The sequence below is a fragment of the Gymnoscopelus microlampas genome (genome assembly GCF_963454915.1).
Source record: "Gymnoscopelus microlampas genome assembly, chromosome: 14".
Lineage (NCBI taxonomy): Eukaryota > Metazoa > Chordata > Actinopteri > Myctophiformes > Myctophidae > Gymnoscopelus > Gymnoscopelus microlampas.
The window spans coordinates 42412476-42556654 of record NC_139951.1 but is presented as its reverse complement, the minus strand read 5'-3'; the positions used below and the strand labels follow the sequence as shown (position 1 = coordinate 42556654).

The 144179-nt window shown below is 42.5% G+C and overlaps 5 protein-coding genes and 1 pseudogene across 11 annotated transcripts; 5 read left to right on the top strand and 1 right to left on the bottom strand.

Annotated features, from left to right (window-relative positions):
* The first annotated feature begins 2022 nt into the window (after positions 1-2022).
* LOC311060232 (kelch domain-containing protein 3-like) lies at positions 2023-3115 on the top strand (annotated as a pseudogene). Its single transcript has one exon. The product of its transcript is annotated as a kelch domain-containing protein 3-like (transcript).
* Positions 3116-5911: 2796 nt separating this feature from the next.
* Positions 5912-6682, top strand: LOC311060231 (kelch domain-containing protein 3-like; the record flags this gene model as incomplete). The annotated part of the gene is made up of 1 exon (XM_084078364.1): positions 5912-6682. The coding sequence occupies one exon, from the start codon at positions 5912-5914 to the stop codon at positions 6680-6682; it is 771 nt and encodes a 256-aa protein (XP_083934490.1).
* A 48363-nt stretch (positions 6683-55045) lies between these two features.
* Positions 55046-63988, top strand: LOC311059969 (uncharacterized protein). The gene is made up of 7 exons (XM_084078090.1): positions 55046-55186; positions 57124-57205; positions 58010-58093; positions 58428-58705; positions 58896-58963; positions 59760-59956; positions 60634-63988. The coding sequence occupies exons 2-7, from the start codon at positions 57124-57126 to the stop codon at positions 62994-62996; spliced, it is 3072 nt and encodes a 1023-aa protein (XP_083934216.1). The 5' UTR covers positions 55046-55186; the 3' UTR covers positions 62997-63988.
* Positions 63989-64992: 1004 nt separating this feature from the next.
* On the top strand, positions 64993-77678 carry LOC311059770 (uncharacterized protein). 2 transcript variants are annotated; one of them, XM_084077815.1, is made up of 7 exons: positions 64993-65114; positions 67914-67995; positions 68717-68824; positions 69903-70180; positions 70634-70701; positions 71300-71496; positions 71722-77678. In XM_084077815.1, the coding sequence occupies exons 2-7, from the start codon at positions 67914-67916 to the stop codon at positions 74211-74213; spliced, it is 3225 nt and encodes a 1074-aa protein (XP_083933941.1). In that variant the 5' UTR covers positions 64993-65114; the 3' UTR covers positions 74214-77678. The 2 variants fall into 2 exon arrangements, with proteins under 2 accessions (XP_083933941.1, XP_083933942.1); XM_084077816.1 differs by lacking the exon at positions 64993-65114 and adding an exon at positions 65846-65919.
* A 145-nt stretch (positions 77679-77823) lies between these two features.
* On the bottom strand, positions 77824-125651 carry ppp1r9bb (protein phosphatase 1, regulatory subunit 9Bb). Of its 5 annotated transcripts, none has more exons than XM_084077817.1 (13): positions 125526-125651; positions 124750-125193; positions 122389-122815; positions 120789-121700; positions 101521-101653; positions 98158-98278; positions 94985-95089; positions 87380-87512; positions 82902-83054; positions 82192-82245; positions 79814-80043; positions 79108-79204; positions 77824-78740 (listed from the first exon to the last, which is right to left on the bottom strand). In XM_084077817.1, exons 2-13 carry the CDS (start codon positions 124956-124958, stop codon positions 78690-78692), a joined length of 2625 nt encoding a protein of 874 aa, XP_083933943.1. In that variant the 5' UTR covers positions 124959-125193; positions 125526-125651; the 3' UTR covers positions 77824-78689. The 5 variants fall into 5 exon arrangements, with proteins under 5 accessions (XP_083933943.1, XP_083933946.1, XP_083933945.1 ...); XM_084077820.1 differs by having other exon boundaries at positions 122398-122815; XM_084077819.1 differs by having other exon boundaries at positions 124756-125193.
* Positions 125652-128072: 2421 nt separating this feature from the next.
* sgca (sarcoglycan, alpha) lies at positions 128073-140934 on the top strand. Its single transcript, XM_084078838.1, has 11 exons — positions 128073-128118; positions 129661-129840; positions 130726-130874; positions 132727-132799; positions 134842-135061; positions 135856-136021; positions 137158-137366; positions 138258-138284; positions 138803-138976; positions 139711-139737; positions 140345-140934. Exons 1-11 carry the CDS (start codon positions 128082-128084, stop codon positions 140349-140351), a joined length of 1269 nt encoding a protein of 422 aa, XP_083934964.1. The 5' UTR covers positions 128073-128081; the 3' UTR covers positions 140352-140934.
* The last annotated feature ends 3245 nt before the right edge of the window (positions 140935-144179 follow it).

Here is a 144179-nt window from a genome sequence, read left to right as displayed (position 1 = left end):
GCCATCGTTGTCATGGCGCCTATCTGTGTTTTTCATTTGCGGCCCCCGTATTCTGCGGCCCCCCTCCTCCCCTTTCCTCGCTCTCTCTCTCTGTGGGTCTGCAGATATAATTTTCGTTCTTTCCAGTCCATTTTATACGGTTGGCTTTGCTGGTGCCTCCATCACCCTTAAGGGTTGTTTCCCGCTGGGAGAAGATACAGTGGGGAGGTCCTGGTTGCTAGTGAGCGTATCTCTGGAGCAGGAGTAGGCAACCTTAGGCACCATTCATTGACACAGGGGAGGGTAATCACTGGCACACTGGAGTAAGTGTGAGAGAGGCCTTTTAGTTTAAAATACAAAATAAAATCAATTGAATTAAGCGTATTCAAATTACATCCTCCACATCATTCTACATTCATACATAATGTTGATATGGCACGCTGACAATCAAGAAAATAAAAACATGGCACTTCATGTCAAAAAGGTTTCTGCTACAGAGCAGCTCAGGGGTTGGTCTTGGCCACTTGGTCTAAACCAGGGGTTGTCAAATATCGTTATGTCAAGGACCCCCAAATGGATATGTATTTGGCCGTGGACCCCCACCTTAAAACATTCCAGACCCCCATTAAGAGAAAACTTGTGTTTAAAAAAAAACTAAATTATTATCACTTTTCACAGATTTTTTTGCCCGAAGTATAAAATAAGCTTTTGCAATATCTGAATCTATATATGCACTAGGAAACTAGTAAGCTGTAACTACGATAATTGTAGTGAGTATAAGTACACTATTTGCCTCTGATACAGTGAAGTGGAAGTACAAAGTATCAAAAGATGGAAACACTGAAGTGAAAAAAAAAAATGAAAACATTCTAAATTGTTAATAAGTACAGTACTAGTAAAAGTACTTAGTTATTATCCACCACTGGTGTTTTGTCTCTATCGGGTGGAAACCATGTCCAAAACTGTTACTTTTCAGGATTCAAATTCAAAAACAGCAAAAGTAGCAGATCTACAAGCTCAAAATGCGGCGCTTTGCGCCGCATTTTGAGCTTGTAGATCTGCTACTTTTGATGCGTTTGTGTGATTCTGTAGTATGATCAAGTAGGTCATTAATTTACAAAAAAGAAACACAAAAAGTTAGAATAATGGAGATAAGAAATGTCTGCGCCGACAGCAACGATTTACAAAGCTCATTGTTTAGTATGTAATGTGTTTCCTCTGTCTGGTGCCCTGTAGGGACGCAGACGCAGGAACAAAGTCGACAACCTGCCCCGACGCGAAAACCAGCCGAAATAAATGAGTCTAGCCTTCATCCATTTGTTATGCTTGTTTCTCATGCTCTGGGGCACTGTTAGCACCTTCTTCATCATATAAGGCATGTTTATATGACAAGCGCTGTAGCCACTGACCTACGGCACGTACTTTATATACTAGAAATAGGGCGTATAATAATTGATTTTTATCCCTGCTCGCTTCCCAGACTGTATACACTTTAAGTGTCTATTTTGATACGCCGCTACTCTGTCAACGTTTATTTGAGCTCCGCCGCTCTGAGGAAATGCCAGCAGGAAAGAAGGAAAAAACAATATCAAAACAAAAGATAAGAACTTAGAAATAACAAGTGGGTCTTTACTCAGTTTTTTTGGAGAGGGGGGGGGGGGTGTTTTTCAGTTGGCAGATCACAAGGTTTGCCGCCTTAATGGAAGCATTTGGAAGTGAATGGCTCGAGTGGAATTCGACAATGACAAACGGCCCTGTCCGGCAGTAAAAAAAAAAATCCAGAAAAATAAAACCACACAAAGTATATCGTTGATGTCGCGGGCACAAACTTATTAACACCATATTTAATATACATTTAATATTCTTTGTGTTTTTTTCGTATTTTTTTTTCCGGCGTCGTTAAGGCATGCATAACAACAGTTTCTGTTGCATGTGATTTCTCACCAGAAGATATAAGATGATGCGCCGTGTTCACAAAGACTGTAGACGTCAAGAGAGAAGGAAGAGAGAGAGACAAAGACAGACAGACAGACAGACAGGGTAATGTCTCGTTGGGCCGTTTCCAAAGCAGGAGGACCAAAGCGAGTCTATCATGCTGCTATAGCAGCGAGGAACAACCTTTATTCCTTTGGAGGCTGTGATGGAGGGACCTACAACACAATGGATCAGATGGATGTCCATGTCTACAACACGGTGTCTTTATCCTGGAGGAAATTGCCTCCACTGACACCTGGAAGAGGAGAACGTCACCTTGAGGTTCCCTCCAAGCGCTGGGGCCACACAGCTGTGCTGGTAGAAGATACAGTCTATGTCTGGGGAGGATATTGGGAAAGGGAGTTCTACAACATGCTTTATGCATTTGATGTCAACGCCCATATATGGTGGAAACCCAGGGTTTCTGGGACTGTTCCAGGGGAGAACTGGCTCCACTCAACCTGTGTGTTGGAGAAGGTCATGTTTATCTATGGAGGATACAAGCCTACACACCGGCGGGACAGATCTACACAGAATGACCTCTACAAGTTGGACACCAGCACAATGGTCTGGTCTTTAATTAACACTGGAGGAACCCCACCACCTTGTTCATATGGTCACTCTGCCACCATCATCGGGACCAAGATGTTTGTATTTGGGGGATATAAGGGGTACCAGGAGGTCTACTACAACACCATCAGAGTGTTTGACACAGAGACCAACTGCTGGCTGAACACACCTTCTTCAGAGCTTCTTCCAGAAAGACGTAGCGGCAGGAGTCATTCAGCCTTTACCTACAACGGAGAGCTGTACATATTTGGTGGCTGCAACGGTAACCAGAGCTTCAATGATCTGTGGAGATTCAGTCCAGAGACCTTCTTCTGGAAGAAGGTTGAGCCCAAGGGGAAAGGCCCGTGTCCAATGCATGGCATGTGCTGTTGCATGATGGGAGATGATCGTGTCATCCTCTTTGGAAGAGAATACACTACTGATGATGACCTGTACGTCTTAGACTTAAGTCCTAGTCTTAAAACACTATGTAAGCTAGCAGTTATTCAGTACGGTGTGGAGCAGTCTGAACTCCCACACAACAGTCAGGTGGGAACTGGCAGCCATGACAACCAACAAGCGCACTAAAAGAAGGAGAAACAGAAAACATTGAGTCAACTAAACCAGACGCTGTGGCTTCCATGTGACCAGTCTATGACATCACTCATGTACTGTATGACATCATTACTATGACACCAGTCATCTCCATATTTAGGCAACGTATCAGCCAAAGCCGACCTCTAATGACATGAGTTTATAATTAAGTGTTAGATTTTTCTTTTTAGCGGCGCTAGCCGCTCTATACCTTTAGGTATAGAGCGGATATTAGCCCTCTATACCTGGCTTTTGCGTCAACGTTCTGATTGGTCAGGCTCGCCAAGGTTCTGATTGGTCAGGCTCGCCAAGGTTCTGATTGGTCAGGTCCGTCAACGTTCTGATTGGTCAGGCTCGCCAAGGTTCTGATTGGTCAGGTCCGTCAACGTTCTGATTGGTCAGGCTCGCCAAGGTTCTGATTGGTCAGGTCCGTCAACGTTCTGATTGGTCAGGCTTTTGCGTCAACGTTCTGATTGGTCAGGCTCGCCAAGGTTCTGATTGGTCAGGTCCGTCAACGTTCTGATTGGTCAGGTCCGTCAACGTTCTGATTGGTCACTATTCATGACATCACTATGTTACTATTCATGACATCACTATGATGTCTTATAAATTGTATAGATTATTTCATAACACATACATATCTTTCTGGTACCACATTTATACACACGCACACACAAAGTTTATTTTTTAGGTACCCACTCTATCAGCTATGACAGATCAGTTTTTGCCACTTACCTTGGAATGCATTTGGTGATTCGCTTCCAATGGCACTATTTAGTGCCACTGGAAGCCTTGAAATAAATTTACAGAGATTTAATATTGTTTCTCTAGTAGAAACACATATCTATGACAAAATATATCAAAGGCGCCGCTACCTTCACACAGGTGTGATTTTTTATGATTTAAACACAAAAAAAGTTATAAACATGATCTGGCATCACTATCTGGCATCATTTTAAACCAGATAGTTGACTGTAAACTTAGTGAGTTGAATACCAGGTTACAAAAAAAAGACTCTTATGGTTTCATGACATCTGCAAGTGTATTCTTAACAACTCCCCGTGCTGATGCAACTGAAATGGTAAAAACCTCTCAGTGTCTCTGGCAGTGTTTTTGGTGCTATAGTTAAAGAAGACGAGCTTGCTTCATTTTGGACCCACCTTGCTATCAAAGAACATAAGGAGCTAAACTAAGGAGGTTCAGTGATGTTTATCACTGAACCTGAGATAATCTTGTATGATTGATATATACAGAGGCGTAATAAAAAGGTGTGAAGCGACACGTTTTGATCTTGTAGATCAGCTATTGTTTTGCTGTTTTTGAATTTGAATCCTGAGAAGTAATAGTTATGGACATATAAGGTTTCCACCTGACAGAAACGATAGAGAAGTGTTCTACCAACTGAACTGTACCAGGAAGCACAGGGCTGCAAAGAGAAGATCTCTTAGATTCTTAGAGTTCTTCTCTGTGACATAGAAGATTGGCGTTGGTTCACAAATTACTCAAAACTGTCATATACCAACAATTTCCAGTGAGTATGAATGAACATGGTTTTACAGAGAGTAAGAGGGTGCAGCTTAGAACAGCTGCACAAACGCCCTACTTGATCGTCACACAAAAGCATCAAAAGCAGCAGATCGACAAGCTCAAAGCACGTCGCTTTTGAATTTGAATCCATGAAGAGTAACGGTGGAGAGTTTCCACCCGACAGAGACGATATTCTCAAGTAAAGGATTGAAAAGTACAAATTATGCGGTACATCAACGCATTACTGTATTGAGATTGTAGATCAGCTATTTTCACTATGCTTGAAATACGGTTTAAGTGTTTAATTCATAATATATTTATAAGGAATTACAAGAAAGCTCGCCCCAAAACACGCTCACCCTGCGTCAAATACGGCGATCTCGGAACGGTCGCCACCAGGTATTTCTAACCGTAATCTCAGTAAAACTATGCCTAAACCTAACCTTATTCCTAACCTTAATCTCAGTAAAACTATGCCTAAACGTAACCTTATTCCTAAACTTAACCTCAGTAAAACTATGCCTATAAATCTAACCTTATTCCTAAACTTAACCTCAGTAAAACTATGCCTAATCCTAACCTTAACCTCAGTAAAACTATGCCTAAATCTAAACTTATTCCTAACCTTAACCTCAGTATAAACGAATACAAGAATACACGAACGAGCGGTCCGCGGGAAAAAATGTGGGCGAGTGTGTTTTAATTGGGGCGAGCGTTCTGGTTATCATCAAAAGCACAATATATGAGAGAAATGCATGTGTCCAAAAATGGCAGTAATGGCAGTAATATATATTTAATATTCTTTGTTTTTTTCGTATTTTTTTTGCCGGCGTCGTTAAGGCATGCATAACAACAGTTTGTGTTGCATGTTTTTTCTCACCAGAAGATATAAGATGATGCACTGTGTTCACAATGACTGTAGACGTCAAGAGAGAAGGAAGAGAGAGAGACAAAGACAGAGACAGACAGACAGACAGACAGGGTAATGTCTCGTTGGGCCGTTTCCAAAGCAGGAGGACCAAAGCGAGTCTATCATGCTGCTATAGCAGTGAGGAACAACCTTTATTCCTTTGGAGGCTTAGATGGAGGGACCTACAACACAACGGATCAGATGTATGTCCATGTCTGCAACACGGTGTCTTTATCCTGGAGAAAATTGCCTCCACTGACACCTGGAAGAGGAGAACGTCACCTTGAGGTTCCCTCCAAGCGCTGGGGCCACACAGCTGTGCTGGTAGAAGATACAGTCTATGTCTGGGGAGGATGCTGGGAAAGGGAGTTCTACAACATGCTTTATGCATTTGATGTCAACGCCCATATATGGTGGAAACCCAGGGTTTCTGGGACTGTTCCAGGGGAGAAGTGGCTCCACTCAGCCTGTGTGTTGGAGAAGGTCATGTTTATCCATGGAGGATTCACCAAGCCGCCTGGATGGACTAATGACATGTACAAGTTGGACACCAGCACAATGGTCTGGTCTTTAATTAACACTGGAGGAACTCCACCACCTCGTTCATATGGTCACTCTGCCACCATCATCGGGACCAAGATGTTTGTATTTGGGGGCTATAAGGGGTACCAGGAGGACTACTACAACACCATCAGAGTGTTTGACACAGAGACCAACTGCTGGCTGAACACACCTTCTGCACAGCTTCTTTCAGAAAGACGCAGGAGTCATTCAGCCTTTACCTACAACGGAGAGCTGTACATATTTGTTGGCTGCAACGGTAACCAGAGCTTCAATGATCTGTGGAGATTCAGTCCAGAGACCTTCTCCTGGAAGAAGGTTGAGCCCAAGGGGAAAGGCCCGTGTCCAATGTATGGCATGTGCTGTTGCATGATGGGAGATGATCGTGTCATCTTCTTTGGAAGAGAATCCACTACTGCTGATGACCTGTACGTCTTAGACTTAAGTCCTAGTCTTAAAACACTATGTAAGCTAGCAGTTATTCAGTACAGTGTGGAGCAGTCTGAACTCCCACACAACGTCAGGTGGGAACTGGCAGCCATGACAACCAACAAGCGCACTAAAAGAAGGAGAAACAGAAAACATTGAGTCAACTAAACCAGACGCTGTGGCTTCCATGTGACCAGTCTATGACATCACTCATGTTACTGTATGACATCATTACTATGACACCAGTCATCTCCATATTTAGGCAACGTATCAGCCAAAGCCGACCTCTAATGACATGAGTTTATAATTAAGCGTTAGATCTTCTTTTTTCTTTTTTTGTGATTTAAACAGACAAAAAGTAATAAACATGATCTGGCATCACTATCTGGCATCATTTTAAACCAGATAGTTGACTGTCAACTTAGTGAGTTGAATACCAGGTTCCAAAAAAAAGACTCCTATGGTTTCATGACATCTGCAAGTGTATCTATATATATACAATTTGAATCCTGCGCCATGTCGGTTGTCAGTATGTATGTAGCCAGTGTGACGTAATCTGACATCACGCCAGTGTGACGTAATCTGACATCACGATGAGACGGTCGTCCCGAAATCTATATATACAATTTGAATCTGTCTGTATGTACGTTCACAAAACAAACCAACCTGTTACCAAGACGACGATGACGATGAGACGGTCGTCCCGAATATGGACACAACTCCAGTGTGACGTAATCTCACGACAGCATGACATCACATCCTACCTATAAATTCTAGGATGCCGTCAGATCGCACCAGTTCAACGGCTTCCATAGTGATAAATAGTAATAATCTATAACCATAGAAAGAGTCATAAATGCTCATAATCATACTTATAACTCATTGGAGAGGTGATGCGCGTCACCTCTTTCTGAAGTGGGTACTTTCAAAGCCTGCCGTGGATTTAGGAGAGCACAAAACTCTCTCTCACACTGTGAGGTGCCTGTAAGGTGGCACTGCAAAGTGAACGACGCGTCACGCTAGACGTTCGGGCCGCATAGCGGCCCGAACTTCTAGTTCTTAACAACTCCCCGTGCTGATGCAACTGAAATGGTAAAAACCTCTCAGTGTCTCTGGCAGTGTTTTTGGTGCTATAGTTAAAGAAGACGAGCTTGCTTCATTTTGGACCCACCTTGCTATCAAAGAACATAAGGAGCTAAACTAAGGAGGTTCAGTGATGTTTATCACTGAACCTGAGATAATCTTGTATAATTGATATATACAGAGGCGTAATAAAAAGGTGTGAAGCGACACGTTTTGATCTTGTAGATCAGCTATTGTTTTGCTGTTTTTGAATCCTGAGAAGTAATAGTTATGGACATATATGGTTTCCACCTGACAGAAACGATAGAGAAGTGTTCTACCAACTGAACTGTACCAGGAAGCACAGGGCTGCAAAGAGAAGATCTCTTAGATTCTTAGAGTTCTTCTCTGTGACATACAAGATTGGCGTTGGTTCACAAATGACTCAAAACTGTCATATACCAACAATTTCCAGTGAGTATGAATGAACATGGTTTTAAAGAGAGTAAGAGGGTGCAGCTTAGAACAGCTGCACAAACGCCCTACTTGATCGTCACACAAAAGCATCGAAAGTAGCAGATCGACAAGCTCAAAACACGTCGCTTTTGAATTTGAATCCATGAAGAGTAACAGTGGAGAGTTTCCACCCGACAGAGACGATATGCTCAAGTAAAGGATTCAAAAGTACAAATTATGCGGTACATCAACGCATTACTGTATTGAAATTGTAGATCAGCTATTTTCGCTATGCTTGAAATAAGGTTTAAGTGTTTAATTCATAATATATTAATATGGAATTACAAGAAAGCTCGCCCCAAAACACGCTCACCCTGGGTCAAATACGGCGATCTCGGAACGGTCGCTACCAGGTATTCCTAATCATAACCTCAGTAAAACTATGTCTGAGCCTAACCTTATTCCTAAACTTAACCTTAGTAAAACTATGTCTGAGTCTAACCTTATTCCTAAACTTAACCTCAGTAAAACTATGCCTATAAATCTAACCTTATTCCTAAACTTAACCTCAGTAAAACTATGGCAAAACCTGACCTTATTCCTAATCGTAACCTCAGTAAAACTATGACTAATCCTAACCTTATTCCTAACCTTAACCTCAGTAAAACTATGCCTAAACCAAAACTCATTCCTATAACCTTAACCTCAGTATAAACGAATACAAGAATACACAAACGAGCGGTCCGCGGGACAAAAATGTGGGCGAGTGTGTTTTAATTGGGGCGAGCGTTCTGGTTACCATCAAAAGCACAATATATGAGAGAAATGCATGTGTCCAAAAATGTACTTTAGTACAGTAGTAAATGTACTTAGTTACTGTCCACCCACTGCCCACATCTCATCCCATCTGGCACCAGAAATAAACGGCATGTTGACAGTGGAGCAGGGAGTGTACAATATACAGTATGTGGCACTCTTCCTTCTACAAATAAAATGGAGACCTCAAACATGGCATGGAGCAGTGGTGGAAAGTAACTAAGTACATTTACTTACAGTAAGTACAATGTTGCTTTATTTGTACTTTACTTGAGTAATTCCAATTTCCAATACTTTTACTTCTACTCCACTACATCTCGGACCCAAACATGTTACTTTCACTTCACTACATTTATTCGAAAACTTTAGTTACTAGTTACTTTGTAGATTTTGTTTATTATTACAAAACACACACCAACAACTTCAGTCCTATATACATTTTGGCCATTTGAAAATAGCCGATCTACAAGCTCACAATGTGTCGCGATGCGACACATTGTGAGCTTGTAGAACTGCTATTTTCAAAAGATTTGTATACATTTGAAAACTTTAAAATGGGACATTCTGCATAATGAGCACTTTTACTTTGGGTACTTTAAGTACATTGCGATGCCAATACTTTTGTACTTTTACTCAAGTACATTTTGAATTACAGACTTATTGCTTGTAACAGTGTATTTCTATATTGCAGTATTGATATACTTTTACTTAAGTAAACATTTGGAGTACTTTTTCCCCCACTGGCATGGAGGAACATGGGAGGCGCTGTTGCTGAGGCCTGGCCGCCGTGCCTTTAATTCCCTTTCCCTTTTCCCAAGCTGGTCGATGGGCCGAAAACACAGAGAACAAGGAACGTCCTGGCAGGGTTTGTGTTATTGTTGCAGAGGATGTAACAGGGGTGTGAGAGCCGCGTTTATGTGAAGCAAACCGAACGGCTCGGACCAAAAACAACACGTCAAGCAGCTAGGAGGCACAATACTGAGCCAATACTGTCTGAAAATTCCCCTGAACATCTATATAACTTTATTTTCCCCATTATATGCACATTCTGCACGTGGTTCGACATTTTGCAGGTATGCACGAGTATGAAAGTATAGACACTATGAAGATGAGGATCAGTAATACTACTGTATGTATTAGTACAGCCATAGAGTGCATTGAGAGGTCAGTCTGGGAATCTGGGAATCAGATCAATGTTAGAATAGTTTGGGATTTTTCATTTTAGTTTAGTTTTAGTTCGTTTAGATTTTTTCTTTTTTCCATTTCAGTTAGTTTTAATTCGTTTTTAGAGCGGCTTTGCTTTGCATCTGTGTCATTTTAGATTTTGGCTATTCCAAAATAGTAGATCTACAAGCTCTAATATCTGCTAAATCTTTGAATACTTTTTTTTTTTTTAAATAAACATTTTTAACTCAAATCTTTGCTTCTGGGCGGTCGTCCATGGAACAACATATTTTGATGAGGATCGGCGGCCAAAAACATAATTTTGGGGGTCCTTGACAAGAAAAAGTTTGAGCACCATGGCACTGACATAGCAACAATAGTTTTTCAGAAAAGAAAATTGTTGAGACATTTGACAGTTACAAATGTTCGCTTTAAAAAAATATGTATTCAAATATTTGCACACATTTTCACGATTTTTCAAAAATAGCAGATCTACAATCTTACATATCTGCTATATAGACAGAGATGCGTTCCCGGATTGAATGGGTTAAGGCATGCCATTCTCCTATGTGGGAGAACTCAATGTCCATGAGATTCGAGAGGATTATGTTTTTCACCTACAACGGTTTCAAGGCTGACGGCCTGGGCCCGGCATGGACCGTTCTGGTCCCTCACACTCTGCCGCATCGTAACTCGAGGGAAGAAGACATTCCCAAAACTCATGGTAAACACATGAGTCAAACATGAAATATTTTAAATACGGAATTTTTGATTAAATACTATAACCTGTTTTAGTGGTTATCCACTTAAACACTATACTTAGTTGACCGAGGTCTCTTTACTTGGTCTGTTAATTTGTTTTCCTCTCGACACCACATCTCTTTGATGAAAATAGCCAATCTACAAGCTCACAATGAGTCACAATATGAGCTTATGAACTGCCCACAAAAAAATCGGAAACTTAACTTCGGTCGATTATTTCTCCCCTTCAATTATACCAATTGGTATTGTGTTTTAGATCATTTTTATCGTTGAAATATTTGCCAAAATTCCCCAATATGCTTCTGTTGGTAATCGCTCTTGTTTTGAGCGACCTGCCAGCACACACCTGCTGAGAGGTGTGTGCCAGTTACAGGTGTGTGACTGGCACCTGAGCATGGGTTCTGCAACTTTGTTGAGTTTGTGTATGCTCCAAGCAGCAACAATTCCCCCATGGAAAGATGCCACGTTTGTCCCTTCAGGATAAGGCCTGTGCAATAGGGCAAGTGAAGCTGGTGTTCCGTTACGCAGATTACGCATTATTTGGTGTTAGCCCTGGTACCATTTGCAGGCAGGTGTGTGCCAGTCACAGGTGTGTGTGTGTGTGTGTGTGTGTGTGTGTGTGTGTGTGTGTGTGTGTGTGTGTGTGTGTGTGTGTGTGTGTGTGTGTGTGTGTGTGTGTGTGTGTGTGTGTGTCTGTGTGTCTGTGTGTGTGTGTGTGTGTGTGTGTGTGTGTGACTGGCACCTGAGCATGGGTCCTGCAACTTTGACATCTGTCTTTGGTACCGTTGTGCAAATCTTGCCTGTAAATCTCTTGCCCTATTGCACAGGCCTTATCCTGAAGGGACAAACGTAGCACGTTTCCATGGGGGCAGTGTTGCTGCTTGGAGTATACACAAACTCAACAAAGTTGCAGAACCCATTCTCAGGTGCCAGTCACACACACACCTGTGACTGGCAAACATTTTAACTCAAATTTTTGCTTCTGGGGAGGTCCCTGGAACAAAATATTGTGAGATGGGGATCGGCGGACAAAAAACATAATTTTGGGGGTCCTTGAGAAGAAAGAGCACCACTGATATAGCAACAATAGTTTTTCAGAAAAATGTCTCATTTGTTGAGACATTTGACAGTTACAAATGAAAAATAAAAAATATACATTAAAAAATGTGCACAAATGTTGAGGATTTTTCAAAAATAGCAGATCTACAAGCTCATAGCGCGCCGTTCGGGTCCCTCACACTCTGCCGCATCGTAACTCGAGGGAAGAAGACATTCCCTAGAACTCATGGTAAAAAACACTCACCCAGTCAAATATGGAATATTTTAAATATGGAATTTGTGAACCCGTTTTAGTGGCTATCAACTTAAACACTATACTTAGTTGACCGAGGTCCCCTAGGGCACTTTACATGGTCTGTTAATTTGTTTTCCTCTCTCCACCAAATGTCTTTGCTTGTAAACAGAAACAAGCCATGGGCTTTTTTGGGTTTTTTAAATCCTATTTAGTTGACCTTGTATTTGAAATGTACTTTCATGTGCTTTTTTCTGCAAACTTCTGAATAAAGAAGTAATCAATCAATCAAAAATAGCCACAATGCGTGGTAAAATAGCTCACAATGCGTCACATTATGGGCTTATAGATCAGCAATTTTTGGCAGAACGTTCACCCTCCAAAATAGGGGCGCTGGGGTTCACTCGGCTATCTCTTTATTCTATGTTATCCCCCCCCCCCCCCCCCCCCGCCCCCAGTGATCCCAGATGTGGCCTTTACGTGCGGTCGGTCGTCCAGCCCGGCGCTCGCTCGCTCTGCCCGCTCTGGGACACAAGCCACCGTCTCGGTCCCTAAAGATTTAGGGGTTCCCCCCCCTTTTAAGGGACTGTGCTGTTTATACGGCCGATGCCAACTGGAGCCCGAGTGCGTAGGGCACTGGTTTGTGTTAATTAGCCATGGAGATAGGTTCGCATTATGACTCACTCCCGTTCCAAAACATCGGTCGCCATAATGTTCCCAGCGACGCACTTTGAGGTTCGACTTTCATTTAGATCAGGGAGGGGGCCCATCATTGAGAGCTTTTTATGTGTGTGTGTGCGTCCACTATGGAGTTGGACATTACACTGTCACATTAGTGCAGAAAACCGAATTAAACAAGACTTGCTCTTTCCTTGAGCTCCTCCCTTATCTACGCGGCTTACAGACATAGAGACAGAGAGGCAGAGAGAGAGAGAGAATTGTTCCTTCTTGTTCCTTCTCATTGCTTTTATTGGAAGGGCCCACGTTTCCAGCATAAGCAGCTCAAGCGCCGCTATTATTTTAGTGGATACGTCTCCATTCCCAGTGTCTGAGAGGGCCCATTTCTGTTCACAAATATACAGTGCGCTCAACAATTTGAGCCCATAATCTTTGTTTCATTAACACATTTGATGTCTGGATTACAAAAGCACTCAGGAGGTTGTTTTTGGAGAGCACGCTAGAGCCCCCTTCTCCGTATTTTTGGAACGGCACAGTTTCCACAAAGTCAATCGAAGTTATAAGTGAAACGGCTCGGCTAACAAGAGCACTGACATTTTCACGTCTCAATTGCTTGGGCCGGCATCCTGAAGCCTCTCGAAACAGACCAGACGTTGCAACATTCGGAGAAACAAGATCACTTTTTGGTAAATTAATTGTGCATTCAGCTCAGATCGCATCCAACATACTACGTTGTGACCCTCAGATGCACCGCTTCAACAAAGCACTGTTTTCATTGCTGTACATTCTTCTGAAATTAGGTTGGTTCCAGTCGTTTCTTTGTAATGTCCAAGTGGATTGTGTTGACATTTGGTTTGACATTTATATGTGAAAGTGTTCTTTCGCTCTCAGTATGTCATGTTATTGCTCACTGTTGCCTTGTGATTTGTAGTGCCTGGTTTCTGATCTACCCAGCGGTAGGTGGGTGTTTCTGCTGTTATTGTGACTGAGCTCAGAAGACCAACAGTGATGGACAGATAAAGATATGCAAGTGGCAGTGCTATTGAACAACATCTCGTCTATAGGTGAATCTACAATGTAAAGTTCAAATTGTGCTCAAAATACGGATAAAACTCCGGCCCTGCTGTGCAAATTGGCATTGCTAGGCAAAGGTTGATGTCTGCTGCACAAGCAGTTGTCTTTGTTAGGCAACATATTATGTTGTGTTTGACGTCAGACTAGAGCAGTGGTTTCAAAACTGGGCCATATTATTTTGGGGGGTCCACAGATGATTAGCTTAATGTGCAACATCGTTTCCTCACTCAGTAAACAAACCAACATACAGTATAAGTGTATATAATATAGGGTATCTGCACATTTCCAAAGTGACAATTTAAGAACTTTCAAGAGCTTTTTAATCCCAAATTGTCATTAAATACTACGTAAGAAAGAGGCAAACATTGTGAACGCCTTGCACTGCGAGGCGTTGTGAGCTTGTAGATTGGCTATTTTCACAATATCTATCTGTGGAAGCGAGGGATATAAAATGTAATGCCTACAATTCCAAGTGTAAGATTAAAAAAAATGACAGAACAAGGTCTATGTCATATCATATTTAAAGACTACAGTATACATTTTTTGAAAGCGGGTAAGCGGGGGGGATAAAGATGGTCATCTTCAAATAGCTTTACTCATCAAATTGTGCACAATCATCCTTCCATACAATCTACCCATACAGATACAGACAAATTGTACTTGCTTTACTACTCTCACTAGGGATGTGCCCTGTGACACTGGCAGTTCATTCCCAGGACCTAACTGGCTCTTTGGCAGAGTGTTTTAAGTGAACCACCCCCCCCCCACCCCCCCCACCACCCTGATTGGAAACACATGCACACAGCAGCAGCATCAAAGTGGCCCTCAACGCTCCCCCCTCCTCAAACCCACCGCAGCAGCAATGGCTTCTGATGTGTCCCACGTCAAACATGTCAGTACACTCACACTAAGACACTTACCAAATGAAAAGTGGTGGGCTGACGTTTTCCGACTTATCAAATCATATCGAGTTTCTGTTTCCCCCTCCGTCCCTCGCGTACGCATGCACGGCACGCCGAGGTTTGGGGGTGTGTTAGTTAGATGGCCTCTTACTGGAACTGTCACGGACCCCGGAGCTCCGACATGACGCTGCGCCTCCACGTACGTCCCCCCGGGCCAACAGATTGCAGCTGATATCTTTCAGGCTCCTGTCACTTTCAGCGTAGCTGTTTAAAGGGATAGTTCACCCCAAAAAGTACTTATTTTCTATCAATTACACACCCCATAAAGCCTTGCATTCATGGAGATCGTTTTGTTTTTGTCACATTCCTAAGCCATTAAATTGATGACCGGCAGAAAGATGCTCATCGAATTATTGGCTTAGGAATGCGGCAAAAACAAAAACAAATTGCCATAAATTGAAGTCTCCATGGGGTGTGTAATCGATAGAAAAAAGTCATTTTGGGGTGAACTATCCCTTTAAGCGTGTATAAGTTATATTCAGTCGTACGCCTGTGCCGCTTGCCGGAAACTAGGGCTGCAAAATTAGTCGATTTTTAATCTGGATCACGATTTTGGCTTCCCACAATGGAATTAACATGATCGTCCGATTATTGATACAAAAAATGTGTGACGCATTATGAGCTTATAGATGGGCTATTTTCAGCATGTGAAACTGTTGTACGACAAAGTATCAGTTAAAACGTAAGTAGTGGGATTCAGTAGTTTCATTCACATCCATCATGCAGGTACAATGAATGGAGTGAAAGACTCACTGGAGTGAATACTAACATAACAGTATTTAAATCTGCAAAGATGTGTTCATTGGCAGGAGTATGTAAAAGTGAAAGCATTGCTCTGTTGACTTCATTTAGTGTTAAGTTTTGGTATTTATTATGGAGGACCAGTTCTATTTTGATTCAGACCTACAGTGTATTAGCAGGAAAGTACAGTAGCACACCGTGAATGTGAAAGCAGTGATATGCTTGGGTCAACAAAAAAAAAATCACTAAAATCGTGATAATCATTTTGTCCATAGTCGTGCAGCCCTTCCGGAAACAGCGGATCTACAAGCGCTGTGAGCTTGTAGATTGGCTATTTTCAGCAAGCCTCATCATACAAATACAATAGACAAGTATAACTCCATAAATCAGGCTTTGCTCTCTCCATCTCTCTCTCTCCTATAATGAATCCAATGAACATGCAAGCTCGCCTTTCATCTACAACCACTTTAAACGACAGGGAGGAGAAAATCAGCTTCCACTCAGCCACGGAGGAGAGGTTTAACAGGACAATAGGTCATCCTAAACCTCAAAGCACGTTCCCGATCTGCTGATGATGATGATCGGGAACGTGCTCAATTCTGCGCACAGGATGTCATAAACCCAGATTTGTTCTGCTTCACAGAGGAACATCATTTTACCATCCGATTCTTACTAAAGACATCCGTTGAAAAATAGGTCCGAAATACCTTCATTCGGACGGCAACCCAATTCTGGAAGATAATATAGAGTACGTGACCGAATCCCGGGCTATAACGATGTGTGGTCACAGATCAGGCTTAACGTCCATGTTTGACCAGTGAGATATATTTGTGTCCGGCGGACATGACCTGGAAAAAAACCTCGTCACGCAGTGTTTCTCAAATGGGGGTCCGTGGCCTCAAACAGGAGAGCTTTTGATGAAGGACAGAAGAGTGGACTGGCCCCCATTTTAATTTTTGACAATTCAAAAATAGGCAATATACAAGCTCACAGTGCGTCACGATGCGCCTCTTTGTGAGCTCGGTAGATCGGCTATTTGAAAAATTATCTTGACAAGATCTTGACAAATATGGGGTTCTTTGGCCAAAGTCTTTTCAGATGGGGGTGAGGCTAACAATTCTAAAAAAATACCACAACAAACAACTTTGTACAAAAATGTTATAATCACAGAGAACATAGAGAAATGTTCTGAGAACAAGGAGAAGAACAAATTTCAGTCTAAACCGGCTGAGTGAGTGAAAACCGTTCCCAAAACAAACCAGGCCTTTTCCATCTAGGTTGCAATTTCCTCGACACAAAGCTCTTAAGAGCATAGTGAAAAATAACGACTACAAAAGAATAGAGCTCTGGGTCGCAATTCTCTGCTCAAATCAACCGAAAAATATTTAGGGGAAAATACACTGGCTGTCCTCAGCCTATCAGATGACATTCCCGTACATTTCTTGACGTCATTTGAGCTAATTTCCAGCCCAGTCCACCCCCCCCCCCCCCTCCCACCCAGCCCCCACAACACGTAATTTGGAATACACCTCAGAAACCCTCACATGGGGCCAAACAGATGCTAGCAAGTCGCACGTTCCTCTCATGTGGAAAGAGGGTGTTATAAGAACCGCAGAAATGGAGAACAGAGTAAAGAGGACTTGTATAATAGCGTCAAATAAGCCACGGCAGAATATCAATCATAACACACAGTGGCTGTAGTAATAATGTCTGTAGTAATAATGTCTGTAGTAATAATGTCTCCTGGCCCGCCATAACGCAGTGATTTACACTTTGTCGTACGTACAGCGGTGTCGTGTGGCCCGAAAGCAGGTTGTGCGCTTGTAGGTCGGCTATTTTCGGGAGGACGAAACCTTCAAACGGACCAAGTATAAATCGGGGTTCACTATTACCTCTGTCCAGTGTTGATTTTGTCAACTAAAACTACGACTAAAAATATTCGTCGACTACCTTTTTTCACTTAGGAAAACTAAATAAAAACTAAGCTATGATGACAAACTGAGACTAAATATATTGATAATTTCGTCAACAAATAAAAACTATACTAAACTGTTATGGAAGGACTAGTGGAGAAGAGATCCAGCAGAACTAAAAGACACGTCATTTTATGTTTGGTTGCGCTCGGGTGTTGTGCTCTGAAAATAACAGATCTACAAGCTCACAACGCGTCGTGAGCTTGTAGATCGGCTATTTTCAGCATGCAACCAAGTGTAAAATCAGCCATTGCGACGCCATCAAGGCACCGCCAAAAATACATTTTAGTCGACTAAATCAACTGTACATTTAGTCTACTATAATCTTATATTTAGTCGACTAAAACTAGACAAAAACTAAACATTTCAGATGACTAAAATATGACTATTAAACAAAATGGAATTTTATTCAAAAGACCGACCAAAACTAAATCAAAATTTGCTGTCAAAATCATCACTGCCTCTGTCTCCCTGTAGGGCTGGATTTATTTCGTATCGGTGGAGAAATAGGAAACACCTGATAGTTAAGAAGAGGCATTCCTCCACAACAGCTCGGGTGCCAGAAGAAAACTACCAAAGAATGTCAGTAGTCCCAAAATACTTTGTCTCGTTTTCGACAGGCAAACGGTTTCTGATCCGGGCCCTGCTGGCACATTCTACATAACAAGGGACACGCTGAAACAATTATGGGAATAATTGTGGGGTGTTTTAACAGCTGGATGGTTGGGGGGTGGGGGGGGTGGTGGGGGGTGGGGGTGTACTGTGGGTTTTGGACCAATCAGGGAATGAGGAGGCAAATGAGAGTGACCCCGCTGCACTCCACTATCTCAGTCTTCGGTTAGCCAATCAGCAATGATGACGAAGGAGCATCCATCCACCCACCATCTTATCATCCATCCACCTACCTACCTACCTACCTACCTACCTACCTACAGGGTTGCCAGATCTGGTTATTATAATTTCCCCGCAAGATTTTATTTGAAAATAGCCGATCTACAAGCTTGTAGATCTGCTATTTTCAAATAGCTGATGTATATGTTAAAGTGCACATGTGGCCCATAGTCGCTTCTTTTGGGCTGGTTTTCCTAGACCTGGTTGCTTGTTTCTCTCACAGAATCTGGCAACACTGCCTACCAACTTACCTACCAACCTACCGGCCAGTGGTTCTCAAACTTTTACATTTCATGGTCTCTCCTCAACTCTGACAGTATACACATGGAAACAAATGGACCCATTAGGGTCCATTTGGTTCCATTTGTATACTGTCAGAGTATAGTATGTATATACTGTCAGAGTTACAGACTTGTAAGGGTCAATTTAGAACCCTTCAAGGAACCCTGAGAGTCCCTGGACCCCACTTTGAGAACCACGGCGTATAGGCAATAATTATGAGGCATTATAAATGGGATTATAATGCATGTATAGACCCGACCTTTAAGTAAAGTGTTACCTGGTAGTTATAATGTGTTGTTCCACTGAGTTTAGAACGCATTATGATTAGTGATTATATTGTATACGCATTGTAGACACGGCCTTAATATCAAGTCTTACCGTAAACATCTATATGTGTGCACGGCTCAAAACAATTACCCAAATGGGTCCCAACTTACTGTTTTGGGAAACACAGTGCTAGATAGCCTGAAAGAGGCCACGACTACAGTAACAGACAAAAAGATGCTCCGGTACCTGACCCAAACCATCTGCTGCTCATTTGGGTCAGCTCTGTCGGCCAAAAACAGCCGACAGACACATGACAAGCAAGTGGAAGAATGCGAGACGGCGCGAATCAACTACTACTTGTTGTTTCGGAGCACTTGTATCAACATGATAGATAACCCACTGAGGCTGTGAAATATCTGAGCTTGGACGCCTGTCGCTTTTCCAAAAAAAAAAAAAAAAAATTAAGCGACCAAGTTTATTTTGTTGCTGTCGGACAGAAACCTCTTATTTCCATAATTGAACCTAGGCCATTGGTTCTCAAATGGCCTAGGTGGAATTATTTCAATTATTTCCATAATTGAACCTAGGCCATTGGTTCTCAAATGGCCTAGGTGGAACCAAATGGACCCTAACGGGTCCATTTGGTTCCATTTGTACACTCTCAGAGTTAAATTAACATTGATTTTACAATATAAAATGGGGTCCCAGATATAGAAATGTCATTAAATGGGCTCCGTAGCCTAATGCACGTCAAACTGGGGATCCTTGAAATTACAACGGTTGAGAATCACTGCTAAAGCCGTAAAAATCTTCTCTTATGGGGGTCCCTGGCACATCTTTTCAAATGGGAGTCTGCGGGCTAATAAGTGTCAATTTGGGGGTCCTTGACATGAAAAAGTTTGAGAACCACTGACCTAGGCCATTGCCTAGGGCAGCAGTTTGCAGAGCCGGGAAAAAAAATCTGCTTTTTTTTTTTGTGGTGTAGTATTCTGAAATGAATGATGACACTTGCGCGATGGGTATTCTATCACTTGTTTGTCGTTTGCAAGTCACATCACCGTTTGCATGAGTGAATCGCATCTAAGAAAGCTTGCCTAGGGCGGCAATTGGGTCAGAAACGGCCCTGCCTACTTCACACAAGTAGGGCATGCACACGCAAGTGTCAACAGTAGCAGATCTGCAAGCTCGAAACGCGGGTGCAAAGCGACACGTTTTTAAGCTTGTAGATCTGCTACTTTTGCCGTTTTTAAATTTGAATCCTGAAAAGCAACAGTCTTGGACAGGTTTCCGTTCCATGCCTCTATACGATTGTCCGTTTTACTCAAGTAATTATTTGAATACAGGCCTTTTACTTGTAACAGGGTATCTTTATAGTGTTACTTTTACTAAGTAAATATATCTGAGTACTTCTTACACCACTATTTAAAATAGGAGCCAAGTTATTGTTGCTAGAGGACGGTGTTTGCGTGCATAATATTTGTGCACATGCACAAAAAGCTATTGATCGGCAATTTGTGAGGCAACATCTGCAACAATCCACAAGACAAGTTAAGTTTTATTGCCTCAGTCTGATGCCGATGCTAATTGAATATTTTCGGGGGAGTCTGTCAGAATATACGTCTTGAGTAATGCATGCAGTGTATTTCTTGTGCCACGAGAAGTCGATAAGCTCTCGAGAGCGGTTTCGTAACAGATACATCCGTCAGAATTTACGTCATTCGTGGAGACGTGCCGATTTTTAGCGGCCTCGGGCCCACCGCTGGCTCCTGGCCAAGTCTTACAACGATGTTGTACTCCATCAGCGCCGGGGTCACTGGGAGCCCGTCCAAACGCTATAGAATGTTTGTGAAACAGTGTGAAAGGAGCCCCCCCACACACACACACACACTAGCGCTGATTCCTAAACAATGAACACAATATGTAAAATAAATTATGATGTTTTATTAGTAATATTGTTCCTGCTGTTCTACACACTGCCAACCAGGTGAGGAAATCGCTGATTGACGCTTTAAACTTGGCTCTCAATGAGTCAGACGCATTGAGAGCTTGTAGATCGTCTATTTTTGGCTATAGTTCTCCTCAGAAAAGGGATGCTAGGGTTCAAGGGGTTAATGTAAAAATATCACACAAAAGTTTGGCGCTGCCCCCCTGTAGTAACTCTGAGGACCCCCTAGGGGTCCCGGATGCCCTGTTGAAGACCTCTGGCCTATATACATTATGTTCCCCGCTTGTGTCTGCATGACAATGCAAAGATCCTGCTGTGTCTTATCAGGTGCTGGCTCTCTGGATAGCCAGAGGCCATGGAGCTCTGGACCCGGTGCTATCAGGCTAGAGAGGAGAGCAAACATCTGGGGCTGACATGGAGCTAGCAGCTAATTGGTTGTTAGACTGGGAATAAGTGCATGTCTTCAGACTCCGAGGAGAGTGCTGATAAAGATGTCCATTAGCTGTCTCACACTCACACAGCCAGACACACGCGCGCACACGCACACACATGTTTGTACTATCCTTGTGAGGACATGAACGTTTTATGACGGCAATTTTATGAGTGACATTTTACTTTTTTAACCTTTTTACACATTTTCTGTGTTTCGGTGTGTGACACCAGGAGAACAGTCCACAGAATATCTAGTTCTGAAATTGTACTATAATTGTGGGGGGATTCGGCCACTCACAAGTATAGTAAAACAAGTACACACACATTCACACACACACACATGCGTGTGCACACACACAAGCAAATTACGACCGAGTCGTTAATGTGGAAAAGGGAGATGTGTGTGTACAGTATATGTGTTTCGGCACGCATGTGTACTGAAACTTGAACGCTCGTATAAGTATAAGTGGCAAGATACTGGCATAACTGTCTATTGAAAGGAACACGACCTAAGAGTCTAAAAGCCCACTTAGCAGCCCCTAGAGGCCGTGTTGCTCATAACACCCACTCGTAAATTTGGGCAATATAAATTTGGGCACTATAGACGAAAAGCCATGACATGACAGATATTGTTTGTGCAAAGTTGAAATTTCGGCCTGAGTGTGGCGCTACAGGAAAGGTCATGGGGAAAATGGTAAGGGTTCATCCTCCAGGGAGAACGAATGCGCTCAACGAGTTTCAAGACAACAGTGTTATAGAAGCTGTAGTGTAAAGTAACTACGGTAAGTACATGTACTCAAGTACTGTAAGCTACAATGTTGAGGTACTTTTACTTTTACTGGAGTATTTACAATTTTCAATACTTTTACTCACTACATCTCAAGAGGCAAATATTGTACTTTTACTCAAATACAATTATTTGAGAGCTTTAGTTGTTACTAGTTACTTTGTAGATTTTGATTATTATTACAAAACATGAAATTAACCATTTCAGCCCTACTTAAACTTTGGCTACGCACGCACACAAGCACGCGCACACACACCTTCCAAAACAATTAACACAATAGAGGGTATGCACATGCTTAAAGTGAATGGCAAATCGAGTGGCAAAGCAACATGCAAAGTGAGTTTAACATTGTTTAATGTTGTTTAATGCAATCAGATATGACTTTTCTGTTTGGATGCATGAGCTGTCAAGGCCAGAAAGTATTTTTTTGACACTCAGTAGGCATTCCTGCATAACTTCCGGGTTTGATGATGATGTCACACGCATATCCTCTATATGTAGAATACCTATGTTTAGGTACTCGTTCCAAACCTACGTTCCTGCTGTTCTATACAACCTTTGCAGTTACAGTTTACAGTTTGCTTTTATGAAATATTCTGAGACCAGTACAATGGACCACAATTATGATTGCATTATGATTGATATCACAGACTGTTCTTATAGGCCTGTTGGATATCTTAACTTGTGTTTTTTTATTCTATCCGTGGTGTGAAAAATAGGGGTTTGTGTGCGTAACTGATATAGGCTTATTGGACCTATGCGTCAAACAATGTAGTGGTGTGTGTGTGTGTGTGTGTGTGTGTGTGTGTGTGTGTGTGTGTGTGTGTGTGTGTGTGTGTGTGTGTGTGTGTGTGTGTGTGTGTGTGTGTGTGTGTCTACTGCTGTTTACATTACTTCATGTCAGCTCTGATGTGTAGCGTTCACATTTACCAGCTCTCTAATTTCCCAGTACAACTGTACACTCTCAGAGTTATAGCTGGGGTCCACGGCCTAATGAACACTAAACTGGGGGGGGTCCTCAAAATTAAACCACTGCTTTAGATGGCTCGAATTTCACCACAACCACAATTCTATTAGCCTTGTTCCCAGGCAGCTGAACTACGATTGGTCAACACGTATCGACGTCAAAAAAGGGAATGTGATTGTGAAAACAGAGGGTTCTGTGTGTGTGTGTGTAACTTGAACTGGAAAAAAAACTGCACATTTTTACACCTTCACAGTGATTAATCAACCCCTCTCCCCCTCCCCCCCAACACATTTTGGATCATATGGGACATTTTAAAGCAGTTTTTCCTCTTTGAAACTGACTGGTTAAATTATGGTCTACTTATGAGAGACCCACTTGCGTTGGCCACAGAATTGTCTCGAGTCCCACTCAGTTAACCCGTTAAGACCGGGAACGCATCTGTGTGCCATTTTAAGATTTCTTTGGTTATTCAAAAATAACAGATCTACAAGCTCATAGCTTGTAGAGCTTGTAGATCTGCTATTTTTGAAAAATAGTGAAAATGTGTGCAAATCTTTGAGTACATATATGTTTTTAAAGCAAACATTTGTAACTCAAATCTTTGCTTCTGGGGGGGTCCATGGAGCAACATGTATTGAGATGGGGGTCCGCAGCCAAATACATTTTGGGGCGGTCCTTGAACATGAAAAAGTTTGGGAACCACATAGCAACATACGTTTTTTCAAAAAACTGTTAGGATTTAGAAGATATTTGTAGAATCCCACAGAAGCAAAGATTTGAGTTAAAAATTGTCGCTTTAAAAAAATATATATTCAAAGATTTGCACAAATTTTCAGGATTTTTTCAAAAAATAGCAGATCTACAAGCTCATAGCGCGGCACTCGGTGCCGCGCTATGAGCTTGTATATCTGCTATTTTTTGAATAGCCAAAGAAATCTAAAAACGACACACAGATGCGTCCCCGGTCTTAATGGGTTAAGCTGAAGTGCAGGAGGTTGTGAAATAACTCATCTGTGTTAGACAGACACCCCAGCTCTAGTCTGTCTTCCATCACCTCTTCCTCCCTTTTCTGTCAGCTCAATTTGTCTGTTTTAACCACTTACATCCTGCTGCCGTCCCCGTTTTGGGCTTGTCATTATAGGCAAAAGGTCTCCCTTGTTTGGGGGGGGCGGGATAGGCCATCTACATAAGCACATAACGCGTCGAGATGCGACGTGTTGTGAGCTTGTAGATCAGGTATTACCATGAAGTACAGAAAAGGCTTACAGCTGCAATCCATAACTTTCACGAACGCACGAAATGTCTACCGCTGAGCTAATACAGAAAGAAAGCATGTTTGGCCGTAACAAGCTGTGAGCTTGTAGATTGGCTATTTTCGCTATCAACCCATTAAAACCGGGAAAGCAGATTTCATTGGCTATTCAAAAACAGCAGATCTACAAGCTCATAGCGCTTCACTTCGTGCCGCGCTATGAGCTTGTAGATCTGCTATTTCTTTGTGCAAATAGTGTGCTATTTGACATTTGTAGAATCGGCCTAAAGTCTTAATCGGTTAATCGGACGAGAATCAAGCATATAGTGTGTGTGTGCACGTGTTGGCGGTCTCAGCTTTCGTCCGATGTAATAGTAGGGGGAACCACTGCCCTAGTGCATATCAAACTGGGCGGGGGGTCTTTCAAATGAAAAAAGGTTGAGAATGACCTTTTCTTTTTTTTACAAGACATTTGAATACAAGCTTTTCTTATGTTTTTCACGATGTGTCAGTCAGTCAGTGTGAATGTGCTCCAATGTGTCACCGTTACGCGCCAGAGAGAGAGAGAAAGGTGCCAAAGATCGACCCCCTCGGTTCTCAATAGCCCCCACAGTCTTCTTACCAGACGCTCGGAGGCGACAGCGCTAAGTGTCGTAATTCCACTATTTTTCTGAGACGTAAATATGGAGACACGGAGGTCAAAGGTGACGAGCATAAAACTTCCCTGTTCGGGGGGGGGGGGCGGAGGACGCACAACTAGTGTCGGTGGTGGTGGGAGGGGGGCGGTGAAACAAGTAGTCAATTCACACAGGAAAGGTTAGTGCAAACAGCCTCGGACTCTGTTTCCTGTCCCGAAAGAAACAGAAAATTAATTGTAACACAAGCCCCACAGAGGCCTTGTTCGCTCTCCTACGCACCAGAGGAGAGGAACAACATGCTAAGTGGCCCGGGGATGCATGCAACCATCAGACTGGACAAAAGCTTTTTGGAGCACCGTTTCCCCAAAACAGTGGGTCAGGAGGGACCCATGTTTGGGTCGCGGACCAGTTTTTATATTATTTCAAAAGATTAAAAAACAAGTTTAAACAATAATGTATTAACAAAAATTCCAACATTTTTCAAAAGTATTGTCGTGCTGCTGGGTGTAGAGGAGTGGCTAATGATGGGCACGACAAGGATCCCTCAGTTTAGCAGACTTTACTGACGTTACTGCACTCAGGTCAGTACACACAGTTTCCACAACGCACAATGACTTGTCAGATGGCTTGATCATAACAATTATGGTCATTAAGGCACTTCTAGCTCGGGCACAGAACAGGAGACTTGTCCGTCCATGCAGTTAGCTTGAGTATCTGTTAACTAACCTAGAAAATGTCCACCTCTCTTTATAAACGTCCCACATGGAACGTCCCCCAGCTAATGAGAGTGCAAATAGAACATGCACATTCAATAGGGGGTAACTCAAATATCCAGGTAACACAGTCCCATGCTACACACATCACAGATAGTCACAGAACAGGGTGTCAGGGCTGCACTTCCCATCACAACAGTATTTCATGTATATAAAAAAAATAAACCAAATCATTTCCATGAATAAATCAGGGCTAAATGCCCTTATTTAGCCCTGATGAAGAAAGCCTGTGGTCGAAACATGTTGGTGCATTAAATAAAGGCTGCTCCCTCTTTTAACTCGAGTGCCCAGATCTCCCATTTTTTCAAATAAACGTAGTGGGAGTAAAACAGTACAATATTTGCCATGTAGTGGAGTAGAAGTATGAAGTATCAAAGAAATGGAAATACTTAAGTAAAGAAAAAGCACCTCGAAATTGTACAGTTACTTGAGTAAATGTACATAGTTACTTTAACACCACTGCCAAAAGCAAGCAACCCCCGCTGTAAAGCTCTCTGATCATCCCCTTGATGCGTGGCCACAGCGGTTTGGTTTCACGTCTTTCCTTTTTCTTTCTTTTGTTTCTTCTCTTCTTGGCTCAATCAAGGGCCCTTGGACCGGAGCGAAGGCCACGGCTCCGAGGAAGCAGAACCACTCGCGCCCCCCCCCCCACCCAGAGGAACCGCTGAGGGCCAATCAATGGGCCAATCACATTCCCTCTTATCTGTTTGGTTTTGCCTGGATGGGAATGTGAATCAGTCCCATATCGGGGTATAATGGTGTTCTCGTTAATTGCCTCCTCCCCCCCCCCCTCGTTGTGGGGGGCTGTATCCCCCCCCCCCCTCTCCTCCCTTTGCTTATGATCTTTATCTGCAAATGAGGTCAGCGAGGCATGTGGATCTGGTTTCCTCCGACCCGCTCTGCTGAATACTAAAGAGCCTATTTTGTAACTCGGTTGTACTCGGTCCGTGTCGAGCACTGGAAATGGCCGATCTACAAGCTCTACGACGCGTGGCACTGCCACGCGGCGTGGCAGTGCCACGATCGGCTTGTAGATCGGCCATTTTCGTTCCGTTTTGCAAGCGAGCATACATTAGTGGACCGACCGGTTGGGATGATTGGCGGACCCGGTGGGATGCTGGTGTTTCTCTGTAGGATCAGGGGTCTTCAATGTTTTTCAGGCCAAGGACTCCCTAGCAGCTATAGTAGGGAGTCCTTGGGCCTAGCTGAAAGATAGATGAAGCAGGGACCCCCACTACATAATGTACACAACTGTGTTTTCATAGATTTCATAGATGGCTTCATAGACTTGTTTGACAGCACTATCATTAGTATTGTGTAAATTCATGTTTTTCTATATGTTGGATTCATGTTCAATGTGTATTTCCACCCCTGAGCTTGTAGATCGTCTATTTTCGGCTAATGTTTATTCCAATAAATAAAGTCCCCATCACACAAAGATTTGGCAGCCCCACTGCAGTATCTGAGGACCCCCCTATGGGTCCAGGACCCCCTGTTTAAAACCTCTGGAGTAAGATACAAGGTACAACCCTATGTGTTCATTTAACCACGTAAAACCCTCAATACTTCTTTTCCCTCTACACCAAACCTCTTTGCCGAAAATAGCAGATCTACAAGCTCACAACGCCTCGCAGCCAAAGTTCTCCTAAGAATCGGGATGCTGGATTCAAGTGGTTAATGTAGTAACTCTGTAGTAACTCTGAGGACCCCCTAGGGGTCCCGGACCCCCTGTTGAAGACCCCTGCTGCTCTAGGATCAGGGCTTGTCATGTGCTGCGATATGTTGGATGTCACCACTATTAACCTGCTGTCATGAAGTACAAGGCTTTGTCCTGCTGTGTCCCAAACGGTTATCCAAAAGCACAAACACACCAAGTCTTGCCCTTTCAGAGCCGGGCTCCCTCCCCGCTTCAGTCCCGACACAAACCAGAGCATCAGCGCTTTGTTTGGTGCAAACGAGGAGATTGTGTCACTCCGCATTCAATCACCGGTCACTCTTATCAACCCGCTCCGTCCCCCATGAGAGAGCGCTCAGCATTTGCATATTCACAGACAAGGCCCTTCCGCGCGCGTCTGGCAGCATACGCCTCGTTAATCCGGGTGGCAGAGTGATATCTGGACAGCTCCGGGGCAAATCCAGCCAAACGTCTGACTGACATGCAAATACGGTGATCCCACGCCTGTCTCGTATATGACGTGAAAGCCCTCAACGCTGAACCGCCAGCCAGTGTTGATTTCGTCGACTAAAACTATGATGAAAAATGTTTGTCAATTACCTTTTTTCACTGATGAAAACTAAATAAAAACTAAATAAAACTAAGCTATGATGACTAAAACTATGATTAAATATACTGACAATTTCGTCAACAAATAAAAACGACACAAAAATGTTTGGGAGGGACTAGTGGAGAGGAGATCCAGTAGAACTGAGACAAGTCGTCATGGTTGCGCCCGAAAATAGCTGATCTACAAGCTCGCGACGCGTTGTGAGCTTGTAGATCTAAGTGAAAATCATCCATTTCGATGTCATCACGGCCCGCCATAAATACATTTTAGTCGACTAAATCAACTGTAGATTTAGTCGACTAAAACTAGACTAAAAGTAAAACATGTCAAGTGACTAAAACTAAATAGAACTTTATTCAAAACACTATGACTAAAACTAAATCAAAATGTGCTGTCAAAATCACACTGCTGCCAGTAAGGCTATTGGACAGGGCCTGCACAGCAACGCTCCTCTCTTTCTGTTTCTTTTCCTTCACTTGTTATTATTATTACCTAAGCTGCTACATTGTCAGAAGAAAGCTGAACAAAAATACGTTTTACTGTTACCGTATGTACCTGTGCACAAGACGTAACAATAAAGTACAACCTCAAACCCTGAACCTCTGGCACCAGACCACAGAGTCGGGGGTTCAAACACCGCCACTGACACGGCGTGACAGAAACGGGAGAAATTACTTTGACATATCGAACTATGATGGCTATGCAGATGCAGATTGGCGGAGATGCAAAAGGTCACCCGGGTCATATAATCGCTATCGGCGTCATTGTCGGCGTCCGCCTAAAACCTCCAACCCCTTTCACTATAAAAGGTGGGGGAGGCAACCTCTACTCTTCTTAAGCCCCCCAGCCCCCCCCCCATCAATAACCCCACCCTCAGGGCCAGCTCAAGAGGAGCATAGAGGTCTAAGAGCATTCCTCCCGTGAAGACTTTCCCCTTTTCTACCTTTACTTTGATTTCACGCTCATTACAACCCACCCCCCCCCTTGTCCCCTGCGGCGCAGGACAAGGGGCTTCGTACCTGGGGGAACAATAGGGGGTTGAAGGGGGGGTGTGGTGAGTTTGGGGGTTCGTGGGGTGTGCAGAAGGCAGTGCATTGTCCCCCCTTAACCCCCTTCTTCCTCAGACTGCCACAGGAGAAACGGGGAGAGATGCCATTATTATCCCATTATTTTCTACAGACTGAAATCAAATTAGCAGAGGGCAGACTGGCCCTGAAAGAAGAGCTTCTCCAAAGAAGTGGGTGCCAGTGTTGCCATGTCCGCCTATTATAAGCGACTTTGGGCTTGTTTCTCTATACAGTTGCTTGTAAATATTGGTTGATGCGGGTCGCATTTTTTTGGGCTTGTTTCTCAAGTGTAGCTGCTTATTTGGGCTTGCTTCAAAAAATATATATTATTTAAACCAGTGGTTGATGTCATGGACCGCCCAAATTAATATGAATTAGTCTATAACCCCCATCTGATTTATTTTTGTGCCAGGGAGCCCCGTACCAGATTGAATGTTTCAAAAATCTTCCAAATATACACATCCTATTCAAAAGAAAATTGTAGATCGGCTATTTTCAAACAGCCAACACATATTCTTTTGAAGTGCTCATGTGGCCTATAGCCTAATAGTCGCTTCTATGGGCTTGATTGATTGATTGATGTACTTTATTTAGTAAGACATGAGAACAACAGTACATGGAAGTACAAATTCACAATACAAGGTCTACTAAACTGGAAGACTCATAAAGCTTGTTTAAGATGAGATCCCCATGCACACAAATCATGATGACATATAAGAGACAGACAGATATACACACTACTACACAGAACGTCATACAATCAGCTTACAGGTTACTGGTATGAAGAGTGAACTCATATTCCTAGACCTGGTTGCTTATTTATCTCACAACATCTGGCAACACTGGTGGGTGTGTGAGGGGGGGGGTCCTACACGGTCAAGTCGCCTCTTGCCTCTTTGTACCGTGTGCTGTCGCCCAGCTGTTGTGTGCTAGCTGCAGTTTGAAGGCTTTCTAGAGAAGACCCTTCGCTTTTCCCCCTGATCTCCAACCCAACCTATCCACCCCTAATGATGCCCTGGAGGCACATGGAGGGGCTAGAGGGCAGGTGGCAGGGTGAGAGAGGAGGACCTCTCTCTCTCTCTCTCTCTCTCTCTGGATGGATGGGGACAAACCCGTCTTTGCTCTGATGACCTCACGGATCCTCTTTGAAGTGCCACACAGGGCCTTAAGAATAGAGGTTCGGGGTGGATTTGTTTTGGGGGGGGGGGGGTGGTAAAAAGGGTTTTGAATCCTCAGAGCTGGGCTCAGGTTTCAGGCACAAAGATTTCCTGTTGCATTGAGTCGGGTATGACTGACATATTGAGTGGTGTTTAAGAAGAAGATAAAAAGGACCCATGAACCGATAAGACGAGCGATTTAGGGAGATTATTTAGCCTTCTCAGAGTATAAGAGAGGACAAAGTGAAAACAAAGCAGTGCTGTGGTAATAGTGGTATAATAATCATAATAAATAGGTTGTTTGGTGTTGTTCAGTGACAGATATGCTCACATCCCCATGTATGTGAGTGGCAGCAGCTCCCCCCTCCCCTCTGTCTGTGATCCCATAGCTGATACAACACTGACCCCTAGTGGAGGTTTTACATAGCGTCACTGTGGGGTAAAGGCAGGGTCTTCTATTCAACGTTTTTCATGCCAAGGACCCCTTAGCTGAGAGAGAGATGAAGTTAAGACTTAAACCCTCAATTCTTTGTAAACTTGGTCTTCTCTTTTTTCCCTGTACACCAAACCTCTTCGGCGAAACATTTTTGGCTAATGTTCCCCCCAGATTAGGGATGCGAGGGTTCAAGTGGTTAATGTAAAAATACAAAAAATTAAGTCCCTATCACACAAAGATTTGGCGGCCCCCCTGCAGTATCTCTGAGGGCCCCAATGGGTCCCAGACCCCCTGTTAAAAACCCCTGGTGTAAGGTACAAACCTATATGTCCAAAAGCATTGCTTTTCAGGAAATGGGGAAACAAAATAACCTGTGTTCCAATGGATCCAATTTGTTATTATTTAGTCACAACCTCTTGTTCATTTGCATTGGTTCTATATTTATAAAAAACCCACAGACACACTCAAACACTTTCAGTTCTACTTTCAAAATGGTTAAAAAAAAATAGCAGAAAATCACTGATCTTCTGTACAAGGTTACAACCGGATGTTGTGGGAATTTAGAACGACTCTTTTTGCTACTTTTGTGCAACACTGTTGCTGTCGGACATTCATTAATTAAAATAAACATAAAAAGTTGAAATAATATGGAGATATACGGGTTTCTACCCGACAGTGACGATATTTCACAATACATCATCCAGGAAGTGCATATACAAACAAAGAGGAATTAAAACAATTCCTAGGACACAAAATACAAAAGGTAAAATATTTTTTTATTGTTCATTGTTTTGCACATTATTGTTGCTCATAAGGAATGAAGCATCATGAATGATAAAACCATTATAATCTGGCAGAAATATTTCATTAATTCAGTGCCACATATCACACGTTCTCTGGCTATAAATAGACATAATGTATAACCTGGCAGCTCACAGGGTGAAATGCACGTTCACAAGCCCTGAAGTCTGTCGTTAACACTGCGCACCGTGTTGAGAAGAAGTGTGCAAGAGGTCTCTGTGATGAGCACCTGTTCTCTATGAGCGAGCATGTTGGGTGTGTGAGTGTGTGAGTGTGTATGCGTGTTGTGTGTGCGTGCGTAGTGCATACGTGTGTGTATGTGTGTACTTGTATTACCGTACTTGTGATGTTCCCACACGTATAGTACAATAAGAATTTGAGACATAGCCATTGTGAGGAGAAAAAAAATCTGGTCCTCACAAGAGAAGATTTTTAGATTCAGGCTTCATTTATACTTGCTGCTGTCGCACCCAAAATAGCCGAACGCATCGTAGATCGGCTATTTTGGGTGCACGACACCGGCACGCAAAAGGGGTTAAAAAGGGCATTCATAAAATGACGGCCCTAAAATGATTATATCCTCATTCCTCACAAGAATAATAATACAAACATACGTGTGTGCGCATGCGTCCATGTGAGTGTGTGTGTGTGTCTCTCGCTCTCTCTCTCTGTGCTCACTGGTTCCTGTGTGAGTGGATATATTCCTCCAGCTGGACATCGGTGAGCAGCATGAACCCTCCCTGCTCCCTGAACGGGTCCATCAGGCCTGGTGTCGTCTTCATGGTGGGTGCTGCTGGGGGCCTGCTGCTGCCGGGTAGCTCAAATGTCACGCCATACCTCGGACTTGTATGCATCTCTCTGTGCCCAGGACCCAATAACGCCTTCTCTGCACTCGGGGCGAAGGCGTACCTCACCTTCCTGACCGCCGGCTGTGTGTGAGGCCGTGTCTTCTCCGAGTTTGAGCGGGGGCGGTGTTCTCGGAGACCGTCAACGGTGTGAGGGTGTGGCGTAGCTCGGACAGGAGCGGTAGAAGGGACACCCATGCCATGCAAAGTGCTTCTCGTGTTTTTACCTACAGTATATAGTATAGGATAGGGGAGCAACGGTTGATCAAACTAATTGATTCAACTGATTATAATCAAAAAAGTAAATCACTAGAATAATCGCTAAGAAAATAATTGATATTGTAGTTGCAGCCCTACCGAAGGATCTTGTTGAGACGGGGTCACTGAAGACCAGCTGAGGTGGTGGAGGTTTCTGGGTGCGGGGGGCGTTCTGCCTTAGCGTGGGACAGGCCGTGGTGGTGGTGGTGGGCTCTGGTAGATCTGGAGGTGGCGGGGACGGGGAGCCCCAGGCGTCTCTGAGCCTGCCGTTCAGCTCCATGTTGAGGCCGGCCTCGTCCATCAGCTGGCCCTGCCGGACGGCGTTGACCCTGAGGACAATCTGCTGGGTGGTCAGGCGTTGGTGAGGACCTCGCTTCTTCACCCGCTCGAACGCCGCACTCTCACTGAGCGCCAACGGCATCTTGGAAGTGTGACTGAGCTCTCGTCTGGCTGTGAAAAGGGGGAGAGCAAGATTCTGAGGTGTTGAAGACGGTGTTGAAGACGGTGTTGAAGACGGCGCGCCTCCGTCGTTTTTTTTGGCGGGGCTGTCACCCTTTTATGTCTTGGGTTTGAGAACGGCACGTCTGCATTTCTGGAGTGTGGAAGTGCCCGGGACGGCACCAGATGACTGGAAGGGTACCCCCTTTCAGTCAAACGTTTGGTCACATTTGTCCCAAGAAGTCGCTATATGCATTTTGGGGAGTGAGAGTATGCTGGTCAGGCAGAAACCTCCTATCTCCATATTATAACTTTTTTTTCGTAAATTGAGCTTGTAGATCTGCTACTTTTTATGCTTTTGAATTTGAATCTTGAAAAGTATCGGTTTTGGACGTATGAGGTTCCAACCCGACAGAGACGATAGCGTTACTGTCAGGCAGACACCTTGTATCTCCATATTTCCACAATTAAACGTTATGTTTTCTAATGCCCTACCTACAAGAGTGTCACACAAAACTAGCTAAACATATTGGATCTACAAGCTCACAGTGCATAGTGATGCAACACATTGTGAGCTTGTATTTTTATTATTTTTTTCTAAAGTGAAGTGAAAGTGGTGAAGTGTGTCAGTGGGTTTTTATAAATATTGAACCAATGAAAAGTACTAATAAGAGCTTGTGAGTAAATAACTACAATGGATCCACTGGAACACTGGTTCTTTTTTTACATTTCCTTAAAAGTAACAGTTTTTAGACATGTAAGGTTTCAACAGCCATGATATTCAATCAGTCAGTTTGGTCGAGTTGACCATTTTCTTAGTTGATTCAGTTCTTTTTTATGATTTCTTCCCCCCATGCACAATGCACATCTCTTGTAAACTCAGACATACCGTAACCCTTTAATTGTGCCAGTCTATAACATTCAACAGCCAGTAGCCACTGTGAAATCAACATTAGAATGTTCAGTTCTCAACCTCACCAACCTGAAAAGACTGCTCTCTGCATGATTGCATACACGCTAACACTAATTGACAGATATGTTCATTAAATCAAATAATTGTTTGAAAATTCCTATGAATATTATTCAACTAAAAGGCCAGTCCATACTCCTTCGGACATTTTCTTCGGAAGGTCCGGTATAACTACAAAATGACGTCACTCGCAACTTCTGAAGAGCATCCTCACGAAAACAAAAAAGGGAAATCTGCACTCACCGAAATGTGACTCGCGAAATCTACTTCGGGGGCCCGGAGAGTGTGATTGGTCGGTTGGGTATGTTTTTTGTTTTTTTTCTCTCCCCTCTACCTGGGTCTACCCTAGCCCCTTTCGGAACCCAGCATGTCAATGCATTCTCCCATTCAGTGGTTGGTACCACTCTCTGGTCTCAAACAAATATAACGTCTCAAAAGTGTTGCAGAGAGATTTCAAAGATACTCATAACTGCAGTAGGGTCCCGCGGAAATGTGTGTTGATCAGCGCTGACATTAAAGTATTTCTTTAGTTCGAGGACAGCCCTAGACATTTTACTGCCATAAAATAATATATAGATATATACATTAATGAATAACTTTTTCATTGCAAGTACCCCAGTTTGTTATGCATTATTAGCCCACAGACCCCTATAACTCCCTGAGTTACAGACCTGTACGGGTAAATTAGGTTCCTAACTATCATTTAGCTGGGGACACCCTGTAACCCCCCCAATGACCACTAGGGGTCCCCTGGACCCCAGACTGAGAACTAACTACCATAAGACACCTAAACAGTAAGTAATGATATCCAAGATGCCTACCTGAGCTGATGGTGGTTATGTGGGGTGTGTGGCTGGTCCTGGTCTGTGTCAGGGAATCCTGGCTCCTCCATCTCACAGGCCTCCCAGGATAGATGGCAGAGGAAGGCTTCGTCATTAACTGTGGCTGCAGGCTGACGTAGGCCTTGTCCCGCTTGTAGCTCTGCAGTCCACTGCAAGAGACAGGCCTCTGGGATCCTATGGAAAGAGACAACACTTTAGTATAAGAGAGTCTGTCCCATGTGGTAAACTGGGGGTGCCCAGTTCAAATATGATTAATTTGGGGGGTCCCCAATTCAAATATGATCATTTTGGTGGGTCGCGGCCTGAAAAGGTTGAGAACCACATGGCTTATAGCATTACTTAGGATCACATCGATGAACATGAAGAAACATTTCAGAACACTCACGTTCTTCTCCCCGCCGCATACTGCCGGGGGCAGACAGGAAACGAACACGCCGGGTCGGCTGAGGCCTCTCCGTCTTCTTGCCACCGAGGTCAGGAATCTTTGGGTTTGGTGGTGAGCCCGGCTGTGCCCGCCGGGCAAAGCCGTGGTGCGGTGACATTCTGAGAGAGGCTGCAGACTTCTTCTCAGCAGCCAGAGCAGCCTGTGTCTTGGTGCAGCAACCATGCTGGCCTCCAGGCTGGCCTCCACGCGGCGACGCTGTGTAGTCCCACTGCACCTTGGCAAACTGGTAGAGCTGTACACTGGTTGTTGTGTTCACCAGTACACTGAGATACAGAGTGGAGGTGGACACACACACACACACACACACACACACACACACACACACACACACACACACACACACACACACACACACACACACACACACACACACACACACACACACACACACACACACACACACACACACACACACACACACACAAATTAAAGTTCTCAGTCACTGTGATGATTTATAATAACCACTAGATGGCACTATCTACCATATACTAGTTACCAAACCCTGCTATATATATGCCACATATTCAAACATTTCCAGATCATAGTATGTAGAGACATGAATGCTGTTGCTGAGCCACTTGCTACCAGTCTAAATAAAGTAACATTGAAAGAACCCATGTTTCTTCATTGAGATATAGAAACATCCACAGAAGTCATCATGTCTTCTCTGAAATCTTGTCACACAGTGAAAATCAACAAGCTTACAACACTTTGCTGGCACGTTGTAAGCTTGTATGTAGCCTATTTTCAGTTATTAGTTATCTTAAGACTAAAGTGTATTTGAGGTGGTCAAACTAGCGATAGAATACATGTGTGAGCTTGTAGATCTGCAATTTTTTGGCGAATTGATTTGTGCAGAGTGAAATGAGTGAGAATTTGCAGCTCAACAAAAGCTAATTAAAACATTTCAATAGATTTCAAATCTCTGCGATATGATTATTGTGAGCAGGTATTTTATAACAATGATAACGATTATCGTCCCATGATCCCTAGTATGGACTCACTTGAAGCCTTGACAGTGCAGAGACAGTATGGACTCACTTGAAGCCGTGACAGTGCAGAGACAGTATGGGACCGGGTGTTTTCAGGACTCTCAGACAGTCTCCATTGAGGAAATGGAAGATGCGGATCTTTCCATCCATGCAGCCGGTGATGACACGCAGGAAGCAGAGCGTCACACAGCGCACCTCCCTGAAAAACACATTTATTCCGCTATCAAATCATTGTTGTCGGGCAGAAGTCCAAACCGTACCATTATTTGTGAGCACTGTAGATCTGCTATTGTCAATTCTTAGTGCGACACTCTTGTATTATGAAGTAGGGCATTAATTTACAACAAAACATAAAAAGTTGAAATATGGAGATATGAGGTTTCTGCAGCGACGATATTGTCTGGCAGTTTTAACTACTTTAAACCTATTTTGCACATGTCATTATACGTGTTCGATTATAAAAAAGGGTCTTCCTGTCTCTCCAACTCTTTAGTAAACAGAGAATAAATTTGCAGGTGGGTTGCCAATTTCATCAAGTTAGGAGAACCCATTCATCAGCTTCACTTTTATAGTGTTCCAATTCCAATTGTGCCTGCTAGTTTTTTAGTTCTTTCATTACTTCATGTTTCACTTGTTTATCCTGTATGAGTTCTATCCTCTGATTAGATGAAAATGTAAATTTCTGTTTACTAAAGAGCTGGAGACTTTACAAACTGGCCAAACACTCTAGTAGTCTATAGCAAAATTACTATGGGAATATAGAGCTATTCAACACTTATTTTAACAAAAGAAAATCAATTAAACCCCCTTCAAGTGGTTTATATAAAGATAAAGAATGATTTGCAATTAACGTATAAGGTAGTGGAGTCACATTATTTCTGAAGTTGGTCAGAACTTTAGTCTTTTTATGACGTCATCCGTTTCAAAATATACAGAAAAGTGTCAAATATATTTGACAAAGGGTTGTGGTGTGTACTATTCTTCTTACCTTGGGTGGCTGAAGGTGTTCAGACAGTGTTTGGCGTCACAGTTGGTGCTCCAGGTCATCACCTGACCGTCACTGTCTCCAGACACAAGGTGCCATTGGTCCACATACAGGCACTTTACAGGCCTCTGGTGGACATCAATCACCTATGGGAAAGTAGGGTAATACAGTGGTCCTCATACATTAGAATGTTCAAGGACCCCCGTAACGTTGAGAATTGCAAACCTGTATTTGGAAACCCTCAAGGAACCCTGAAGGTCCCTGGACCACACTTTGAGAACCACTGGGGTAATACATTGAAGAAAAACTAAAAGAACTGTGCTAAATATGCCAACTATAATATGGACGCTAAATGTCCATATAAGGAAAATACTTTTAAAAACATGACATCAGACTAAATGCATTTAATCATCACCATAATAAAAAAGTAAATCTTATGAATTACAGGTGTGGCTGTGGGTCTATGAAATGATAGATAAGAATCAACAGTAATACAGAAGCATTTGATTGACACTGTTGCCTATCTATCACACACACACACACACACACACACACACACTCTATTTCAACACACCACACACAGCGAAAAGATATACCAGAAGACAAAACGTGAATGAAAGAGAAAGACTCTTTTATAAACTTTAGCCAGAAAATCAAATAGTTGACTTTATTTTGACCCATCTTTTGACCCGTTTCTTTCCTATGTTTTCTCCTGGCTCTCCCACTCTCTGTCCCCCCTGAAAACAACAAATGAATGATAGAGCTTGCACCAACAATGCACCAACAATAATGCACCAACAATAACCTACCCATGTGCATCAAAGCTGCCCAGTTGATAGCTCATTTTAAATCATTATTAAAGACTTTTTTTTTTTCCCTGGCCTTCAGTGATAGCTGATGCAGCCCCATCTTTCCTTTTTGATAATAATGATTGTTTGTCTGTGCCTTCTCATTGTATGTTATTGTCTGCTTACATTGCATTGTTTGTTTTTTGTTATTACCCGTACAGCTCTTTGGTTGACTTGGTCATGTTAAGTGTGCTTTATAAATAAACTTTGATTTGATTTGAACAATAATTTAGCCCACTTCTGTACACCTGTAAAACCTACGATGTGACGATACAAGTTCTGATTGTGTTTGTGGTGTTTCTCACCCTGAGCAGAGATCCATGGTGGAGGTCCCAGGTCTTAATGAGTCCTCTGTCACAGCTGCTGTACACCACTGGAGTGTGGATCTTCACACAGCGAACGCAGCTGGCATGTCTGAACTTCAACTCCTCATGACACCTCCCTGTCTGTAGATTCCACACTGTGGTGGCATCATGGAGAAACATCTTAAAACAATCATCTTCAAATCACTAACAAAATGTTTTTCTCTTTTTCTGAATCAAGCTGCTCACCTTTGACCTTGCGATCCTTGGCACCAGAGACCAGTGTGTCACCTTGTTGGTCCAAACAGGTGATGGTGCCTGTGTGACCCGACAGCAACATCACACACTCCTTCGTCCGCACATCCCAGCACCTTCAGGTAAAAAATAATACTCGTTATCATAATCTATACATACTGACATCATACTGAAACAATGTGTAAAAAAATCTGCCAATCTACAAGCTCACAACGTGTCGCAAAGACACGCTTTGTGAGCATGTAGATCAGCATGTGACACTGGTGCACAGCTCTTAAGCATTGAAGTGAATCCATGTGAAAACCACTGGATGTCACTGTTGTTTTCCCTGTTAGAGGCATTTTTAAGCCTTGAGGCATGAACCGTTCAAACAGCATTTTTTTAACCACCTTTTCATTCAGGAATCACAAAAACATGAAATTATGAATCTATGAAACTATGATATCTGTCGGGTGGAAACCTTGTATGTTCATTTTCAGGAAATTGAAAATTGAAAAAAAACAAAACAGAACCTGTGATCCAATAGATACAATGTAGTCATTATTTAGTCACAACCCCTTGTTAATACTTTTCATTGGTTCAATATTTATAAGACCCACAGACACAGTTAACCACTTTCATTTTCAAAAATAGCAACATTTGCAGATCTACAATCTCGTAGATCTTGTGAGCTTGTAGATATGGTAATTTAGCTATTTTTGCTGTCACACTGTGGTGGAAAACGTACTCAAATGTTTTACTTAAGTAAAAGTATAATTACTGCGATGTAGAAATACAAAATGTACTTAAAGTACCGAAAGTAGAAAGTACTCATCATGCAGAATGGCCCGTTTCACAAGTTATCATATGTATAAAATGTATAAGAATCTTTTGAAAATAGCAGATCTACAGAAATGTATATAGGGCTGACGTGGGTAATGTATGTTTTGTAATAATAATCAAAATCTACAAAGTAATTAAAGTTTTCAAATAATGGTAGTGGAGTAAAAGTATAATATTTGCCTCTGAGATGTAGTGGAGTAGAAGTAAAAGCACTGAAAATGGGAAATACTCCAGTAAAGTAAAAAATACCTCATAATTGTACTTAAGTACAGTACTTGAGTAAATGTACTTTACACCACTGCGAAGTAGGGCATTAATATAAAAATAAATAAATAAAATATGGAGAGGTTTCTGCCTGACAGCAACGATATGCTGTCCCCATAACGTCTCATCATGTCTACCTGATGTAGAGGTCATAGCCGGCGCTGATGACCAGGTCTCGGTCCTCACACAGCAGCAGTGCTCTCACGCTGCCGGCGTGGCCCTTCATCTGCGTCAGCGCTCTCTTCGTGGCCGTCACGTGGAGCAGGCGCACCAGGCGGTCCCTAGACCCCAGGACCACCAACGCTCCCCCTCTGTAGTCCACCGTCCGATAGGGGTCCTCCCTGTCGAACATTATAACAGTATGAAGTCAAACATTCTTCCAAATAGGACAAAAATACGCAGTTTACAGCATGGTTCTGTAGGAGGCTAGCCGTCTATAAGAGGGTCAGTCTGTGTGTGTGTGCGTGTGCGTGTGCGTGTGTGTGTGTGTGTGTGTGCGTGTGCGTGTGCGTGTGCGTGTGTGCACGCACGCGCACGTAATCTCATGAAGCGCTCGACTGATACAGGGTTCCCACACATTTTTAACAAAGAATTTTCAAAACTTTTCCATTACTTTTTTTCCTGGGTATTTCACCCAGCATTTCCAGGCCTATAGCAATCATATGGTACAATAATGATTTTCATGTGTGAAATCAATGCACCAAGACAGACTCGAGCGAAGGTGTCACGGGACAAAAAGGACAGATCTACAAGCTAACAGCGTATCATGGTGCAAAGTATTGCTGTAGTTTGTATATCTATTATTTTCGTCACGTGATGTCCTGTATACATTAGGCTGCAATCATGCAGCTCGTGCATTTTACCATGTTACATATTTACACGCAATGAATGCTCTGAGGAAGGCTCATAGCCGAAACGCGTAAGCGTTCATTTTACTGGTGTGCCAACAAAAAGGAAATGTGAGTACTTTGTCCTCCATTTAATTGACATTTTTGGATGTGCTACCCTTGTGATTTTTTTTTATTTGTATATTTCATGCAATGTTAGACAAAAACAATGTATATCCAAAAAAAAATCTAAACATTTGATTGATTCTAAACCAGTTTCTCATTTCAAAATATTTCCAGGAATTTCATGACTGTGGGAACATATTTTTGTGTATGCTGCCAGTAGAACAAAAGCATTGCTGTTCCCGTAAAATAAATGCAGTCATGCAACAAGTTATCTTAAAAATACATCTGAACAGATATTTTACTAATATAACCCTGCTTTCTGTAAATAATTAGTTCATGGTTTTAGATTAAAAAAAAGCAAATGTACTAACTTCTCCAGCAGTACCCTGACATTGTAGACGCCACAGTATACATTTCGCTCTTCCATTTCCACCGTCTTGGTTCTGACGTCAGAATAAACAGCCTTAAAGGGCCTGTCCTGTAAAAAGAAAAAACTGTTTCAGATTATTGCTAGCCACTTATGTCCTATATACTTCATCGTATCATGAATGGACTACAGTAGACTTTGCTTCAAGAAAGCATTCTATCAAATAACTTCTCATTTTGAATTTGTTTGGGAATTTCTGTCTATAATGACATGCCCAAAAATAGGGACGTCAGGTTGAAAGTGGTTAATGTCACGCACAAAAAAGCACTGTAATCAAACTATTAGCGGTGTGCCGATATATCGTCCTGCGATATATTGCGATACGCTTTCGTGACGATATGTATCGTTTTGGGATTTTTTTTTCTTTTTTCTTTTTTTTTAACAATAATAATAATCAGGCATGCAAACAGCCCCGAGGTGAAAAGGGTGACAACATGTTGTTGTTTTTCGGGTCAGGTGTCACACTATTGCCCTATTTGGATTCAAAACAGCTATTGTAGCTCAAAAGCTACAAGTTTGCATGTCTAAATAATGCAAAACAGAAATATGTGTTTGCATTTGCTTTCCCCCCTCCCCATATATTTTCATAATAAAAAAGTGCCATATATCGTATCGTATCGATGTCGTGAGCCCAATATCGTATCGTATCGTTTCATGGGTGTGCCTAGTTTGTAGGCACACCCCTACAAACTATGTATTGTAAATGTGACTGTTGACCTTTTGGACCTTGGAGATGATGTCCTCTTGCTCCTGGTCATCATGGTGTTCCATGGGTACCAGAACGTCCAATATGTTGGCGAACACGTCACTCACCCACCAGTTGTTAGAGTTGCTCTGGAACAAACCAGACACAGAACAGACATCATGAATGAGCAATAAAACACAGGGTTCCTGCGTCAGGGCCCACTTGAAAATCTCGAAAAAGCGTTCACGGTCCACCCTTCTGACCGCTTAACACAGGCAGCCAACGCGTGCATTTTTAGAGCATGTTTATTTTAAACATGTGAAGTACCTGCATGACCATGACTTGGTTTCGTAGCAGGGTCTGGGTCTTCATGTCCTCCATGGTTTCCTCTGCCAGATACCTCCAGTGGAGAGAGACATCTCTACAGCATCGCAGAGTGGACTTATCCAACAGACCTGATGGACAGAGGACAAAATACCTCAGTACCATACCATACATACAGGCACAAAATAGAATCAGCACAAATAACCAGGGGTGTGCTGTGCAGTTTTTTAGCTAGTGGAACACTGCGTACACGCGCACGTGAGCAATCGCAGATTGAAATAACCTCTTTAATATGTAGGCCTATTTATCGACCCACACCTCTGTAATTTAATGAGTTCATGAATTCCATCAGCCAATGTTATCCAACTCTTTTGACTGCTTCAGACAGAGCATCTGACACCTAAAGCAGGTCACACAATGGGCCATTGATATGCATTCGGCCAAGGTCGGTCATTCCGGTTCATTCAAGCTGCGAGCGTCGATCGGCAGGTTTTGTTAAGCGAGGTGCGAAAACTGCGAATGGCTGTGCGATGCGTGCCTGCAACTTCCCAGCTAATAGAGCTGCGCTCCATTTGGCTCCACCGGCAGACCACCCCTGCTACACTTTAAAAACAAGACCCAACAAAAACACAACCCGAACTACCAATACTTAAAAGCAACTTTACAGAAAAACAAGCCCAAAGTCGCTTATAATAAGCAGACATGGCAACACTGGTGCTGCTTCCAGTGTCCGCTACTGAGGAGCAGACACCGGACTCTCACTCTCTCTTTTCCTGGTGTTTCGCCCAGGTGGACGTGGTTTTGAGGTTAGGTTTAGGCATAGTTTATGTGAGGTTAAGGTTAGGGTTAGGCATAGTTTGTGTGAGGTTAGGGTTAGGGACGTGTTAAGGTTAGGTTTAGGCATAGTTTCTCTGAGGTTAAAGGTTAGGCATACTAGGTTCAGGCGACACACCAAAGGAAGATGGGAGTCCCGAGCAGACAGTTCAACTTTCTTTTGTCTCAGTGTTTCGTCTGAAGCAGCTCCGTTGACGTGTCCTTGACTCAGACACACTTTAGGCAACAAAGCTAATCAAAACGAAGCCATGGGGATGGAACTCAATTACACAAGAATGCCCTCGTTAAATGGGCCTTTCATTCAACAGGGTTACCTACCCCTGGATATACAAGCCAACAAAACTCTGCCTAGCAACACACCACTCCACAATAATGGCTCCACTGTCTTTTCCTCAGTGACTTCCACCTGCACTATAAAAGCCGCATTACTCATGGGAAGCCTGTCAAATTGGAAGTACTAGCCGCTGAGCTGATGTAATGACTTAAAAAATAATAGCAGCAAAACAAACAAACTGGCTTTCCATTTTTCTTGGAAGCACTCGGGTTTTCTGCACCGTTGCTTGAGTCACACAGTGTGCAATGAGGTAGTGACAGGAAAATACTGCTGGGAATTAAATGGAATTTAAATTCATGTCCATCAAATCAAGTTATTTCTTATTAATATTTTTGCATTTCTTATTAGCATTTGATGTAAGACACACACTGACAACACACTGCAAATGTATGTTTGTATATCAAGACATTATGCATACCATTTCTAACTGAACTATTGTCTCAACACAAGGGTAAAGGAGTGGATGAAATTGTTTGTGCAAGCTTCCTGCAAATGCAGTTACAATGCTAAATAAATTAGTGTTGAAGCTCTATTGTGTAATAAAATGTTATTTTGTTCAATCTGTATGGTAGAGTGTGTTGATACAATACAACATTTATAAGGTCCAACACCTAAAACCTTGTGGTGTACAAATGCTCGTAGCACTGTACCGGTACATGCTGCCATCAGGGCCATAAAAAGCACTGAACCGTGGACAGTAACGCCTTAGATTACAGCTCTAGATTACATCATATGCTAACGCTTTAGATTACAGCTTTAGATTACGTCGCTGGCTGTAATCTAAACAGCCAGCGATGAAATCCAATCTGATTACTTAAGATTCTAAAGCATCGCCAATTAAATGTAGTGCTGTGGTGCAGATTTGGGGGTCAGTGCTCAACACTTTATACCCGTAAAGGAAATACAATTTAGGCATTTAGCAGACGCAATCCAGAGTGATTTACAGTAAACAAGGTAAAACACACGGTAATACATCAAATGCATAGCTATAGTAATCTAGGATATACCTAATATCCTCTTGGCCAGATGAACGGGCAGGCGGCGTAGGAAGTCACAGTGTCGTCTGACCCCAGACAGGGACGCCGAGGACCCAGGGATCACCGTGAAAGCCGGTTCCTCCCAGTCACTGGAGTCCGTCTCACTGTGTCCTCCTCCTCTCTCACACTTCCTCTTTTGGGACAAACCTCCTCCACCTCCGAACACGTCAAACAGCCCAGGAGGAACACAGGGACGGCCGCTCCTTCTAGCTGGGAAAGAGCATAACGGATGTTTAATTAATAAACAGAAGAACAAGTGGTTCTGGTGTGCAAATGTATAATGTCCATCCGTTTGTCCGTCCGTCCGTTCAGATGCCGTCTTTAAAATTACTTTAGAATCAATAAAATGATGGTAGAATCTGCCCCTGGCTCGCTGATAACACCTGGGAAAAACGGAATCCATTCTCTTTGGGTCTAAATTTAACCTCAATTAAAAAATCAACCAAAGAACACAATTTTTGTATAGGATCTCCTCTCTGGTCAGTAAGAATACTTTGAGGACTCTAACACGAGCCCTCATTCAAGGTTACTTCGACTATGCATGCACCTCATGGTACCACAACACCACAAAGGCCTGCTCAGTGCTCACTTTGCAAGGGTCGGATGGCTCAGGGTAGAGGACAGTGGACAGCAACTTGTTGTGCATAGTAGTGTACATTTGTCTGTCATTAAATGGCTCTATGAATTGAGTACAAAGGACCCCAATGGAAACAAGCCATAGGCTTTCTTGGGTTTTAAATCCTCTTAGCTGACCTTGTATTGAACTGTACTTTCCTGTTCTTTTTCTTTGCAAACTGCAAATAAAGTATTCAATCATTCAAAACTTTCATCAGCACTAGCACTCACAAATCTCAGAGTTACGGCTGGTCTTCTCTGGTGACTCATTGCTCCTGGCAACATCGGTGCCACTGCATTCACCCACGCGGTGGAAGGCGGCACTAGTACGCTTGAGTAGGTCAAGGTGAGGATGGTCATCATCATCAAGGGAGAAAGACTGGGAGGATTCTGGGTTCAAAGTATCTTCTTTCTCATCAGAGGCTGAGGAAGAGGGCAGAGAATACACAGTAGAATTGTTTGCTGATTACACACACACCGTTTAGATTTTGATTGATTGAATACTTTTCAGGCCAGTTTTTAAAGAAACCACTGTTACACATCCTTTATGGGTGTTGTCTGTCAGGGCATTCCACATTTTGGTGGCAGAGTAGTAGAATGAGAGTTTTCCCATGTTTGTTCTTCTAAATTTAATTTATCCAGTTGTAACTCCAATAGTGTATACAAATGTAACCGCATCTTTAGTAGGTGGAAACAATCATAATTATTTAAAAAAAGATGTATATATATATATATATATATATATATATATATATATATATATATATATATATATATATATATACACACACGTTATGATTGCAGTTACAGCTTACTTCACGTCAGATCTATAAGTTGTCTGAATTGATATTTGTAATCTACCTAAATCAAGATCAAGACAGTTCTTTTCAGCTTTTAACAGCTTAGAATTAGTGATCTACTTTACTTTTGAAAGATTAAAGTCAACATCAATTTACAATGGTGTGCGTGCGTGTGTGCGTGTGTGGGTGTGTGCGTGCGTGCGTGTGTGCGTGCGTGCGTGGGATTTTTACATTACCCTTACATTGCATTAGTGCACGTTTCTCTCTGGCCAGAAGCACAGAGGTCAGATTTCCCAGCATGCGTAACAGCTCAGGGTCACACAGTTGCAGCACATGCAGCAGGTAGGTGGCTCTGATCCAGTCTGGTGATGAGCAGCTCCTGAACCAGTCCCACATGTGAAGCGCTTCCATTCCCAGCGGCTCTGTGTGAGGTGCTGCTCTGTCCGAGGAGCTGCATCTAGTGACAGCGTCGTCAGGTGAACTTGGCTTCTTTGACCTGGTATAAGGGTTATTAGAGAAAATAACAAAAAAATAAAACATTCCACATCTGTCACATTATTTCAAGATTTTTTTTGAAAATAACAAGCTCATGACGTGTCATGAGCTTGTAGATCTTGTAAATCTGCTATTTTCAAATAGCCAATGTATGTATGTATAGGTTTAAAGTGCTCATGTGGCCTAGTAGTTGCTTCTTTTGGGCTTATTTTCATATACCTGGTTGCTTATTTCTCTCGCACGTGATTCACAAAGTTAGACACCAGTGAGTTGAGAACTGCCTACTACCAATGACATCATCGATGGGGATTTCAAAAATAGAAACTATAGCCTTTATTTTCTTGGAAAGTTAGCATGCTGACATAGAAGCCATTGTTCTTCATTAATAATATAAATAAAATAATAAATAGAAGTTTGAAATCTTGTTTGAAATGACAAAATCTGCCTATCAGTGATGTCACTGGTACTGGTAGGCACAGCCTTCCTCTGAGACACATGATGAGTAGACAGAAATGAGCATTAGAGGACCAGTTGTAATTGTATGAAGGTTGAAAATAGGTGAAGTGCTCTTCTAACTGAAATAAAAATAAAGTGTGTACACAAATAAATCAATAACTGAAACTTTGTGTTTACAAAACTAACTAAAACTAACTAAAATCACAGAATATTTCATACATAATTTGGCTGTGCCAGTTTTAAGCCTATTGCCAGGAATTGTCAAATCTTCAAAAATAGTGAAGCCGATCTACAAACTCACAACGCTTCACATAGCTATGCTTGAGAGCTTGTAGATCTGCCATTTTCTCTATATTTCTGAGCTTTGTAAATCTCACCACACTGACTACCCCATAGGTCTGTTGTCATTGTTACAATACAAAAAACTGAATCTAAAACTAATTCAAACTAAGCTGAAAGTAAACAAAGAAAATACAAAACTTGCCTGGTGTAAGTGAAGTCTTTCCCAGAGGTGACCTGCAGCACATTGTGTATCCTCTGCAGCACAGAGACACTTCTGCATCTCAGGAGGAGACCAGAGAGGACCCTGGTCTTAGAGGCATCTCCTGCTCTCCTCATCCACTGGATGGACGACACCCACAGCTGGGCGGGAAACGCACAAGAAGGACATGAAGTTCCACAGGAGCTGCTGCAGTCTTCTGTTTTCTTCTTCTTACAGGAGTAGTAGTAGGCCTCATTGTGGGCAGAATGACTGTCTTTTCTGCATTCAAAGAGCTTCATGTCGGTGCAGTTTGGTGTTTGTTTGGCCTCATGTGGGTGTTGGCTGGCTGTTGGCCAGGTGGTTGTTGCCATGTGTAACTGAACACAAGCTGCCTGACACTGTTCCTCCGAGCCGAGGTTCACTTCAGGGTTGCCATGTCTGCGTGTTATAAGCGACTTTGGGCTTGTTTTTCTGAAAAGTTGCTTGTAAATATATGTAGTAAAAAAATAAATATTTGGAAAATGTTTTTAAGTAAAGTAAAGTATACATGATTAGAACATGCTTAAACATTTGAAAATTAAGGTCTAATATTTATACAATTGCTACAAAACGTGTATATCCAGTCATTTTGGGGCATCAACAAGAAGTTGAAGGATAAATTGATGTCTTTTGTCCTATGTCCTTGTGAGAAGGACCATCTTAGCGGCTGGAAACAGCACAGAGGCACTTGTATGGCATAACCAAGTGCCGTATTTATCTACCAACATATTACACATGGGCTTTTCACCTAATTATACAGCTCAAAACCCTCAGACCTCTCTCCAAGTGACTGGCTGGCATTTTATACCCAGGTGAGCAGCTAGACTGCACTATTGACAGGGGTGTTCTAAAACATAATAATTACCTAACTAAACATATGCAATACATACCAACCCCCACAAATATATTTTTAAAAAAGGTCTCCATGAACTACATAAGTTATCTAATGATTCCTTCGTCAGTCGTCACACTACAACATAATTATAAATGACAAAAACACATCATTACCCCCCTCTGCTATCCTGATATGGTCCAGCCCAATCATACTGGAGACAGAACAACATGTTTAGCATTCAATTATCACCTTAACTTTACAAATATAACACATATTGCACTCGGTATTGCACTTGCTCTTAAATATATTGCACTCTCCATCGTGATAACACTCAACATTTGTTTGCCTTTCTCCACAGGTGGAACTCATTATGCAGAGTGGCTTCTTTTGGGCTTTGATTTTTTTTTTTCAATGAATTAATTGTGTACAAAGGACTCCAATGGAAACAAGCCATAGTGCTTTCTTGGGTTTACAATCCTCTTAAAATACCTTGTATTGAACTGTACTTCCCTGTGCTTGTCTTTGAAAACTGTTAATAAAGTATTCAATCAATCAATCAAGTTTGCATAGACTTGGTTGCTTATTTCTCGCTAAACCTGGCTGGCAACCACATACAGTCTATGCTGGCAACACTGGTTCCCTTCCAACCTTCAGTGTCTGGACACACTTTGTCACTCAGACTAACTGACTGTTAATGAGACATGTGATCAGTGGTGGAAAAAGTATTGACATTAGGCTACTGCCTGAAATGCTGTAGAAATACTCTGTTACAAGTAAAAGTCAAACTCGTTATGCAGAATGTCCCATTTCACAAGTTTGCAAATGTTTAAAATATATTCAATTATTTTGAAAATAGCAGATCTACAAGCTCACAATGTGCCATGGTGCGACACGTTGTGAGCTTGTAGATCTGCTATTTTCAAATAGCTGAATGGCTGAAGTGGTTAATGTATGTGATGTAATAATAATCAAAATCAACAAAGTAACTAGTAACTAAAGTTTTCAAATAATTGTAATGAAAAGTACAATATTTGCCTCTGAGATCAGATCATGTAGTGGAGTAGAACAGTACAAGTATTGAAAATTGGAATTACTCCAGTAAAGTAAAAGTACCTCAAAATTGTACTAAGTAGAGTACTTGAGTAAATGTACTTAGTTACTTTACACCACTGATAACTAACGGACTGTTAATGAGCCATGTGATACTCTCTTATCGCTTCTCTCTCGGGTTACGCACAACGTAATGTCTTATCTGCATCCTGTGCATGCAAAACTTACCATACATTACATCAGTTGGTTCAAACAGAAATCAGCTTGTAGGTCTGCTATTTTCAACCATTTTATACTTTTACTTTTGGTATCAGTACTCTAAGTATATTTAATTTGATGCCAATACTTGTACTTTTACTCAAGTAATATTTTTGAATACAGGCCTTTTACTTGTAACAGAGTATGTTTATATTGCTACTTTTACTTAAGTACGATATCTGAGTACTTCTCTACACCACTGAATGCCGCAAACAGAGCAAAATGTAATTGGAAGAAAAATCAGTGCGCCGCCCGGGAATCGAACCCGGGTCGCAAGAATGGGAATCTTGCATGATACCACTACACCAGCGGCGCCCACATTAACGAATGAAATCTATTTCATATTTATACCTTCATATGATGAAACTGAGTGGAAGTTATAAAGCATGTTAGTTTTGATAAAGCTGCATAAAACAAACATAGCTGTTCGAATGCATATAACTTTAAATGGGTGTCTTGTGTGACGTGATATACTTTCATTTATTTATTTACCGCACGCGCTTTTTGTTATTTATTTTATTTTATTTATGAATTCGTTTTATGAATTGCGTATTTTAGTGATTTTTTGATAAGAATGATTTATAAATGTTATTACTTGTGTTTCTGTTATGTATTGCAATTGTTATTATTTACTATTTTACTGGTACGCATTATATAAAGCCCTATGGTTTACTTCCGGGGTTACGAACGGCTGGTTATGAAGTAGCCCTGGAGCTACTTGTTCCTGTTTTTTATTTTATTTCTACATTTACAACTCGTACATCTACATAAACGTTAAAATGTCAAATATAAAGTACTAACATCACGGCCATGGATGTAAGAAGTTAAAATGCATAGGTCTAAGTACCTTTATCTACCGTATTGTTCAATAAAAAGCATGCATAATCCGATCGGCGGCCAATTTTTCATGGAGTTATAATGTATCAGAGTGCAGTACACCTCCCAACCGATAGGGTCGCAGCTCCGTTCCGTGAGCAGAAATTGGACTTCCGGTTTTCGAGCTAGCAGAAATAAGGTTTCCGGTTGCCTTCAAAATAAGATCGTAAATTTTTATGTTTTTTAAAAGACACAAATCTATTTTAAAAATACATTTATGATGTATGCCTTTTAAAGGGCTCATACTAAAACACTTCTAAGTGGCAAGTTTAAAAAATAAAGACACAATTGTATTTAAAAAATACATTTATGATGTACAGTATGTCTTTTTAAATGGCTTATACTAGATCACTTCTAAGTGCCATGTTGTTCCAGTTTGAAATTGGCTATTGACCCCCATTAAATGTGCACTTAGCACTGTTTTGCACTTTAACTGGATATTGATTTGTGTGTGTTACATATATGTATTGTTTTTGTATTGTTTGTCCATTGTTGTAATAATGCTGACTCTAGGCCAGGTCACTCTTGGAAAATGATGATGATATAATATTGTTTATTGCAGAAGCAAATAAACAATGATAAAATAGACCACAAAATATGCTACAAATAATAATAGTAGATAGTGCAGGTGAGATAAAAAAAAAAAGAAGGATTTGGGGTTTATAAAGTTGATCTCACGTATTTAAAAACTAAAATACAATACAAATGTAATCAGAAAAAAATCATTAAAAATGTATATTATTTAACAACATATATACAACATGGAAATACAGCATAAAAAAAGATAGAGCACAGAAATATTAGTAGATATTTGTGTGTGTGTGTGTGTGTGTGTGTGTGTGTGTGTGTGTGTGTGTGTGTGTGTGTGTGTGTGTGTGTGTGTGTGTGTGTGTGTGTGTGTGTGTGTGTGTGTGTGTGTGTGTGTGTGTGTGTGTGTGTACTTCTCCATAACTGAGCGCCCCTAAACTTGATAGAAAATGGATACAGTACACCAGTACAGAATGTTGGTGAACATTTGAGAGATAATTTGTAAAAACAAAGGAAAGTGACACACGCAGCTATTTGTGGGGGCACGTGTGACATACGCACGCGTTCAGGGAGACCCCCTCTACAGCGCCACACTCTCCGCTAAGCCAGACAGGTGTATTTGGAAAAGTGGCGGGCCGTCCAGTGAGGTCAGGGGTCAGAAAACAGCCATTTTCAGACCCCCTCTAAAACATTTTTGAAATAGTGAAAATAGACGATTTGCATGCAGATATACTTCAGAATCACTTGTCAGTGCACATTGTGCAAATATGTGTCAATTGGTCACCTGGTAGTACCAGGTGACACTTTGCCGACTGGGACTGTACGTGTGGGACTGGGACTATTTTAAAATAGTTAAAATAGGCGATATACAAGCTCACAATGCGATTTACAATTTAGGCATTTAGCAGACGCTCTTTAGTTATCTAGGAGGATCATATGTAAACCAAGAATCATCAGTCTAACAGCTCCCTATCCCCCCAAAAAATCTATAATCTCTACATTGAAACTATTCAAACTATAGGATGCCAGGTCAACAATGGCCTGGCATCTGTCTACATAACATGGTATCTAATTACATTTTAGCCTTTGCATAAGCCTGCAAGCCTGCAACGCGTTGCTGTCTTCTATTTTTGCACATTTGGCACTGCTGCTACAGATTATCATAGATGTTTTAAGAGGTTTATCATACATGCCATTCCATCTGTACTTTAATTTTATTTCTGTTATCTATAATTTAAAAAAAGACATTGGTTGTGTTAGCACAGTCTCTGTAGAAACAGGTCCCAACATTTCACTGCTTGTACCTGTATTGAGTAAGTGACAAATAAATCCCTCTTGATTCTTGTTCAGATTAGTTCCAGAGTTCTCTTTGAAAATGTCACACATTTTGAAATGGCTCCACATCCATTACCTGATTGATATTAAGCTGGTACACATGTAATAGACATGACACTAAAAGTATTCACTTAAAAAGTTTATTTTCATTCATTATTTATATTCTTTATAATTGTGAATGTTAAAAATGGTAGGGTTCTGCTATAGTCACTTACAAAACGTATACACTATTGTAAAGGGATAGTTCACCCAAAAAATGACTTATTTTCTATCAATTACACACACCCCATAAAACCTTGAATTCATGTAGATTTTTTTGTTTTTGTTGCATTCCTAAGCCAATAATTTGATAACCGGCGTAAAGATGCTAATGGTAGGAGACGCCATTAGCTGCCGCCGGTCATCATAGTATTGGCTTAGGAATGCGACAAAAACAAAAAAAATCTCCATGAATTCAAGTCACCATGGGGTGTATAATCAATAGAAAAAAAGTCATTTTGGGGGTGAACTATCCCTTTAATGTTAAATGACAGTGTTGTTTACTGGAGTCAAATTGGGGTTGTCTTAAATATACTGCAGTTCTCGCATTAGTTTATATAGTAATACCTATCACCGTCATTTGACTTTGACTCTGAGTGAGCAAGACTGTTACTTGAGTCAGCGTTTAATAGCCTATACAGCCAGCAATTGTTTCTAATTATGGCAAGCACAATAACACAAAATAATAGTGTAGAAGAGAGTTGCAGATGTTCATGGAACTTGGTAGAAATTATCTCTAGGCTGCCCTATAAAAATGGCTCAAGGTCACAATCATGGTCACAGTCAATGTTACATCAGTCATATCTCAGGAACGGAGAGAGACACAGAACGAGATGTTGGTGTGTGCCTTTATTAATGGTATTGAAATGTTATACTGATGGCAAACTGGGAAACTGAAGTAGAAGCAATGCTTGTCCATAGCCATGTCTGTTTTGTCGGAGTATCCACACATATCTATCAATAACTGGTCAACGCAACAGTACTGTATACACAGAAGATGCTTTAAAACTTCCTGATGAGATTCTGTGGCACTTCCTGGGACTTGCATCCTCTTCCAAAAAGCCAATGAGTAGGTTTGATTTATTATGGAGTCATAAGGAGGTGACATCAATAGAACTTTTTAAAAGGTATTTTATTTAATTTGATACGTGAAGTCACAGCAGTAGATTGACTAATTTCAGCATGCAACCAAGTGTAAAATGTAGCATTACGACGCCATCAAGGCCTGCCAAAATACATTTTTGACGACAAAATCAACTGTAGATTTAGTCGACTAGAATTGTATTATATTTAGTCGACTAAAACTACACTAAAACAAACATTTCAGGTGAATAAAATATGACTAAAACTAAATTAAATGTTATTCAAAAGACTATGACTAAAACTAAATAAAGATTTGCTGTCAAAATTAACACTGCGTCACAGTGACGTGACAACAACAGGTAACCTCAGTCTGTGATATTAATCTAAATTGTTTTGTGTTAAATTGTGACTGTAGCCTGAATGATCAGCGGTCAATTGTAAGCAAGAACAGATTGTTATAATTGTAAGTAAGTAACAGTAAGTGCCACGGCAAATAGCTGTCTCATGTCCAGCGTCCAATTTGTGGAGTCTATGCACTGAAAATGGCTGTTTTCTGACCCCTGACCTCACTGGACGGTCCGCCACACTTTTTTTTACGCCTGTGCCGCTTAGCGGAGAATGTGGCGTTGTAGAGGGGGTCTCCCCGAATGCGTGAGTATGTCACAAGTGTTGGCACACGTGTCCGTCTCCGGTCCAGTGTCCAATTGGTGTAGGCTATGCACTGTAAACGGCACTTTTCTGACCTCTGACCTCACTGGACGGTCCGCCACACTTTTTTTTACACCTGTGCCGCTTAGCGGAGAGTGTGGCGTTGTAGAGGGAGTCTCCCCGAACGCGTGAGTATGTCACAAGTGTTGGCACACGTGTCCGTCTCCGGTCCAGTGTCCAATTGGTATAGGCTATGCACTCCTTTGAACAGCATTTATCCATTTAGATAAATGTTTTATCTTTTAAAAAACGTTTTTGTTACACAGAAACATAATATGTGTTGTATAGCTTCATTTAAATGCTTAATTTATAGTTTTAATGCGCAAATGAACAGTTTTTCAATGGTTTTCAATGGTTCCTTTTTACTCTAGAGGGTACTCTTATTCTGAAGAGATCGTCAACCGGAAGTCTTATTTCTGCTCCGTTATTTCTGCTCACGGAACACAGCTTAGGGTCGCGTAGTTAAAAGCATACAGAAGAAATGGCCACCAATCGGATTAAAATGCTTTTTATTTAACAAACCCGAAAATACAGGAACTTAGACCCAAGCGTATTAACTTGTAACATCCATGGCCGTAGGGTCAGCACTTTATATTTGAAATATGAACGTTAATGTAGAGATACGAGTTGTAAATATAGACCCCCGGGGGTTCTTGAGGGGGTCCCCAGCTAAATGATGGATAGGAACCAAATGGACCCTTATGGGTCTGTAACTCTGAGAGTGTACACACTCTCCCTAACGGGTCCATTTGGTTCCATGTGTACACTCTCAGAGTTAAATGAACATTGATTTTACTATATGAATTGGGGTCCCATAGATACAAATGCCATTAAATGGGGGTCCGTAGCCCTAATACATGTCAAACTGGGGGTCCTTGAAATTAAAATGATTGAAAATCACTGCTAGAGCCGTAAAAAATAATCTTCTCTTATGGGGGTCCCTGATAAATATTTTCAAATGGGGGTCCGTGGGCTAATAAGTGTCAATTTGGGGGTCCTTGACATGAAAAAGTTTGAGAACCACTGATATAACTGAACCATGGGCGGCTAGTTTATGAAGAAGCTTTAAGTTTTACTTCCGGAGCGGGTTGGGGCGGGTTTAACCGGGCTGGTTGTGAAGAAGGAGCTTTAAAAAGGCGGCCAAAGCAAGCGCGTCACATTTATCACTAATTTCAACATTTATATACTTTCTCCCTGACCCTTTGGACGACATATGGTGACAGAAGGTGGACGTTAAACCGTCGAGGTAAATATTAATCGGCAATTTTTGTTGAACGAGGTTTTTATGTTGAGGCTGAAGTTAGCTTCTTAGCTTAGCTTGTGGTTTAGCTAACTTGGTGACGTTAGCATGTTAGCAAGACGGCTGTGATCAGCGTTGCCATGTTGGCTTTATTATAAGTGACTTTGGGCTTCTTTTTCTGTGAAGTTGCTTGTAAACATTGGTAGTGGTGGGTTCACTGGGTTGCGTTTCTACTTTCCAACGTGTAGTTGTTGCTTATCTGGTCTTGTTTTGTGGGCCTTTTTTTATTTTGGGCTTGTTTCCAATGTTTTAATTATTATTTAAACCAGTGTTTCTCTAATATTTTCACAAATGTTTTGTTCCACAGGAGAGAATGTGTGTTTGAATGTTTCCCAAAAAATATTCCAAATGTTACTTATTTTATTGCAAGAGGTTTTTGGAGAAAAAAAAGCAGATCTATGAGCTTGTAGATCTGCCTTTTTCAAATGGCCGTGCATCGGCCATTTGAAAAAAGCAGATAGGTTTAGAGCGCTCATGTGGCCTATATAATCTTTTGCGCGTTTTTTCCTAGACCTATTTGCTTGTTTCTCTCTCAAAATATGGCAACACCGGCTATGAATGTAAACAAGATCGATAGATTAGAATTTAATGTGATGATGAACATGGTGATGTTTTTAGATTTTTATATGTTTCAACTGTTTTTATTGAACAACGTTTTGACGCTAAAGTTAGCTTGTAGCTTAGCTTGTGGTTTAGCTAACTTGGTGACGTTAGCATGTTAGCTGTTAGCAACTGACGGCTATGATTCAGAGTCATGTAAACTACTAATAATGTGATCATGAAGATGATATTTTAATACACTGCTTCTCAATGAGGGGTCCAGGGACCACCAAATGAACCCCCGGTTCTGTAGAATGTACGAATGGAACCAAATGGACGCTTACGGGTCCATTTGGTTCCATTTGTAAACTCAAGAGTTTATTCGTACAAACGTAAATACAAATTTGGATATTACGCTATTTTCATGATTTTGTTATATCGGGTTCCCAGAGATGTTATTTTTAAAAAGTGGCCCTAATGCATACCAAACTGGGGGTCCTTGAGTCCTTGAAATGAAAACATCCGAGAATCACCACTAAACTTCTTAATGAATTGGATTAAATGCATAGGACCACAATGGAAACGAGCCCCTAGGGCTTTTTGTGTTATGTATGATATCGTCTTAACTTAACAATCATATCATTGTAAACCGTCAGTGGGGGCTTAATGCCAGGTCTTTAGGTCGGTGCTGCAGCAAAGGGCATCAACCTTGGGAGGGGGGCGGGATGAAGATTTAACTATCGCCGCAAGAGCGCCGAAATTTTGAATGGCCGCTGAAGGAGCGCTAAAACGATGAGACGCGCCACTTTTCCGCGCTGCGGTGCACCGAAACGGGTCGTAGCACCGGACATCACGATGGGTTAATCCGCCCCTGTAAAACCGTACCTCTGTACAATCTGCAAACTGGAACTAAAAACTAAACTGGAACCAAGCTGCAATGTAAAATCCTCAGTGTTTGCTTGTGCTTATTTAACTCCGAGAGTGCACAAACCCATGGCACTAGGTCGATTTTGGACCACTGATGGTCCCCGGGCCTGGCGTTGAGAACCAGACAGTGCTTTAATTCATTGATTGCTCATAGAATCTCCTGTTGTATTGTTAACTCGCTCGTTAGAGACAGTGTTATGATGATGCTAGCGATTGACCAAGATATAAGTACCATACAGACTTATCTTGGTCACTCACTCTCTTGTTTTTGTTACTTAGTTTTGTTTTCTTGGCCACAGTGTTGTGGTCAACCTGGTGTATATATATATATTGTTTACCTGGTATATCCTATAGTTTCAATCTGAATGTACATTGAAACACGTGATGATGATTATGATGATTTTTGTTCTTCATAGATGTCAGCTAGAGGCAATGTGGAGGTGTGGGTGGACGCCACCGAGGAGGTGATTGCATCAGAAGAATGCCACACCTCTACAGGTAAGAAGAACACATGTTCTAATAATATTGGGTTTGAGACCCGGCTGGAACCGGGTCCAACATTGAGGAACCGGAATCGGTCCAATCACATTGGTACTGTTTCCGGAACCGTGTTTTATCACACTGTCAGAGCTGGTTTGTGGTATCCTACTACTATTATCTGCATTCTATATATGTTATTATTCACCTTTCTATTGTAAGTCACTCTTGGATAATGCCTAAATTGTAAACTAAATCTATTAGTCTGATCCCTATTTTATGCGGCAGTGTCTTGTAAAAACTGAAAAAAATATCTCACAAACGCATCACGTTGGCAGCTTGCATGTAGATCTGCTACGTTTTGCATTAAAAATAGATTATCTCATGACAGATCTAACAGAATAGTTTGATTAATTGTCACACAGCTAATAGAATCCACACGCAGTTTATAGAAAGATCATTATGATGACATACAGTATGGAACTTTATGCATAGGTGATCGAAATGTTGATCTTGCAAACAGTGGTTTAAAGAGTTCTAAAGATCTAAGATCTAATCTAAGATCTAATCTAAACCAGTGGTTCTCAACCTGTTAAATATCAAGCACCCCCATGTTTATATGCATTAGGCCACAAACCCTCATTTGATAAATGTTTATCTCAGACCCAACTCCAAGAGTATACTAGGTTCCATTTGTACACTCTTGGAGTTACAGACCTGTAAATGTCAATTTGTTTCTTAGCTTTTTACTTATATTACATTAACCATGATGTCGGGTTTATTGTATCATAACATTGCTTTCTGTATTGATCTTTGTGCATACAGTTATGGAACCTACGGACACTCCCATTCAGAAGTTACTGGACACCATGGTTCATGAAGGAGAAGGTTTCTTTGATGATGGCTTCTGTAAGCAAGACATTTATTTATTTATTAATTATTCTTATCACAGCAGCTGACAGTGCTTTTTGTTTTATTTTGTATTTGCTTTTTTAAAAGCTGTGTGTGTGTGTGTGTGTGTGTGTGTGTGTGTGTGTGTGTGTGTGTGTGTGTGTGTGTGTTTTAGATTTCAAGTACCTTTATGTTTGGTACTGTTAGTATATTTTGATGCCAAAACTTTGTTCTCAAGTAACATTTTGAATACAGGACTTCTACTCTAGCAGAGTAACAGACTATTTCTACATTGTGGTATTGTTCTTAAGTCCAAAACTCTGAGTGCTTCTCCTACCACTGTCTTTAACAGATTGCAACGAATGCCGCTCCATGTTCCAACACCTGACTGATCCTAATGCTATCAACGGCCCGTCCTTCATTCTGGACTCCCCCACTATCATGGGTGGCCCCCAGAGGGCGCTCCTCTCCCTGCCCCATGGACTGATGATAGCTCGGTCCAGCATTCCCAACGCAGGGCTGGGCGTCGTGAACCAGGGACCCACCGTGTCCCCAGGGATGCATTTTGGACCATATGAGGGCGAAGTGACCACGAGGGCGGATGCGATGGGAAGTGAATACTCCTGGGAGGTGAGGCCACACATTTCTATTATTATCATATACCTTTTATTATAGTTGTATGTAAAGTAAAATATGGCCCCTTAATCTTCAAACTTGGCGCATAGGTCCAACTAGTATAATCATACATGTTCTACTAGTCATATGAATGTGTATACGCCCTAATCTTGAATATTTTGTTCATTTGTTGTGTTTTCTGTAGATTTGCAAAGGTAAAGACAAGTGGGAGTACATTGATGGTGCCAGTGAAATGCATTCCAACTGGATGAGGTAAATAGTTTGTTTGTCTGCTTGTGTGGATTATCAATTGTTCACATGGACTGGAGTATAACAGTTTCCAGGATCAGCATTATGGATTCATGAAAGCTACTCTGTTTATGTCGCAGTCTACTACAGAGGATTGTCATTTTATTATTATTTATATTGTAGTGTGTGTGCTGCATTTTTATGCTTTATTTAGCGAGGAGAGATGGCAGAGAAACGGAACACATGACAGGAGCTAGATTCAAACCAGTACAGTGTCCTGGCAACTCACTATGAGAGTATGGTCAGTGCACTAACTGGCTGAGCCACCAGGGGGCTCCTCTCTCTCATACACAGGATGCATTTAACTATGAAAGTGCATTTTACTTGTAATTGAAGCTCTACATCACTGATTCTCACACTTTTCATTGTGGACCTCCATAAGAGATGTTGTACAGAATTCTAAAATTGTTTGTTCTGGGTTAGGGCTTTAGAATCACTGTGTTTATTATTATTGCATGGATTGGAGTTCTCAGTCACCATGACTGCTTTCAGACATTTGAATTCCATACAAGCCAGCATGTCCTTGAAAGCATGTCGCGTAGTATTATCATTATCATTATTATTTTAAGAATAAAGAATATTTGAAATGATCAAACTAGCAAAGGCAAAGCGTATATCTGAGATTGCTTCAACTGGTCGGCCTTATGTAGAACAGCAGCAACATAGGTTAGAATGATGAAACCTAAACATTGTCACATTTTCAGTCACGAGATGTGATTTTTGCTCTATTCCATGATTGTTATTGTTTTTCTTCTCACAGGTATGTGAACTGTGCTCGCAACGAGCAGGAGAAGAACCTGCTGGTGGTGCAGTACAAGGACAGTGTGATGTTCCACTGCTGCCGCCCCGTCCAGCAGGGAGACGAGCTGCTGGTGTGGCCCAGTGACACTCTGCTCAGCCACCTCAGCCCCGCCTGGAACCAGATCTGGTTCATGAAGCAGACGCCAACCGCTACAGGTACACTTATAATCCTATACTAAACAATTTAATCGATTACAAAAACGTATTGACTATAATTTAATATAGTAAAAATAATAATTTTGCATGACAACCTTGTGCGACAAAGTATAAAATGACACTTAAGGGGTTACTCGATTCTGATATATATATGATATATAAAACAAAAAAATAAATACTTTTATAAAAAAAAAAGTTTCTTGATTATTCTAAAAAGATATAGACCTATAGGAATAATGGCTAATAAAATAATTGATAGTGCATCGGGTATCCTGTTGCTATTTATCATTTATTGATGGTTTTCAGTTTCAGCATGGAGGCTAATGCTTTGGTGGCATTGACTTGCCAGCATGACCTCTTTAAATTGTATTTAATTTAGTTTCAAATGTCTTTCTGCAGTGTTTGTGCTGGTTTATGTACATGCTACAAATTATGTAGACAACAATATCTAAAAGTATAGTAATACGTTCAGAAAAGGTTACTGTACAGGTGCCATCATAGGCATCACAGTAGTGGCATAAGTATAGGAAGTATAGGATATATAGACCATATACAAGCTCAAAGAAGCTTCTAGATCTGTTTTTGAAAATTTCAACTACAATGTGCACAAAATGGGGACACCAGGTTGAAAGCCGTTCAGTGTGACATTTCCGTTTCATTTGCTTTCACATGTTTAGAGACCACCAGCACATCGATGGCGGCCCAGAACTTCTCCTGTCATCTGTGTCAGCTCCCCTTCACCACGGAGACCTACCTACAGCGCCACACGGAGGAATTTCACACAGTACCGAAGAAGGAGAAAGAGACTCCCACCACATCCTCCGTGGTGGTACTAGCCGTGGACCAAGACCCCGACCCCACCAAGGCCAAGCTATGCGCCGATTGCGGCAAGACGTTCAAACTCGACCACCACCTCGCAAGGCACCAGCGTTGCGTCCACGCCAACAAGAGACCCTTCTGCTGCCCTCTGTGCAGGCGGAGTTTCAGCCAGGCGTCCGGCTTGCTCAGACACCAGCTGGTTCACAGAAAGGCTGGCACTCTGATCAGAGAGGCCTTGGCGGATACCGGTCAGATCGACTCCATAGAGATAAGTAAAACGGTTGTGACCGGTGACATGGAGCAACATGATGACACTGAAGAGCCAGAGGGAATGGAAGGAGATGATGAAATGGAGATGAATGATGACGTTGAGTATTTCCCTGAAATGGAAACGGTCAAGGAGAAACGAGCCAAGGCAAGACGAGAAAAGTCTGCCGAGGGAGGCAACACGTGTACAGAGTGTGGGAAGAGCTTCACAAACCTGGGCTATCTGAAGAAGCACAAGCTGACGGTGCACAACAACATACGGCCCTACGTCTGCACTGTGTGTCGCAAGAGCTTCGGACAGCACCACGACCTGGCCAGACACCTGAAGCAGCATAAAGTCAAGAGGGCATTGAAGAAAACGGGCCATTGGTGCGCCAACTGTTCTCTGACGTTTTCTACAGCGGACGCTCTTAAGCAGCACACCAGGCTCCTTCACCTTCCAAGGGAAGATCCAGCTGTAAATGCTGCACCCGACAACGATCAAGGTGACGATCCAGACTTCGTCGTAGAGCCTTCCGTGGCTAAAGCCACCAAATCCGCCAAAAGCCCGACCAAAAAGAGACCACAGAGGCTCGGAGCCAAAAAACGCAAGGGCGCCAAGAGTAAGGCCGCCGCCATAACCAAGCTAATAGCTCCGAAACGTAAGGGCGGCAAGAAGACGGACGCCACTGACCCTCAAGCGGAGGAGGGCGGCGGTGAACCGGAGGCATCCACAACCAAGCCGGTAGCTCCGAAACGTAAGGGCGGCAAGAAGACTGCTGTCACTGACCCTCAAACGGAGGAGGGCGCTGGTGAAGCGGAGGAGGGCGCTGGTGAAGCGGAGGAGGGCGCTGGTGAAATGGAGGAGGGCGGCGGTGAAGCGGAGGAGGGCGCCGTTGAAGCGGAAGAGGGTGCCGGTGAAGCGGAAGAGGGCGCCGGTGAAGCGGAGGAGGGCGCCGGTGAAGCGGAGGAGGGCGGCGACGAACCGGAGGAGGAAGGCGATGAACCGGAGGAGGAGGAGGAGGAGGATGAAGAGGAGGAATCCACTGAGAAAAACGGAGAAGGGAAGCCCCGCAAGTGGTACATCTGCGTTCAGTGCAAAGGCACGTATGAAAGCCCAGGGGAGCTCAAAGCGCACAAGTGCACCGCCACGTCGCACACCTGCATTCAGTGCGGCATGGTGTTTAAAAAATCCGGTTTCCTGAAGAGGCATGAGAGAACGGTGCACGCAGAAGGCGGAAAGTCTTTTACCTGCGATCAGTGCCAAAAGGAGTTCAAAAAGCTCAGCAAGCTGAAGCTGCACCAGAAGAACTGCGAGAAGCATCACTACTACTCCGAGCTCTTCCCCTGCAACTTCTGCGAGTTCTCCTTCACGCTGAAGAGCTACCTCCGCAAGCACATCAGGAGACACCACCCCGTGGAGTACATCTCGTGCTATGACGACCCAGGCGCGGAGGTGGAGGAGGGGGAGAAGCCTAACGTCTGCCCTCACTGCGGGAAGACCTACGTGAGCACCAAACACTTCAAAGCCCACGCCTGTTTCCAGGAGATGAGGGTGGTGTTCTTGTGCACGGATTGCGGCAAGGGCTTCTCCAACCACTATGGTCTCAAACAGCACCAACGGATCCACACCGGGGAGAAGCCGTACAAGTGCCCCCACTGTGCCAAAGGCTTCTCCTACGTGGGCCAGCTCAACGTGCACATCAGGACGCACACGGGAGAGAAGCCCTACCTGTGCACCCACTGCGGCGAGAGCTTCCGCCAGTCGGGAGACCTGAAGCGCCACGAGAGGAAGCACACGGGGGTGAAGCCCCACAATTGCCCGAACTGTTTTAAGAGCTTCAGCCGCCTGCAGAGTCTCAAAGCTCATCAAATGCTGCACCTTGGGCAGAGGAAGTTCAAGTGTACCCAGTGTCCGAGGAGCTTTTCAAGAAACTACCACCTCAGAAGACACCATCAGAAAATGCACTCTTGAATTAGTTAGCTTTTTTTTTTCTTCTTTTTTTTTTTAGTTCCTTTAAAATCATATGACCCAAAGTGTTGCCTGTGGCTAAATAAACTGTACTGCGTGAAGCCATTCGTGATCATGTGTGCTTCATCAAGGGCTGCATAGAAGTCTTGAATGTTCAATGAAAAGGCTTTTTCCTCCTTGCAAAATTATGTAAATGTAATTAGTCCTTACTAATGCTCATTGTAAGATGGCTCCATTTCCATCTACTCGCTGTGTCTCAGAGTTCGGCTGTGGCCAATCACATCATCGATTGGTATTCTAAGCTAATAGAAAGAGTCTTTCTCTTCATGGAAAGTTGGCATGCTGAAATAGAATCCATTGGTTTGCATCATTTTAAAAAACTATTTGAAATGACCAAACCTGAACTGTCCACAGCTCTCCTCTGAGAAACATAGCAAGTAGACAGAAATGGTTAAAATGAGCATTAGTGAGAACCAATTACGTATATGAAGATAAGATTGAAAATGGTTGAAGTGCTCCTTCCCCTTTTAGACCTGTTGTAACGTATAAGTCTTTATACCTTTCAATCCGGGAAAGCATTTGTGTCATTTCATGTTTGGATCTGCTACTGCAGCTATGAAATAATTTATTTAGTGAGCATTGACAATTCTGTAAAGTTTTTCAGAAAACTGTTAGGATTTAGAAGGCGTTTTTAGAATCGGCCTCGGGTCTAAAATGTGTTGACTACTTTCAACCTGGAAGCTGAAAACTTTCAAATGGAAAAAAGGTAAAAAAATAGGCAATCTACAAGCTCACACTGCGACTATTTTAGCAATTCATCATACGTTTAAGAGTGGCTTAAGTATGTAAAGAGGATATCCTATTTAAAGCAAGGCATTTTGATTAGAAAAATGAATATGTTACAGAAGTTATTGTGTGCTATGTAACAGTAACTTACTTGCAGCTTAATTTTCCTCCCTGGTGTTGAAAGTAATTCTAAAAATAAAAATGACCAACTACCATCACTGTTGACCATTTATTCCACAAAACATACCATGCAAAGCATGTTCTCTGTACAAGCCTCAACATTATGAAAATACTCATTGTTTTATTTACACTTTGTAATCGTAACTTAAGTTTCTTAAGTCGTCCCGTTCGTACTATACACATGATTCTTGATCCAGTGAACCTCATACCGGAAGTTCGATGAAATACATGGCAGTGAATGGAGCCGGCCAGACCAGCTCATGAACCAACACTTATTTCTGAATGATTGCCTTTGTCATATAATCGGTTCAGGAATATAAAAGACATATCACAGGTTGTTTTCTAATCACTTGCTTTTTGATGTGCACAGTACATCATTTTATTGAGGCATCTAAACAGCGGCAGGTATCATTTCTGGCTTGGGAGTTATCGTGAGATTTGATTGCCAGACAGGAAATAGTGGACAGTCTTGTGATATTTTGGCCATTCAGAAACACGTGCTCTTTAGATTGATACCTCTATAAAATTCAACAGTTTACACATCGAAAAGCAACACAGCAGAAAACAATGTGTGATATGTCTAATTTTCCTGAGCAGAGTATTTTATCTGGGACAGAAAGGTAGATAAAGTTAAATTTCTCCTGATTTGTCTCGCTGAAAAAAGCCATTTTGTTATGAAAGTCTTGTGAAGGTTGTGTGGCTTGTGGTGAATGAGTCCCATGTTTAGTTCAGTCACCATGGATCTAAAGAATGGTTCTGAAGCTGTGTTCATGTTCACAATAATATTGGAATTAATACTCATAATAAAGAATGGTTCAGAAGCTGTGTTCACGTTCGCTCTTCCAATGGAATTAATACTCATAATAAGAATGGTTCAGAAGTCACGTTCACTCTTCCATTGGAATTAATACTCGAAATAATAAATGTTTCAGAAGCTGTGTTCACGTTCACTCTTCCATTGGAATTAAAAGATTCCAACCTGCTTCCGGTCTCCTAAAAAAGGCGGCCGCCTACGTCACGCAGATACGGGAAGTAAACCGGAGGTGGTGAGTCTGGCAATTTTCGTCTTGGAGGGAAGCTGGGTAGAAGAAGTCCCCGCAGCAGTGTTGCCAAGTCCGCCGCTTATTTACTGCAACTTTTCTCTTGTTTTTCGAGGTGAGATGTGGCTTATTTCTCTCACAAGAGTTGGCAACAACGCTATGGCAGAGATGCTTAATTTGTACAGCAGCTGTGTGTCGTTCCGAAATAGGCTAAACTAGAATCCCAATAATTATACACTGTCAAATCCTCAGTGCTTATTTAACCCAGAGTGCACTAACCAAATGCACCAATCTAACCAATTACAGACCCGTAAAAGGGTCCACTTGGACCGCTGGTGGTCGCCGGGCCTGGCGTTGAGATCCAGTGCTTTAATTCATTGATTGTTCATAGGATCTGTTGAATGTTGTATTGTTAGCTAGCCTAGCTCTGGGTCAGAGCATTTAGTGAGTGCTCTCTAACGCTCTGCCAGGCGCGCTGCTCTGCGCATAGACCGAAAATTCCACTGGCGTGCGAGGCCTCCAACTTTAGTAAAAGATAATAATAATAAAGACAACGATTTAGCTACTCGTCGAAGCAAAGACTGTTTTGTGTTGTTGGAAGTCTATTCTCCAGGGTGGGGAGCCTCTCAGGAGCCCACCTGGTCTGTAAAATACACTTTATGGGCAGAAAATAAAATATGTCCGCCAGACAGGAAATTATTTTATTTGCTCCACTGCGCCCTCTAAAGATCTGCTCAATGGTAATTCATATTGACCAGGTCTATAGAGGGCGCAGTGGAGCAAATAAAAAAAAATTCTGTCTGGCGGACATATTTAATTTTCTTCCCCCAAAAAGTGTATTATACAGAGAAGGTGGGGTCCTGAGACTTCTCCCACCCTGGAGAATAGCCTTTCAACAACTCAAAACAGCCTTTGTTTCGGTGAGTAGCGAAATAGTTGTTTATTTTTGACTAAAGACGGAGACCTCGCACGGCAGTGGAATATTGTGTCTATGAGCAGAGTAGGGCGCCTGGCAGAGCGTTAGAAGTACCAGAGCTAGCTAGCTAGAGACAGTGTGGTGATGATGCTAGCGATTGACCAAGATATATAAGTACCATGCAGACATAGCTTGGTCACTCTCTGTATTGTTTTTGTTTATTAGGTTTGCTTTCTCGGCCACAATGTTTAATGATGTAATGTAGATAGCATGTTATGTAAACATATGCTAGGTTCATTGTTTACCTGGTAGGCTATCCTATAGACCAGTGGTTTTCAACCTTTTTCGCGTCAAGGACCCCCAAATTGACACATATTAGCCCAGGGACCCCCATTTGAAAATATATGCCAGGGACTCAACCATTTAGATTTATTGGGGGTCCCAGTCTACACTGTATCACCATCATCAGTGTTCATTTAACTCTGAGAGTGTACAAATGGAACCAAATGGACCCGTTAGGGTCCCTTTGGTTCCATTTGTACACTCTCAGAGTTACAGACTATAAGGGTCAATTTGGTTGCTGACTATTAATTTGGCTGGGGACCCCCTAGAACCCCCTCAAGGACCACTGGTACTGGTTGAAAACCACTGCTATAGACCAGTGGTTCTCAACCTGTGGGCCGGGAGTCCCAGGGGGGTTCCCACATGATTTTGGAGGGGTCTCCAAATGACAGTGAAGTGACAATTTAATGCCTTTTTAATATCTCAAAAAAAGGAAGAAATAAGACCATTACTGCATCAAAAGTAATCATCAAACTATGCTATAAAAACTGTCGGATAATATAAGAAGGAGGCAAACATTTTGAAAACAAGCTCTACAAGCTCTACAAGCTCACAACGCCTCACGATGCAAGGCATTGTGAGCTTGTAGATCTGCTATTTTCACAGTATTTATCTGTGGAACAAGTCAAACAAAATGTAATGCCTCAACTCCTACTTATTAGGGTGGGGGGTCCCCAGTTCAAATATGATTATTTTGGGGGTTCCCAGTTCAAATATGATTATTTTGGGGGTCCCCAGTTCAAATATGATTATTTTGGGGGGTCACCAGTTCAAATATGATTATTTTGGGAGGTCAACCTGAAAAGGTTGAGAACCACTGCTATAGACTGATGCTAGGTTCTTGGTTTACCTTTCTGCATGTATGTGTGTTCTATGTATGTGATTGATTGCCTTGCTTATTGTAACTCAGTCACTCTGGATAGGAGCGTCTGCTAGATGCCTAAATTGTATTGATGATGATAATGTTCTTCATAGATTCTACAGTAGTAATGTCAAGTAGAGCAGTGGTTCTCAAAGTGTGTTTCGGGGGACCCCCAGGGGTCCTTGAGGTGGGTTCCAGGGGGTCCCCACTCGCCAGTGATGGGTTGGGGTAATAACGGGCATAAAGGTCAGTTTAACCACTTAAACACATCAGCTATTTGAAAATAGCCGATAATGTACAAGCTCACGTCATGAGTGATGCGACTCGTTGTGAGCTTGTAGATCTGCTATTTTCAAAGAATCTTGAAGAAATGTGACTAATTTGTCCCTGGCACAAAATATTTTTAGGTGGGGGTCTGCGGCCAAAAGCATATCGTTGCTGTCGGCCAGAGACCTCTTATCTCCATAAACGTTTAGTGTTTTTTCGTAAATGAACACCCTACTTGATCATACAGTACAGCGTCACACAAAAGTAGCAGATCCGCAAGCTCGAAATGCGGCGCCAACTCTGCAAAGCGGCGCTTCTTGAACTTGTAGCTACTTTTTGCTGTTTTTGAATTTGAATCCTGAAAAGTTAACAGTTTTGGACATATATGAGGTCTCCACCCGACAGAGACGATATTAATTTGGGGGTCCTAGTAGACATGAAAAGGTTTGAGTACCAGTGAAGTAGAGGCTGTGTGGAGGACATGATGATGATAATGATGATGATGATGATGATTTTCTTCTTCATAGATGTCAGCTAGAGGCAATGTGGAGGTGTGGGTGGACGCCACCGAGGAGGTGATCGCATCAGAAGAATGCCACACCTCTACAGGTAAGAAGAACACATGTTTTAATAATGATTGGGGTTGAGACCCGGAACCGGATCCAACATTGAGGAACCAGAATCGGTCAAATCACACTTGGAACCGATTTATCACACTGTCCAGGGGTTGACACTAAGGTCTCAGAGGCACTTGCCGGTCGGGCAAGTACAGGTCATGTTCTACTTGCCCAAAGAAAGGTAAGTTAATCGTCCATTATAAGATGATGGTAAAATTTGCACCTGCAGAACACATTAATGTTAAATTCAATCGATAACTGTCGAGTGGTGACAGTCATTTTGAAAAACTAGAATGAGTGCAACTGCTAGTTGTAAAAAGGTAGCATTATTGTTCTTCAAAAATAGCCAATTTTTAATGAAGACTGACTGCACTTGCCCGTCGGGCAACCTGAAAGCAAACCCCACTTGCCCGAACGTTTTATTTACTTGCCACGGGCAGTCTGGCAACCGTTAGTGTCAACCCCTGCTGTCAGAGCTGGTATGTGGACTTCACTCCAAGACCCCACTCCAAGACCCCACTCCAACCAAGAGTATAGGTTCCATTTGTACACCCTTTGAGTTACAGACCTGTAAATGTCAATTTGGTTCTTAGCTTTTTACTAATATTACATTAACCATGATGTCAGGTTTACTAATATTACATTAACATGATGTCAGGTTTATTATGTCATAACATTGCTTTCTGTATTGATGTATTGATTTGTGCATACAGTTATGGAACCTACGGACACTCCCATTCAGAAGTTACTGGACACTATGGTTGGAGAAGGAGGAGGAGGAGAAGGAGAAGAAGAAGAAGGTTTCTATGATGATGGCTTCGGTAAGCAAGACATTCATTTATTTATTATTCATATCACTGGCAGCTTAAAGTTGGTGTAAAAGTGGTCTTTGTTTGTATTTGCTTTGTTAAAAAAAGGAAATCTTGTTATAAATGTTAACGCTCTATTCTGATTGTAATCATTACTATAGAGCGTTCAGTGACGGGCGTCTCCCCGTCTCTCCAGATTTTTAGTAATACGGAAAATACATTTTCAGGTGGGTTGCCAATTTCATCCAATCAGGAAAGGGTACCAAATGATCAGCTTCAATTTTATAGTGTTCCAGTAAAAAAAAATCTCCTCTTTTTGCTCTGTTTGTTTTTGTTTCATCACTTCCAATTTCACTTGTTTATCCTTTTATGAGTTCTCTCTCCTGATTGGATAAAATTGGTATCCCGACCTGAACATTTATTTTCTGTTTCCAAAAGAGTTGGCTAACTCTAAAGGGGGGTCAGCATGCTACCATTTTCGGTGATCACCCTCTCACCGAGGTGGTTTGAAAACTGCAACATGACGTCACTGAGCCGCGGTGATGAGCGACTCACCGCTCACCTCACCACATCTATCTGTTTTTACTGACCGACATCACCGGACTATGAGCGTCTAGTGTCATCGTAATCACCTTTTTTGGTGAAAACGTTTCCACCTAGAAGGTGAAAGGGAGATCACCTAAAATGGTAGCATGCAGCCACATTAACACTCTATAGCATTGATTTCTATCAGAATATAGAGCTAAAAAGTCTTCTGGCTCTCTATAATCTTTGATCAATGGTGGAAAGTAACTACTCAAGTACAATTTTGAGGTACTTTTACTTTACTTGAGTATGTAAATGTAGCAGTTCCTCACACCTGTACTCCAGTCCATCTCAGAATATTGTACTTTTTTACTCTGCTTTTTTACACGGCTCGGCTTTTTTAAATGGCTGGTGTGAGCTTGTAGATCTGCAAAACAAAAAATGAAGATTGACTTTTGGTACTGTTAGTATATGTTGATGCCAATACTTTGTACTTTGTTCTCAAGTAACATTTTGAATACAAATCCAAAAATCAGAGCGCTTCTCCTACCACTGTCTTGGACAGATTGCCACGAATGCCGCTCCATGTTCCAAAACCAAACGGATCCTAATGAAGTCAACGGCCCGTCCTTCATTCTGGACTCCCCCACTATCATGGGTGGCCCCCAGAGGGCGCTCCTCTCCCTGCCCCATGGACTGATGATGGCTAGGTCCAGCATTCCCAACGCAGGGCTGGGGATCGTGAACCAGGGACCCACCGTGTCCCCAGGGATGCATTTTGGACCATATGAGGGCGAAGTGACCACAAGGGCGGATGCGATGGGAAGTGAATACTCCTGGGAGGTGAGGCTACACATTGCTATTATTATCATATACCTTTTATTATAGTTGTATGTAAAGTAAAATATGGCCCCTTAACCATTAACGCTGGCATCCCTGTTTTGGGTACATTTTCAAAACTTTTCAAATTTTTCTTATCTCTTTTGAATTTGTGGTATGACAACGTATATATAGGACTTAAAGGAGTAATTGATAGAAAATAAGTCATGTTTTGGGTGAACTACTCCTTTAAGTGGTTAGTTAATCTTCAAACTTGGCACATAGGTCCCACTATTATAATCATACTTTCTACTTTTTAGTCATATGAATATAGAGTATGTGTTCCCTTAATTTAATGTTGAATATTTTATTGTGTTTTATGTAGACTGGCAAACTTAACACAACTCTACTAGTCATATGAATGTGTATATGCCATAATCTTAAATATTTTGTTAATTTGTTGTGTGTTTTCTTTAGATTTGCAAAGGTAAAGACAAGTGGGAGTACATTGACGGTGCCAGTGAAATGCATTCCAACTGGATGAGGTAAATAGTTTGTTTGTCTGCTTGTGTGGATTATCAATTGTTCACATGGACTGGACTGGAGTATCTAACAGTTTCCAGGATCAGCATTATGGATTTATGAAAGCTACTCAGTTTATGTCGCAGTTTACTACAGAGGATTGTCATTTTATTTTATTTATTATTGTTTTTGTTGTAGTGTGTGTGTGTGTCCTGCATTTTTATGCTTTATTTAGCGAGGAGAGATGGCAGAGAAACGGGACACATGACAGGAGCTAGATTCAAACCAGTACAGTGTCCTGGCATCTCGCTATGAGAGTATGGTCAGTGCACTAACTGCCTGAGCCACCAGGGGGCTTCTCTGGTCCCATACACAGGATGAATTTAACTCTGAAAGTGCATTTTACTTGTAATTGAAGCTCTACATCACTGATTCTCACACTTTTCATTGTGAAACATAAAAGAGAAAGGCAAAGCGTAAATCTTTGATCTCTTCAACTGGTCGGCCTTATGTAGAACAGCAGCAACATAGATTTAGAATGATAAAACCTAAACGTTGTCATATTTTCAGTCACAAGATTTAATTTTTGCTCTATTCCATGACTATTTTTTTTTTTCACAGGTATGTGAACTGTGCTCGCAACGAGCAGGAGAAGAACCTGCTGGTGGTGCAGTACAAGGACAGTGTGATGTTCCACTGCTGCCGCCCCGTCCAGCAGGGAGACGAGCTGCTGGTGTGGCCCAGTGACACTCTGCTCAGCCACCTCAGCCCCGCCTGGAACCAGATCTGGTTCATGAAGCAGACGCCAACCGCTACAGGTACACTTATAATCCTATACTAAACGATTTACAATACATCAATACATTACAAAAATGTATTGATTTTTAGGGCTACAACACAAAAACGATCTACAAGCTCACAGGAGCTTCTAGATCTGTTTTTGAAAATGTTTGAAAAGGTAGAATCATATGCACAAAATGGGGACACCAGGTTGAAAGCCGTTCAGTGTGACATTTCCGTTTAATTTGCTTTCACATGTTTAGAGACCACCAGCACATCGATGGCGTACCAGAACTTCTCCTGCCTTCAGTGTCAGCTCCCCTTCACCACGGAGACCTACCTACAGCGCCACACGGAGGAATTCCACACAGTACGGAAGAAGGAGAAAGAGACTCCCACCACAACCTCCGTGGTGGTGCTAGCCGTGGACCAAGAACCCGACCCCACCAAGGCCAAGCTATGCCCCGATTGCGGCAAGACGTTCAAACTCGACCACCAGCTCGCAAGGCACCAGCGTTGCGTCCACTCCAACAAGAAACCCTACTCCTGCCCTCTGTGCAGGCAGAGTTTCAGCCAGGCGTCCGGCTTGCTCAGACACCAGCTGATTCACAGAAAGGCCGGCACTCTGATCAGAGAGAGTGTCGCGGAGCCCAGTCAGAGCGACGCCACCGAAGAAAGTGAAACGGTGGAGCGGAGCGTGACCGGTGACACAGAGCAACATGACGACACCGAAGAGCCAGAGGGAATGGAAGGAGACGATGAAATGGTGATGGATGATGACGTTGAGTATTTCCCTGATGAGCAGGCGGAAACGGTCAAGACAAGACGAGCCAAGTCCGGCGGGGGTGCCAACATGTGTTCAGAGTGTGGGAAGGGCTTCACACACCTGGGCTATCTGAAGAAGCACAAGCTGACGGTGCACAACCACGTACGGCCCTACGTCTGCACTGTGTGTCGCAAGAGCTTCGGACAGCACCACGACCTGGCCAGACACCTGAAGCAGCATAAAGTCAAGAGGAGCAAGACGAAAGTCGGCCACTGGTGCGCCAGCTGTTCTCTGACGTTTTCTACTGCGCACTCTCTTAGGCAGCACGCCATTCTCCTTCACCTTCCAAGGGAAGATCCAGATGTAAATGCTCTCCCCGACGACGACGATCAAGGTGACGATCCAGACTTTGTCATAGAGCCTTCCGTGGCTAAAGCCGCCAAATCCGGCAAAAAAAAAAGCCCGACCAAACGGAGACCACAGAGGAAAACTGGAAAGCGCAAGGGCGCCAAGAAGACGGCCGCCGCCATAACCAAGCTAATCTCTCCGAAACGTAAGGGCGGCAAGAAGGCGGCCGCCACCGACCCTGAAGCGGAGTTGAGCGGCGGTGAACCGGAGGCATCCACAACCAAGGCAGTAGCTAAGAAACGTAAGGGCGGCCAGAAGGCGGCCGTCACGTACCCTCAAGCGGAGGAGGGCGGTGGTGAACCGGAGGCATCCACAACCAAGCCAATAGCTAAGAAACGTAAGGGCAGCAAGAAGACGGCCGTCATTGACCCTCAAGCAGAGGAGGGTGGCGGTGAACCAGAGGAAGGTGGAGTTGAAGCGGAGGAGGGTGGAGTTGAAGCCGAGGAGGGTGGCGTTGAAGCCGAGGAGGGTGGCGTTGAAGCCGAGGAGGGTGGCGGGGAAGCGGAGGTGGGTGGAGTTGAAGCGGAGCAGGGTGGCGGTGAAGCGCAGGAGGGTGGAGTTGAAGCGGAGGAGGGTGGCGGTGAAGAGGAGGAGGGCGGCGATGAACCGGAGGAGGAAGGCGATGAACCGGAGGAATCCAGCGCCAGCACTTCCCCTCAGAAAGCCGGAAAGCCACGCAAGTGGTACATCTGCGTTCAGTGTAAAGGCACGTATGAAAGCCCAGGGGATCTCAAAGCGCACAAGTGCACTGCCACGCAGCACACCTGCATTCAGTGCGGCATGGTGTTTAAAAAATCCGGGTATCTGAAGAGGCATGAGAAAACGGTGCACGCAGACGCCGTAAAGTCTTACCGCTGCGATCATTGCCAAACGGTGTTCAAAAAGCTCAGCAAGCTGAAGCTGCACCAGGAGAGCTGCGAGAACCATCACTACATGTCCGAGCTCTTCCCCTGCGACTACTGCGAGTTCTCCTTCACGCTGAAGAGCTACCTCCGCAAGCACATCAGGAGACACCACCCCGTGGAGTACATCTCCAACCCGAACGACGATGACGGCGGCGTGGACCAGCCGGAGGACGGGGAGAACCTCTGCCCTCACTGCGGGAAGATCTACGTGAGCATCAAACACTTCAAAGCCCACGCCTGTTTCCAGGAGATGAGGGTGGTGTTCTTGTGCACGGATTGCGGCAAGGGCTTCTCCAACCACTACGGTCTCAAACAGCACCAGCGGATCCACACCGGGGAGAAGCCGTACAAGTGCCCCCACTGCGTCAAAGCCTTCTCCTACGTGGGCCAGCTCAACGTGCACATCAGGACGCACACGGGAGAGAAGCCCTACCTGTGCACCCACTGCGGCGAGAGCTTCCGCCAGTCGGGAGACCTGAAGCGCCACGAGAGGAAGCACACGGGGGTCAAGCCCCACCATTGCCCGACCTGTTCTAAGAGCTTCAGCCGCCTGCAGAGTCTCAAAGCTCATGAATTGCTGCACCTGGGGCAGAGGAAGTTCACGTGTTCCCAGTGTCCGTGGAGCTTTTCAAGAAACTACCACCTCAGAAGACACCATCAGAAAATGCACTCTTAAACATTTCATGACATCAAATTTCGTTTTATTTTAGTTTTTGGTTTAGTTTTTGGTCTGGGGGTTTTCTGAATAATTAGGCTCAGAAAAGTGCTGTGATTGGCCCGTGGACTTTGATGTCACAGTCCATTAATCCCGCCCTCTCTCCTCCCCACCCCTCCCCTATCCTTCTCCTTTGGTGGGCGGAGCAGAGGTGATGATTGACAGGCAAAATCCCTCACCCGCAGGTTTTAATGTATTAAAACCTATTAAAACCTTTTTAATACAGTTTTGAAGGACCATGATTAAGACGTTTAATGTTTTGTAAACCAGCATGTCATGAAACCTTTACATTAGTTAGCTTTTAGTTTTTTCTTCTTACTTTTTTTGTTCCTTAAAAACATATGACCCCAATAAACTGCACTGCATGAAGCCATTTGTGAACATGTGCTTCATCAAGGGCTGCATAGAAGTGTTGAATGTTCAATGAAAAGGCTTTTTCCTCCTTCCAAAATAATCTTAATGTAATTAGTCCTTACTAATGCTCATTATAAGATGGCTTCATTTACATCTACTCACTGTCTCAGAGTTGGGCTGTGGACAGAACGGATACCTGCCTACCTATCACATCATCGATGGGTATTCTAAGCTAATAGAAACTAAAGCCTTTCTCTTCATGGAAAGTTGGCATGCTGAAAGAGAAGCCATTGGTTTGCATCAGTTTAAAAAACGTTTGAAATGACCAAACCTGAACTGTCCACAGCTCTCCTCTGAGAAACATAGCAAGTAGACAGCAATGGTTAAAATGAGCATTAGTGAGGAGCTATTACGTATATGAAGATAAGATTGAAAATGGTTGAAGTGCTCCTTCCCTTTTAGACCTGTAACGTTTAAGTCTTTTTACCTTTCAATCCGGGAAAGCATTTGTGTCATTTCATGTTTGGATCTGCGAAGTATTTCAGATAACTGTTAGGATTTAGAAGATCTGCCTCAGGTCTAAAATGTGTTAACTACTTTCAACCTGGAAGCTGAAAACTTTCAAGTGAAAAAAGGTAAAAAATAGCCAATCTACAAGCTCACATTGCGACTATTTTAGCACTTCATCATACGATTAAGAATAGCTTACGTCTGTTAAGAGGAAATATGTTACAGAAGTTATTGTGTGCAATGTAACAGTAACTTACTTGCAGCTTGATGTTTCTCCCTGGTGTTGAAAGTAATTCTGAAAATAAAAATGACCAACTTAACCATCACTGTTGACCATTTATTCCACAAAACATACAATGCAAAGCATGTGCCCTGTACAAGCCTCAACATTATGAAAATACTCATAATCATGCCCATTTTTTTGTTTGTTTTATTTTCAATTTGTAATCGTAACTTTTGTTTTTAAAGTCGTCCCGTTCGTACTTTATACATGATTCTCGATACAGTTTTGACTTTGTCTCCTAACCGCTTGCATTGCTTTCGTTGTCGTTTTGCTTTTGTTCGTTTTGTTTTTCTACTCCGTTAAGCTCACAATTCCACCTTTTTCGCTATGTTATAAACATTAAGAGCATCATTTAAAATATTTCAGTCTTATCTGAACTATACAAACATACTGGTAATGGGTTGACACAAGTAGACTCAAGTTCACTTTAAACGTGTGCGTGAATTGTAAAGCCAGCTTAGGTCGCATGCGGGAAACGGGCGAACTACAAGCTCACAACGTGTCTAGAGTTGGGATCCGGAATCCAACCTCCCACCCTGACAAGCACTAGTTTGACTCGGTTCCACAGATAAATATTGTGAAAATAGCCGAACTACAAGTGCACTACGCCTCGCACTGCAAGGCGTTGTGAGCTTGTAGATCGGCTATTTTCACAAAATATTTGCCTCTTTCTTACATATTTGACAATTTGGAATTAAAACAGTCTTAAAAGTGATTCAATTGTAACTTAAGAAATGTGCAGATACCCTGTATATACACTTATAATGTATGTTGGTTTGTTGAGTGAGAAAACAAGCGATCATCTGGGGACTCTCCAAAATCATTTGGGGACCCCCCCTGGGGGTCCTGACCCCCAGTTTGGGAACCACTGTGCTATATAAAACTGGGGGCTCTCAAACTCTTGCATCGCAAGGACCCCCACTCAGAGTGTACAAATGGACCCTTATGGGTCCATTTGGAACCACCTCAAGCAACATAGTATAACCTATAACATTTTAATTAAGGCCAAAATTATATAGATTTTTAAAATATAGGAATTTTAAAAGGGAACCGTTAAGGAATTGGACCATTAAGAGAGAATCGGAACCGTAATCATTAAAATCCTAAAGGGTTCCCAACCCTAGATGCGACACGTTGTGAGCTTGAAGATCGGTCATTTCCGGCACGCAAACCAAATCGGGCGTAACAGGCATGTGTACCTGGCAGTGTGTATTCTGTGTGCTGCACACGGGGTGTGTGTGTGTTTGAGTGTGTGTGTTTGTTTCAAGTGCAGCTGCTGGTTAAGAGTCCCATTTCATACTCTGCTGCTGGTAGGCGGCCATTTTGTTTATCTTAACCGCTCCCCACGTTTCCATTAACATCAGTAGTCCAGTACCAGTTACACAAATCCTTTTGACAACATCCACTTTTTAAGAGAAGGGAGACACAAAAAAAATAAAAAAAGATTGGAATCCATTTTCCTTTGTGGCACAGCAGTTTCGGAGGCTTATTCCTCTGGTCTTTTTTTTGTTGTTTTTTTGTCCTTTTTGTTTTGTTTTTACACGAGAGGGGTTGGAACTAGAGGATTATTTACTCGTTCATAAGCAGGAGAGTTCCATGTGTAAAAAAAACAACAACAAAATATCACACAAAGTGCTCCGGGAAGTAGGCAGCAGTTGGTACAGAATATTAGGTGATGAGACCCGGTCCTTTTTCACAGGCTCGGGTTTGTGTTTTTGTACATTTCAGCAGACGGTCCTCTCTCTCTCTCTCTCTCTCTTTCGGTCCATGAATTCCTTCTCGTTTTTGACCCATTTCCAGTGAAATCACCACGATGCCGACGTCCTCCTCAGTGCAGTAGTACCCTTCCAATTTACACACGTCCCTCGTCACATAAACTATACACCCAACCTTCAAATCTCATTAGTTTATATTATGTCGAATGTTATACACATTAATAAAATATGTACAAGCCAAACTTTGTTTGATAAAACACATACGGTATCATCACATCTGTACAAAACTCGGGAGAGGGGGGGGAAAGAAGAAGGAAAAAAAAAAAAAGTTTTCACAAAACCAGGAGGAAAAAGGGAATTTCATTTTGGCAATTAAAACGCGCAAAAAAAAGCATGGTTTCTAATCGACAAGGAAAAACAAAAACAAATCAATGGATTAGAAATACTGAACTCTGGGGATCTAACAGGAATAGCACGGCTAGAGCGACTGAAGGTCTGGCCTCTATTCAGTCAGGTTAACCCCAGTTATGAAGCATTAACATAATCAATGGGTTAAAAAGGGTTTAAGAATAAAAGATCATAATGCAAGAAATACAAAGCCTGAGGATACATATACAGGAGGCCAGTGGTTCTCAACCTTTTCTGGATCAGGGCCCCCTTGAAAATATTAAAGGCGTTCGTAGCCCACCCGTCTATACACGTGGCCCACAGATATACAAGCTTGTAGATCTGCTATTGTTTTTGAAAAATGTGTGCACTCAAATCTTTGCTTCTGGGGATTCTCCAAAATTCTAAATGCTAACAGTTTTTTTTTAAACTTATGTTGTTATAATCAGTGGTTCTCAAACTTTGTCAAACTGTCAAGGACCCCCAAAATGATATGTATTTGGCTGCGGACCCCCCAACTCAAAATATGTTGTTCCAGGGACCACAAAAGCAAAGATTTGAGTTAAAATGCTTGCTTTAAAAAATATATTAATATTCAAAGATTCTTCAAAAATAGCAGCTCTACAAGATTATATCGCAGCACTCAGTGCCACGCTATGCGCTTGTATATCTGCAATTTTTGAATAGCCAAAGGATAAAATAATGGTTAAAGTGGTTACACAGATGTGTTCCCGGTTTTAATAGGTTAAGTAGTCCGACGGGTGCATTTTCAGAACATGTTACGATTAATCAATTGATTGTGCTCTGGCTTGGATCTATCTATGAATCCAAGCCAATAATAGTTCCTATTTAGCAGTATTACAATTAAAACGTTTTTAAAACGGTTTTAAAGAAACATAATTTCATGTGTATATATATATATATATATATTTATATATATTTATATTAATGTTATATTATCATTAAAATCGTAGTGTCTGCCAATTATTTGGGGGCCCAGGTGCGATACCCTCGCGGCCCCAGAAGGTTGAGAATCGCTGCAGTAGGCAACCAGAAACCAAGCTTAAACGTTAGAGACAAGAAATACCCTGCGGTTCACTGTAAAAGTACAACAACACTATCATGTCATCCTCCATCTTGTTCAAGTCCTTTGCTTTTCATGGAGGTACCAGGGAATGATCAAGGCCATTATAAAGGCTCCGACTTCAGCTCCTCAACCCTGCATTCCAGGTCGGCCACCTAAAAGAAGGTTTAAATATGGTCAGTGGGTGTAAAGCAACTAGTTTTGAGTTTTATTTATTAGCTAAAAACGGATGAAATAAATGCGTATAACCATATTAGCAGGAGAAGTTTAGAAGCCTAGAGGCTTACAGTACATGATACTGACATGATACTGACCATAACACTGACCATGATACTGACCTGATACTGACCTGATACTGACATGATACTGACCATGATACTGACCTGATACTGAGCATGATACTGACCATGATACTAACATGATACTGACCTGATACTGACCTGATACTGAGCATGATACTGACCATGATACTGACATGATTCTGACCCACTTTGAGAAGCACACTTCTAGGTAACCTCCTACCTGTTCCTGGAGCTGTCCTGACTCCTCTTTGAGCAGGGAGGTCTCAGCTCCATCTTGTGCACATCGTTGGGTCTCCTTCTTCAGGTACTCGATCTCCCTGCCAAACCAAGACAAACATATTGGTCATGAACCATGCGCACGACAATGTCCTAACGAGTGTTAATTAAACTTTAAAACTCATGGTGTCCCTATTCTGACTCTCAGAAAATTATTGTCTAGTGTACAATCTATTGTGACTCTCAGACTATTTAGACTCTCAGACCCAAACATAGAATATTTTGTTGTTGGATACGATTTTGTCCACAATTCCATGCTGTATTGATGTTGGTACCAATAGGTGAGATGAAGTTGATCAAAATAACAATTCTTCTACATTCTCTAATTGTGGAGACTTCTTGAAAATTAACTAATGCAGATGTTTAACAATAATTTAACTCTTGAGAGCGTAAAATTAATGACCCTTACGGGTCATTAATTTGGTTTCATTTTACACTCTCAAGAGTTAAAGATCTATAAGGGTCCATTTGGTTATCGACTCTCCATAATTTAGCTGGGGACCAATTGGAACCCCCTCAAGGACCACTGGTTGAGAACCACTGCTCTATTGGAACACGCGTTCCTTTTTTCTCTCTCTTCCAATTCCTGAAAAGTAACAGCTTTGGTCATAATGAGAATTCCACCCGAATAATAAGCGTGTCCCTCTTACTTCTGCTGGTACTCCTTGATGAGGCGCTTGGCCTTGCCGTATTTGCGCTCCAGGGCCTGGTACTGGGCCTGGGTCTCCTTCAGGTGCTCGTCCACCGCCTGGCACAGGCTCTGGGCCTCCATCCAGTAGCCCTCCAGCTTCTCCATGCGCTCCTTGTTCTCCTGCAGCGTCTGCTCCAGCTGGGCCTTGTCCATCCGCCAGCGCTGCTTGTCCTGCTCCGCGTGGTGCAGCTGAAACACATCCCATAATAATACCGTCATTAGGTATACATTGTTTCCTCAAGCTATTGTTCGTTTTTGAGTCACGGAAGGCTTTTGTTTTTGTAAATATCCCTTTTATGGTTTTTGTTTCCTACAATGTTTTTAATTGTTATTTCTAAAGAGTTTCTTTTTTTTTTTATTCTAACACTTTTCCCAAAATCTTGTGAGCTTGTAGATTGCTATTGTCACTATTTCTGATTGCATTTTTGTAAGTTTGGGTCCCAGGGAGACACCAAATGTATCTTTTGGGTCTCAAGCTGAAACGTTTGGGAACTTTTGAATAGGATATATGGATAATCTTTAAGGAGGCGAGACAGCTGTACCCTACCTGAGATAATGACAGTTTAGCCTACCAGCTAGCATCGGCTTCATAATAGTCTCCTCATCTTCGTTAATAACAAAACTTTCCGAGGGTCAGTGACAGACTTCATTCCAGATGTCCTTCTGATGGATGTTGAATGGCTGTCAATGTTTCGTTATCGTTCATAACGTCCACGACTATACTTGTCGTTATAGTTGTGGTGTGGACACTGCCATCCATTTGAGTCAGAATCATTTTTTAAACGACATATTTATAGTTATCGTGCTTGGTGTGAATGGCCCTTAACTCTAGCCTAATGAGTCCACACCACAGCTATAACAAAGACAATGGTGAACAATATAGTTATAGCAATAGCTATATAGTGCTTGGCTTGGAAAAGGCAAGTTTATAAAAAAATATTTTCGGTAGTTTAATTGTAGTCTGTCAAATGTTCATTGCACTTTTCTCCGAACCGTGCACTTTTGTGAGTCTAGTCTTGTAATTGCTGAAAGACTGCCTTCAGGTCACATTTTAATTAAGAGGTGCTTTAGCATTTAATATGGAAGCAGCTGGAAAGTGAAGAACAATTACTGTAGGCAGACACTGTACCAAGTTAAATACATGTGTTTTGTCCGACACATTCTCATGCACACTACTCGTCAAATCCAGTGCCCCAAGCGTCTGTTCAGTGAATGCTCTTGCGTCATGTTTGAGATGTGCGCGGCAGTCCAATACACTTAGCCAGTACCTATAGAACTCCCACATCGTCTGAAATAGATATACCTCGCGCACGTGACAGGTGGACTCAACATTGAAAAACGTGTTCAACACATTGCCAACAAGGCAGGCACGTTGTAGCACCGCTCTGGGATGCCTCGTGGAGCTCGAGCCTGCTACTGTTGACTCAGACTGTTGACTCAGAATGGGTTATGGTTGTCAACACAGTACGTGAAAGGGCATCCTCGGCGTCAGACACCAGAGGCCTGACCTGACCAAAAACGGTGAAACATGATGAGTTTGGACATGAGAACACGTGTAGGTTTTCATGTTGCAGGAGGAAAGTCAGACATTTACAGTAATTCGTCTATCAGTCCCTTGAGTGTTTCTATGAATAACCTTGTCTATTGAGACAGACTTCTGACTCATGCAATTTTTCATGGTGTCATGGGGGCCACACGGAGTAGGACGGCGTGTGGCCGGTACATTTTCCATGCACAAGGTACGGCACGGTACAGAGCACGCGCGTGTACGCTAAAACCCGCCCCCCCCCCCCCCCCCCCCCCCCCAAGTACATCAATCAATCAATCAATCTATTCTATAGGCTACACGGTGAGCAACACAGTATGTTGGCTTCAGTAGGGCTGCTGCCAGTATCCTATCTGCACGCAGCAATGCCTCAGCCACCGTCGAAGAAGAGAAAGATACTCGTTCAAAGCTCTATAATTCATGGCATTCCTTGAATTTGTATTAGTTTAAAAAGACTTAAAAAAAAATCCTATAAAAACATGTTAACTACTTTAAGGTAAATTAAACTGTGGGTGGTGTGTGCGTGCCGTGCGCGCGCCGTCATTAAAATACCGTTCGGCCGGAAAATAAATCACCAATCCCCACCCCACTTCCGTTTGCAGGTTCGTAGGTTTGTCTACTCAGACGCAGAAATGGAAAAATCCAAAATATATTTTAAAGACACCTTTTTTCAATACATTTTCGTGAACGCAAATGGCAAACGAACAGGCCCATTTTTATAGACTGCATAGCATTCGTAGAGGGTGAAAGAGTTTGTGTCTGTCTTGAAAGATTAATAATGAATAACTAACCTTCCTTTTCAGCTGCTGGATCTCAGCCTGGGTGACAGCATGTTTTATCTGAAGCTGAGATGGAGAGAGAGAGAGAGAGAGAGAGAGAGACAGAGAGAGACAGAGACAGAGATCAGAATTTTAGACACAGACGTGGACCTTAGATACACTTGAGCCTCAGAGGTGAACAGACAGGGTGGATTTAATCCATAAAGACCGGGAACGCATACTGTGTCATTTTAGATGTTTAGCTGTAACCATTGTTTTATACTTTGGGCTATTCAATAATAGCAGATCTACAAGCTCATAGCGCGGCAAATCTTGAACATTTTGTGTTGAATACATGTATATTTTTTAAACAACATTTTTAACTCAAATCTTTGCTTCTGGGGGGGTTCCTGGAACAACATATTTTGATGGGGATAGGTGGCCAAAAACATATCATTTTGGGGGGTCCTTGACAAGAACAAGTTTGAGCACCACTGATATAGCAACAATAGTTTTTTTTTCCTGAAAAATTAAGACATTTGTTGAGACATTTGACAAAGATTTGCACAAACTTTCACGATTTTTCAAAAATAGCAGATCTACAAGCTCATAGCGCGGCACTCGGTGCCGCGCTATGAGCTTGTAGATCTGCTATTTTTTGAATAGCCCAAAGAAATCTTAAAATGACACACAGATGCGTTCCCGGTCTTAAAGGGTTAATCAGGGACATGATGTTTGCTCACCTCCTTGTACTTGTGGGCCAGTTTCTCCGGGTCGGTCTCCAGGGGGGACATGTCCTCGTTCTCCGCCAGGTCAAACACCTCGATGGCGCTGGGGTAGGAAGGGCTGACGTCCTCGTCGTCCTCCTCCTCTTCGTCTGTGCCGTATTCGCCACCCTGCGGAGGAGAGGAGGAGAGATAGGAAATGTTTTTTTACACACATCTTTTAAACCACAGACTGTGTTATATGGTGGACAAAGTACTCAAAAAGGGTGGAAACCGCGAGGTTCCCAGTTCGATCCTGGAGCTCCCCCCAGAGTTAGTGTCGAAGTGTCCTTGAGCAAGAACCCCTAAATGCTCGCGATGAGCAGGTTGGTGCCTTGCATGGTTTACTCTGCCATCGGTGGGTGAATGTGTGTGTGTGAATGTAATGCACAATCTATGTAAAGCGCTTTGAATAAAAGCACTATATAAATGCACCATTTACCATTTACATGTGAAAAGTTGCTCTGTCAAATGTTGTACTTGAGTTAAAGTACTGGGGTACTTGCTTATTCAAACGTAAAAATTACAAAGTACCTTTTCCTTTTAATAGCAATATTGCTGTACTAGAATTTAAACAGAAAATGGATTACTTTCCAGAAAACATTTTAAACATCAATCAATCAGTAATACTAGACATAGCACAACTACAAGCTTGTAGATCTGCTATTTTTTATAATATTTGAAATAGGGCTTAAGAGGTTAATTCATAATGTACTTTTCCCCTTCCAGGAAATGTAATGGAAGTCAAAAATACATATATATATTAGTTCTTTCAAAAATACAAATACTCAAGTAAATGTACTTTGTTACTGTCCACCACTGTGCATTAGAACCGTCACCACCTTACATGAATGTCAAAGTTTTACTGTGCATTTTGTGCTGAAGTAGCATCAGATGAACACTAGGTGGTGCCACACTCCAAGTCCAGCGACTGCAGGCTGTGAACCCCTTGTTCTTTTTTTTTAACACTTGTCAAGAAGCACATGTCAGCAGCCCCTGTTGTTGACATGGTGCTGATGAAAGCCATAATGTGAGCTATTTTTAGCTTTAGGAACCATTTGCAAAGCATGTTGACCAAATGCAAGGCATGTTAATATGATGTGGGAAACCACTTCTCTTTTATTTCTTATCTTGCTTTGCCCCCCCCCAAAAAATTGAATTATAATTTTATTATGTTAGGACACTGTTCAGGCGTCCTTGAAATGAATGGGAATCACTGAACTGTACAATACGTGAAACCTAAATCTACACCGTAAAATCCTCAGTGCTTATATAACTCCAAGAGTGTACAAAGGTTAATGCAATCTCGGACGTACAGACGCGTAGGGGTCCCTAATGTTGAGAACCATTGAGTAAGGGAAAGGGAGACCTTTGTTAGTACTGCGGGGGGGATTCAGTTTCAGGTTCAGCCAGCTGATGGTTGCTCAGATGATTATGATGAGAACTCGTTGGGGGGGGCAGTTAAGCGGTCAGTCAGTGTCTTGCTCAGGGACACTTCGACACATAAGACCCAAGGGCTGAGAGGTGAACCGATGACCTTCTGATTACCAGACACCCTCCTCCCGCTTCCGTTTAGACTTAACAGTCGCGCAAATGTGTCTTAATATAAATCAAAATAACCAAAGCCTATATTTCTTATCAGAAATGGAAATTCAAAAATAAAATGTAATGATATTTTTAAAAATCTATTTCCGTGGCCCGCTGGCGTAGCGGTCCAGGCACCTAGGCTCAGTTTAGCCTGACAGTGTGTTACGGGTTCGAGTCCCGATCCTGACGGCCTTTGCTGCGTGTCACTCCCCATCTCTCTCCCCATTTCCTGTCAGCCTACTGTCCTGTCAATAAAGGCATAAAAACCCCAAAATAAATGTTAAATCAATAAAAGATATATATATTTCCGTGAACAGAAATGTTCCCTTTCCGGAGGTGTAATTCCAGACTCAGACTACAGTACATAGCACTCAGAGATTGTGGAATAGTTGTCTGGCTATAGGTGAGACTTGCCAACCAGGAGGGCAGTTCCTGAGGATCCAAGGCCTCACGCTGGCTTGTGTAAGAGATCAGCATATCGGAAATGTAAACTGTGAGCCTGTCCGTGCAGGACTTTAATTGTAATCAGTCGAATCTTAAAATCAATGTTAATACTAGCAGTTTAGCCAATGTCCACAACACAAGATTTCTGCCCAGAAAAAAACGATACGATCAGCACAAATATTCCAGTCCTAAAGCTGGACGGGAACCAAGGACACATGGCCACGAGGTCCGCTCATCATGATTGCAAAAGGTGATTTCCATTTTGAACGGGTGTAATTTATGCCTGCAGGTTGCAAGCATAATATCGTCACTGTCGGGCAGAAACCTTGTATCTCCACGTTTCAACTTGTTATGTTTTTTTCATAAATGAATGCCCTTCTTCATCATAGAAGAGCGTCACACAAAAGTAGTGAAAATATCAGATCTACAAGCTCACAAGATCGGATAATTTCACAATTTCTTTAATTATTGTTTTTGTTCAAATAATGACACAAAAATGTACAGTTTTGGACATACAAGGTTTCCACCCGACAGCAACGATATAATAAAAGCTGTAATCTGTGGTCAAGTGGACTGTGAATGAATTAAGGCTGTTCTGTTGTTACTATGGCGACCCATCTACAGCACTGTGTGTTTTGTTTGTGGTGAAAGCGTGCCAGGTGCACGGCCTCGCCACTTAACTTATGAATACATTAAGAAGGAATGCATATTCAATGACTGAGGCTCATAGCTTAGGTCTCCACTGCCTTGCTCAAGGGCCCTTCAGTGGGGAGGGGTGTGTGGTGACCATTCACTTCCCCACCCAGATTTGTCCTGCCGGTTCGGGGGAATCGAACCGGCAACAAGTGGGCTCCTGTTGCGTGTGGCCATGACATCATTCCCTCAATCACTCAATAACCCCCACTGTCTCTCCTCTCACCCAGGCTGGCACACCTGCAGCTGATCTGGAATTGCTGCCACCCCAATTACCAGCCTCTATAAAAGCCAGACAGATTCAGTTCCACTCCAGACACAGACCCAGCAACAACTCAGAATCCATACCCAGTGGTGTGGGAACTATGGGGCTATGGGGGCTGCAGCCCCCCTGGTGGTGGGAAGGGAATAAATATATATATTTTTTAAAATATATATATATATATATATATACACACACACACACACATATATATTAAAACAATAATGTATTTAACTTTGAGGAATACAATACTTTTTGAAAAAGGTGCTGCACATGGTCAACCTGCTACCGTGTCACTTCAAAGTTCAATAGGGAAGGCGCAATGATAGTTACTGACAGCCTCTCACATACTGTCAGTGAACACCATGGCAAATCAGCAGAAACGCATATCGGATTTGTTTTGGCATGGCAAGGACTACGTTTGTTGCCCTGTGACTCCAGGTAAGATGGCTTTATTTTATGCTGTGCAGCTCACGTCTGTGCCTGCATAATAGTTTTTATCTTTGTAACAATGGTTGCTCTCTCTCTCTCTCTCTCTCTCTTGTCTCCCTCTCACCCAGATCTCTGCCTCTCCATTGAATATTGTATTGTACTATCTGAGTACTTGTCCTGTTAATAGTTTAAATTGGTTAACTGATTGTCTATACTGTATGCGTCATGCAGCAGGACTGTGTTTTGTTGTAATTAAATTACGGCAGATGGCCGCTGTTCATTTAATGTGTGCATTATGCTGCTTTGTAATGCCTAATTTACTTAGGACCTGTGTGTTTTAGTTTGTTCTTGTAATGATGCCGCTGTGCAAATACAAGGAGCAGGACGTGTTATTAGGCTGAAGTTTCTCTTTCCAACGTTGTCTGCCGCTGTGCAGTTTCAGTTTGTCTGTCTGTAATAGCAGATTGAATCATAATTAACGTGGCTGTAATATTAAATCATCAATCGTTTCTCTTCAGTGTGCAGTTGTTTTTTCAGGCTGTTGTGGGCTTGTCGCTGTGCTCATTGTTACGCTGTTGTGTGGAAAAAAGACAAATAAGACAAACTAATGTGCGATGTGTGAATAAGTGTGAACGGTGACCCCCCCACACACACACTAGCACTGATTCCTAAACATTAACACAATATGTAAAATTATGATGTTTTAGTAAAAATTGTTCCTGCTGTTCTACATACTGCCAACCGGGGGAAGAAATCACAGATTGAGGCTTTACCCGAGACTATTAAGATTTTATGGAAGATGCTTCTGAGTAGATTGCTAGCTTGACCAGTTCAAATGCTGTAATCTTAAAATAATAACCGAAAATAGCCGATCTACAAGCTCTCACAGATGCATTGAGAGCTTGTAGATCGGCTATTTTCGCTGTGCAACATGCTTCCATAGAAGACATGCTGGCTTCTAATGGAATCCAAATGACAGCTGTGTGGCGACTGAGAACTTGAATCTATGTGTGTAGTCATGCAGACAGCTGCTGCTAACCTCTTGTTCATCCATGTACTGGTTGTAGCGCTGCTCCATCATCTCCCTCTGCCATCGCTCCTGTTCCAGGGTCTGCTGGATCAGCTGGGCAACCTCGCTCTGCTCGCCCGGCTTCTCTCGTCCAATCAGAAACCTATACACACACACACACACACACACACACACGTGGGGGAATGGCATTTATGTTACCATTTTTGTCTCCACCGCCCATTATCTACTGTAATTACTAACATTACAGTGTCCTACATTCCTGTGGTTAAAGGTTAATTTAAAAGACACTGTAAATAAACCTACAGTACCAGTTGTGTGGCACCATTCAAATGTAATAAAGCTTCCATACTTTATTCTTTAACCACTTAGGGCCTATTCAAAAATGTTCCAAAAATAGCCAATCTAGGCCTGGGCCGTAGTGTGACGGTCCAGGCACCCTCCTAGGCTGCAATGCCAGCCTGACAGCGTGTCGCGGGTTCGACTCCCGTTCCCCACGACCTTTACTGCGTGTCACCCCCCCCCATCTCTCTCCCCATTTCCTGTCAGCCTACTTTCCCTATCCCTCTCTAAATAAAAGGCATACCCCCCCCCCAAACAAATAGCGGATCTACAAGCTCATAACACGGCACTTATGTATCTTTGAAAATGTTCACCCATAATGACAGGCTTAGAATAGGGAGGTTGAAAGTGGTTGAAAGTGGTTAAAGCAAGTGTACAGTACCTCCAAAAGTAGGCTACAGTACATAGTAAGAAACCAATGCACAACTTACACAAGTTGAGTGCAGCACCAACACGTTTTGGGTCTGTGTTTTGAATTTGGTGGTGTACTGGTACAGTATAGCAGTGAATCAAAACTGATTCAGTTAATACAATATAACTAGTACATGTGCAGTGGTTGGCGGTGGTCTCCCCATACTCTTATTGACTACTCTACTCTTATGGAGCTGAGATATTTAGACCCTGGTGTCGGGTATAGGAGTAGGTGGCTGCCTGAAGCTCATAGCACAATAGAGCATCAAAGTCTGACGTCACTGCCGCTAGAGGGCGCTGTCCCCCTGGGTCGAGGCGTTATTTTAAGCCTGTTTAAGGAGAAAATGTAATTAATTCTGCCTTAAAAGTCTTAAAAACTACACTCCCGGGCCTGCAATCACTGTCCCTACAGCAGCCGCGTTCACAGGAACATTTTAGGAATCATTTTAACCATATTTTTTACTTTGGCTATTCAAAAATAGCAGATATACAAGCTCATAGCGCAGCACCGAGTGCCACGCTATGAGTTTGTAGATCTGCTAAATATTTTTTGAGACAGGGGGTCCGCAGCCAAAATCGTTGGGTCGTTTGACTCGTTTCTAGTGTTTATCCACCTTCAGTCGATGCTTCATATCCATATGAGTAAAATCGCCCGGATGATTTGTACTGCTGATTTAGAAGGCATTTTTAGAGTCGGCCTGGGTTAAATAGAATTGATGGGTTGTCTATTGTCACGGCTCCATTGAGGCAGCTGCCATGGTTCCACCATGACCTCTGGATTTATGATAATGTGTGTGTGTGTGTGTGTGTGTGTGTGTGTGTGTGTGTGTGTGCTGTCATCGCTCAGCATGACAGTCAAGTTATTCTTCCTCCTTTGACGACATATTTGCCTCTTGTTGTTGCGGAACCCGCAGCCAGTTTGACACGCTACACTGGCTCTCACCACATCCTGCCCGTCCTCCTCCTGATCTCTCCAACTCACTGCACATTATTTACATCTACAGTAGTGGTGGAGTAGAACTGCTCAGATTTTTTTACTTTTGCTTAAGTAAAAGTAGCAATACCACAATGTAGAAATACTCTGATACATGTAAAAGTTCTCTATTCAAATCTAAATATACATAACCCGTTAAAACGGGGAAAGCATCTGTGTCATTTTAGATTTTAGCTGAAAAGCATTATTTTATACTTTGGCTATTCAAAAATAGCAGATATACAAGCTCATGGCGTTTATATATTTTTTGCAAATCTTTGAATATATATATTCTTTAAGCGAACATTTTAAACTAAATTCTTTGCATTGGGGGGTCCCTGGAATCAAATATTTTCAGATGGGGGTCGGCGGCCAAATACATATAATTTTGGGGGTCCTTGACATGAAAAGGTTTGAGAACCACTGACTTAGAGACGTGTTTTTTTCAGAAAACTGTTAGGATTTAGAAGACATTCTGTAGAATTGGCCTCAGGTCTAAATGGGTTACAGTACCAAAGAAAAAGTAAAACATTTTTTTCATAATGTTTCGAAAATAGTGGATAAAACAGGTCTGTAAATGGTTATGTATGTTTGTAATAATCTAAACCTGAAAAGTAACTAGTAACTAACGTATTCAAATAATTATACTGGAGTAAAACAAGACAATTGCCTCTGAGACTTAAGTACAGTACTTAGAGTAAATGTACTTTCCATCGACTGAGATTTACATCTCCACGGCGGGGAAGTCAAACAGGGTCATGATGATTACATCCTTTTCCAGGCATGTTGAATCCCGTCCAAAAGATTCCACTCGGTCGGGGCCGCAGAAAGCATAGTTATCAGTAACAGACACAAGCCGCCATCAGAAGTATCATTTGGGAAATGCCAGGAGGCTATTTCCAACCCGGGCCGGCGCGGAGGTTTTTTTTTTGGTGGACTCGACGGTTCCCAAAGCTCTCCTTTGTCATCCGGGGCTCATTCATAATTCACAGCTTAGCGGTTCAGCTATTGTGGTAATTGTTATGCCTGATTTGTACTTCGTCTCGCGCACAGTGTGGTAGGACAGTAAACCAAGTACATTTACTCGAGTATCAAAGCTGCCCCAGTCGATGGCTATTTTTAAATCCTTTATTAAAGACTTGTTTCTTCTTCTCCCTGGCCTTCAGCGACAGCTGTTGTAGCCCTGTTTTCCCTCACTGGTGCTAATGTTTGTTTGTTTGTTTGCGCTTATTTCATTGTATGCTATTGTCTGTTTATATTGCATTGTTTGCTTGTACAGTAGTTGTTTAGCTGTACGGCACTTTGGGTTGAGTTGAGTACTGTACTTACATATATATTTTTGAGTATTTTTGGATGCTTGTTATGACTTTCACTCCACTACATCTTAAAGAAAAATATTTTACTTTTGACACCACTACATTTTTAGAAGTGGGGAAAACCACACAATGAATTGCTAAGCCATGTGGCCCATAGGACAGGGGCCTATCTCCTACATCAGTGGTTCTCAACCAGTGGTCCGGGGACCACCAGTGGTCCTTGGGGTTGTTCCAGGTGGTCCCCAGCTAAATGATGGATAGTTGGTGAACCCTTATAGATCTTTAACTCTTGAGAGCGTAAAATGAAACCAAATGGACCCTTACGGGTCCATTTGGTTTCATTTTACGCTCTCAAGAGTTAATTTATTATTAAACATCATTTTGCATGACTTATTATTGATTAACGTTTGCCTAGTTATCTCTCCCAATGGTACCAACATCAATACAGCATGGAATTGTGGACAAAATCTCATTCAACGACAACAAAATATTCTAAGTCTTGGGTCTGAGAGTCTAAATCTCATCAAATGGTGGTCCGTGGCTCAAATGCCGGATAAATAATGGACCTTGATATGAAAAGGGTTGAAAACCACTGTCCTGCATTCCCAGCCATGATGTACAAGTACACCTCCTGGACATGACACTAGTACAGTGTGTCGTAGGGACTTGTCCCCAAATCCAACCTTTTGATGCTGAGTGCCAAGCAGGGAGGCATTGGGTCCCATTTTTATAGTCTTTGGCATAGATAGATCGAACCCCGACATCCCAATATCAGGGCAGACACTCTAACCACAAGGCCACTGAGCTGGTAATTAACCACTTGAGCTCCATTTCAAATATAGTGAAAATATCAGTTCAATGACCCCCAGTTTGATATGCATTAGGGCCACAGACCCCCATTTGATATCATTTCATCTCTGGGACCCCATTACACTGCAAAATCATCAGTGCTAATTCAACTCTGAGAGTGTACAAATGGAACCAAATGGGACCATTCCGTTCCATTTGTACACTCTCAGAGCTTACAGACCTGTTAACGGCTCCATAATGGTTCTTAACTCTATCAATAATTTAGCTAGTCGACCCTCTGGAAGGCCCTTCAAGGACCCTTGTGGGTCTCTGGGCCCTCCATTGAGGCCCAGTGTGTTTTAGTGATAGCTCATGCATTATGAATCCAGTGTAGAGAGCAGGAAGCTGAGGCCAATTCATAGAACCATCAGTCACACAAATAGACTGAGACAAGGAACTATCGTCAGCCTGAAACCTTGTATCTCCATATTCCAGCATTGTATGTTTTTTTCCGTATATGAATGCTACTTTGTCATAAAAGAGTGAAAATAACCGATCTACAAGCTCACGAGGCGTTGCATTGTTGGTTACCAATGGTTACCTGGTATAGTTTTGGTATAGTAATTTATATTGTTTAGACTGATGCTAGGTTCTTGGTTTACCCGTGATCCTGGCCTACTGAGGCACTAGTACACTACTACACCATTAGTTCTCAAAGAGGCTTCCGGGGACCCCCAGGGGTCCTAGAGGGTGTACCAGGGGGTCCCCAGCAAAACTAGTTAATATGGCGTCACAATCATTTTAACCACTTTAACCATATTTTTTACTTTGGCTATTCAAAAATAGCAGATATACAAGCTCATAGCGCAGCACCGAGTGCCACACGAGTGAGTTTGTAGATCTGCTATTTTTGAAAAATCCTGGCACAATTCTTTTTTTTTGAGACGGGAGGTCCGCAGCCAAAAAAAAAAACATCATTTTGGGGGTCCTCGACATGAAAAAGTTTGAGAACCACTGCACTACAGTGTCTCTCTGCGTTCTATGTAAGTGCTTACCTTGCATATTGTAAGTCACTCTGGTTAAGAGCGTCTACTAAAATGCTTAAATTGTACAGTAATTGTATTAACAAGAGCTTGTGACTAAATAAAATAACCACTAACAGATCTATTGGAACACAGAATCTCTTTTATCCATTATCCTGAAAAGTAACAGTGTTACCACAGTGGACATACAAGGTTTCCAGCCGCACAGCGACGCCATGTTTGTGGTCGTTTAATTAGGCGTTAGTGCCGGGGAAAATTGAAAGGCTACTGCGGCAGACTTAATCACTGACCTCGTCTTGCTCATAACGATTAACTATGTTTGTTTCACTGTATGTATGTGCTGTTGCCACGGGCACTTTTTAATTACTGTGGAGGGAAGTAACTTAAGTACATTTACTCAAGTACTGCACTTAAGCACTTGAAACACACTTAAATCACTTACAGCGTCCGTATTGTATTGTGGGGAAAGTTTTTGCAGGAAAATAACCGATCGACAAGCTTGTCGATCGGTTATTTTCAGCGAATGCTTTCCCCACAATAACAGAAAACAGAAAATGCACTCGTATGGAGCCCTGAGGGACTCCGGTCAACCATATAGGGTTTAAGTGGTTAAGCACGATTCTGAGATACTTGTACTTTATTTGAGTATTCCCGACTTCTACTTAAATTGCATCTCAGAGGAAAATATTGTACTTTTTACTCCACTACAATTATTTGAAAACGTTAGTTGCTTGTTACTTTTTTAGACTATAATTACAAAACATAAATTAACCACTTAAGACATAACACTATTGCTAGTTGAAAATAATCGATCTACAGTACAAGCTCACAACACGTTGCGATGTGACGTTTAAAGATAGGACTGTTACATGTACCAGAGTATTTGTAAACTGTGGTATTGCTACTTTCATTTAAGAAATAAGTCTGTGTACATCTTCCTCCACTGATTAGACAGAGACGGAACTGTCTTAATAACTAACCTCGTCTTGGTCATAATTATGAACTGTGTTTGTTGACTATATGTATGCTGTTGCCACGGTGATTTTAATTACACACAATTGTGAGGCTGGATGTGGAAATGTATAGGTCTAAGGTCAATGTAATGTTAGAAGTACCTTTTTTTTGTTTAGTTGTTTTCTTCTTCTTTTCTTACATAAACCATAGATGTAACTTTATTTAGTGAATAAAACGTTATTTTGTCCAATCTATATGGTAGAGTATGCTCTTACATGATGAAGATATACTGACATGATACCGACATGATGCTAACCCTGATACTGACTATGCTACTGACATGATACTGACATGATACTGACCATGATATTGACCATGATACTGACCATGATACTGACAAGATCATTTATACATTTGGGGTGGTTGTATTTGGTCTCCCTGCTATTCTATTGAGACATTTAGATGCGGCTGGTTGTGGCTGGTTTGACATGACTGGTTGACAAAGTGGTAATGCCTGCAGGTCAAAAATCAGTTTCTCCCCTGAGCAAGCATACAGGCTCTATTTGCTCACAAATTCAAACTCACTACTCAGGCTCACAGCATGTCAAATCTGCTATTGTTTAATAGTCAAAGTACAGCTGCTACGGATGTTTTGTCATGTTGATAATCCAAATCTACAAAGTGACTTGTAACTCAAGTTTTCAAATCGTACAGTGGGAGAGAAACACTCTAGAGCAGTGTTTTTTCATTTTAATCATGGAAGAGCCATGATTGCCCAACCCCACAGAGAACGTCTTTGTTAAGCTTTAAACAGGAAGCCACTTTCAGTCATATCAGAGAGCCGGCACATTCCATACTGCCATGCATACATTATTCTATAACCTATTAGCCGTGTACATGACTGTACACATTGTTTTGTACATGACAAAGGTCGACGTGGATGTCAAGGAGACTGGACTCTCAATGGTAAAGACAGCCAAAGGCACGCACACACATCAAAGAACCGGCATTTTTATTTTACAAGGCTACTGTTAGCATGCTTATGTTTTACTACAATTCAGTGATTCCCAATCTGTGCCACAACAGGCATTGCAAGTGGGATCCCAAATAATTGGCAAAACACTACGATTTGAATGATAATATAACATTAATATTAAAAAAGATAATGTGAAATGACAGTATTTTCTTACTTTTTTTTTACTTTGAAAAGAGGGGTTTTCTTGTGATACCGATGTATTCTATGTTAGTGCCTTTGATCCAAGCTGGAACACGATTGATTTTTATATTTTTTTACGATAGATTTTTGTGCTTTTTTAGGTCTTTATTGATAGGATAGTGGGTTGATAGGAAATGGGGAGAGAGATGGGGAGTAACATGCATCAAAGGCCGTCGGGATCGGGACTCGAACCCGCAACGTGCTGTCAGGCTACTTTGGAGCCTAGGTGCCCGGACCGCTACACCAGCAGTCCGGGCCTGAACACAATAACACAAATAGGCTGCTGTGTTAAGTGGTCAGATGGTTGGGGGGGCACGTGCCAGAATTCATGCCAAAAATGCTAATTAAACAACTAAGATTTTTAAACACGGAAAAATCTGCGTCCCTGCAGCCTACTTACAGTATATACATTTTGCACCAGCAGATTTCACAGAGAAAGCACCCCCATTGATGTATATAAATATATCATATTATATCACTTGACAATAAGGCGGGCGCGTTGACAGTGAGGCCTTGACAATAAGTTCTAGATTTGGCAGCTTTACATGGTTGTACTCATGTGGAGTGTCTTACTTGACGCTTCCTGAGGTGTTCCTGAGCACTGAGGCTGCAAAGCTCTGGGTGACTCCAACCAGACTGGTCCCGTCTACTTCTACTATCAGGTCATTCACCAGGATCCTGCAAAACACGCGCACGCGCACGCGCACACACACACACACACACACACACACACACACACACACACACACACACACACACACACACACACACACACACACACACACACACACACACACACACACACACACACACACACACACACACACACACACACAGACAGAAAATGCATTTTCAGGTCAGGATAACAATTGTATCCAATCAGGAGATAGAACTCAGTCAGGAAACAGATTAAACAAGTTAAATTGGAAGTGATGACACAAAGAAATGTAAAAACAAACAATAATGCAAAAATGACAGTGCTTGATCCAGTTTCATATACAAATCAAGTTTTGGTAACTTGGTTACAGAAAGACAGTTTGGAAATTCTGGAATTCAATATAGAATAATACAAAAAAATCAGTCCTCCGGGAAGACAATATGAAATCCAATTTCACACCTATTTTGTGAGAGCTGGCACTGGAAAAAGATAAGATAAGATAATAATTCAGGCACCAAAAACTGCCAGTTCATTAAAACCACATGAACCCTAGCCTCTATATTCTGAGCACGTCATAATAGGGGAACATTCTGCAAATATACACAAACATTCGGACAAAAATAGCAGATCTACAAGCTCTCAGCTATTTTCGACAAAGAGATTTGGCGTAGAGGGAACAAAAGGAGGGGACCAAGTACAGACCCGTGGGGGACCCTGGTCAATGAACCATACAGGGTTTGGGGTCAGGTTGGTAGCAATTCAAACATCAGACTTCAGAACTGCCTCAATTCTGGCAAAAGAATGACATCATGACTGACAAGATGAGAGACATTATTTTTTATGTGTAAGGGTTGATATAGCTCCTGTTCGACCTAGTAGTGACGTTTCTGCCCCATATAACATTATGATCTGGGTTGAATCTGAATTTTCACTCGCATTTGCCCTTGGCAGTACTGACACAGAGAGAGAGAGAGAGAGAGAGAGAGAATGACAAAGTGAGAGTCTGAGAGAGAGAGAGAGAGAGCTCGTTAACCGAAACACCAGCACTTCACAGACGCAATTATTTTATGGCACTGCGCTCACTTCTGGCTAAACTGCGTCACGTTTGATGGCAACGTAAGTGTCAGTGTCAACGTCAATGTGACAGTGTCAATGTCAACGTCAATGTGACAGTGTCAATGTCAACGTCGCAGACGAACAACACTCACTCGTAAAACCCCGCCCAGTGCCTGGGGGTGTTCAAACACTCAGAGTCAGAGTCATCTTTTTGCAAGAGGTATTAACATAGCGGTTTAACGTTATTCGTTTGTTTATGGCTGATTTACTTCCTCTCACGCAGGTGTAGAGCTGTTCCATTAACTAATTGAACAGCAGCCGCAGCCTTTAACACCTTGTAACACCTTTTAACCTTTTAATAGCGACAATCTGCTCTTCTGACGACTTAAGCCTAATTTATGCTCCGTTGCGACCTCGGTGTCACGGCACCGCGGTCGGCTAATCTCGGCGTGAGACTCCGCTGCGCGTTAAATCGGGCTTTTTAATCTGTAATAGTTAGGACAAGGCAGCTTATTGGTGCTTACTGTCTAGGGCAGGGATCTTCAATGTTTTGAGGCCAAGGATCCTTTAGCTGAGAGAGAGATGAAGCAGGGACCCCCACTACATATTGTATAAAATTGTGTTGCAGATTAAACTTTTTTCATAGATTCAGCTTCATAGACTTGTTAGACAGCACTGTGAATGTGTAGTGTTTTGTTAAGATTCATGTCACCAAACCTTTTTGCCAAAAATAGCAGATCAACAAGCCCACAACGCCTCGTAGGCTTGTAGATCTGCTAATTTCGGCTAATGTTCCCCTCAGAAGAGGAAAATAGCAGATCTATAAGCTCAACCGCAGTCACATCGCTTCCTAGAAGTTACATAACAAAACACTTCCCTCTGGGGTAGCTAACTAGTTTACAAAACAAAGACCTTAAGGGAATAATGCCTTCAAAGTGGCAGAATGTCCTTGGCTATTCAAACCTGGTCAGTATGCAAGTACTAGTGCTTGCATGTGAATGGTAACTCAGTGAATGCTAATGTCCTGTATATGCGACACACCTTTGTCGCATTGTCAAACTTTGTCTTTGACAATGGAGGAACATTGGCAGTGTGTCTAGCAGAGCAGGGTTATTTTCACTTCAATCAGCGGAATGAATAAGCTGAACCTTGGTGAGCTGTGGCTTAATTTTCAATCATTTCTTTATCGACTGGCAATGTGATCCAGGCATTTTGTCAACATTTGGAAATGAAAGTGTACTGACTGAGCCCAATGCCGCAGACGAGACGAGAGCTGGGTGATATGACTTCAAATTAATATCACAATTATTTCAAACTTTTGCCTCGATTATTATGTTGTCACTATTATAAGCAAAAATGCAATATAAATCTACAAGCTCGCATTTAGATCTACGTGTCCCATTTAACTACTTTTGCAAGCCACCGTTGTACAACAAAGTATAATACAGGCAGGGCATATATTTTTTGTGGCAATTCATTGATATATAAGAGAAAAGATTATAAAAAACTGCTTCTCAATTATTCAATTAACCTACATGAGCAAGATTAAAAGTAGGGTAAGTGATTTTCTTTTTGTTCAAATAAATGTTAAATAGCTCTATAGTCTGATAGTACTCATTGCTAGAGTGTTTGTTCAGTTACAGGAGTCTTCCTGTCTCTCCAGCTCTTTATTAAACAGAACATGCATTTTTAGGTCAGGTACCAATTTTATCCAATTTGTTTATTTACCAGGGACAGTGCACATTAATCAACATGTCAGTTTTCACGTCCACGTAAATGAGCCAGAGTTAGCCCAGAGGCAAATTTCCATCTGTAGTCCCCGAGCAGGCTGTTAAAAAGTGGTGATAAAACTATCCATACAAAAATCAGGAATCAGGAAAATTAAACAAGTGAAGTTGGAAGTGATGACACAAAGGAATGAATGAGCAGACAAAATTCGGTTTAATTGCCCGGGCCCGCATTGAAAGCGAACTGAGCCCAATGCGGCAGAACAAACACGAAGGTGGTAGCTAGCGGTCAGTACTGTACGTACCTGCCATCCCTGTGCGCCGCCCCTGCGTCCGTCACGGTCTTGACGAAGATTCCCAGCTTCTCCAGGCCCATGTCGGCCCCCGCACCCATCCCGATGATACTGATGCCCAGGCCGTCACCATCTGAGGAAGATAGAGGGGGGACAGAATGAAGGCAAAACTAATCCGAACAAAATACAAAAATGCCAAGTCATTTTCATCAGCAATCAATGTAATAGGATTCTATGTCAGTGGTTCTCAACCAGTGGTCCGGGGACCACCAGTGGTCCTTGAGGGGGTTCCAGGTGGTCCCCAGCTAAATGATGGAGAGTTGGTAACCAAATGGACCCTTATAGATATTTAACTCTTGAGAGCGTAAAATTAAACCAAATGGACCCTTATAGATCTTTAACTCTTGAGAGTGTAAAATGAAACCAAATGGACCCTTATAGATATTTAACTCTTGAGAGCGTAAAATTAAACCAAATGGACCCTTATAGATCTTTAACTCTTGAGAGCGTAAAATAAAACCAAATGGACCCTTACGGGTCCATTTGGTTTTATTTTACGCTCTCAAGAGTTCAATTATTGTTAAACATCTGCATTACTTAATGCCTGTTTGCCTGCTATCTCTCCAGTGTTACCAACATCAATACAGCATGGAATTGTGGACAAAATCGTATCCAATGACAACACAATATTTTAAGTCTTGGGTCCGAGAGTCTAAATCTCATCAAACGGTGGTTCTGTGGCTCAAATGCAGAATAAATAATGGACCTTGATATGAAAAGGGTTGAAAACCATCTGTTCTATGTCATGTGTACCTCATGTGTGTTGCTTTGTTAGTTGAATCTGGGAGTGTGTGGACTGATGAGGGTCATTTTGGTTGCAGAACTTTTGGTTCAAGACAGTTATTGTCGACCTTTTTAATCTCAAGAACCCACGGCAGTTTGATATGCATTAGATCACAATTTGTACTCACTCTTTGCCTCATCGGCGGGCTAATGGACAATTCATAAAGATGCCTACCAAGTGACATCATCCGCGGGGATTACGAGCTAATGGAAACTACAACCTCTCTTCCTGGGAGGTTAGCCACTGTTGTTGCATCATTAAAAAAAGTTTGAAATTACCACGATGATGTCATTGGTAGGCAAACTTTCAAACTATCCACAGTCCAACTCTGAGAAACAGAAGACACGTTTCCTTCCCCCAAATTCCACTTTCGTGGGCCATTTTGCACACACCATACTGTAAACATGCTTTACATGTGAACCGGTATCGTTTTAATAGTAGCGTGTGTTTTTTCTAACTACCGTGAGCATTAGAGGGGGACCATATGGAGATGATATACTGTATATTGAAGAAATTCTGAAATGTTCCTTTAAACAGGCCTCCATTGCAACTACTACTGCGCAAGTAAAAGGGAATTATGGCAGCACTCACATCCTGTCCTTCAGGGCCTTCTTATATAGTCGCAGTTGGGTGGAAACCTTGTATGTCCAAAACCGTAACTTTTTAGGAAATTAAACGAAAATTGTCCGAAATAGTGAAAATAGCATCTCTACAAGCTCTTGTGGCGCGTTGTGGCGCATTGGCGTAAAAAAATGAAAAAGCTTGCAATATGGAGATACAAGGTTTCTGCTCGACAGCTACGCCATTTTATTATATAAAATATATATAGATATATATAGACAGGCAACAAGGACAGAACGTGAGTGCTGGCATCATTCTCTTTATGTTAGCTTTCTTTCTTTTTTTGCCGTGCACCCGGCAAGGCTGTCGTGTCGTTTGTGTTTGACTGAAGTTGTGCTCGCATTCTTTCTACTTTAACCACTACATCTACACAAGAAATAATGGCGGCTGTGCATTGTACACTACATACTACGTATATGTAACAGCCCAAGGCGGTAATATGATGTACGTTACAAAGTAGAGAACATACATACTGTATGTAGTGCATATTCACTGTCTTATCATGTATGGGAGGACACGTTCTCATACCGTAACCTGTTAAGCTAGCCTTGTGCACGTTTCTATATATAGTTTGTGTCCATAAATATATGAATGCTCCCTAATGCTGAGGAGATGTAGAGAGGGTGAATCACTGGGCCGAAAGGAGGAAGGAAAACATGCCTCCTTTGCACTTTTCCTCGCTTTTGCGGAAGTGATTCTCGCAGTGGGGAGCTGGGGGGGGAGGGGTTGGGATGAGGGCTTAGTATGACTGACTGAAGGCCTTTTTAAAAACCACTAAGAAAATAATACCGTTCATATGATGTTACCTCCAGTCCTGAAGGTGAACACTGGGAAGTCCTCTGTGTTAAATGAACTCTGACAGTGCACAAATGGCAGCAAATGGACCCGTCGTCAAGAGTTACAATTTTACAATTTAGGCATTTAGCAGACCAGAGCGACTTACAGTAAGCAAAATGCATAGAGACAAGTGTAGTGCCTCAGTAATCTAGAATGAAAGGTAAACCAAGAACTTATCATCAGTCTAAATTATAAATAACATTGAAACCATTACAAACTATAGGATGCCAGGTTAACAAATGAACCTGGCATCTGTCTAATTACCATCTAAATTACATTTTAACCTTTGAAAAAGACTGCAAGGTCGTCAAGGCTAGAGCAAGTGCTTACGGTAAGAGTAAGAGCTACGGGCTGAGGTGGAGTCTGAAGAGGTGAGGGAGTGAGTCTGCAGTTCTAACAGTTCCAGACCCATAAGGTTCCATTTAGGCCACCTCCCACGTGAAGGAGGTTTTTAGGAACTTAGTGCTTGTTGAGAAACACTTGAGCAAGGCAGTTAGGGGACTTGAACCCTCATCCTCTCTCTTAGGATGGATAAGGTCAAACATGTTTGTTTTGCTTAAAGGAGCACTCAACCTTATCTTCATATAATTGGTCCTCACTAATGCTCATTATAAGATGGCACAATTCCAGTCCATTTACTCTCCTTGGTGGGCTATGGACACCTGCCTACCAGCTTAATGCTCTGAAATGTTTTACTGTGCAATAAGTAAACAACGTTTTGACCAAAATGTTTGGTCTCTCAGGTGGAAGGCCAAACCTTTTGGTTGAAACTTTGTTATTTGCACAGTAAAAAAGTATTAAGCTGTTCAGAGTTTTTCTTCTGATGCCGTTGCTTGCTTTGTCCCTCACCAGTGACAAAATATATGGACATGCATAACGTTTAGTTTAAGGCTAGACCGCACCAATGCAACTTCAATTGCCATTGGAGATAATGGTTGCAAGGAGTTGCAAGTAGTTGCATGTTGCATGTTGCAAGGGGTTGCATTGGTGTGGACTGGCCTCAGAATGCAAGATTCAAAAGTAAACAGGTATTCTGTACTGCAGCGTCCAGATGCCTGTGCTGTTTTTAATACCTTTCTCCAGCTCTACGGGGAACAGGTCCAGCCTTTCCACCCTCTTCTCCAGCTCGTACTCGGCAGACGCGGCCATGGGGTCCACGTCTTCATTACGTCTGTCGTAGTCCTCATTGGGGTAGGTGGCGAAAACCTGCAAAAACGGAGGAGTGGATTACAATTACAACGTAGGCATTTACGGACCCTGGAAGCTGGTGCAGGTCATGGAGAAGTGGAGTTTGAAATAACGAACTAATTTAAAGTCATGTTGCCTTGCATTTACACAATAATCAGATTTATTTTTGTGCATAAAAAAAAATCACAGCGAGCCGGGCACAGAGAAGCAGCTAAACTGCCTGTTCTAAGCACACACACACACACACACACACACACACACATACACACGGTTGCACATAGATTCTTCCTTGGCTCTGTACAACCACAGTTATTCAGCATGCTGCCGCTCGCCTCCTCACTGGCAAGAAAAAAACGCGACCACATCACTCCTAGCCTCACTCCACTGGCTCACTGTCCGTCTTAGAATTGATTTTAGGATCTTACTGTTTGCTTTTAAAAAGCCTAAAAATGGGCTGCATGGCCCCCTCGTATTTATCAGAGCTCATAGAGCCGTACATCCCAGGCTGCCAGAGCCCTGAGGTCAGCTGACCAGTCGTTCTTGACTGAGGAGCTCAGAACTAGTTAAAAGACCAGATGTGACCGCTGACCGGGCCTTTGAAGCGGCCCGGCACTAGACTCTGGAACAACCTCCATATCCACTCTGCTCCTTCACTATACAACACTATACAAGCTCATAGTGCAGCACCGAGTACCGTGCTGTTTCTGCTATCAAGGTGAAGTGTTTACATGTTCGTATGAATGAAAGGTTTTCTTTGCATTTTGCTTATGTCAGAGCACCTTGACCCGGCTCACGAGAGCATGTGTACGCTCTAATGATGTCTTTCATGAACCATTAGTTGATAGTTAGACCATCTTTCAGCCCAAGACGCAATTTAGGACGAACAAATCATATTGTGTAAAAAACCTTCAAGTGGATGAAAAGGGAGAAGATGGACGAAATCCACTCAACACTCAAACATGCGAGCTAATGGCTGTGGATGGAAAAAAAACTTTCTTTGATGTAGGCTAATGGACAACCATCCTCTCAAAACTCAACTCATACAGAACAGCTACAAATTGATGGAGGTGGCATTTGATGATGAACTGCACTCAAAACTAAGCCAGTTGAATATCACTGACCTACGCACACACACATATGCACACACACATAAGCACACGCACACATACTGTATGCACACACGCATGCACACACACACACACACACACACACACACACACACACACACACACACACACACACACACACACGCAGGCAGGCAGGTAGATGAATACACTCTCACACTCACACTCACACTCACACTCACTCACACGTTTGTATTACTATACTTGTGAGGACATCAACATCTTAGACTGGTGATTTTATTTATGCCATTTGAAATTAGCGTGGGCCATTTTTAACCCTATAAGGCTGAAGCCAATCTATTTTCAATGTGCAACACGGGGGTGCAGCTAAGTTTAAATCAGGCATAACTCCTAAACCCCTAAACCTCTAAAATGTCTAATCCTAACCTGAACCTTTTCCTGTTTTAACCATAAAACAACCATTTCTCCTGTGAGGACCAGGGATATTGTCCCTCGCAATGTCTATTTCTCAAATTCTACTATACTTGTGGGGGCATTTGGCACACACACACACACACACACACACACACACACACACACACACACACACACACACACACACACACACACACACACACACACACACACACACACACACACACACAGTGTGAGCAGGGGAGAGCCGGCTGAATTATAAAAGGCCTTACTCTTGGACTTCCAAGGTTATTATGCATCCCTCGCATGCTCTGCTACCCACACTCTCTCTTCACTGCAGGACCTTTTCTTTCCCTCTCTCTCGCTCTCTCTCTCTCCACACCAGCACCCCCCCCCCCCCCCTGCCCTTTCATTTCTGTCCCCCTGCGCTACACCAGTGGTTCTCAAGCATTCTCATGTCACGAACGCCCCCGGATGTATTGGGCGGCGGACGGACCCCCTGTCGTGCCAGGGCCCCCCCAACAAGAGAAGATTTGTGTTAAACATTTCCAACATGATTCCAAATGTTTCAACATAAAAAAAAACACAATCCAAAGTGTTTAGTTACTAGCATAACCTTGTAGATCGGCTATTTTCAAATAGGCGAAAAATAGAATAGGGCTTTCTTGTTGTTGCTGGGGACCCCCTGGAATGCCTTCAAGGACCCCCTGGGAGTCCCCAGACCCCCACTTTGACAACCACTTGCACTACACAGTAACATCTCAGTTGCTTTAGCCCTAGCCCCACCACCTCCCCCTGACCGGTCACATGGGTGCCATCTCCCTTGGCAACCCTCGGAGTAAAGCCCTCATCGGTGTTGACAGTAGGCTTGTCCCCGCCAGCCAGCCCCTCCCTCCCCTGAGAGCTTTATACTGTATCATTGTATGTCCATGCATCATTGAACACACCATACGCACACCGCTGTCAGGCAGAAAACCTCTTAAAACCCATATTTTTTACTTTTTAGGGGTTTTGTTTCCGTAAATGAATGCCCTACTTTGTCATACTACAGTGTCACACTAAAAGTATCAAATAGCCGTTCTACAAGCTCACAACGTCACACACCTGTGACTGGCAGGTCGCTCGAAGCGAGAGTGATTACCAACAGAGGCACATTGGGGGATTTTGGCAAATTATTTTTGCCAGCGCTAGTGCTACCCAGGCGTTTAGCTGTGTTGCTCATCCCACGATTGCGCGGCCCTTTCAAGTTATACCTCGTTGTAAAAGGTGACTGATCAACGATAACAACGATAACAAATACAATGCCAATTGGTGTTACTGAAGGGGAGAAATGACCGACCAAAGTTACATTTCCGATTTCTTTTTTGAGGAGTTATATAAAAACACATTTACACATTTTCAAATCATATAAAACATGTCATTAAATCTTTTTGGTGGAGTTACCGCTTTGGCTGACTGGCTGGCAGTGTGCACAAGAAATTTGGCGCTGATCAGACCAATGACTTAACTCCGGACAAACAAAGTTTGTTTAACCTCCTGCAGAGCAACTGCAGGAAAATCTAGCTGATGACGTAAACATAGCAACCAATCCTCTATTATTATTATTGTTATTATTATTATATAGTGCAGTACCCGTTATCACCCAAGTATGTGGAGGCCAGCCATGTGAGTCATCAATGACGCACCAACCTGACAGAATTCATAGTTACAGTACACAGACAGATATTCCTGGATTCCTAGATATTTATAGATATTTTATTTATTTATTGATATATTTATTAATATAATTATTAATAATATTATTTACTAATTTAGTGAAAGTGAACATCTGACTAGTGTTGGTCCTGGGTCACAGAGTTTTCTAATGGCTTTCTGTTAACCTTTGTATTTAGGTTAACCTTTTGTATTTAGGCGGATTAAGTAGATCAGAGCAGATTAACTGCACAGAAAATATAGCGTGCCTTATGTTTACTACAGTATGTAACAGTGGATAAAACCACCATAACAACAGCCCACCCAAACACGCTGGACTTTCCATTCCACTCCGCCAACGTGGCCACGTGGACTTTATAAGACAGCTCATGGTGGGTGCCCTCGCTCGTTCTACGCCCGCCCACGACAGTAACTAAAGTGCATTTACTTGAGTACTGTGTGAGTACTTTCACTCCACTGCATTTCAAAAAACAAATGACTCATTTCTAGAGAGCTAGGGAAAAGGTACATTATGAATAAATCACTTAAGATGCTGAAAATAGCAGATCTACCACCTCCAAGATCTACAACACGTAGAAAACTGGACGCTTAGTAAACTGGACCTGGAGTTGTTGCTGTACTTCTTGGACCGACTTTTTCTGTACACCAAATCTCTTTGCCAAAAAATTGCAGATCTACAAGCTCTTGAGAGCTTGTAGATCAGCATTTTTGTCCCCGACAGAATGTGGATGCGGGGAGTTCTTAGTGGTTAAAAACGGCACTGAAACTGAGAAAACAGCCAGCAGCACACAATAAATGTCCTTTTCACAACGCTGGGGAAGACCTGTTAGGTTGAAACGGAAAAATACATTTTCATGATATTATTGAGCCTTGAGACTTTTGTTTAACTCATTAAGACAGAGAACGCATCTGTGTAGGTTTGAGCTAAAAAGCATTATGTTACTACACTCTGGCTATTCAAAAATAGCAGATATACAAGCTCATAGCGCGGCACTATCTTGTAGATCTGCTATTTTTGAAACATTGTGAAAATGTGTGCAAATCTTTGAATATATATATTATTTTAAAGCGAACATTTTTAACTCAAATCTTTGCTTCTGGGGGTCCCTGGAACAAAATATTTTGAGATGGGGGTCCGCGGCCAAATACATATCATTTTGGCATGAAGAAGTTGGAGCACCCCTGATAAAGCAATGTGAAGTTTTTCAGAAAACTGTTTAGAAGACATTTGTAGAATCGGCCTCAGGTCTTACTGGGTCAATTTGGAGTGTTATGGGCGTTCTGCTTTGCAGTGCTTTCCCTCAGTTTAAAAACTGCACTGGGGAAAAGAAATGCATCCAGCCTTCCTTCAGATGTGTGCCGTGACCTGCAGCCTGCAGCGTTGTTCAGCCCAACAGATCTGGGCTACAGTCACAGTACTACTAACATGCACTGGTTGACGCAGTGTGTCAACACTTTCTCCTTGCAAACGTTAACACTTCCTTTGCAAACGGGATCATCCCACTCGGCACAGACACGCTTAATGGGATCCTCCCTCCCGTGATGTCGCTCACACCACCACCACCACCACCTCCTCCGCCCCTTCTCACCTTTTGCACTGTCGGGGGGAGGGTGAGGCATAGAGCCTGGCTGCATGGTGAACTTGAGTACTGTACTTATATATCGTTGCTGTCGGAAAGAAACCTCTTATCTCCATCATTTTAAGGGATAGTTGACCTAAAAAGATATTATTTTTCTATCGATTGGTCATCAAATTATTGGCTTAGGAATGCGACAAAAACAAAAAAATATCCATGATTCTTAATCGATAGGAAAAAAGTCATTTCGGGGGTGAACTATCCCTTTAACACCTTTTGTGTTTTTTGTAAATTAAAGCCCTACTTGATCATACTACAGCGTCACAAAAAAAGTAGCAGATCTACAAGCTCGAAAGGTGGCGCGAAGCGGTGCGTTTCGACCTTGTGGATCTGGTACTTGTTTCTGTTTTTGAATTTGAATCCTGGAATGTAACACTTCTGGACATATGAGGTTTGCAAGCCTGGTTCCAGACGAATCTGCCATTGCAAAATAAAATTGACCTTGACAACAGAGACGATATATATATATATACGGGTATGTTTAATGGCCGCGAGAATTTTTCAGAGCATGTTATTATTATGATCAATCAATTGATTGTGTTCCAGCTTGGATCAATGGAAAAGCAGTATTAACGTAATAGTTCTTATTTAGCAGTATCACAGTGACAACGTTGAGAAACATAATTTAATATTTGTTATATAGCATCATTAAAAGTGTGTGTTTTGCCAAGTTATATTTGGGGGGCAATATCCTCACTGTGGGCTCCAGGCGGCCCACAGGTTGAAAACCACTGCAGTAAAAGATACAATACAATCACAGGAAGAGTTAACATCCCAATAAAAACGGCATCAATTATTAATACAAAACTATACGTATGCACCCTATGCAATAAAAAGTGAGAGCTGTGGGCCCGTGAGCCCCGTTAGGACACAAACATTGGGATTAAGGCAGGGAGGGGCAGGGCTTTGCTGGGGGAGAAACGCTGCTCCAGTTGTGGTGGATAGTAGGTCACAGCAGTAGCTTAACAGATGGCTAGGAAACACCCTCCCCTCCCTCCCTCTCTTCACTACCAACCCAGCCCAGTGCTGGGATGTCCTACAAACGCTCTGTGGGCAGAGCTAGCTAGCTGCAGTAGTAGCTCGTCCATGCTATGCTAACAGCGTGTGTGTGTCTATACTATACAACAGTGGTTCTCAAACCTTTTTGTCATGTCAAGGACGTGTGAATGGGAACGCACTGGCTGCAGTAGTAGCCAGTGCGGGGACCCCTAGATTCATAATGTAATCATACATAACTACAACCTCACAACACATCGAGTAGTGAGCTTGTAGATGATTGGGCCACTGAGATTGTAGAGCTTGATGAGCTTGTCGGCTATTTTCGAAGTATAAAATAGCCCAAAAGGGGCTATTTTATTAACTCACTTGCGACTTTGCTAGGTGGACACCATGGAACCCCCCTCAAGGACCCCTGGGGGACCACTTGGTCTATAAAGCGAGTCCACTCGGGACTATAAAACGGCATTTAAAAAACAGCCATCAAGTGACGTGCAGACATGACAGTGTACAATGGCGCTTAACCAACCGGGTTGGGTCTGACTCTGCCCTCCTGGAGTTTGGTTCCAAACATGTTGGCCTCTCTGTGGGATGGATGTGGCTGCGGGGGCAGTGCAGTAACTAACTAGAAGCTAGAGAGAGGTTTCACTCCCCCAACAAGAACACACACACACACACACACACACACACACACACACACACACACACACACACACACACACACACACACACACACATGTTGCCAAGTCCACTTTTATAAGCAACTGTGGAATAGTTTTTCTGTGAAGTCCCTTGTAAATATTGGTAATTGTTGCGGGTTGCGTTTTTTTGGACTTGTTTCAAAAGTGTAGTTGCTTATTTGTGCTTGTTTCCTAAATGTTGTTTAACCCAGTGGTTCTCAAACATTTTCATGGCAAGGACCCTCAAATTAATCAATTATGTAATTGTCCTTGTATCCCCATCTGAAAACATTTTGTGCCAGGTACCAGATTTGCATTGTTAAAATGTATCAACAAGATTCTTTAGAAAATAGCAGGTATATAGGTTTAAAGTGCTCATGTGTTAGTCGTTTCTTTTGTTTTCATAGACCTGGTTGCTTACTTCTCTCTCAAAATCTGGCAACAGTGACTGACACAAACGCACACACACCCCCCTCCTCCTTCCCCCGAAATCCATCTAGCAAACGCCCGTCAGGCTATGGCTACCCTGTTCCTTTTCCCTTCTTCTTGTCTGTCCACAAAAACAGATCTAAATTTGTACTGAACCAATAGGATGTTCGGAGGTGGTGTGGTCGGCCGGTTTTCCAGAAACAGAAATAGTTTTGTTTCCAAACTGTCTCTCACTCTCTCTCTGCGTAGAAGGAAGCACCCAATGACTTTCCATTATTTTATTGTATTGTTATTTTATCTTTTATGACCCGTGCAGTTCTTTTGATTATTTCATCTCTGAAGGTGTTTTTTCTTTTTTTTTTGGGGCCTGCTGTTTATTCCACTTCGAAAGCTCTCCACCTCTATTCAGTCTGTGGCGTTTTATTAACCAGATCTCTCTCCATAATATAATAAAGTGTGCCGTGGCTGAAGCGGTCACTCCCACTGTCTCCACAGCGGACTCACTGGCCCCAATATCTGGCTGCAATTAACCCACTATTCTGAGATATAGCCTATTAGTGTCAGCAGGCCTTGTGTGATGCTTAATTAAACACCGTCAGCTGGTTAAAGCATGCAAAAGAGACCAAACAAAGCACTAATTATAAGCAGGCGTCTCCCTCCACTAACACAATGTAAGCTAACTCCTCTGACAGCAGCCGCTATTCAAAGCATCACCAGTGAGTACACACACAGTTTAGAACGGATCCAGGCCACAAGGACAGGGGAGGTAAACTGCTACGAAAATCCTCCCCAAAGTAGGAGAAAAACCTGCTGTAAAAACCTTGTATATCCAAAACTGTTACTTTTCAGGAAATGGGGGGGGGGGAAAATTACCTGTGTTCCAATGGGATCTAGTGTAGTTATTTATTTAGTCACGTGGCTCTTGTTAAAACTTTTCATTGGTTCAATATTTATAAAACTACACAGATCTACAAAAGGTCGGCTATTTTTGCTACTTTTGTGTGACACTGTAGTATGAAGTATATAGGGCATTCATTGAGACATGACCTATGATTTATCTAACCGTTTATTGTGTAATGCTGCTTTGTTGTATATAGTTGCTATCGGGCAGAAACCTCTTAACTCCATATTCTAACTTTTTTTCAAGCTTGTAGATCTGCTACTTTTGCTATTTGTGAATTTGAATCCTGAAAAGTAATAGTTTTGGACATAATGAGCTTTCCACCCGACAGAGACGACTTGCATGATGCTGCTATTTGGAGTGGGCGTACCAAACAAAATTCTGAATACAATGACAACAAACAAACATCCTTATCTCATAAATGTACAAAAAAAACCTATAACATGAAACAGAAACAGCGGAGATACAAGGTTTCTGCCCCGACAGCAGCAGCAGCGCAATTCTGGTCCCCAAAAAAGCATGGCCGGCCAGGCCCTGTAGCACTTCTTTAAGAACCACGAAATTAAGATGCACCCCTCGGCTGCTACCGGGGTATTCTCCTGCAGCCAATATATTGGATATGGAGGGCAGGCTTCGTCATGGAAACGGTTGCCGTAGCGCCCAGGGGCATGTCTAATTTCTGGCAGGGCTTGTGTTGTTGGTCAGCAGCAGTTTCTCCTAACCCATCCAATCCGGAGAAAGCATCTGGAACATTTTAGATTTTAGCGAGTGTGTGACTAGGTGTGTCACGATTTTCCAAAAATTGCAGATCTACAAGCTCACAGCGCGTCACTTCGTGCCGCGCTATGAGCTTGCAGATCTGCTATTTTTGAAAAAAACTGAAAATGTGTCCAAATCTATATTTTTTTAAAGCAAACATTTTAAACTACGGTGTCCGCTGGCCTAGCGGTCCAGGCGCATACCACATGGGCTGGTAATCCAGTCTGATGCAGGTTCGACTCCCCATCCCGCCGGCCTTTGCTGCGTGTCATCCCCCCCATCTCTCTCCCCATTCCTGTCGGCCTACTTTCCTCTCAAATAAAGGCAGAAAAAGCCCCAAAAATATTTTTTTTTAAAAACATTTTAAACCAAAATTCATATCAATTCTATGGGTCCTTGACATGAACAAGTTTGAGCACCACTGATAATAGCAACATATATTTTTCAGAAAACTGTTAGGATTTAGAAGACTTTTTTTTACAATCGGCCTCAGGTCTTAATGGGTTAAAGCGTAGCCCTGCTGACCCAGGGACAGCGGCGGCGACAGAATCAGGTCAGCTAACAGCCGAATGACGCGGGGAAGGGAAGGATGGGGCTATCGAAGAAAAAAGGAAAAAAAAGTGGGCGTCCATGAATCAACGCGTCTGTGTCTCTCTTTATGACAGACTGTCTAGCTGCAGGTAAAGCATGTGGGACTGAGAAGTGAACAACAAGCCACCTATGTATTTAACTTGTCACGGTAATGGCAGGTTTAGACAATAGACAAACAGCACTCAGACACGATGACAGTAATATTATGTAACCCCCCCCTCTCTCTCCTCTCCCCACTCCCCGCCGGTTTGACGCAGTAACCTGAGTGGGTGGGTACTCTACTACGCGTGCATGTGTGTGTGTGTGCCTCCACCACTGCAGGGCCGGGAAACGGGGCCAGTGTGACCTTGCTGATAACCAAGTCTGGTCTCCCACCCACCCTTCCTGTGGGTTAAAAAAAACCTATGGTGTCCAAATTAATGGGCGTTTTCGGAATACCTTGACACGAGGTGATGCATTAGCTTCTCCCTCGCACAATAGCGACCTCATTCATTGGCAGCGGTGGAAAAGTAACTAAGTACATTTACTCAAGTAGTGTACAATTTTGACTGAGGTGCATTTTGCTTTACTTGAGTGTTTCCAGTGTTTTTGATACTTTAAACTTTTACTCTGCTACATCTCAGAGGCAGTACTTTTTCACTCCATTACAGAATACCTTGACACAAGGTGATGCATTAGCTCTCCCTGCACAATGCAATGACGACCTCATTGGCAGCGGTGGAAAGTAACTAAGTACATTTACTCAAGTAATGTAAAATTGTTGACTGAGGTGCGCATTTGCTTTACTTGAGTGTTTCCATTTTTTACTTTAAATTTCTACTCTGCTATCTCAGAGGCATTACTTTTTCCACACCACAAGAATTAATTTGACAAAACATTACATTAACCACTGGAGCCCAATTTCATACTCTGGCTATTTGAAAAACAGCTGATCTACAAGCTCACAACGCGTCGTCATTTGACAAATGATGCAAACACTTTTGTACTCTAATCAAGTCAAATTTTCGAATACAGGCCTTTACTTGTAATGAAAGTATTTCTTTACATTGTGGTATTGCTCCTGGTTTCACTTAAGTAAATAAGTAAAGAAAATCAGAGTACTTCTTCTTCCACCACTAAAAAAGACAAATGAATCCATGAAATAACAAGGCGGTTGCATTGCAGAACACCTTGACACGGCGGTGATGCATTGCCTCTCCCTGGACAATAACCTCACTGTGGCTGACCTGAGCAGCACAGTGAACATGAAACCCGGCCCGGGTTGTTTTATTGTAGACGTTAGCATTCTCTCTTCTTTGGCTTTGCACAGTCTGGGTTAGAAAACATCCTCTCTCTCGATTCGACTCAATACTTCTGCCTCGCCATGCTGCTTGTTCGCTGATATTCAATAGCCTCCTCCCCTCTCCTTTGTTATAGCATTACAACAGCCTCTGTTTGTATTAATGCATTAAGACCGGGAAAGCATATTTTTAGATGTCTTTGGCTATTCAAAAATAGCAGATATACAAGCTCATAGCGCGGCACTGTAGATCTGCTATTTTTAGAAAAATCGTGAATATTTTTGCAAATCTTTGAATATATATTTTTTATTAAGCGAACATTTGCTTCTGGGGGTCCCTGGAACAAAATATTTTGAGATGGGGGGGGTCGGCGGCGAAAATACAATCATTTTGGGGGTCCTTGACATGAAATAGTTTGAGCACCACTGATATAGAAACATAATATATGTTTTTCAGAAAACTGTTAGGATTTAGAAGACATTTGTAGATGTGGTCCCGGATTGAATGGGTTAAGGATGCAGTAGCAAAAGAAAAAAAGAAGAATCATAGGGGTTGGTTCTGTGACTGGGGCTGCCAGCTCCGTTTGTGTGTTAAAGAGTTGCGTAGGCAGCAAAAACCCACGAGAGAGAAAGAGAGAGAAGAGAGAAGTGAGAGAGAGAGAGAGAGATAGTGAGTGAGAGTGAGAGAGATAAGAAGCCAGGTGATTTTGATGCAAAAAAAAGAAATCAGATTATTTCTGTCTCAGAGTGGGAGTCGTGAAAATACACTAGAGCAGGAACGTTTTTCAGGCCCAGGACCCCTTAGCTGAGAGAGAGATGAAGCAAGGACCCCCCACTGCATATTGGATTCATGTTAATGTGTATTTTCAGACATTTAACGACTTAAACTTGACTTTTGTCTCTGTACTTGGTCTGCTCTTTTTTCCCTGTACACCAACCCTCTTTGCCGAAAATAGCTGATCTACAAGCTCACAACGCGTCTACGAGATCAGCTGTTTTCGGCTTGTAGATCGGCTATCCCTCAGAATAGCGACGCTAGGGTTCACGTGCACATGGTTAATGTAAAAATAAATAAAGTCCCTATCACACAAAGATTTAAGGGGGGAAATCTTCTAAAATAGCAGATCTACTAGCTCACAGCGCCTCGTGAGCTAGTACATCTGCTATTTGTGAATAGACAAAGTATAAAATAGAGCAGACAGTAAGTGGTTCATGCATGTTTTGTATTAATCATCCGAACCTGCAAAGCAACTAAAGCTAGTTGCTTTGCAGGAAAAAAATATATATAAAAAAATATATATATACTCAAGTAAATGCACGGTATCTAAAAATTGAACTTGAGTACAGTACTTGAGTACAAGTACTTAGTTACTTTCCTCCACTTGACTGGTGTAGAGAGTCAAACGGGACAGAGTCACAGAGACAAAACCAAACAAACAGAATGAGACGTGAGCGGCTGCTTCCTGTGTTCAACAACAAGCCGGAGGGAGAGAGAGAGAGAGAGAGAGAGAGAGAGGGAGAGACAGAGAGACAGACAGACAGAGAGAGACAGAGAGACATAGAGACAGCGAGAGAGAGAGGGGGGCGGATCTACAGTAGATGACGATAACAATGCTGCTATTTTTTACCAACGAAAAAAAAAACAACCACACATAGGGTGAGAGATTGGTGACAGAGCGAGAGAGAGAGGGAGTGAGAACTAGAGAGAGAGTGAGAGAGAGCAAGTGGGGGAAGAAGAAGTCTGCTTATTATAAGCGGCTTTGGGCTTGTAGTGTAGCGAAAAGTAGAATATCTGAGATGTAGTGGAGCATAAGTATAAAGTATTGAAAAATGGAAGTACTCAAGTAAAGTAGAAGATTGTGCAAATATACTTAGTATTAGTAGTTACTTAAAGGGAACTGAGTACATTTTGTCGCTGTCGGGCAGAACCCTCTTATCTCCATATTTTGACTTGTGTTTTTTCATAAACACCGGAAAAGAGAAGTATATTTGATTTCACCCTCCTGTACTCTACATGCAGAGTCCATTGCACTTTGGATAATAACACCATTTCCTGTGTTTGTAAAACATGCATAGTCACCCAAGCATGTACAGGTATGGACAGTTTCCAAAACAGCACATTGTGTTTTTTCATAAATGAATGCCCTACTTGATCATACTAGATCATACTTTAACTCTCTCAAGAGTTAAATTATTGTTAAACATCAGCATTACTTAATTTACAAGAAGTACACAATTAGAGAATGTAGAAGAATTGTTATTTTGCCAAAATCTTATCCAACGATAACAAAATATTCTATGTCCTGAGTCTGAGAGTCTAAATCTCATCAATGGTGGTTCCGTGGCTCAAATGTCGAATAAATAATGGGGCCTTGATATGAAAAAGGTTGAAAACCACTGTACTAAAGCATCACACAAAAGCATCAAAAGTAGCAGATCCACAAGCTTGTAGATCTGCTGCTGTTGCTGTGTTTGAATTTGAACCCTGAAAAGTAACAGTTTTGGACGATGGATGAGGTTTCCACCAGACAGAGACGATTTACTAAATGACCGTACCTAAATCAAGACATTTTGAGTGTCCGTACTTCACTCGAGTGTTCGTATTTATTAGGATCACTTTCAACTCCCACCACCACTATTTCAAAGACAAATATTGTACTTTTGACTCCACTGCATTTCTAGGAAGTAAGCGCTTGAACCACGATCTATACTTTGACTCAAGTACTGGTGTTTTTGAGCACTTTGTTTCAGCCCACATGGCCACAACAACAACAAGCCCTAATTGTGGGCCGAGAGCCGAGCTGTTGCACTGTGTGGTGGGAAAGTATGCGCTAAAAATGGCCACTTCCTGTTTTTGGGGGGGTGGGGGGGGTGAGAGTGATACTGTGCGACTTGGAAACAGGCCCGGTGTACAGTAGCATGAGTGTTGTACAGTGATGACATTTGAGCTATAGAATAAAAAGAAAGGCCCTCCCATGTTTGACCTCTCTGCCCCCTTCACGCCCATGCATGCCCCCCACATCAATCTCCATAACAAAGACCTCTCACTGGGAGAGAGAGTGAAGGGCTCACAGCAGTGGTTCCCAAACCCTTGGGTCGGGACCCATTTTGGGGTCGCGGACGTCTCAAAAATCACACTTTTGTTTTTAGCATAAAAACGAATGCAAACAAAGCGGAATCTGCCAAAAAGCGGGTACTGGCATGTCATTTGGGTAAAGTTAGTTGGCTGTATTCACGTCATATTACTGTTATTGGAAGCTGTATAGTTGATAGGTCACCAATATTGGTGTAACCCAAGCAGTGACGACGCACCCAGTAGGCAAATAATTACAATTTACAATGTAGGCACTAGGCAGACACTCTTTATCCAGAGCGACTTATAGTAAGCAAGGTAAACACATGCATCAAATGCAGAGAGACAGTGTTAGTGCCTCAGTAATCTAGGATCATTGGTGAACCAAGAACCTAGCATCAGTCTATAAAATATAATATCAAAAAATATATAATAATCTGTACATTGAAACTAAGATAATGTGCTTTGTTATTGCATTCATGTGTTCAGACTTTGTTCATGATACAGTGAGAGTGAATAGAAGTAGTAGTAAAGCTAATAGAACTAGATGTTTCAATCCCTATGGTAAGTTGCCGCTCATTTCGCTTCCTCAGAAGAACTTACATCATGTCCAGATAGTTATGCAACCCAAGGCTCTCTAACCACCACAACTTCAACATCGCCTTAAGGCTGCCCCGTCCAACCGCTTATTCCTGAACCTCCATCTTTGACCTAACTTAGCAAAGCTAAACGTCATTTCCATGCAAGCACTGAGATGAATCCAACGGGAATCACAGCCCATGCATCCAGAATTAATCGAATAAATCTATTAACAGCATCTCGGGTCGAGAAAATACGCTTTGTGTGGGCCGATGCGTATGTTATCTTGCGTGCGACGGTCGGGGGGAACAGCGAAAACGGGAGCGACATTCAACTGGAGCGGTCATGATCCGGTCTGGAAACCCTCGGTTAAACACCTGATTTGTACTGAGTTGCAAGCCGGTGTTGTGCACCGAAAACACCAGATCTAAAAGCTCACAACTCAGCACGTTGCGGCGCGTTGTGATGCGAAACCAAAGTATAAATCGGGCATTACTAGAATGCTCCGCTTGGATGAGGGAGCGATGTGCTTGATGTACAGTGTCAGGACCCAGTGTCTGTCTAGGCTGGATACCTCCAGGCACAGTCGTGGAAAGTAACTAAGTACATGTACTCAAGTACTGTACTTAAGTACAGTTTACTTACTTTCTTCAGTATTTACAGTTTTCAGTACTTTTACTTCTACTCCACTACATCTCAGAGGAAAATATTGTACTCTTACGCCACAACAATTACATGAAAACAAGTTACTAGTTACTTTGTAGATTTTTATTATTATTACAAAACACACTAACCACTTCAGCCCTATATATATTTCGGCCATTTGAAAATAGAAGATCTCCAAGCTTGTAGATGATTTGTATACATTTCAAACTTGTGAAATGGGACATTCTGCCAATGAGTACTTTTACTTTTGGCACTTTAAGTATATTTTGATGTCTATCTGTGTATTTTTCCTCAAGTACCTTCTTAATACGGGACTTCTACTTATAACAGTTATATCTACATTGCAGCACTGGTACTTTTACTTTAGTAAAACATGATGTGAGTACTTCTTCCATCACTGCTCCAGGCACAGCAGAGCACAGCAGAGCAGAGCTGAGAAACTGACGCTGGTCTCTGGGTCATTACACCCCCAGCCCCTTCCAGACTCTTTAAATCAACTCCACATCCTCTTCCTTCCTTCTCTCTGCTCTCGCCTCACTGGCCCATACATACAGCCATATCACAAATGGTACTTTTATATAGCGCCTCTCTATTCAAAGCCCTTTACAATGTGCATTACACACAGACACACACACACACACACACACACACACACACACACACACACCCTGTGCAAGGCACTGAATTCTGAAACCATCTCAAGGACACTTCGATCGAACCAGGAACTTTCCTGGTTTCGCAAGCGGCCTCCCTATACCTCCTGATCCAATGCTGCCCCAACAAACATTCTGTCTCTCTCTCTCTCTCCCCGCCCACACACACACACACACACACACACACACACACACACACATTTTTATACCTATTACATCCCACGGGTAGGCCTGTCACAATTATTACTTTATCGTCCACTTAAATCTTGTAATCGTGACAGGCCTACCCGCGGGGAACTTCAGTTTTCAGCTTCACCCAGCTGAGTGCTAGCTGCCCACAGAGGAGCGCGGAGGGGTGGACAGTTAGGGGTTAAGTGTCTTTCTCAGGGACACTTCGACACGCTGGAATCATACCTGGGACCTCCGGGACCCTCCCTCCCTCCCTCACTCTCTAACAATTCAGCTATGGCCGCCCCATGCTAGCCGCCTACATGCTATAGTGCAGTGGTTTTCAACCCTTTTCATATCAAGGTCCATTATTTATTCGGCATTTGAGCCACGGAACCACCATTTGATGAGATTTTTGACTCTCAGACCCAAGACTTAGAATATTTTGTTGTCGTTGGATAAGATTTTGTGCACAATTCCATGCTGTATTAATGTGGTACCATAGGAGAGATGACAGGCACACGTAGATAAAAAATAACAATTCTTTAATTAAGTAATGCAGATGTTTAACAATAATTTTACTCTTGAGAGCGTAAAATGAAACCAAATGGACCCGTAAGGGTCCATTTGGTTTCATTTTGCACTCTCAAGAGTTAAAGATCTATGATATTAAAGGGTCCATTTGGTTACCAACTCCATCACTTAACTGGGGACCACCTGTAACCTCCTCAAGGACCACTGGTGGTCCCCGGACCACTGGTTGAGAACCACTGCTATAGTGTGAAAGGGGCTTCTCTCTCTCTCTCTCTCTCGCTTCTCTCTTCTCTGTCCCTAACTCTGTCCTTCTTGTTTCTTTCGACCGATAATAATAACTGCTGCACTTGGTTTCATTTGACCCCTCTCTCTCACTACTGGCCTGAGCAGCAGAGTAGCCTATATAGTGTCTCCTCTTCTCACAATAGAGGAACGCCAACCCCCCCACCCCACCCTCGCCCAAACCCAATCACCCTAACAATCATTTACAGAGAGGCAGGCAGCTCCCAGTGCACTTTCAGATAAGGATCAGTAGCTCATTCAGGGCCATGTCTGATGCAGGGTGGTGGGAATGCAGGCTAGCTGGGCCATTAGCAGCTTGACGGCTGGCTGGGAACAGCAACTCACTGCCCCCAATGTTGGACAGATAGATAGATAGAGGGCCACATCATCAACCACTGAATGCCAACCTGCATGCCGTCACTACTTTGGGCATGACATCATAGATAGATAGATAGATAGATAGATAGATAGATAGATAGATCGGTAGATCGGTATATAGATAGATAGACCCCCGACTTGACACTTATTAGCCCGCAGACCCCCATTTTAATTTCAAGGACCCCCAGTTTGACATGCATTAGACTACGGACCCCCATTTAATGGCATTTCTGTCTCTGGGACCCCAATTTATATTGTATAATCGATGTGAATGTAACTCTGAGAGTGTACAAATAGAACCAAATGGACCCGTTATTTGGTTTGTACACTCTCAGAGTTACAGACCCATAAGGGTCCATTTGGTTCCTACTATCCATCATTTAAGCTGGGGACCCCCTGGAACTCCCTCAAGCACCCCTGGGGGTCCCCGGACCCCACTTTGCGAACCAATGGTATACAGCAATACTTAGGGCAAGAAAAACAATAGGAAGCACCTTCATTACAGAACAACAGTATACACACTGTCTATACAACTACCCTGCACTATGCAGAAAAACTACACAAGGTTACAGTGTCCTCACCGTATCCCGCCCGAAAAACTAATTAAGTGTTCATTACAATCAGTGCAATGTCAATCAAATAGGCAAAAACTAAAAAAATCTAGATAACAGATCTAGATCTAGATTTGACTATCTGGCTTAAATGGTTAAATTGATGGCGGTTATTCTGACAGCCACTGCAGAAGCAATGATGGGTATTACATGATAATGACGATGATGATGATGATAATGATGGTGATGACGATCATAATGAAGATGATGATACAACTACAGCTACAGTACGTTTTTGCAAGGTTGTGTGCGATAGGCTCGTAACACTTTACCTTCCTTCACGCGTACACGCACGCACGCACGCACGCACGCACGCACGCACGCACGCACGCACGCACGCACGCACGCACGCACGCACGCACACACACACACACACACACACACACACACACACACACACACACACACACACACACACACACACACACACACACACACACACACACACACACACACACACAGTGGTGTACTGTGGATTTTTTCTCTAGTGGAGCGCTACGTCACGCGCACGCCTATTGAAATAACCTCTTTAATTACCTATTTACCTATTTATTAACCCACAATATATATGGAATGTTATTCCATTTACTTGCATAATGGGGACTCTTTAGTCTTGTCGTATACATTCACATCTGTGCATGAATCCATTATCCAAACGTTCTCTTTTGGACTGCTCCATTCTCCAGATCATCTGTATATGCCCACACCTACAGTACTTAAAACTGAACAGGTCACACAATGGACCATTGATATGCATCTAGTCAGGGTCATTCCTAGTATGTTAATGACACCCGGCAGCTTTCGTAAGCGTTGGTAAGAGGTGCAAATGGTTGTTTTTGATCGATACGCCAGGTAGACAGCTCAGACAACAAGTCAAAGGCTCCAGTCTGAACTAGTGGAGCGGTCTGAACTAGAGGGCTACACAGCCCTGCACACACGCACGCACGCACGCACGCACGCACGCACGCACGCACGCACGCACGCACGCACGCACGCACGCACGCACGCACACTCTCTCTGACACCTCTGGATCGAATTACAATGCACTCCAGTGAACAACACCTGACGAATCAGTGTCTGTGTGCTGTGAGGGTGAATGGTGATCACCGGACCGAGGGAGAGCATCATTACCATTACAATATTGTACAGTATCAGTGTCGAATTATTGGTAATATTCTCAAAGATTTATCAGCAATACCAATGTGACATTGTGTCCCGTTACAAACGGAACCGTCTCTGTCGGGTGGAAACCTCATATTATGTCCAAAACCGTTACTTTTCAGGATTCAAATTCATAAGTAGCAAAAGTAGCAGATCTACAAGTTTTGAGCTAGTGGATCTGCTATTCAAGTAGGGCCTTAACCCATTAAAACTGGGAAAGCGTTTTAGGTTTTGTAAGTTGGCTATTCAAAAAATAGCAGATATACAAGCTCACAGCACGTCACTTCTTGCCGCGCTACTACTATCTACTATTTTTGAACATTTTTTTTAAATCTTGAAAGTGTGAAAAAATGCTGAATAATTTTGAATTACAAAAAACTACTGATTTAGAAGGCATTTGTAGAATCGGCCTCAGGTCTTCATGCGTTAATTTACGACAAAACACAAAAAGTGAAAATATGGAAATATACAAGGTTTCTTCCCGACAGCAACGATATGATATGATATTATTCGAAATGGGTAAAAAATGTTGTATAAAAATGAGGCCTGGTATCATCGTCTCACCTTAATGGGATCGACACTGAAGCGGATCTTCCTGGAGGGGGGCGGGTCCTCTTCGGGCGGCAGCCCGCTGACCTCCACCATGCTGGACTCGGGCTCATAACTATCATCCTCCTCCTCTTCCTCTTCCTCTTCCTCTTCCTCCTCCTCCTCCTCTTCGTCCACCTGACTCCCTCCGAAGTCCTCCCCCACCGCGCTGTACGTGCTGATGTCCAGGGAGTCGGGCCCCGACTGCTCCTCCTTCAGGGTCCCGTCTTCGTCCCTCACCGCCGCCCCGTCCCCGCCTCCCCCCCTCTTCGTCTCCGTCTCTCTCTCGGCCCGCAGCAGTCCCGGCTCCGGGGAGGAGGAGCCCTGGCGGTCGCCGCCCTCCCAGGAACCGCCGCCGTTCTCCAGCGAGCCGGCACGGTGGTGGTGGTGGGCGTCGTCCTCGGCTTTAGCCTCCACGCCCGCGTCCGAGACGGTCTTCCTCTCGCGCTCGCTCGCTTCCGAGAGCTCCGCGGAGGTCAGCGGCGCCGCGCTCGTCGTCGTCTGGCTCCCGTTCTGGCCCCGGTTCAGGCCGTCGGCCGCCGCCTTCGGCCGCCGTGTGGTCTGAGGCCCCCCGCCGCCGCCCCCCTTGGCCTCCTGGTCCTCCTGCCCGCCGCCTCCTCCTTGCGGGAAGGCGGCGGCGGCCCGGCTGGCCCTCTTGGTGATGAGCTTGGAGTTCAGCACGCCCACGCCCTTGGCGCTGACCCCCCGGGAGGGCAGCGGCGGGGTGGAGGAGAGGCGGTGCAGGTTGTTGCGGAGCTCGGCCGCCCGCTCGAACACGGCGCTCAGCTGGCTGACGGTGGGCGACACGGCCTCGCTGGTGTCCAGGCTGTCCAGGGACTCTGTGCTGCCGTTGAAGCGGTTGAAGCTCGCCACGTCCAGCCGGCCGTCCTGGAAAGTAAGGGGGGGTGCAACAGTTAATTAAACTAATAGATTAATGTGGAGATAAGCCGTTTCGATAACGCTTTACTTAAAGGTTGCGTCTATAATGCATTATAATCACATTTATAACGCATTATAATGCACTTATAAGGCAGTATAACACTTGTGTTAGATGTTTATAATCATGAATACCAACTTATAACAAGGGTTATGAAGTATTATAACTTATAATAATATAATTTATAAGTGCTGGTCATAATGCATTATAGCACATTATCCCTGCCAGGTACCACTTTAATTAAAGGTCTATAATACATTATTATCACATTTATATTGCATTACAATGCACTTATAATGCTTCATAACACTTGTTATAAATGTTTATTATATATAATTATGCATAACAACTTCTAACAGACACTTTATAACTAACCAAGTTAAAGTAGCTATAGGCTAATGTGCTGTTCCGCTGAGCTTATAATGCATTGTGACCAGCACTTATAATACATTATAAACGTTGTAATAAGTTGTCAATTTATAATTATTATAAACATTTATAAAGAGTGTTATAATGCCTTATAAGTGCATTATAATGCGTTATAAATGTGATTATAATGCATTATAGACGCGACCTTTAAGTAAAGTGTGTTACCGAGGTGTCTGCCCGACAGCGATGAACAAAATACTGCAGTAGTACCTGTAGTACCTGAAAGCCCCCCGAAGCCTTGTCGGTCTTCATCAGGACCCTTGTGCTGGCCAGCTTGTCCTGCTGCTGCTGCTGCCTAGTCTGCTCCTGCTGCTGCTCGAAGATGCGGCGCGTCTCCTGCAGCTTGGAGTAGCTGGGGGAGGAGGCGCGCGGGTGCCCACCGCCGTTCTCCGCCTTGTTGGGGTCGAACTTGCTGACGCGCTCGGACACGGTGGAGCCCAGCTTGAGCAGCGCGCTGTGGTCCACGTTCTCGTTCAGGCTGCCGGCCCTGGGCAGGGACAGGCGCACCGACTTGTCGCCGTTGTTGTTGTTGCCCGCCGCCGCCGAGTCCTCGCCCTCCACGCCGTCGGCGCCCCCGGGGGGCGTGGTCGTCATCTGCTGGAACATGTTCTTGATGCGATGCACGTTGGAGCCGTACCTGTAGGGAGGGGGTGAGTGTATTTTCAAGAACCCAAATCACCCGTAATTACGATCTTCAAAAATAGCTAAAATAGCCATATAGACAAGTAGCACTTATAGTACACCTAGTGACTGCAACTTTCGACAGAACAGAACATGATGAACATCTATGCACTCAAAACAAGTGTTGTTATTCTGAAGGCATGGTAGTTTATGTAACCTTTTTTCCCCCTTAGCTGAGAGAGAGATGAATCAGGGACCCCCACAACTTTTTCATAGATTCCATATATAGTTTCATTGTTTGACAGCACGGTCATCAATGTATTTTGGATTCCTGATAATATTTGACCACTTAAACAGACACTAGGCCTACTTAAACTTGACCTTTTACCTAGTCTGATCTTTTTTCCCTCTACACCAAATCCCTTTGCCAAAAATAGCCGATCTACAAGCTCACAACACCTCGCAGCGCGAGGTGTTGTGAGCTTGTAGATCGGCTATTTTTGGCTAAAGTTCCACTCAGAATACAGATGCAAGGGTTCAAGTGGTTAATGTAAAATCAAATTAAATGTCTTATCACACAAAGATGTGGCGGCCCCCTTGTAGTAACTCTGAGGACCCCCTGTTGAAGACCCCTGCACTAGAGTGTGGTGGTGTTAACCTGCAGAAATACATTGCCCTCTCGCTGTATTCGGGTGTTTTGTTTTCACTGTTTGTTTTGGTAGACCCAAAAACATCCCTGTCTACCAGAACAAACAGTGGACACACCTACTGTACATACAGAGAGAGGGCAGTGTGTTTCTGCAGGTAAACACCACCACACTACTGCAGTGGCTGATAACTGTGCTGGGATAGAGGGAAATGACTGGCAAAACATTTATTTAATGTTTTGTTATATAAACCATTGGCTCTCAAAGTGGGGTCCGGGGACCCCCAGGGGTCCTCGAGGGAGTTCCAGGGGGGTTAAATGATGGATAGTTAGTAACTATGGTGTGTCCCCAATTCCCCAAGAGTTACAATATTATACAAAATATTTCACTATTTTCCTAGATTTCTTTTTAAATAGCAGATCTATAGCCTTGGATGAAGACAATAGTATCATAGATGTATTTCGACTCTTGACTTACTTATCATAGAAACGAAAGTAAAAGTCAGACTCAATAAAATACATCTATGATAGTCTTGATCCAAGGCTATAGCAGATCTACAAGCTCACTGTATTTCAAAAATGTACATTATAAAGGGTTAAAGTGGTTGAACTGATTATGAGGATACATTAACTAATTTTGCTGGGGACCCCCTCGAACACCCCTCAAGGACCCCTGGGGGTCCCCGGACTCCACTTTAAGAACCACTGCTTTATATTAGGCTACTTCACCATTTCCCAAATTATTATTAGGCCTATTATTATTTATGAATGTTTACATTTTGTCAAAAATAGCCAATTTTCCATTGAGCTGCCCACAATGTCCAGGTGCCCACTCTTCCTAGCTTTTTTGCTCAAGACCCAAAAGAGAAATCAGATGTTTGCCCTGGACCCAAACTAGTGAAAATAGCAGATCTACAAGCTCACAACGCATCGCTATGCAGAGCGTTGCGAGCTTGTAGATCTGCTATTTTCACTAATTCTTAAAAATGTGTTTTCTAATTTATGGAATTTATTTGATTTTCTTAGATTTATTCATGAAATTCTTTTGGGGGGAAAATCATTGAATTTGTTTGTAATTCATGAAAGATGTCGCTTTTTTTTTATATATATATTTTTTAGTAAAGGTTTTGAAATAATAATAATAAAAAACAAAATGTAGGAAAACAACATGAAGGGATAGTCACTTGAGTTGAGACCCACAAAAATGTGTCCGCAACCCACAAACAGGTCCCGACCCACTGCTTGGTAAACAGTGCTATAGATGGTGTATGTGATATATATATATAATAGTGCATCTACTGTACCCTAACCTGCGGCCACGGGGGGCCTGCTCCTGCATCACGTCCCCGTTCGCGGCCCCCCCGGCAGCATTGTTGTCCCTGATGGGCCTCAGGGCCTGCATCCCCGCCTCGTAGGCGTTCCGGTGCGGCGACGGGCTCCGCAGCGAGCCGCCGGTGCTCTTGGTGGAGGTGGAGGAGGAGGATGATGATGATGTGGATTCGGTCTTCATCATATTGGTCGGGTGGTCCAGGTCCAGGTCCAGGTCCGGGGCCAGGCGTCACAGCAGTAGAGAGATGCTCAACGGCATGATGTTGATCTCTCCTTATTCACCTATCCCCCGTTTCTGTATCGGATACAAATGTATCCCTCCCGGTGGGTCTGGAGAGAAGAGAGGATGATGATCGGATACAAATGTATCCAGAGGATGATCGGCTACTAACCAACCAACACCCAGAGATCCTGCAGATCTATAACAGCGACAGATGGGAGAGAGAGGAGAGATTTCAGAGAAACACAAAAAAAACAACAGATCGTTTTTTTTTTAGGCCGCTCGATCCCTTTTCCCCCCTTCCCTTCCCTTTCCCAATGCAATGGAGAAAGTGAAGCACGATGCATCTGTCATTAGCTTTGCTGTGCAATTATTATAGGCTGTAGGCTGCCATACCAACCAACCACCCCGCTCTACAATAAGATCTATCTATCTCTACAGACTTAAAGCTGCTATGGGTCACATAACGTGTTTTGTTGCAGCCCAGGAAAAGTGGAACAGTAAATAAATGAGACAGGGAGGATTATTTACCGCTCTGCTGACGACAGATTGCTTTAGGTTTTAATCCTTCTTTCTCTTTGCTGGAGAGGCAGGCAGCATCATTTTTTAGTCTGTTGGTCCCTATGCTGCTGCTTCCTTCTTTCAGCGTACAGGCAGGCGGTCTGCAGCACCGGCCAGCTGGCAGCCGGGTCCTAGTGCTAGAGCGATTATATATCCCCACCCACCCACCCTGTGTCGACTGTGTGGTGGAAGAAATTTATTTATTTATTTGTATTTTACTTAACCACTTAACCCCAGCATTCAAATTATGGGGGGGGGGGGGTGGTAGCTGATCTACAAGCTCACAATATGTCGTGATGTGACACGTTGTGCGCTTGTAGATCTGCTATTTTTTATAAATAGCTTAATTGAGTAACTTGTGTAACACAATTTTGTAGTGGAGTAAAAAGTATAATATTTGCCTCTAAGGTGTAGTGGAGTAGAAGTACTATAAAGTATCTTTTTTAATGGAAATAAAGTAAACTAAAAGTATTAAATAAAAGTATTAAAATAGCAGCATCTGTATAAACCTAGAGCTGGTAAAGAGACCGGCTCTAGGACCCAGCAGAACTAAATCAAGCCGTGTACGTACGGTGTGTCAAGCCCTTTCGGCCAATGACACATGTGTGTTATTCGTACTGTAGGCTACAATGTGTCGCTTCCTGTATTTAACCTTTGATACAATGAAACGACATAGTAATTATATGATAGGCATGGCGTTAGTCTGTCTGGGTGACTGAGAGACAGAGAGAGAGAGAGAGAGAGAGGGCTGTCGTTTTTACTGTCCGTCAGCCACGCCCACGCCTCTCCCCGCACGTTGTGCATACATAGAGCCACTGACTGAGTTAAATATACAATTAAATCACAGCACTGTGTGTGTGTGTGTGTGTGTGTGTGTGTGTGTGTGTGTGTGTGTGTGTGTGTGTGTGTGTGTGTGTGTGTGTGTGTGTGTGTGTGTGTGTGTGTGTGTGTGTGTGTGTGTTGCTTTTTAATTCGATTGTTTGATAGATGACTGGCTGACTGATTGATTGATTGTTGAAGCTCTCTCTAATTGGAGGGTTGATATTTAAGAATGGTGCAGATGTTGTAATGCTTTGCTTTCTATATTACAGGAACCCCAAGGACCCCTGGGGGTCCCCGCCTCCCGGACCCCACTTTGAGAACCAATGTCCTACAGTTCAGTGGTTGTAAAACTTTTCCATATCTATATACCCCCAAATGAATATGAATGAATACCCACAGACCCCCATCGGAAAATACTTTGTGCCATATAAGATTTGTGTTATTAAAATGTTTCAAAGATATTCCAAAATGTTCACATATTTGCCACAATATTTTTGAAAATTTCAGATCTGCAAGCTCACAACGCATTGCGGCGCGTTGTGGGCTTGTAGATCTGCAATCTTCCAGACCTATGACATGGCATTGTTCAAGAGGCACTCTGATAAATCATGATAATGTAAGGCTTACATGGCCTATAATTAAAGATGCATATAAAAAGCCCTTGTGCACAATAAAACAATTATATCTCACTTAAGGCTCTCTAACCATGTTTGAAATAAGAATAATATGATTATGTTTAGTGCAATAATCATCCTAAGAGAGATAAAGTGAGTGACAGAGAGTGTGTGTGTGTGTGTGTGTGTGTGTGTGTGTGTGTGTGTGTGTGTGTGTGTGTGTGTGTGTGTGTGTGTGTGTGTGTGTGTGTGTGTGTGTGTGTGTGTGTGTGTGTGTGTGTGTGTGTGTGTGTGTGTGTGTGTGTGTGTGTGTGTGTGTGTGTGCGTGCGTGCGTGCGTGCGTGTACTTGTAGCACAGTTGAATTTGAGAAGTAAACATTGTGAGGACATTAACCACGGGAAAGCTTTCGCTGCGACGTGTTGTGAGCTTGTCGATCGGCTATATTCTAAAACAGAAAAGACACTAGATCCCTGAAGGACTCCCCTCAACCATGTGGGGTTTAAGTGGTTAATAGACCAAAAATAGCAGATTCACAAGCTCACGCGTTGTGAGCTTGTAGATGTGATATTTTTGGCTATAGGGTTTATAGGGTCAAAAATGGCCCCAGCAATATAAAACAATTGGTCATCACAAAATCACCATCCTAAAATGTCGATGATGCCCTCACAAGTATAGTATTACTTACAGTGTGTGTGTGTGTGTGTGTGTGTGTGTGTGTGTGTGTGTGTGTGTGTGTGTGTGTGTGTGTGTGTGTGTGTGTGTGTGTGTGTGTGTGTGTGTGTGTGTGTGTGTGTGTGTGTGTGTGTGTGTGTGTGTGTGTGTGTGTGTGTGTGTGTGTGTGTGTGTGTGTGTGTGTGTGTGTGTGTGTGCGTGCGTGCGTGCGTGCGTGCGTGTGTGAGAGAGAGCATGCGTGCGTGTGTTCGGAAGTTATTACTGTAGATGTCTCCACAAGTATAGTATTACACTCTGTGTGTGTGTGTGTGTGTGTGTGTGTGTGTGTGTGAGGGGGTAAAAAATAGCTCTGACATGTCTCTGTCTGCCACCCAGGGTCCTGTCCTCTTGGCACTGTCAATCAAAAGCCAAAACAAGATGGCAGGCTGGAGGATATGGCAGCTCTGTCTATCAGGCAAGATTTCACTCTTTACTCTTTATTTATCTGTGCTCACTAGTGCATGGAAAGTAGTACATTTAGTCTATACTGTAGGCCTACTTAAGAACTATTAGAAGGTACTTTTGCTTAGCTTGAGTGTGTCCATCTTTCAATACTTTATAGCCTACTTCTACTCCACTACATCTCACAGGCAAATATTGTACTTGTATTGTATTGTACTGCAATTATTTGTCATTATTAGTCATAAGTTGCTTTGTAGATTTCGATTATTAATACAAAACATACTTGAACCTGTTAAGTCCTATCTTAAACTTTGTGTATTCAATATTAGCCGATCTACCAGCACACAATGTGTGTCGGAGACAATATTCTAGGTGGTGATGGCTATGCTTTAATGTACATGATATCATGGGGAGAAGTACAATAACACTCATGTCGGTGGTACGGTAGTTCTGCCAAGGAGCACAGGGATCAGATCATAGTTATACTGTAGCTGCTACAAGGACAAGCTGAACCATAACAAATAGGCTATAACATAAACAATCAGGCCTATAGCCCAGACATCTTGGCTGTACAGGCTACCAAATATCATGTCATATCATAGTGTATCATATAAGTAGGCCTACTATAGTCTATGGTAAAATATAAAGGTTACATATAAACAACCATAATAACAATATAGTTATTTTATGTTGACTTTTATTGTACTCTGTATGACGATTTGAGGGTTCCTTTATTTGATGTAATGCAAAAACAAAAACCTGAGCTATTCTGGGAAGATGATGGCCAGAAGTTGGAGTGGTTGTTTAATTATGAGGTATTTAAGACGGCACGTTTTGTTTCTGGAGCCTGGAGTAGAAGACAATCTCATCTTTTCAAATAGGTTCATGTCCGGTCTCCTGTTAAGATGTGAGGTAACAGGCCCAAGTTTTATTTAATATGTAATATGCCATGTACAGTATGAAGCTTGGGTGTTTTGGTTAGTTATTCGTTCGATCATTGTTTGTGAATTATCATGTCGGTTCATTGTTCATGTCAAGTGAAATCTAAACGTGTCCTGTAAGTCCATATGGGCTGGGCTTCCATGGAAGCATGACACTTTAATAAAGACAAAATCAATCAATGAAATATAGTATAGTACAGGGGTTCTCAACCAGTGGTCCGGGGACCACCAGTGGTCCTTGAGGGGGTCCAGGGGGTCCCCAGCCAAATTAATAGTTAGGAACCAAATTGACCCTTATGTGTCTGTAACTCTGAGTGTACAAATGGAACCAAATGTTGGTTCCATTTGTACACTCTCAGAGTTAAATGAACACTAATGATGGTGATACAGTGTAGACTGGGACCCCCAAGAAATCAAAATGGTTGAGTCCCTGGCATATCTTTTCAAATGGGGGTCCCTGGGCTAATATGTGTCAATTTGGGGGTCCTTGATGCGAAAATGGTTGAAAACCACTGGTATAGTATAATGTATAATTATTCTACAAGCTCCTCCTCAGTGGAGTCTGGGACTCTGATTGTGATTGTGATTGTGTTTGTGTCTCTACCTGTGTGCAGTGTGTGTGGTCAGTTTATTGGGGGTCCAGGGAGAGCCTAAAGACTCCAGAACCAAGACTCAAGACGTTAAAGACACTCCAACCGTGAGGCTCCACAGACTAGAGACTCCGGTTGGAAGGCTCTTCACGTACAAAATCTTAAGAGAGACGTTCATCAACGACTTTCCACAAACCACCTACAGTAAGGACCTGTATATAGCATTGACACTACTTGTTCATAGTCAAGTTATTACGTTATCGTTGCTGTCAGGTGGAAACCTAGTCACAAGCCTTTGTTAATACTTTTCATTGGTTCAATATTTAACCCACACACTTTTTGAACATTATTTTACACTTTGGCTATTCAAAAATAGCAGATATACAAGCTCATAGCGCGGCACCGAGTGCCGCGCTATGAGCTTGTAGATCTGCTATTTTTGAAAAATCGTGAAAATGTGTGCAAATCTTTGAATATGTATATTTTTATAGCGAACATTTTTAACTCAAATCTTTGCTTCTGGGGGGTCCCTGGAACAAAATATTTTGAGATGGGGGTCCGCGGCCAAATACATATAATTTTGACATGAAAAAGATTGAGCGCCACTGATATTGAAACATACTTTTTTTTCAGAAAACTGTTGGGATTTAGAAGACATTTGTAGAATCGGCTTCAGGTCTTAATGAGTTAAAACAAATTGTGCTTAAAACCAAAAAAATACCCGATCCACAAGCTCACAACAAAGCATAGTTGTGAGCTTGTAGATCTGCTATTTTTGCTACTTTTGTGCGAAACTGTAGTAGGCTACAACGAAGTAGAGCATTCATTTACAAAAGAAAATATTGTCTCTGTCGGGCGGATCTCTCATTCAAAGGATTAAAATTCAAAAATGGCAAAAGTATTGACAAGCTCAAAACGCCTCACTTGTAGATCTGCTATTGATGCTTTTGTGTGACACTGTAGTATGATCAAGTAGGGCGTTAATTTACGAAAAAACACAAAAAGTTTCTGCCAAACAGAGACGATAGAGGTGCAATCCATTCCTAATGTGTGTGTGTGTGCTTGTGGCCCCTGTCTGTCCCCTGTCAGCTCGGCGCAATGATGACCCCATGGTGTTCAAGTGCAACTTGATGAAGTCCCCGGACCTGCCGGAGTGGCTGCGTTTCACCCAGAGGACCCACGCTTCCCACGGATTCCTCTACGGCACGCCAACGTCCCCGGGAAAAAGTGTCGTTGAGGTATAAATCATTAAAAAAAATCAAAAACACTCAAATTTATATGATTTTGGCTGCCACAGACCCCCCCCCCCCCCCCATCTGAAAATGTTTTGTGCCAGGGACCCCCGAGAAGAGACGATTTGTGTAAATCAAAATTATTCAACATTTTCAAAATCCAATACTTTTAAGATCTTTTTTTTTTCTCCAAAAATAGCAGAGGTACAAGCTCGCAGCGCGTCACATCGTGTCACGCACAGTACGAGGTGCAGTAAGACAAACGTTCCATTAAAGGATGGGTATGACTGGTTTCTTTCTAAATCAACCTGAAAAAACATCTATCACAAGGGGAGGTAAATGTAAATTCCCAATTTTCAATACTTTCACTTCTACTCCACTACATCTCTGAGGAAAATATTGAACTTCTACTCAACTACAATTATTTGACAACTTTATTTACTAGTAGCTATTTTGCAGATATAAATTATTATATTATAAAACATACATTAACCACTTTAGCCTATTTTATACATAGGCTATTTGAAAATAGCCGATCTACAAGCTCACAACGCGTCGCATCGCGACGCGTTGTGAGCTTGTAGATCGGCTATTTTCAAACATTTTAGTACTTTTACTTTCGGTACTTGAAGTACTTTTTGAAGCTAATACTTGAAGTACTTTTACTCAAATAACATTTTGAACGCAGGCCTTTTACTACTGCCTAGTCCACAGTACTTTTTCCACCACTGATTAAAAATAAACATGCTCTGAAAATGCGCACTTTCAAGATTTTCAAGTGGGCCCTGATCCTGAAAAGGTCAAAGAACCACTGTTCTATTGCATACCCTGGCTGTCGTACCAGGAAGTATAAATCAGGTGTGACGATGATGGCTAATGATGACAGAACTAAGGGCTTCCCACACCCACACTTTCAGATAATGAACAATAAAGCCATCACACGTTTAGCACTCACAATAGCAAATGACACTGATCATCCCTCTTACATCATCGTCACTTCAGACTCATCATCATGCCATCTGGACAAAGATACAGAATGTTCAATTGGCAAAAAGTTTGTTTTACGTAGGAGTTTTGTCCCTTCATCCATTGCTGCGCTAAACAACCTGCCTCGCTGATATGATGGTTTCTGTGTACACTGGGGGACTTTATGTATTGTCTTGGTGTTATGTTGTTATGAGCTATGTTATTTTGTGCAATATGGTTATTTTTTGTGACCACATTTTTATTTTATTTTTTAAAAGCTTCTCAAAGGGGAGAGACATTACATTATATCACTAGGTATGGGCAAACGGTTCACACAAAGTCCCACAGTAGCTTATAGTATCTTCTCAGTACAGTAGATTGTCCGTCAGTGGTCATTAATGTACTCACGTACTCTATAGTTTGCCTGCTAGCAATAGTAACAGTCTCTTCCTCTGATCTGGCGGTCCTGTGGTTGCAAAACAACCCAGGCCGCTTCTTAGCCCCCTCACCCTGGGTTCGCATTGACATTAAAGGAAAGGAAAAACCATGATGTATATAAGTATATAACACAATATTTTTTACATAATACAATGAAATGAAAACCAAAACAAATCATAATTATGTTGTTGGATACCCTGTAATCCTGTTTATGAAAAAGTTTAGGTCTTCAACCTAGTGGAGTACTAATTTAACCTTCTGGGCTGCAGTAAGTAATGTTTGGATCGATTCTGTCCTTGCTCCCCCTGTGCTCTAGCCCTGGACGCCAATCTCAAGACTTTGTAGAAGGACAGCACAGTTATGTGTTTTTCTGTTGGAACAGACTGTGAAGATGGATATCCCTGAGGGGACAATAACTACTATTATTATTAACTCTCCACTTGTGTGTTGACAGATCTACGCCATCAACAAGCTGACCTTCGACGTGTCTTACAAAGACATGATCACCATCATCATCGTCAGTCCAGGTATAAAAACACTCTGCACCTCACTGCTTCTCAATGTACCGCAGGCTCCGGGGCAGAGCTAATAAATAACAGTTTGGCCTTTTTTCGTTTCTTCCTCGTTTACATTTTTTATTTCAGTTATTTCATTAACAATAATAACCCCATGGTTCCGAGTCCACCAGGCGGTCCAAATGTAACTAAACCGTAACTCTGAGAGTGTACAAATGGAACCAAATGGACCCTTAGAGCCCTGTAAAACTGAGAGTTAAATGAACACTGGGGGATTTTTACAGTGTATAGGGGCTCTGGAGCAAAAATAGTATGAAATGGGGGTCCGTGGCGTATATAATGCCTGATTTCCCCAGACAGTATCAGAAGGCGGGGACCTCTGATCGCCTCATCGCTTCTTGCGGTTAATGAATAGAAACAGAATAGATGTTTATTGACCTCGGTGACACAGAGGACAATATAGACATCTGCAGTTAATCAATGTCCTCACTGAGCTGCTGAGGGCCAATAGGGTCATCATCACCATGCCGGCATGTGGTCTGCATTTTTGTTCAATGTTATTTTTTGCCATGGACTGATACACAATAATGATCGGTCAATGATCTTATACCAGAAACACATAGACCTAATAGACCGCCTAAATGTATGCTAGTGGACGCTCGCCTAACCCATTCAATCCAGGAAAGTATCTCTGTCATTTTAAGATTTCTTTGGCCATTCAAAAATAGCAGATATACAAGCTCATAGCGCGGCACCGAGTGCCGCACTATGAGCTTGTAGATCTGCTATTTTTGAAAAATCATGAAAATGTGTGCAAATCTTTACAAATGTCTTCTAAATCCTAACAGTTTCTTGGAAAAAACGTATGTTGTTATATCAGTGGTTCTCAAACTTTTTCATGTCAAGGACCCCCAAAATGATATGTTTTTGGCCGCCGATCCACATCAAAATATGTTGTTCTAGGGACCCCCAGAAGTTAAAAATGTTGTTTAAAAAAATATACGTATTCAAGTAGGGCTCGTAGGGCTAATGTGCCATAGTGTGCATGAGGATTTACTACACATTTTTAGATGATAGTAGGCCTATTATATTATATTTATGCATTCCTTTAAAACTGTCCAACCTATTCTGAAGAAATCCTGCACACTGACATTTCATAGTTGGGTCTTATTAGTACAGTCAGTGTTTCATCGCATAGTACATTAACATTTTTTTATTTATTTTTACCAAAAATGTACCAAAGAAAAGTCTTTCCACGTACACCTTTGTCCTTTTATGGACATGTTGATGACCCCTGGTGAGGACATCTGTTTCCTAAAGCCGGAAACAGATGATGGTATACACTACATTCAAAATAGCCCCAGAACCCTTTCTTCATTATAATTGGTCCTCACTTAATGCTCATTAAAAGATGACACCATTTCTGTCTGCACACTCTGTGTCTCTCATTGGTGGACTTTGGACAAGTTCAGAACCCGAAACCTGCCTGGCCTGCCAATGACATCATCGATAGGGATTTTTAAAATGCTTGAAATGACCAAACCTGCCTACCGATGATGTCACTAATAGGCAGGTTTCTGAACCATCCTCCAGACACAGAGTGAGCAGACAGAAATGATTCTATCATGTAATGCAGGAGTCTTCAACCTTTTCAGGCCAAGGACCCCCTAGCTGAGACAGAGATGAAGCAGGGACCTCCCTCTATATTGTATATAATTGTGTTTCAGAATTAAACGTTTCTTTTGGTTTACTTGGTCTGCTCTTTTTTCCCTCTACACCTATACCTCTTTGCCAAAAATAGCAGATCTACAATGTGGTTAAGTCAAGTGGTTAAGGTAAAAAAAAATCATATCACACAATGATTTGGCGGACCCCGTGTTGTAACTCTGTAATGAGCATTAGTGAGGTCTGTGGACCAATTATATGAAGAGAGGTTGAAAATGGGTTTTGAAGTGTTGAACATTGGAAATACTCAAGTAAAGTAAAAAATACCTCACATTTGTACTTTAGTACAGTACTTGAGACTTGAGTAATGTAATGTTTATGTCCCACAGATAAGGCACATCCCAGTCTACCCATGAGCCTACCCTTTCAGGCTGAGTTCTACGTGAATATGACGGAGATTGAGAGGACACTGCCCCCTGAGGTCCAGAGCGCAATAAAGCAGGACCTGCAGAAGCTGTGGAGGGCAGATGATTTGGAGATCGTCAACATTTCCAGCGCCCTGGACCGAGGTGGCAGAGTTCCCCTCCCACTGCCTGGACACCATGAAGGGTACAACATTATTAACACACGTCACAATGTAATTACCACTACCATGTGGCCCAGCTGTTGCATGAAGCAGGAGCCTATATCTCCTGTTTCTGTAGCTTGAGTACATCCCCCAGCCATGATGTACAAGCACACCACCTGGACATGACTGCTGCAGGGACTTGCTCCAAATCACATTTTTGGGCTTGTTTTTAAAGTGCAGTTGATTATTTGGGCTTGCTCAGGACCTCCAAATTAATTTAGATTTGACCACGGACCCCAATCTGAAAATGTTGTTTGCCAGGGACCCCCAGAGGAGAAGATGTATGTAAAAAATAAAAAAAATAAAATTATTCAAAAATGTCCAAATATTTTCGATATTTTCCAGAAATGTTCAGCAGATAGCAGATGTACAAGCTCGCAGCACGGCACGAAGTGACGCGTTGTAAGCTTGTAGATCTGCTGAACCAATGTTCTATTGCTAACTTTTTAGATTAAATGAATAATCAAGAAGTGCGTTTTTATATATTTTTAATATTTTGTACCATATTTGTGTTTTATACATTTTATTTATATTTATTTATGTGTTTCAAAAATATTCCACATTTGTTCAGGATTCTTTTTTTGAAAATAGGAGATCTACAAGCTCACAACGCGTCACGATGCAGTGCTTGTGAGCTTGTAGATTGGCTATTTTCAAATAGTATATTAGGTTTAAAAGTGCTCATGTGGCCTATAATAGTCACTTCTTTTGGGCTTGTTTTCAAAGACCTGGTTGCTTGTTTCTCTTGCATAATGTGGGAACTCTGGTGTGTCAGTGTGTATGTGAAGGTGGGCTCGCAGCAGCGGTTCTCACAGTGTCTGTTCAGCGTGAACAGCATAGACAACCAGGGGCAGTGCACGGCAAACCCCAAACATCAGGCCGAAGGATGCAACTTCTGCAGTGATGTCAGGAACTGCATCACCTGGTGCAAGACTGAGCTGGTATTTATGACTGTAGTGTATACCATGTTATCTGTAGCACTGGTTTAGTTCATCAAGATATTTAACATTTGTTTGTATTATTATTATTATTATTATTATTATTATTATTATTATCATCACCTATACCAGGGGTCTTCAACAGGGGGTCCGGGACCCCTAGGGGGTCCTCATAGTTACTACAGGGGGTCCACCAAATCTTTGTGTGATATGATTTTGTTTTTACCTTAACCACTTGAACCCTAACATCCCTTTTCTGAGGAGAACTTTAGCCAAAAATAGAAGATCTACAAGCTCACAACGCCTCGCGCTGCGAGGTGTTGTGAGCTTGTAGATCGGCTATTTTTGGCAAAGAGGTATAGGTGTAGAGGGAAAAAAGAGCAGACCAAGTAAACAAAAAATATTGAATCTGAAACACAATTGTTTACAATATAGAGGGGGGTCCCTGCTTCATCTCTCTCTCAGCTAGGGGGTCCTTGGCCTGAAAACGTTGAAGACCCCTGACCTATACTGTACTTGGTCCTCAACCTTTTTCACTCTACCTCAAATCTCTTTGGCAAAACATTGCCAACCTACAAGCTCGTTGTGAGCTTGTAGATCTACCATTTCCGCCGAATGTCCACCAATATTATGCCCATAATAGGGACACTAGTCCAGACTGGCAGGCCCAAATCTGATTTCCTATCCAGACTGGATTGGTTTCATGCAGTGTGAACAAGGAATGTGATTCAAATCTGATCTAAAAAGCTTTATTTTACACTTTGGCTATTCAAAAATAGCAGATCTACAAGCTCATAGCGCGGCACCGAGTGCCGCGCTACGAGCTTGTAGATCTGCTATTTTTGAAACATCGTGAAAATGTGTGCAAATCTTTGAATATATATATTTTCAAAGGGAACATCTTTAACCCAAATCTTTGCTTCTGGGGGGTCCCTGGAACAAAATATTTTGATGGGGGTCCGCGGCCAAATACATATCATTGTGGGGGTCCTTGACATGAAAAAGATTGAGCACCACTGATATAGAAACATACGTTTTTCAGAAAACTGTTGAGATTTAGGAGACATGTAGAATCGGCTTCAGGTCTCAATGGGTTGTTAAAGACAGTGTAATTATTCTATCTTTGTTCCCACACACAGTTTGATTTGTCCAGGCCTAAGCTCGCTCCGCCGGCCCCGACCATGGGCTCAGGGATTCTGGAGTCAGGGGGGGACTTCAGCCCCCCCGACTCCCCCCCGGACAGGGACTTCTTCCCGGACTACCTGGTGACGGTGATCGTGCCTCTGGTCCTGGCCATCATCCTGTGTGTGCTGCTGGCCTACATCATGTGCTGCAGACGAGAGGGAGTGTAAGTACAGACTCTCTGACTTCACACCAGCCTCTTTTAACCACTTAAGACCCTCTATACCAGTGGTTCTGGGGACCACCAGTGGTCCTTGAGGGGGTTCCAGGTGGTCCCCATCTAAATGATGGAGAGTTGGTAACCAAATGGACCCTTATTATAGATCTTTAAATCTTGAGAGCGTAAATTGAAACCAAACCCTTACGGGTCCATTTGGCTTCATTTTGCGCTCTCAAGAGTTAAATTATTGTTAAACGTCTGCATTACTTAATTTACAAGAAGTCCACACAATTAGAGAATGTAGAAGAATTGTTATTTTGATCAACGTTTGCCTGTTATCTCTCCTATTGGTACCAACATCAATACAGCATGGAATTGTGGACAAAATCTTATCCAACTACAACAAAATACTCATCCTCAATAAGTTTTGGGTCTGAGAGTCTAAATCTCATCAAATGGTGGTTCCGTGGCTCAAATGCCGGATAAATAATGGAGGTATATAAAATAAGGTTGAAAACCACTGCTTTATACGATTTACCGGAGTCCCTCAGGAATCTATACTAGTGTATTTTATGTTTTCTGTTATTGTGGGGAAAGCTTTCTCTGAGAAATAGCTGATCGACAAGCTCACAACAAGCTTTCCCCACAATACGGATGCTGGGGTTTAAGTGGATAAAGCCAGTGGTGTGTTCTAGGTTTTTTCGGAGGGCATACTATAATTATTCACTCCCACACGCACCGCACGGCACATGCACGCGCACATAAACGTGAAACTATTATTATTAATAATAATAATGAATGAATTAATGTATTTATTTACTTATGAATGCTGTATTGGAATATTGAACAAAATAACTTGATTATCTGTTGGTAACACACGTGATTGTTGTCTTGTAGGGAGAAGAGGAATGCAAAGACATCAGAGTAAGTCTGGAGAGGAATCTCTCAAGTTTGTGTCACAACTTTTACATTTATACTTTATACAGGTTTACTGTTATTACAGTAGAAACCCCCACAGGTGTCCTTGAGGGGGTTCCAGGGGGTCCCCAACTAAATGATTAATAGTTAGGAACCAAATGGGCCCTTACAGGTCTGTAGCTCTTGACAGTGTAAGAATGGAACCGCAATGGACCCTTAAGGGTCCATTTGGTTCCATTTGTACACTGTCAGAATTAAGGGGGCCTATAAAAATAGAATAAAAAAAGTAATATTTCAAAAGATTTTCAAATAAAAAATATGAGAAAATCTGAAAGATGTCAAAAGAATTTCAGAAATGTTCAACAAATGAAAAACATACCATAAGAAATTGCAGATTTCACTATTTTTTTTTACATTTGGGTCTCGAGCTAAAAACCTTTGGGAATGGGAACCACTGCTGTAATGGCATACCAACCTCTGGGTCCTTCAAATTCAAAGAATGTATGTCACCCCCCTGTGTCCAGAATCCAGCTGTACCACCACCACACCATCCATGGCAACCTGGGCGAGCTGAGGAGCCTGGCGGCGGGCCGCGGCATGCCTCCACCTCTGTCCACTCTGCCCATGTTCAACTCCCGCACCGGGGAGAGAGCCTCCCCACTGCAGACCGACAGCATCCCCCTCATCATGGCCCAGCAGTAAGAGCACTGCAACTGACAGAGGGATTGATTGATTGATTGATTGATTGATTGATTGATTGATTGATTGATTGATTGCCTGGAGAATTGAAACCATGATGATATTGTAATTTTATAATGATATTGTATTGTCTTAAAAGGTAGGTTAAGTTTTTCTTTGGTTAAGATAAGTGTCAAATAGCTCTATATTCTGATAGTACTCGTTGCTACCTGCTATAGAGTGTTTGTTCAGTAACAGGAGTCTGCATGTCTCTCCAGCTCTTCAATAAACAGAAAATGCATTTTCAGGTCAGGATACCGATATCATCCAATCAGGATAGATAGAGAACTCAGACAGGATACAGACCAACCATCTTTGATACAGATTAAACAAGTGAAATTGGAAGTGATGATGCAAAGAAATGAGCAGACAAAATTGCAATTTATTTTCTGCTAATTAAAGAGCTGGAGACCCCTGTTACTGAATAAACACTCTATAGCAGTAACCTTAACAAAGAATATCACCTACCTAAGTCATGCTTGCCAATAATAATACACACTTCTGCTAACATAAGCCTTGAATGTTTGGTGGTATATGTCCCCCTCTAGTGGTACTTATTGAGGACTGCTATTGAATTGTTGTCAACTACTGTGCATGGTTAAATGTGTGTGATTGCTGATTGGTCAGGAAATGTCATGTAAAGCTGTGAGAACTGTAAACTGTAACATGTGTTCTTTTGAATGTGTGTTCCTAGTGACCCCTACACTGACACACTGCCCAGGTAAGCTAGCTCACACATGGCACGTCCTTATTATTAGAATATCAGTGAAGAAGTACTCATATATGTTTTACTTAGCAAAAGTATCAATACCACAATGTAGAAATAGTCTGTTACAAGTAAAAGTCTGGTAATCTAGCAGATCTACAAGCTCACAACGCGTCGTGATGCGACGTGTTGTGAGCTTGTAGATCGGCTATTTTCAAATAGCCAAAGTATATAGGGCTGAAGTGGTCAATGCATGTTTAATTACAATCTGCAAAGTAACAAGTAACTCAAGATTTGGAGTGGAGTAAAAGTACAAGATTGTCCTCTGAGATGTAAAGTAAAGTACAATTATTGAAAATCTGGAATACTCAAGTAAAGTAAAAGTACCTCAACATTTTACTTAAGTACAGTAAATGTATTTAGTTACTTTCCACCTCTGCACTTATTAGCATGGCATTATTCACTCTGGCTTTTAAAAATAATTTCTTAGCATCTTTTCTTTCTGAATATCTTTGTTGTCTTATTTGTCTGTCTGTGTTGTTGAGAGCAACCGATACAAATGTTCTACACTGCCAGTAAAAATGATTGTTCTTTCTTTCTGTTTTCTTCTTTTTTTTTGCAGGAAGTAAGGGCGACAATGGACATCTTTGATTGCTGTGAATGCAATATATGTTTTTACAGTCTATGGACCTTAGGGTTAGTGTATCCCTTGGGGTTGAGTGTTATTCTTGTACATTGCCATTATAATATTAAATGGGTGAGTTGGTTCTTTAAATTGTTTACGTGAAACCAAACTCAGTTTCTTCTCTTCATTCTCTTCATACAATTGACAAGCGTCATGTCGCTTGTCAATTGTATTTGTATTTCTGCCCTAAAATTGTCTGGCTCTCAGAAATCGTATGCTACAGTTCCCAAAGTTGAAGCAGGTTGGAAATTTGACCATCTATAAAAGATTATACCAGTTAGCCAGATGGTGGTACTAACACATTTAGGCACGAACACAGGTTATTTTTCTTTTTCCATTTCCTGAAAAGTAACGTTTTTGGAATTTTGACATACAAGGTTTCAACCCGACAGCGACGATATGTTTTTATCAAGTACTCTGAAAACGGTACTGCACTAAGTACTCTGACACGCCCAAATATGGAGAAGTACGTCATATTGACAACATTCACAGACAGCACTAGTACAAATAAAAGTAATTGATTTTCACCATTGTTCTTTAGTGTGTGGAAATGGCACCTGTCAGAAGTCTGCAGGCTAAGTACCATGTAATGTGTGCTATCTGTTTGGATGTGTTCACCGATCCAATCACCACCCCGTGTGGACACAACTACTGCAAGTCCTGCATCACACATTACTGGGATAACGACTGGGTGTGTCAGTGTCCGCTGTGTACGAAACTCTTCCCGACGCGACCGGACGTCTTTGTCAACACTCTGATTTCCGAGATGGCCGATCAGTTCAGGAAGTCGCTGCAGCAAAGCGCCAAACCAGACGAGGTGTCCTGCGACGTCTGTACCGAGACGACCAAACTCAAGGCCCTGAAGACCTGCCTGGTGTGTCTGACCTCCTTCTGCGAGACCCACCTGGAGCGTCATCAGAGTGTCACGGCGTTAAAGCGCCACAAACTGATCGACCCTGTGAGGAACCTGGAAGATGTCCTGTGCAAGAGACACGACAGACCTCTGGAGATGTTCTGCAAGACCGACCGCATGTGTGTTTGCCAGATCTGCGCTGAGTCGGACCACGAGTCACACGAACTCGTGTCTCTGGAAGAAGAGTGCGAACCAAAGAGGGCAGAGCTGAGAAGGACGGAGGCTGAAGTTCAGCAGGCGATCCAGGAGAAACAAGTGACGATTGAGGAGATGAACTGCTCGGTGGAACAGGCCGAAGGCTTTATTAAAGAGCTGAAGAAGGACATCTCCGAGCTAAAGAAGAGGGGATCTCGGCTGAAGCAGCTCTCATGCACTGACAACCACGTCCACCTCCTCCAGCACTTCAAGTCCATCAACACCCCTCCACCCACCAAGGACCGGACAAAGGTTGTTGTCCAGCAGTCTTATGATGTGGCGACTGTGAGGACAGCTGTGGCTCAGCTGGAGGAGACAGTCCGTCAAGAGATAGAGAAACTGCGCAATGCAGATCTGAGGAGGAGTATGTGGATGTAACTCTGCAGTTAGTGCTATCTCTACTTGTTCGAGGATGAAAAACAAGTTAATAATGGATATTATTAATCGAGACAAATCTCCCAGACGAGAGATTCTTTGCAAATGTCAATGTCTTAGGAACACAAACCTTCTCAGGAGGATTTTACTAAGAGGTTCAGCTTGACTGAGCTGAGAGCCTTTAAAGGGTAGGGTCCTCATGCTGCAAATTGTCTGCTGAGCCAATGGCAGAGAGAGAGGTGTGGCTTTAGGAAACACCTCCCCCAGAGCCTCATTAGATGAGGCAGGCCGATTAAGCAGTCAGAGTTAAGATTGTTTACTACTAAAGGCATTTAGATTAGCTCAATGTGTAAATGGCAATAGTGCATAGACAAGAGACAGAAAGCTAAATGTTTTTACCTCTATGTGGTCCCCAAGGCAGCACTCGGCCAGACATGAGCACAGACACCATGAGGGCACCGGCAAGTACAGAGGCAACTCATGTCCAGTTTACCAAGTAAGAGGTTAAAAGGAAGACTTCCGGGGATTTTGGAGCGGCCAGAGAAGCCTTTAATAGGAAGGTAACATCAACATTCTATCTGAACCCCAAAACGGTTACTGGACTAATAGGGGTTGAGGAATGGAAATACAAGTACAAGGCTGCTCCTCTGATTGTGTCTCTTGGCAATCAAGGCCAAGGCAAGTTCATTGGTATTATAGCTACATTTCAACAAGGCGACCTAAAAGTACATTACACAAAACATTAAGAGCACAAAGGGAAGTTTCTATACAAAGGCAATTGTATTTTAATACAATTTTAAAAGGTTACAGAGTTAAACATAAATAATAATTAGACAATAAACTAACATTATTAAACAATTAATCAAAATCCTCACTATAAGGCAATGGCAAACATGAAGGTCTTCAGCTTTAATTGTGTGGATCTATAATAGGTTCAAGTACTCTTTTGTCCCTCTGTCAATTGCACTCAATGGAGGGCAGACAGCGGGGTAGAAGGTTTTGAGGTGGCGCTAAGGTGTTGCTCTTGTTGCACTAGGTATGTTGGTTGGGGTGATATATTATGCTGGAGGGTGATGTATAGGCCTTAAATGACTGTTAGAGTTGTACGTGTCACCGGTTTTTGTTTTTGTACTGTGTTGTGTTGTGTGTGTATGTATGCTGCTGGTCCGTGTCTCCAAGACAAATTTGTCCCATGGGAGACAAAATAAAATAACCTTGAACTTTGAATTTAAAAGAACTGAGAGTTGTAGAGTCCCAGATTGACTTGAGAAGTCTGGGTGGGTCATCATGATCGTAGCATAATATCACAAATGTACTTTGGCTCTAAATCGATCCAAGTCATTTGGCTGAACTTGATCACATATAGCCTATTACAGTCAGTGGTTCTCAACCTTTTTAGACGCCCCAAAATAATCATGTTTGAACTGGGGACCCCCTCACCCTGACAAGCTCTTGGAATTGTTGAGGCATTACATTTACTTTGACTCGGTTCCACAGATAAATGTGGAATAAATTTGGCCAATGTTTGACCAATTTTTATAGTATAGTTTGTTGATTACTTGATGCAGTAATGGTCTTATTTATTTTATTTCTTTATTTTTTAAGGTATTAAAAAGGCTTTAAAAGTCCTTAAATTGTCACTTCACTGTCAGGGACCCCCCAAAAGAATCACTTGGGGACCCCCTGGGGTCCCAACCCACAGGTTGAGAATCAATCCTCAGATTTGCATGAATAAAGATTCATGTAAAGATTCACAAGTGTGTGTGTATATTTAAGGTTCTTGTAAAGCACTATTAATAGTACTCGTTACATTCTATGCGTGATTTTGTAGTGTAGATCGATTGATTTCTTGGAATACCCTGCTCTCAAAATGCTTTTATTTATTTATTTTGTATGCACAAATATAGCTGTCTATAGTGTATGGCATCACACAGTACCAAATACCAACATCATATGTGGCTGAGTGATGTCAAAGACATAGACTGGCTTCCAACAAAGTACTTTTAGGGTAGTCTATAGGAAAACAAAGCTTCTCAGTTTGTGAGTTAGTCAGGCGCCTAGGCTGAAATATAGTGTTGACTGGGCAGAATCTGTATTACCCCCCTGTATTAAAATGATACCTAAATCATTGTCACACGTGACTCTTGTTCGAAACCGGTTTGGCCGATTTGCAAATGAGGGCAATTTGAAAACAAAGGTGACTTGCTGTGGTTGGCTACAGCAGAAAATGTGCATGCATTGTGTGCCGTTCCCAAGTAGCAGGGGTTTTCAACCAGTGGTCCGGGGACC

Bases quoted from the DNA above. Each gene is read 5' to 3' on its own strand.
- LOC311059969 (XM_084078090.1), top strand. From the start codon at position 57,124: ATGTCAGCTAGAGGCAATGTGGAGGTGTGGGTGGACGCCACCGAGGAG. The intron at 57,206-58,009 runs GTAAGAAGAACA...TTGTGCATACAG, and splicing joins AGAATGCCACACCTCTACAG to TTATGGAACCTACGGACACT. The intron at 59,957-60,633 runs GTACACTTATAA...TCACATGTTTAG, and splicing joins GCAGACGCCAACCGCTACAG to AGACCACCAGCACATCGATG.
- LOC311059770 (XM_084077815.1), top strand. From the start codon at position 67,914: ATGTCAGCTAGAGGCAATGTGGAGGTGTGGGTGGACGCCACCGAGGAG. The intron at 68,825-69,902 runs GTAAGCAAGACA...TGTCTTGGACAG, and splicing joins TTTCTATGATGATGGCTTCG to ATTGCCACGAATGCCGCTCC. The intron at 71,497-71,721 runs GTACACTTATAA...TCACATGTTTAG, and splicing joins GCAGACGCCAACCGCTACAG to AGACCACCAGCACATCGATG.
- ppp1r9bb (XM_084077817.1), bottom strand. From the start codon at position 124,958: ATGATGAAGACCGAATCCACATCATCATCATCCTCCTCCTCCACCTCC. The intron at 95,090-98,157 runs GTACGTACAGTA...CGTGTTTTGCAG, and splicing joins GCGGCGCACAGGGATGGCAG to GATCCTGGTGAATGACCTGA. The intron at 87,513-94,984 runs GTAAGACACTCC...GTGTGTGTATAG, and splicing joins AACACCTCAGGAAGCGTCAA to GTTTCTGATTGGACGAGAGA.
- sgca (XM_084078838.1), top strand. From the start codon at position 128,082: ATGGCAGGCTGGAGGATATGGCAGCTCTGTCTATCAG. The intron at 129,841-130,725 runs GTAAGGACCTGT...GTCCCCTGTCAG, and splicing joins CTTTCCACAAACCACCTACA to CTCGGCGCAATGATGACCCC. The intron at 130,875-132,726 runs GTATAAATCATT...GTGTGTTGACAG, and splicing joins CGGGAAAAAGTGTCGTTGAG to ATCTACGCCATCAACAAGCT.